The 135,701-nt window shown below is 41.9% G+C and overlaps 1 protein-coding gene and 1 pseudogene across 5 annotated transcripts; both read right to left on the bottom strand.

Annotated features, from left to right (window-relative positions):
- Positions 11,049-11,745, bottom strand: LOC102176718 (annotated as a pseudogene). Its single transcript, XR_001296686.2, has one exon. The product of XR_001296686.2 is annotated as a 40S ribosomal protein S8 pseudogene (transcript).
- Positions 53,107-135,265, bottom strand: SMAD1 (SMAD family member 1). Of its 4 annotated transcripts, none has more exons than XM_018061576.1 (7): positions 133,882-133,901; positions 99,217-99,786; positions 72,780-73,037; positions 69,916-70,032; positions 64,536-64,757; positions 58,513-58,769; positions 53,107-54,476 (listed from the first exon to the last, which is right to left on the bottom strand). In XM_018061576.1, exons 2-7 carry the CDS (start codon positions 99,614-99,616, stop codon positions 54,333-54,335), a joined length of 1,398 nt encoding a protein of 465 aa, XP_017917065.1. In that variant the 5' UTR covers positions 99,617-99,786; positions 133,882-133,901; the 3' UTR covers positions 53,107-54,332. The 4 variants fall into 4 exon arrangements, with proteins under 4 accessions (XP_017917065.1, XP_017917067.1, XP_017917064.1 ...); XM_018061578.1 differs by lacking the exon at positions 133,882-133,901 and adding an exon at positions 131,350-131,413; XM_018061575.1 differs by lacking the exon at positions 133,882-133,901 and adding an exon at positions 100,041-100,092.

Below are 135,701 nucleotides of genomic sequence, written 5' to 3'. Positions count from 1 at the left end.
CGATTCACTCTGACTTTTCACTTTCATGCATCGGAGAAGGAAATGGCAACCCACTCCAGTATTCTTGCCTAGAGAATTCCAGGGATGGGGAAGCCGAGTGGGCTGCCGTCTTTGGGGTCACACAGAGTTGGACACAACTGAAGCGACTTAGCAGCAGCAGCAGAATTTGGGAGAAGCTTCTTTCTTTAAGCCGGGAGCTGAGCATTAGAACAGTGTTTTGTGGTGGGTTTTGGAAAACTTTATGAAAGCTCAGTTTGCATATCCTAAGGAAATGAAGTTTGCAATTTAAAAATGATTTTTAATCCTTACCTGCTTTTTCACTTCAAACTCTAAAACATTTTAGTGCATTTCACTTTTTTTTTCCTTGTCTAAGTGTTCCCTGAAGCATATTCCATGGAACATTAGCACTTTGCAAAAAGTTAATAATTGCTTCATGGAAAAAAAAAAAACTCTAGCATCAATACTGAGTAAAACACAAATTATTGGAAGTACAGTGGTGTAGCATTCTTGTCAGAACATTAGAATCTGTTTTAATGTTCTAACAGAAACACAGCTTGAATCTGTGAAGAAACAGTTTAATTCAGAATGTGATTTATTTGGACTTTTCAATAATGTCAGTATCCTGAAAGACAAGCAAGGCAGAGTGCTTGTCTGCATTAGTGGGCAACTGTGATTTGGATAGGAGTATGGATTTTTTGAGTCACTAGCCCACCAAGCTCCTCTGTCCATGGAATTCTCCAGGCACAAATATTGAAGTGGGTAGCCGTTACTTCCCCCAGGGACCTTCCGGACCCAGGGGTCAAACTCCTGTCTCCCAAATTGCAGGCAGATTGTTTACCATCTGAGCCACCAGGGACACCCTGAGAGAAAATATGGCATTATGTTAATTATTGTAGTTCTTTTTTTCAAATTTTCTATAGGTTTGAAATTTTTTTAACACTTAAGAAGCTGGGGGAAAAAATGTAGCCAGCACTTACCTTTTAAAAAGGCATTGGTTATGTTTATTTATAAGAAAATGCAAAATTCATTTATATACTGTGCTGTGCTTAGTTGCTCAGTCATTTCCGAGTCTTTGCCACCCCATGGACTGTAGCCTGCAGGCTCCTCTGTCCATGGGGATTCTCCAGGCAAGAATACTGGAGTGGGTTGCCATGCCCTCCCACCTCCAGGGAATCTTCCCAACCCAGGGATTGAACCCACATCTCCTGCATTGCAGGCGGAGCTTCTGAGCCACCAGGGAAGCCCAAGAATACTGTAGTGGGTAGTCCATCCCTTCTCCAGGGGATCTTCTCAACCCAGGAATTGAACCAGGTCTCCTGTATTGCAGGTAGATTCTTTACCAGCTGAACTACCAGGGAAGCCCTCATTTGTATAGCAGTTTTCTTATAGACCTTGAGAAAGGTGTACCATATTTAAGAACTATATATAGGAAGTCATTTGAGAAATGATCTCATTCTTCAAGGCATGATATTGCATCTGTACACTGAGGTCCATTAATTGCCAACCAAAGCAATGTTAATGTGTATTATCTGCCCCGCTTTATGCTGTGTATTCTGCATGAGAATTTTAGCATAAATGAATTCTTATAATCTGTCAATAGTTTTAAAAATATTCATTTATGCTTACAAATATTTATTGAGTGACTACTGTGTGCCAGGCACTATATTACGTTCTGAAGATACAACTGTCATCAATATAGATAAAGCCCTTGCTCACATAGAGTTTATATTTAGGGAGCAAGAAAAAAAACAGAATCAACATTCCAGTACAAATAAAATGATTATAATTGCTATGTATTATAGAATAATTAGGAACTAGAGAGTGCCAGGTTAAGTGTGGGCATATATAGGGTGAAAAAGAAGACCTCGCTGAGAAGGTGATGTTTGAGAAGAGACCTGAGAAAGGGAGGAGTGAGTCGTGGATATCTAAGGAAAGCACATACTAAAAATAGGGAATGGTTGCTTGGCATAGTTAAAGAATAGTAAGGAGACTAGAGTGAATAGATAATAGAAGCAAGAGGGAGAGTAGTAGGAGATGACATCAGAGAGGTAACCAAGGCCAGATTTTGTAATATAATTTCAGATGAGCTTTAGCTTCCTTTCTTAAGAGAGTTAGGTGGATGTAGTGCTGTAATGCAAGAGCATAGCATGTTAGCTGTTATTACTGGATTCATTTTCTATTGCTGTTGTAAGATAATTGCCATAAACTTGGTGCTTTAAAAGAACACAAATATATTATCTTAACATTCTGCAGGTCTAAAGTCCAATACAGGTCTCTCTGCGGGTGAGATCAAGGCATCAGCTGACTGCTTCCTTTCTGGAGGCTCTAGGGAGAAGCTGCTGTTTTGATCTTCCCTGATTCTAGAGGCAATGGCAACCCACTCCAGTACTCTTGCCTGGAAAATGCCATGGACGGAGGAGCCTGGTAGGCTGCAGCCCATGGGGTTGCTAGGAGTCAGACACAACTGAGCGACTTCACTTTCACTTTTCGCTTTCATGCATTGGAGAAGGAAATGGCAACCCACTCCAGTGTTCTTGCCTAGAGAATCCCAGGGACGGGGGAGCCTGGTGGGCTGCCGTCTATGGGGTCGCACAGAGTAGGACACGACTGAAGCGACTTAGCAGCAGCAAGCAGCAGCAGCAGCAGCAGCAGCAACATCCCCTGGCTAGTAACATTGGTCAAAGATTGCACTGGTCAAAGAACTTTAAAGATTTGGGTGATCAAATTAGGCCCACCCAGATCGTTTCTCCATCTCAGGGTCCTTAACCTTGATCATATCTGCAAAGTCACTTTTTCTCATAAGGTAATTTATTCACAGATTCTGGTGATTGGACTGTGGACATCTCTGGGAGGGGCCGTTCTGCTTGTCCCAGTCCACCCTCTGGCTCCCAAAGATTCATGTCCATTCACATGCCAGATCAATTCACCCCCTGTTTAAGTCCCCCAGATTTTCAAGCCATTATAGCATCTCATCTAAATCTCAAAAATCCCAAATATCATCTACATCTAAGGTATAAGTGAGTATAATCCATGCTGGGGCCAAAGTCCCTTTCCGTTGTAGACCCGTGAAACTAGAGAACAAGTTCTCTGCTCTCAGAGTAACATAGAGGAGGTCCAGGAGAGCAATGATAACCATTACCTTTCAAAAAGGGAGAGAATGGAAGGAAGGAGTCACAAGCCCAGACAATTACAAAATCCAATCTGGCAGTCTCCATTACACCTCAAGGCCCAGGCATCATCCTCTGTGGCTCTTGGTTCTGCTCCCTGGGCTCAAGGCTTCACCCTCCAGGCGCTGAGAATTAGGGCGTGGATGGCTTCCAGGGGCTATTATTCTGCTGCCTATCACAATCGATGTTATCATTAGACTTAGTTTTATTTTTTATAATCTTCATTTAGCAGTGGTTCTTCAGATCTTAAGCTTCTCCATAAGCCCCAGTCAAGTGATTAATTACCTTTACACAAATCCACAATCAGTACCTGAGGAGCTCACTATTTTCAGGAACTATTATATAAATCATTTCATGGTAAATGTAAATATGCCATCTAATTTCTCTTAAATGGAAAATAATACTTTCATTTTTATACACACCGTATTTTCCTTACATGTAGTTAATTTATCCTAGAGTTATTGACTTCTTCCAAGCCTAAAGGTACATATATTATGTTTCATTTTATGGGATAAACAAACTTTTACAACGTTTAAGTTCATCATTCTCACCTTTTAAGGATGCTGGAAACCCATATCTGCCTCCCAGCAGGTGGCAGCAAATCAATACTCGAGAAGCTGCTGTAAAATCATTGTTTTCTCATCCTGGTAAACATGCTTGGATGTTGCAGACTGGCTTTTCTTAGCTAGAAGAGCAAAACCAGTATTGCCAAATTATAGGAATTTATATCAACTAGTTGTGAGAGTATATCTATGTGATTTAATTGTATTATATTGTTATATTAATATTGTTCCTTGCTTATTTCTCATAGAACCCAAAATCCATTTGTAAGCAGTTTTGTTGCAAGAATAATGCCCATATGTTATCTACATAGATAAACAGTACTCTCCATAGCCATTAATTGGCTAATATCCATCAATACCACATAGCATTTTGAAATTTATGAGACAAATAAAGTATTCTTAGAGGGAAAAATTACATTCCCTGGAGAAGGGAAATGGCAACCCGCTTCAGTATTCTTGCTTGGAAAATTCCCATGGACAGAGGAGGCTGGTGGGCTACAGTCCACGGGGTCACAAAGAGTCAGACGACTTAGCGACTAAACCAGCAATCACCACCATTACAAAAGAGTTAATGTTCTAAGTCAAGGTCAGCAAAATGATCCATGGGCCAAATCTCGGGCAGAACCTGGTTTGTTTAGTACACCATGCAAAGCTCCTAACAAAATTAAAAAATAAAAAGAAATTACCAGTACACGGGGTGAAAGATCACTAAAGATCCTATAGACATTAAAACACTGATTCTCAATCAGAGCTGTTGGTCCCCAAGGAACATTTGGCAGAATAAACTGTGGAAAATTCTGAAAGAGATGGGAATACCAGACCACCTGACCTGCCTCTTGAGAAACCTATATGCAGGTCAGGAAGCAACAGTTAGAACTGGACATGGAACAACAGACTGGTTCCAAATAGGAAAAGGAGTACGCCAAGGCTGTATATTGTCACCCTGCTTATTTAACTTCTATGCAGAGTACATTATGAGAAATGCTGGGCTGGAAGAAGCACAAGCTGGAATCAAGATTGCCGGGAGAAATATCAATCACCTCAGATATGCAGATGACACCACCCTTATGGCAGAAAGTGAAGAGGAACTCAAAAGCCTCTTGATGAAAGTGAAAGAGGGGAGTGAAAAAGTTGGCTTAAACCTCAACATTCAGAATACGAAGATCATGGCATCTGGTCCCATCATTTCATGGGAAATAGATGGGGAAACAGTGGAAACAGTGTCAGACTTTTTTGGGGGGGCTCCAAAATCACTGTAGATGGTGATTGCAGCCATAAAATTAAAAGACGCTTACTCCTTGGAAGGGAAGTTATGACCAACCTAGACAGCATATTGAAAAGCAGAGACATTACTTTGCCAACAAAGGTCCATCTAGTCAAGGCTATGGTTTTTCCAGTGGTCATGTATGGATGTGAGAGTTGGACTGTGAAGAAAGGTGAGCACCGAAGAATTGATGCTTTTGACCTGTGGTGTTGGAGAAGACTCTTGAGAGTCCCTTGGACTGCAAGGAGATCCAACCAGTCCATCCTAAAGGAGATCAGCCCTGGGATTTCTTTGGAAGGAATGATGCTAAAGCTGAAACTCCAGTACTTTGGCCACCTGATGTGAAGAGTTGACTCATTGGAAAAGACTCTGATGCTGGGAGGGATTGAGGGCAGGAGGAGAAGGGGACGACAGAGGATGAGATGGCTGGATGGCATCACTGACTCGATGGATATGAGTCTGAGTGAACTCCGGGAGTTGGTGATGGACAGGGAGGCCTGGCGTGCTGCAATTCATGGGGTCGCAAAGAGTCGGACACGACTGAGCAACTGAACTGAATTGAACTGAACTGAGAGACGTATTTGGTTTTCAAACTATCAGCTTCCCTCGGGGAAAAGTCGGGATACTGCTAAACATTCTGCAGCGTATAGAACAGTCTCCCACTAGAGTTTTCTTGCTCCAAATATCAATAGTTGTTGTTCAGTGGCTCAGTCGTGTCTGACCCCGTGGACTATAGCATGCCACCTTCCCCGTCTTTCACTATCTTTGCAAGTTTGCTCCAACTCATGTCCATTGAGCTGGTGATGGCATTGAACCGTCTCATTCTCTGTCGCTCCCTTCTCCTGCCCTCAATCTTTCCCAGCATCAGGGTCTTTTCCAATGAGTCGGCTGTTCGCATCAGATGGCCAAAGTATTGGAGCTTTAGCATCAGTCCTTCTAATGAATATTCCAGGTTGATTTCCTTTAGAATTGATCTCCTTGCAATCCAAGAGACTCTCAAGAGTCTTTTCCAACACCGCAGTTCCTATACATGTCTTCATAACATAAGCTCTGTTCTAATTTCTAATTTTCTGATTGTTTTTGTCATTAATTGGAAATATATCAAATTTTTTTTGATTCATTGAGATATCATAGAATTTTTTCTCTTATATTAATGTTGTTAAATTACATTGTTTAAATAAATGTGATTATTTTCTTCTAATTTTCACTTACATATTTCTATCAGCTGCTATCATGTTTAGCAGTCAATTAGTCAATTCTGTGAGGAAGATGGTGAGACTGTCTGCTCTTACCACTTCCATTTGGCTGTGTTTCAGAGGTCTAGATGGTACAATAGATGAAAAATAACTAAAATAATAGAAGGTACAAAGATTAGAAAAGAGTAATAAAACTGCCTCTTCACAGTGGTCTGCATAGAAAGTCTAATTCTTAAACTATTAATTGTCTTTTGATTAATAGATTAAATTAAGTAATTGTCTTTAAATTAACAAATTGCCCATGTAGATTATCTTTGGAATCTACTAGAATTAATCATTTAAATTAGTGAGCTCATAGGGTAAAAGATCAGTATATGAAAAATCAATATTTCTCTATGATAGCAAGCTGCAATTAGAAAATGAAAAATTTAAATGTACCATTTATAACAGTATTATAAATACCTAGGAATAAATTCAATGAAAGGTAAGAACTCTACTCTGAAACTACAAAGCATTGCTGAAATGAAAGGAGAGCTAGGTAAATGAAGATATATACCATATTCGTGCACGCAGAACATATACGAAGACAGACCATGCTCCAAGCAAAAATACACCTCAACTCATTTATATGGATTCAACTTATGCAAAATTTGCTCTCTGGCTACAATAAAATTAAAATAGCAGTCAATAATAGAGGGATTTCTGGAAAATCCCCAAATTTCAATAATCAAAGGCAATGATTTTCTAGACTGCTTGCCTCCGAAGTTCAGGTTGACACAGAGGACATTTTTCTGCGCTGCACAACCAGTGGAATGACGTAAGAATTGATTATGGACATGTTAATCCCCATTCCAACCAACTCAGCAGCGCCCTGAGACTGGGTATGCTGGGAGCAGTGGCAGACGGCTGTTATACCCTGGAATATTGCACTGAAACAGAGTTCCAGCATGTTTAAAATTCATCAAATCGTTCTCATTTCTTGTTTTCTTTCCCTCACAGTCTATAAATGCTGATGAAGAATGTGGGAACAAGACTGTGTGGCTGACAAAACAAAAAATCTGGTCCTGGATGGCTTTTGATGAATTTAATAAGTAGAAAGATAATGAACATAGAGTACATTTGCATAATGGTGTAACAAAAACTTATTGAATGATGCTAACTATCTGAGGAAACCACAGTTGGAAACTGCGTGTAAGACTGGTTCTGGCAAGATCCCCGATTCCACTCAGTCACCATGTATGGTTTTAAGGGGGGTAGGGAGTACCTCACATGCCTTACTTCTTAAGTAACTTTTTCATCCTGTTTTTCTAATCAAATAATTAAAATTCATTTTTAATAGAAAAATTTCCAATACCTAGATTTGTCCTAAGTGTATTTTTTCTCAAGGATTTATAAAAGTAAACATTTCTCTTTAATAGACCTTTGGAAAGACTTGAGGCTATAAATTGTTTTTAATATTTGAAAGTTTTTTTCCCACCCTTGAAAACAATGTTAAGTTGCTCCCTTGATAATTATTTCTTTTGACTGTAAATTATAGTTAATTTAGCCAGATGTTTTTCAAACTTCACTTTGTAAGTAGACTTAAGAAGACCTTTTTTCCAGTAGTTTCCTTCCTCTTTTCTAAAAAAAAAAAAAATTTTATTTTAAATATTTTTTCAGTATCTACCTTTTGCAGTTTTTAACTTCATGCTACTTTTAAAAAATATAATTATTCACGATCAGCTTCTCTTTATTTATTTGGCTGCACCAGGTCTCAGTCACTGCATACAGGATCTTCCGTCTTTGTTGCAACATGCAGGATCTTTAGTTGTGGTGTATGGGATCTAGCCTCCTGACCAGGGATCGAACCCAGGCTCCCTGCATTAGAAGAACTGAGTCTTAGCCATTGGACCACCAGGGAAGTCCCTTTCAAGCTATTTCTTATCATTCTAAAAATATACCATTGTGAAATAATTTTCTAAAAAGTGAGGGGATTATTCTTTCCTGATACTCTTCCTACTGAGTTGGAATATAAAGGAAAAACCAAATGTGAGGGTTTGTTAACAGCTAATGATAGCTAATGGGCTTCCCTGGTGGCTCAGATGGTAAAGAATCCACCTGCAATGTAGGAGACCTGGGTTCAATCCCTGGGTTGGGAAGATTCCCTGGAGGAGGGCATGGCAACCCACTCCAGTATTCTTGCCTGGAGAATCCGCATGGACAGAGGAGCCTGGCGGGCTACAGTTCATGGGTTGCAAAGAGTTGGACATGACTGAGCGACTAAGCACGCAACACAATGATAGCTAATATTATTAAACTATTTAATGATCATTGTGAACTGTTATCTTAATGTTAACTGTTCCTCTCACATCCCTGTGAGATAGATGCTACTGGTACCCCCATGCTCTGCAGAAAACGGAGGCTCAAGGAGATTAACCCGGTACCCATGGTCATAGTATTTATTACAAGTGGTTTGAGCCAGGGTTTGAGCTCATGTCCTTGACTCCAGTGTCCACATGCTTAACGGTTGATGTTTATTGGCTCCTATTTTGCTATTTACTAAAGTAACGGGATTACTGTAGATCCCCCAGTTTATGATGACCTCTCTAAGTTCATCATAAGGATGTGATAATATGACACCCTGACTCACTATATACAGCAGATTTTCCAATGTGATACACAAACTCACCACATGATGGTGCCAATAAAGTGAGAAGCCATGTGTTTCTAGTATGTGACATATTAGGCTCAGACCTAAATATAAATGTCAACAGAATGCAATTAAAGGTGTTAAAAAATAACTTTAAAAAAAAAAAAAAAGCAACCATAAAGAATTACAGTCTAGAGTGTCTTTTTAAAACATATGGCATGAAAAAAGCACAACTATAAAAAGGTTGAGTAATTGACTCATTAAAGTTAAAAATAAAAAGATAAAAGATGAGCCTTTGTATTCATAGAGAAGTATGTGGGACAGATGTCAGAGACTTCCCACAGGAAGGAAAACACCAAAGGAAATGAATTAAATGAGAGCAGGTGACCTACCAAAAAAAATAATAAAGAAAGAGACCAGCTGTATAGTGATGGAGCTCCAGGGTCAAATGGATGAATGTTCCAGTAAGATTCCACAGTAAATGCAAATGGGTTAGCAAAAGCCAGTGACTAAAAGACTTTAAGAGAACCTTTAAATAGACATCACTATTTTCTTTTCTAATAAGAATAAACATTACAATTTTTTCCCTGCAATGTCAAAGATACAACCTACTGTGGAAGGAAGAAGCATTGCTTCTCAGAAATTTATTGAAGCAAATCCTTGCACATTCTATTCGTTACAGTGATTCCAGTGACACGTCTCAAACTGTGGTTCTGGCACCATCAGCATGACCTGAAGTTGTTAGAAATGTAAATTCTTTGCCTGCTCTGGACTTACTGACTCAGAAACTCTGGACAAGGGGCTCTGCAGATGCTTCTGATGCACCTGAAATTTCAGGGTCCACTGTATTACTGGAGGAAAAAAAAAGAAGAAATTCATCAAAATGTTATTTATAATACAAAGATATTAAAAATGATACTCTATCATTAAACAAATATTTAGTAAATAGTGGAATGTTATTGAAGCATTTAAACATAAGTTTGATGGAGAATTTTTAAATAATGGAAAATGCCTATGATATAAAAAATAATAAAGAAATACTAGAAAAGTCAGGACACAAAATTGATCTCAATTGTGTAAAAACAATTCTCGAAAAAAAAAAATAGAAGGAAACAAGGAAAACTAGTTAATAGTTGTTGCCTTGGAGTGATGGAGTTGCATATCATTTTTTCTAGTTTTTCATATTGCAGATACTATTTTCAAATTTTCTATGAGAAGTCATTTCATTCCTACTAAATTCTTATTTTATTCCTATACTTTATCAATTTAATGATTCAGGAAGAAGTAAAGAGAGAGGGAGGGACTTTCCAAAGTCAAAATACTGGTTAGAGATACCGTTCTTGCTCATTTTCTCCCCTAAACATATGGTTACTAGGAAAAAATGGACACAGTGACTGTCCAAGGCATGAAGAGAAAGACACAGTCGTCAGGTTATGCATTGGAGAGACAAGATCTATAAAGACATGGTTGATATGTGCTTGACTGTGGTACAGTCGGTAGACATTTAGTTTGAAAGAGGTACAGGGAATAAAAACTTAACAGACAATAATCATGTACTTTACGCTTTCCAGTATCACTAGTTAGTGAAAATATTAAGTTTTCTAAAGTAATGTACAGGAAAGTGAACGTGAAAGTCGCTCAGCTGTGCCCAACAGAATTCTCCAGGCCAGAATACTGGAGTGGGTAGCCTTTCCCTTCTCCAGGGGATCTTCCCAACCTAGGGATCAAACCCAGGTCTCCCACATTGCAGGCAGATTCTTTATCAGCTGAGCCACCAGTGAAGCCCAAGAATACTGGAGTGGGTAGTCTATCCCTTCTCCAGTGGGTCTCCCCAACCCAGGAATCCAACCAGGGTCTCATGCATTGCAGGCGGATTCTTTACCAGCTGAGCTACCAGGGACACCCCTAATGTAAAGGATAATGTCTTCAAATTTAGAAGGGTATAGCCTTGAACATATTATCCCTAAGAAGGTAAGGATACCTGTCATTTGAATTAATGACCTGACAAATCAAGTAGGGAAAAAATTGCCTTAGATGAATATAATTTTAAAAATTAGTATCTGTGTATCTATCTAATCTATGTTATGTATATCCTGAATGTTAGACCCAATGTATCATTCCTTCTTTTCGACCAGGATCTGTAAAATATATGTTAAATATAAACATATATATGTTATATATGTTATATATATAAATATATATGGTAATATATTTAAAAACTCAGTAAACTTTTTTTTTTTTTTTTGGCATAGAACAGTAAACACCTTTATTAGGTGAGCTAAGACAGGAGGTAAGAGGGTTTATTTGCCTTTCCGGGCCTTGATCTTCCTCAGATAGAACTCGAGCCCTTTTCCCTCCAGCACATGGCCGTCTGCTCGGCCACACTGGCCTGGTCTTGAAGCGATGCATGCAAGAAGCTTGCCCTGCTGGAACTGCTCCTCTGAAAGGCTGCTGATTCTCGCGTTCTCTTTCCTCTCATCGTATTTCTTCTGAATTTTCTTCGATCGTTTCTTGTTTAAAATCTCTTCCTCCTCAGGAGCCAGCTTTGGCCCCCTTCTTGCAGCCCAGGGGCTGTGCACAGTGGGACTCGTACCACTGTCGGTACGGTGTGCTGTCGATAAGCACAATACAGCTCTTCACCAGGGTCTTGGTACGGACCAGTTCGTTGCTGGATGCCTTATAGACAACATCGATTATTTTTGTCTTGCGTGTACAACACTCCGAGCCCCAGGAGAAGTTCCCCACGTCCAGCCTCAAGGCCCGGTACTTCTTGTTGCCTCCCCGCACATGGACTGTGTGTATGCGGAGGGGGCCAATCTTTGTGTTGGCAGCGGGGCATCCCAGCTCATGCCTCTGCTTCTTGCCCCCGGTCTTACGGCGCTTGTGCCAGTTGTCCCGAGAGATGCCCATTGCTTGGCGCTGGCTGGAAAGACTCAGTAAACTTTTTAAAACTCTGAAACTGAAAAGGTCACATTCTCTAAAAATAGTAAAATACATCCAAATTTAATAATAAGTGGTCAAACAAGGATGAAAAACGCAATCCTTTGGAAATTGAGGAAGGAAATCATTCCAAATAAGCTTAAGATCATAAAGGAAATCAAAACTACAATTACAGGCCCTTTACAAAAGAAGGATATGAAATAATAAAACTAATGGGATGCAAACAAAGATAGACTCAAAAAGAAATTCATTATTTAAAATTTTTCAATATTAAAAAAAAAAAGCCTAACGGTAAATGAACTAAGTGTTCCACACAATAAGTTAGAGAATTAAAAAAAAAAATGAGAAGGGAAATAAGGATAAAAGCAGAAATTAAAGAATTAGGAAATAAAAAATATTAGAGCTGTAAGTGAATCAAGTTATATCTCTGGAGGAAAAAATAATACAAAAATGCACTAGGAAATTCTGATTAAGAAATGCACACATATAAACACACATTAATGCATGTGGAATGAAAATAGGGATAGAAATACAGGTTGAACATAATTTTTTATTATAAAAGACCTCCATTGCCCATAATATGAAAGGCTATATTGCTTAGACCAACTCTCCCAGCTGGAGGGAAGAGCAATTTAAAATGGTGAATTTCCAGGCCAAAATCTAAATAGTGAAGGGACCCTGGAAATATCAGCAGAGCACTTGAACTGGTTTTGCCTTAAGAACATTTCCTAAACCAGGCAAATGTTGGCTTTAGTAGCCTTGAAGAGTGTAAAAAACAGAAATGGAAGCCCAGGGTCTACCCAAGGTAAAGGTCTAAGAGGAGACCCTCCTTCTTAAAGCCAAGATGCCAAAAGCAGGATGAACTGGCCATGAACATACCCAACGTATTCTTTTTTTAAAAAAAATTTTGTTTTTAACACCAAAAACATTTTGTACTGGGGTATATAAGCAATTAACAATGCTGTTATAGTTTCAGGGGAACAGTGAAGGGACTCAGCCATACGTACACAAGTAGGTTGCCTTGGTTTGGAGCAGAGCAGGGGTGGGAAATACAAGCCGTTTCTGTAGAGTTGTAACCATAAGAATGCTTCAGATCAACACTGATGGATCACAAAAACATAATATTTAGTGAAAGAATCTAGATATAAAATACTGTACGTTATATGATTCCATTTCTATGAAGTTAAAAAAAAACCTATAGTATTTATGGATATTATCAATACTTGAGTGGGAAGACTAAGGGAAAAAAGTAGAAAAGTGATTTTTTAAGTCAGTACTGTCTGTTCTCCATACCCTCCATATGGGTTCCCAATCCTTGGATTCAACCACTATCAGGTCAAAAATACTTGGGAAAAAAACATTCCAGAAAGTTTCAAAAAGTAAAACTTGAACTTGCCATGCAACTATTTATATAGCATTTATATTGTAATAGGTATTATATATAATCTAGAGATAATTTGAAATATACAGGAGAATGTGTGTAGGTATACAAGTTAGCCTTAATGAGGTTAAAGTTACGTTTTTGGAAATCATCGCAGAATATGTATCATTGGTAAACGTCTTGAGACTGAAGGATACCTTGAGCACACAGGTTCTGACCCAGAGGTGGTAGTAACAGGGGTCTGCACACCCCCCTTTTGTGAGGAGTAAGGCAGTGGTCCCAAGGAGCCGTTCCTTCACAAGAGGGCTAGAAGCAAGATGAGGACTGTTTGAACATACTTGATGGTATCTGATGAGCAATAAAAAGCTTCCCAGGTAGCTCAGCGGTAAAGAATCTGCCTGCAAATGCAAGAGATGAAAGAGAAGTGGGTTTGATTCCTGGGTGGGGAAGATCCCCTGGAGGAGGAAATAGCAACCCATTCCAGTGTTCTTGCCTGAAAAATTCCGTGGACAGAGGAGCCTGGTGGGTTACAATCCATGGGGTTACAAAGAGTCGGACACAACTGAGCGCGCACACACACACACAAAAGGGACCCAAATCCCTTGATTGGTCTCCTATGTCCTGGCGTCAAAACACTTCCACTCACTAGGATGAGATTCTAGAGATGGAATAAAGTCTCACCAAAGAAGGGGTCCAGTTCAGTTCAGTCGCTCAGTCGTGTCTGACTCTTTGCGACCCCATGAATCTCAGCACGCCAGGCTTCCCTGTCCATCACCAACTCCCGGAGTTTGACAAGCTTCTTTCCTAAAAACTTGACTAAGGAAGTCAAAATAAAACAAATTGATAAACATTAAGAACTTTTCTTTATAACAGAAAATTACTTACAAGGCACAATTTAAAAATACCTGGTTCACAATATGAACAAAAATTTGTAAATAGGAAAGACAGCATCACAAATAAATGAGAAAAGTTACATAATCAATAGTCTAGGGAGAACTGGATAATTAGGCAGGGAAGAAACAGTGAGGAAGTATGTGAAGCTGAGATGGTCACTGCTCCTCCTCTTTGAGATACACAGTAGAAAACAGGGAAGACAGCAGATCTGAGAGTTTTCTGGCTCAGTTATCAAATCTCCCAGTACCGATTCCTAGGTCTACATCTATCTAATGTATTTATTTAGAGCTTGGAAAGAAATAGAGGCTTCCCAGCTGGCATTAGTGGAAACGAACCTTCCTGCCAGTGCGGGAGACGTAAGAGATGCAGGTTCCATCCCTAGGCGGGAAAGGTCCCCTGGAGGAGGGCATGGCAACCCACTCCAGTATTCTCGCCTGGAGAATCCCATGGACAGAGGAGCCTGGCGGGCTAAGCTCCATAGGGTCACAAAGAGTCAGACACGACTGAAGCGATGTAGCGCACAGGCGCGCAGGCTTTAAAGGAATACATAATGTTAGCGGCAGCGATCTCCCAATTTCTTGATGTTTTCACTTAATATACAAAGGGCACTTCTTTCACTTTTCTGGATGAAACGTAAGTTCTAATCATGACAGCAGAGATGTACTTTGCTTTGGGGTCTCAACAAGATGGTTTAGCTTTGTCTCTCCCTGCCCCTCCCTGCTGGAGAAGGCGATGGCACCCCACTCCAGTACTCTTGCCTGGAAAATCCCATGGATGGAGGAGCCTGGTGGGCTGCAGTCCATGGGGTCGCTAAGAGTCGGACACGACTGAGCGACTTCACTTTCACTTTTCACTTTCATGCATTGGAGAAGGAAATGGCAGCCCACTCCAGTGTTCTTGCCTGGAGAATCCCAGGGATGGGGGAGCCTAGTGGGCTTCCGTCTATGGGGTCACACAGAGTTGGACATGACTGAAGTGACTTAGCAGCAGCAGCAGCAGCCCCTCCCTGCTAGGGACAACTGTAAACCATGAAAACAAGACAAGACACAACCAAGGGAGAACTTGGAAGTGTTAGGAGATGAACAGGTTTAGGATCTAGGAAAGGAATACATCTTTCAAAATTAATTTTTATTGGAGTATCATTGATTTGCAATGTGTTCAGCTGCACAGCAAAGTGAATCTGTTAGACATGGACACATACCCACTCTTTTTTAGATTCTGTTCCCATATAGGTCATTACAGAGCACCCAGTAGAGTTCTCATTAGTTACCTATTTTATATATAGTAGTGTGCATATGTCAATCCCAACCTCCCAGTTTATCCCCACCCCTGCCTTTCCACTTCTGAACCATAAGTTTGTTTTCTACATCTGTGACTCTCTGCTTTGTAAATAGGTTCATTTGTACCAATTTTTAGATTCCACGTATAAGTGATATCACATGATATTTGTTTTGTTTTAAATCAAAGAAGTCTGTTTCTAAGCAGCTCCAAGAGTAGGTAAACAACTTTATTCCAAAGAATTTTTAAGCGAAAAAAGAAAAAAGAATCTAATTTAGGGCTGTCAGTACATAAAAACATAGGGTGCCTTTGCAGTGTTTGTTTTTGTTGTTTATCTGAAATTCAAATTTAAATAAGCATTCTCTATTTCATCTGGCAACCTAACCTAAACTTAAATGCCTTTTGAATTTCGAGAATTTTGGTGGTTATGTTACCACAATTCTTTTTTAGAATAGTCTTAATTTTGATGGCAGATTATGATCAGCTAGGGGGCTAAATTCTCATGGGTGGAAATAAGGTATTAGCAATTTTAAAATTGGCCCTTCCCCACTCCCTCCACCATCCACCTGTGTCCCAGCCAAGTGATCCTAATGTACAAAGTTTAGAAAAACTGACCAATGTTTTCAGGTGCTTAAATATGCTCCAGTTTATAGAAAGCTCCATAAAATGAAAAATCAAATTTCTAAAATAATTACCATAGTCTAATTTGATGTCTTTAAATACATTAACTGAAGAGTAATATATGTGATATGTCTGACATGACCACATCATTCTCCAGGCAGCTTATTTTTCACTACATTTCTCTGGAAATTTTAAGCCTTTTTCCCCTCTTATTCAGAGGAAAAATTGCTAAAGATGATGGTGTGAAAGCAAGTAAAACTCTTCCCTAAGCTGAGATGAAAAGCAATTCAATGTAGTATTTTTTTAAATTGTATTTGGTGATGGGCTTTGATTTTAAAGTAGAAGGAAAGAAATTCATAAAAAGCAGATTATATTAAAAGTATGAGCAGTTGCCATATAGCATAATTCAATATTTATCAAATTCTTTGTGTTTTTCTGCCAAACTTGGAAGGAACAGCTTTGATCTCATGACTAATATTCAACTGTCTACGATAAATATTCTTAGTCCCATTTATGCCAAATTCAGATGTGCTTACTTTGGTTCTTTTCAGTTTCACAAAGAAAGGAGACAAGACTGAACTGCTGAAAGCTTCCTTTTTGATCTTCTGTACTATTTCAGCTTGTTGGGATAAATGAGAAACGTCTGCACCCTGTTGGTTGTGTTAGCCTGTCTTCCTACTGATAAGCGCAGGCAACTACACTCACAAAAGGATCAAAAGTTGTGGGTTCAATTGCTCCTTCATTTTCTAGTCTATTCGACAGTTCTTAGGAATATCAGCCGATTTTGTTGAAAATGGTTTATTGTAAACCTTGAAATAACCATTTCCTACCCCACATCCCAAATCATTATTTTCCTCACTAGGGACAGTTGATGAGGTAGCTTCCAACTATCTCATGATTATTGATTAATGCAAATTGCTGATCAGAAAGAGAACTTACCCTAAAGCCAGTGGTCTCAGGGAGAAAGCCTAGGGCCACCCTGACGGGCAGGTACTAGGCCTTGCAGACTTGATGTATGATCTCTCTTGTAAACATTCAGGTTAAACATACTTCTACAGATTGACCAGAATGCCAATTTATTGATCAGTTATAAAAATGTAACACAGACTTGTCAACAATTCTCTTTATAGACCAATTTCCATTTGAGTCCAAATTTCAATCACAAGAGTAAGATGATATTAATGTCTGGTGTCATTGATCTATACAACCTGATATAGCAGCTCCATTACGGGGGTTTTATCTTCAACATTGCTATTCTCTAGTTTTGACTGATATATGCCTGTTTTTAAACGTATGATTTAGCATGCAGTCAGGTTACAGCCAGGTGTTGTCAGGCAAGGGCATATTTCTTATTCCTATGGTGATCTTGCATTATTGATGAAATGATGCTTTATAAGCTTTTTTATTTAAGATTTTTATATGGACCATTTTTAAAACTCTTTATAGACTTTGTTACAATATTTCTGTTTTACGTTTTGGTTTTTTGCCTGCGAGGCATATGGGATCTTAGCTCTCTGACCAGGCATCGAACTCACACCCCCTGCATGGGAAAGCAAAGTCGCAACCACTGGGCTACCAGAGAAGTTACATTTTTTTTTTTTTTTAATTAACAGATTACTCCAGAGTTTAGTTATCTTTTTCTCTTTTCATATTCTGAGGAGCATCTCAACTTTCAGCTGCATGAGAACAGAAATCTTGTCTGTTTCATCTGCAACTCTACACCAGAGCCCAGAACAGTGCCTAGAACATAGCAAACACTAAAAGCATCAATGATAATAATAATAATAATTGAAAGAACAAAAAGAATGTTGTTTCTTAGGTGTTCCTGCACTACACAAATGTTATTAGAAAAAAGAATGTACATATATATATAGTGCCCACCGATTATTCTGCTTTTTGAGGATCTCAAAGAGAATAATTCACACAGCGCTTGCCCTCGACCCGTCAATTTAAATTAGATCTCCCCTCCCCGCGCCTGCCACTTTATGATTCTCTCTTTCGTCCTTCTTTTCCTTCAGCACTTACCATAATCAGTAGTTTGCAATTTATGTGTTTATTTAAGGTCTGAATCATAAGCTCCAGAAGGCAGGAACTGTGTCTGTTTCATATATTGCCTGTATTTATAAACCACCTTTCTGCTGTGGGCTTCATGATATTTAATAAAAGTTACCTTGAATTTTGTGACCCAGGTCTATCTTGCTCCTAGGAGGAATCACTAATGACTTGAGGACTTTGGCTATCAGGCTAGTTAGAGGATGAGCTATTCTGGAGGGCAGACAGCTGTCCTAACACCCTGAAATCCCACCCCAGGGGGAATTCTTGATCACAGGCAGACTGCGGATCATCTGCGTTCCCAGGCTAGCTAAAGAAGGAAAGAGCAAGAGAACACTTGAGTTCTTGTTCATTTTGCAGGTTTGAACGTTAAGATCAATTTATCATTTGGATAGGAATCTAGTTGCATGCATAATAATCACTATGTTCCAAAAATGTTTATCTCAACTAGTTCACCAGTTAATGGTTCACTCCTGCCCTGTTAGATTTTATATATTTAAATGCTCTTTACATCTAATTCTATATTTTTAATTGTGTGTTATGATAGGCAAGTCACAGAAAAAAATCGCATGCTTAGAGGTAGTTAAGTAAAACATAAAGGTAGTGATGAAAATGGTAATATAAATAGAAGCACAGTAGCATAAATGTAAACAGTGAACAGGAGTCCAATGCAAACAGCAAATGTGAGGCCATATATGTTAGAACAAGTGAATCTTGATGAATACGTGAAAATTTGATTTTATCAGACCAGCAATCAATTTGCCTCTAGTTCCTATTGCATTGTCTGTTTCAAAACTTTGTTAAAGAATGGCAAGAAGCCACAGGGGCTTTTGCATTGCTTTCAAAGTATCATGACCTTTCTGATAAACCAATTGAGTTTTTCCTGAACAAGCACAAAATAATGCTTTCTAATATGAAATTGATAAATTTTTGTCATTTAAAGGTGGAGAAGAGACCAAAGCTAAAGAAACATTCATCAAAGTTGTACACCAAACAAAACAAAACATAGGAACAAACAAAAAATATAGAAGTTACATACTGCTGAAAAGTTTACAAATCCAACTCTAAGGCTAATGATAATAACCATGCCCAGGAAGAAACTTTAATTAGCCACTGGGAATTTCATAATCCAAGTGGACTGTTGTACATCATATAACATTAATGCCGTTCAGCATAGAAGGGTCATGTCTATCGTGAGCTTTCTGGCAGACACTTGGCTTACATTTGGAAAGAATCAAAGATGTGCAGAGTATCAATCAATGCTTGGCAGAAATGTGCAGAAATAAATGAAAGGGAAGTGCTCAGTGACCTACTGGTTAGTTCCTTGCTCCACCCCCATGCTAGGGATTTTTCATGTAGTTGGCAATTATTTTGTGAGCCATGATGTAAGCTGAAAAGATATTGCCAGCATTGGTTATGAATTCAAGGAGGAAGTGCTTACTTATTTGGATAAAATGGTTGTGTTCTTATCCCTTGCTTCATCTCCAGAACATAGTTGGTGAAAGTAGTTAATACATTTAAACTGTGGTCACCGAGTGTTTATCTTTTAAGCATGCTTTGTGAAGAAATTGGTAGTAAGTACAAGCCTTCTTTTCCACACAGTAGTAAACTGTTCATCGAGATAAAAGTGTTTAAACAAGCTTTTAAAATCAGGGATGAGATAAAAGCATTTCTCCATGACACTAGTAATGCCATTTTTTAAAGTGTTTTTTTCAAGTAGCATATTTCAATGATATATTCTATTTTTTAACAGCCTCAGTCTATCATATCAGAGTATACATTTTTATCATATAAAATATTGTAGCCTTCAGGATTTCTTAAAAGGATCAAATTATGGTATAAATATCTTGTTTGATTTTAACATGTGATTTTTTTCATTCATTGGAGAAATTCAAGACATTATGGGATGTGCTTGTATTCATATCCCTGAAAACAGGATAAATAAAAGAAACTAATACAAATTAGTTTGAAACTAATCTGAAACCTGGAGAAACACTTTCCAGAGCCAAATGAAATCAAAGTGGAGACCTGCTCCATTTACCGTCATCTTGCCATTCCCTTCTCCAGAACACTGAATTTGTTACAGAGAACATTCTGGATATTACGTGTGGGAAATTTTTTAATCCTAAATTTTTTCTTATCCTAAAAATAAAAAAAAATTTTTTTTATCCTAACAACTGACTTACTGCTGAGAGAGAAACCAGAATACGTACTTTCTGGGTATATGTTTAAGACAAAGATTTAGGAGTATCAGAGGTCATGAAAATTTTACTAATTCTGATGCCCAGTAATTATGGTTAGGATTTTCTATTTCAGTCGAAATTGAGTAAGAAACAAATCTGAGGAGTTCCCTGGTGGGCTAGTGGTTTGGATTCTGAGCTTTCATTGCCATGGCCCAGGTTTAGTCCCTGGTGGGGGAACTAAGACCGTACAAGCCTCCTGGTGTGACCAAAAAAAAAAAAAAAAAGAATCTGACCAGATGGGTGCCTCTAGAGCTCCCTCTTTTAGTGGGTTAAAGAAATCTTGGTGAAAGATTATGAACAGTATTGTCCCTTTCACTGATATAATATAATAATTATTATCATCCATAGAAAACTATTTTATTTCAGATGAACCTTGCAGATATTATGCAAAATGAAATAAGCCAGACACAGAAGGACAAATATTAATGATTCTGTTTATACAAAGTATAAGAATAATTTGTAGAGACCGAAAGTAAACTAAAAGTTACCAGGGGTGCGGGGGTGGGAGGAGGGAAGTGCAGAATTAGTGTCTTATAGGTACAGATACGGGCACAAGAATCTGTTTGGAGTGATCGAACATTTCTAGAAATGGATGGTGAAGATAACTGCATAACAACGTGAATATACTTAATGCCCCTGAACTGTTACACTCAAAACTGGTTAAAATGGTAAATATTATGTTGTATATATTTTACCACAGTGAAAAATGTTATGTTCTTACTATTTTAGAACTGTAACATAAATTAATTTTAACACATACCCCACGTGGTTAGTCTTATGTGAGCCAAACACCCAACAAGCGCCTGGGCACACTGGGAGCCAGCTCTGGAAATTCTCATCACATCCTTTTGAAACATCAATTTCTACAGAATAAAGGAAACGAGAACACATTGGCAGACGCCAAAAGGAGGTCTTGGAGAATGATGGCCGGAGGTGAAAGTTGGAGCCCCCCATAGTTTGCTGTGGAGAATCCACTCTCCTCTAGAGTCTGAAGAGAAATTAAATGTTTGGTGTCTTTCTCACCAAGGAGAATTCTGTTCAGTGTCAGGCAACAGAAGGACACTGATTGCTCTTTGTTTGACAGTTGTATTTATTTTGCACTTCATAATTTTTTAAATTTCTATTTTACTTTTGGCTGCACCTCGTAGCATATGGGCTGGACTGCCAGGGAAGTCCCTTATTTTGCACTTTAATTTATTTAGACATGTTCAACTGAAAACCTTTGGCTACGGAATTTCTTCTTTAGGCAACTGCAGTAATTGAAACAAGAGGCCTTTGGGACTTAAAACAAAGAGGAGCATCTCCTTGGCTTTAACCGGAAGACAGGCTCCTAAAGTGAGCCATGGAATGCTAATAAGGGTTTTATGAGAAAAGGTATGTTTGGTCCAGTCAGTAACAGCTGCTGCAGGTTTCTCCACTGCAGAACTTTCCAGAGTGTTTTTTAAATCAATAAAAGAGTGTGTGTGCAAGCTAAATCGCTTTAGTTGTGTCTGACTCTGTGCAACCCCATGGACTGTAGCCTGCCAGGCTCCTCTGTTCATGGGATTCTCCAGGCAAGAATAATACTGGAGTGGGTTGCCATGCCCTCCTCCAGGGGATCTTCCAGGCACAGGGATCGAACCCACATCTCCTGCATCGCAGGAGGATTCTTTACAGCTGAGCCCCTGGGGAAGCCCCAGTAAAAGTTGGTGCTTTCTTTTTATTTAAAACAATTTTAATACAAGTTGTAAAGGTTACTTTCCATTTACACTTAGTGCAAAGTATTAGCTTTCTCCATATCGTGTAATACGTCACTGAACCTGTCTTACACCCAGTAGTGTAAGTTAACCCTTTCTTAAATGTTGCTGATACTGTAGTAGGTCTTAACGTTGACCTTTGTACTTTTTACAGAGTGTTTCGTGGCACGTGTGTTCTGGGGAGCACACCCCGGGGAAGATTGGCCTTAAGAAATTGTGATGCTGTGATAAGAAGTATTTATTCGGCTTTCCCCTCCATTTCTGACACAGAACTCTTAAAACTCTTCATATTTTCTAACTGGTAAGAATGATAAAGGTATCTTTTTAAAAATTGAAATATAGTTGATTGACAATATTATGTTAGTTTCAGGTGGATAGCATAATGATTCAATATTTTTGCAAATTATATTCCATTATAGGTTATAAGATAATGGGTATAATTCCCTGTGCTATACAGTATATACTTATCTCTTTTGTATACAGTAGTTTGTACCTTTTCAGTTCAGTTCACTAAGCATAATATTCTCTGGGTCCATCCATGTTGCTTCAAATGGCAGTATATCATTCTTTCAGGCCCATCCCTTGACTTCTGGGGAGGGGAGAGGGACTGGAAATTGAATCAATTGTCAATAATCAATGATTTAATCAACCATGCCTATGTGATGGGGCTTCCCTGGCGGTTCAGATGGTAAAAAATCTGCTTGCAATGTGGGACACCCAGGTTAGATCCCTGGGTTAGGAAGATCCCTTGGAAAAGGAAATGGCTACCCATTCCAGTATTCTTGCCTGGAGAATCCCATGGACAGAGAAGCCTGGCAGGATACGGTCCATGGGGTTGCAAAGAGTCAGACATGACTGAGCAATTAAGCACACACACATGCCTATGTAAAGAGGCCTCAAAATGATGATATTCAGAGAGCTTCCTTGGTGAATATGCAGAGATTTGGGGATAGTGGTGCTCTCAGGGCATAAAGGCTGTGTCCTTTCCCTGTATCTTGCCCTGTGCATCTCTTCCTTCTGGCAGTTCCTGAGTTACACCTGTTTATAATAAACTGGTAATGTGTTAAGTAATATGTTTCTCTGAGTGCTGTGACTTACTTTAGCAAATTAATTGAATCCAAAGAGGGGGTCACTGGAATCTCCACATAGCTGGTCAATAAGAAGCACAGGGCATAAATAGACTTGCAGTTGTGTGTGGTATGTATGTGTCTATGATGTGTTTGTGTATGTGTGTGTGTGTCTGTTGGAGTGAGAGCCAGTCTTGAGGAACTGAGCCCTTCATCTATAGGGTTCTTGGTAGGTAAATGAGTTAAATTGCAGTACACCCAGCTGATGTCAGAGAAATTCTTGGTGGTGAGGGCAAACCCCACACATTGGAATTAGTCTCAGAATTAAGAAAACCATTTATACTGTTATTTATTTGCTTCTCACTCGTGTCTTATATGATCACTGCATGTTATCTATCAGTGGCTCAGTTACTCTCAAACGATCTTAACAGTTTTTGTGATATATGTTTAAAGTAATACTCATTGTTTTTTCTAACAATGCAGTCTTCTTGAAGAAAAATTGCAAAACACAGATCAGCAAAAAGAGTAAATAAAACACCTATCTAGGGGTAATCAGACTTTATTTTCTTAGGCTCCAGAATCACTGCAGATGGTGACTGTAGTTATGAAATTAAAAGATGATTGCTTCTTGGAAGAAAAGCTATGACCAACCTAGATAGCATATTAAAAACCAGAGACATTACTTTGGCAACCATGGTGTGTCTAGTCAAAGTTATGGTTTTTCCAGTGGTCATGTATGGATGTGAGAGCTGGACCGTAAAGAAGGCTGAGCGTCGAAGAATTGATGCTTTTGAACTATGGTACTGGAGAAGACTCTTGAGAGTCCCTTGGACTGCAGGGAGATCTAACTAGTCAGTTCTAAAGGAAATCAGTCCTGAATATTCATTAGAAGGACTGATGCTGCAGCTGAAATTCCAATACTTTGGTTACCTGATGCAAAGACCTGACTCATTGGAAAAGCCCCTGAGAAAGATTGAAGGCAGGAGGAGAAGGGGAAGCCAGAGGATAAGATGGTTGGATGGCATCATCGACCTGATGGACATGAGTCTGAGCAAGCTCCGAGAGTTGGTGATGGACAGGGAAGCCTGGTGTGCTGCAGTCCATGGGGTCACAAAGAGTTGGACATGACTGAGCAACTGAACTGAGGGGCAATCATTGTTAACAACAACTGGTTATCAATTCAGATCTCTTTTTATTATAAAAATGTATTATATTATACATGTATTTACTACAAGGAGACCATTCAGTACACATTTTTAAAAATCTGATTTTTAAATTAACAGTCTACCACAAACTTCTTCCCATTGCAACAAATATTCATCCACAAACTTCTTCCCATTGCAACCAATATTCATCCACAGTATAATTTTTGTTGTTCAGTCACTAAGTCACGTCTGACTCTTCGATACCCCATGAACTGCAGTATGCCAGGCTTCCCTGTCCTTCACTATCTCCTGGAGTTTGCTCAAATTCATATCCATTGAGTCAGTGATGCCATCCAACCATCTCATCCTCTGACACCCCTTCTCTTGCCCTCAATCTTTCCCAGCATCAAGGTCTTTTCCAATGAGTCAGCTCTTCTCATCAGATGGCCGAAGTATTAGAGCTTCAGCATTATTATCAGTCCTTCCAATGAATAATCAGGGTATATTTCCTGTAGGAATGACTGGTATAATTTTTAATGGTTAAAAAATTCCATATTTACAAATACATATGCAAAGTAATAAAATGTATTTCTGAACTATTGGCACAGACTTTGTTGTTTTAGGAAATATGTAAATAGCTTCATCTATTTTATCTCTTCTGTCTTGCATTTTAATGCAATTATAAAGAAAGGATTTAGCCCATGTGGCCTAATCCCCCCACAGCTGCATTTTGGCTATTTGGATATACCCACAGCTGATCAAGGTTCTGTGTGTTACTATTTTTGCCTATACTATAGTTCTCAGATGAATTGTGGAAAGGGACCTTAGTTTCTAGAGACACCTGTTAGTAGTTCCCATGTATTTATGTATGCGTTAATAGTCATCTCATTGTGTAGGCCAGACTATAAATGGTAGTTAGCAACTGAAACACAAAGTTCATTACAGAAAATGGGAAAAATACAAAACTTTTTCCAGGAAAGGAATTCGGCTTTTGAACTGAGATCTGTGGAAGGAGGACACCAGCACTTTTCCAAAGGTGATGCTACCTAAGCATTTCCACATGCCACCCAAAGCCTATTTGTAATTATGTGCGCGTTTCAAAGGCCCTCCGAGATCAAAAGGGATTGAGGACTGCGTTCCGCTGGCGAACCCCGGTTTCTCAGGAAGGAAAGACTGTGTCGGTGAAATGAGCCATTTCTCTCTTGGCTGTTTTCAGTGACCCCGGTGAGGCTCCTCCCCTTTTCAGTTATGTTTCCTTTTTCCTCACTGACTCAACAGTACGCAGAGAAATCATGGCAGACTCACGCTTCCTGTGAGTTCAGCTGAGTCCCCACGCTGTCCTTGGTGAGAAGGGCTGCTTCAGTGGCGAAAGAACAGTTTGAAGGGGCTTCAAATTTCCCTGCAATTTGAAGCCCAAAGTAGAAATTAAAATTATGAACAGGATATTTTGACATTAAGTTAAATGAAAAATGGAAGTGTATGTCTTTATTTTTTAAAAATATGGGCAATCGATTCACTTGGATTATAGTACTGTTTCTAAACCATAAGCATCTCTAATCACATACCAGAATAAGTACAAACTGATAAACAAAATATTCAAGATCACTCACTTCAAGAAACAGAGTTAGTCTAATTCTAAAATCGATTTTAGTGTTTTTTTATTACATATAACTTTCCCTTTGAATTTTCCAAATCATGCAGCCATTTCTAAGTATATTTCTATGAAATTAGAAAATAGATCTTGTGTTTCCCCCCAAGAGGGCTTTTGTTACCAATAAATGAACTACACACACACACATACACATGCATGCATGCACTGTTCATCCAGTTTCCAATAATATTTTCAGAGCAGGTGTTAACATTGTTGCATGCTAACAGTTAAGACATTTTACAATTGAAAACAAAGTCAGGATTCATATAAAAAGTCCCAAGGGAATACTTAATCAATGCTCCAAAAAGTAATTGTTGATTGAAACCCTGTTCTTCAGTCAATGCATCTCCCAGAAACAGACAAAAATATGTATTTGTCAACATAGAAATGTATTTCTATTTTCAATTAAATTGACCCATCTTACTCATGTTTTCCCCTCTCTCAACACACACACATACACATCACACACATATTCATGCACACACAATTAGACAAGTACCCCCAAAATATTTCTTGAACAAGTGATCTGTCCTTAGGAAATTCTACATGACCTGAGCAGAATTATTTCTTAAATCAAAACACTTAAGAGAGACAAGACTTTCAGTGAAAATATACAAATTTTGACAAACTTATAGATCTGGAAATGACCTAATAGATCATTTTATCCAACTCCATCACTGTATAGCTAAAAAACTGCTGCTCAGGGAAGCCCAGTTAAGCTGCTCTAGGCTATACAGCCATCTGCTGGCAAAGCTGATACTGAGAGACTTCCGGCCTCTCAGGTCTCCCCATACGCTATGCTAAACACGTCACACTTCTGCTCTATCATCTTTCATGTGCTGTATGTTTGGTGAAATCTACATATGCAGTAATAATATATATATAAATGTTTATAAAATATAAAATGGCATTTACTGAAAATTATGGTACTCACAAGTCATTTCCTTACAGAAACCTTCACTTACCTCTCAGACTTGGTCAGCAAGCCCTCATTCAGTCATAGACTATTGTACCACTTCTTTGAAGCACTCACCACAGATGTAATTTTACATTTGCTTCTGTGATCTCAAGACCATAAACTCTATGAGAGCAGAAAATATATCTACTTTTGCTCACCTTTATATCCCAAGCATCCAGCCCCAAATAGATCTTATTATATTATATTGTGCAAAATTGATGCTTAATTATTTATTGAATGAGTGGTGAACATTTCTGCTAATGATTGAAAAAAATTAATGCCGAGTTAACATATACACGTGTAATTATATTTATGTATTTCTCTATCTCTTTCTTTCTCTCTATATATATATTATGCATATATATATTCTTATTATATATAATAGGAGTGGGCTTAAGCATTATGAGGCTCAAGATAATAGGAGTGTGCTCATGTGCCGAGAGCCAGCACGGGAGATCCCACCCATGACAAGGTCATGTGAAGGAGACCTGATAAGCAAGGCTTCAGGACTTGAGGGACTCCCTGGGCCATCCCACCCATGACAAGGTCACGAGGAAGAGACCTGATGAGCAAGGCAGATCTCGAGGGACCCCTGGACCTGCTCGAGCATCTACACCAAAATGAGAATCTGTCTGTCTTACTATTTTGTGCCTTTCACCAACTCTTCTGACATTAACAGGGGGCTATCCCCGACCACCTTTCTCTGGAGAAAATCAACTTAGGGCTCTAGCTAATAAGTCTCTTGGGCATGAAAGGAGTATTTCAATTCAACCCCCCACCCCCACCCCGTTAGCATTCTAGCTTGCTGGGCAGGTTTATCCAGACTCTTGCAGCTACGCATGTGATTATTCACAGCCTCCCAATGGTGAGAGGCATGGGAAGCCTAAAAAATTCTAAAAATATAGAGCCTTTCAAAGAGTTAAAAGCTATTAGAGTAGTGCTGGCATAAGATTTCATTGTTGAGCCAATGCTTGTTGCTAAGTTCCCATATCTCTTATCCACTGTGCACCTGGGAGTGCATTAGTTAACATAGTTGGAATGTAAGAAAAACAAGTGTAGCCTTGGAATTAACCACATCAGACCTTTGAGCTAATTGGTTCTTTCTTTGTTGTAACTCACTGCACCTTTGCTCTGTGAGAAATGTAACTCTGTTTAATACTTTCTGAGGCTTACATAGATTAGAAATATAAAGAAAAAATATTTCAAGGGAAAATAAGTTTTCTGGCTGAGCAGCCTTTATCAAAAGAGGGTCATAAAATGTTCAGAGGCCTCCAAGGCCAGAAGATAATGTACACAACATTGTTTATGGGAAAGGTATGCAGAAAAAATCCTGGTTTCAATAAAGACAAAACAGATGTAATGTTTGGGCTGACTCTGTATGACTTTGCATCTTTCATTTCCCTCTATGTACAAGTCAAGGTGTAAAATCTTCCCTGAAAAATAAAGTGACAGACCAGGATCAGTTCCACAAAAGCCTGGTTCCCCCATGTCTTTCTTTCTTTCTCTCTCTTACTCTCTTTTTCAGGCTGATCCCTTGGAGCACAGAGGCTCTCTGCGTTCACTTTCCTTCCTGGCCTTCTAAGACCTGAACGGGAAGGCACTCTGCATCTTCACTCCCTCAGGAGACCAGGAGGGTGCCTGCGGCCTCCGTGAACATAGCAAGTCCCTTGTCTGGGACTTTATTGGCTTTCTGTGTAAACCAAGGAATATCAGCCTCTTTCTCTCCTCTATTTTCTTATCTGCAACATTCTTTATTTATCTCTCTCTAAATTTCTTCACCGACGCCATCACACTTTGGATACCCTGGATCCGACTGGGGCAGGACCCCGGCACTCATGCATTATGAGGTTCAAGAAATCCCTTGATCTGTTATCTGCAAGATGGAGAACCAGGAAATTTGGTGGTATAATTGGTCCCAATCTGAAGATCTGAGAACCAGGAGCACCAGTGTCCAAAAGCAGGAGATGGAGGATTTCTCAGCTCAAACAAAAAAGAATATATACCCTTGCTCTGCCTTTTTAATGTATTCAGACCCTGAACAGTTTGGATGTGCCCACCTCTGCTTCCACTGCCACATCGCCTTCTCTAATTCTGACTCTCTAGCCTTCCTCTTTCCCTCGTAAGAACTTCTGTGATTACATTGGGACCATCAAATAATCTCTCCCTTTTGGGGACTTCCCTGGTGGCTCAGAGGTAAAGTGTCGGCCTACAATGTGGGAGACCCGGGTTCAATCCCTGGGTAGGGAAGATCTCCTGGAGAAGGAAATGGCAACTCACTCCAGTATTCTTGCCTGGAAAATCCCATGGACAGAGGAGCCTGGTAGGCTACACTCTCCATGGGGTTGCAAAGAGTCAGACCGACTGAGCGACTTCACTTTCACTTTCAAAATATTTAACTTAGTCACATCTGCCAAATCCCTTTTGCCTTGTAAGATAACATATTCACAGGTTCTAGTGAACAGGGTATGCCTAGCAAAATTGGTGGAATAATTTTAATAACAATGAGAACTATCATTTGAATTTAGCATGACAAAGCTAAAAGCTTCCAGTGGTGAAAGATAATAGGTCATCTAAAAACATATTGATAATCTGCTGGTACAGGTTTCTCACCAGCAGTCCTAGAGAGCAAAGAAACTCTTATCAGTGCTTTCAAAGGTTTTAGCGAAGAGTCATTTTCAACCTGGAATTCTGTACCCAAACTGTCCAGCAACAGGGAGTGCAAAATGTGAAACATTTTCTCAAAATTTACCTTCATTTTTTTTTTAAAGGAAATAACTTTTGGTTGAACCCCAACAAAATGAGGAAGTAAACCAATAGACAGGATGATATGAATCCAGGACACATAAGTTCAACTTGGGAGAGCAGTGAAGGTAAGTCCTGAGAAAGTGGCTGTCTGTTGGGGCCAGAGAATGATGTATGTGGATTGAAGGTGGGGGGAACAGCTCCGGAAAACAGGGGATTTGGTGGACTAAACAGTAGATAAAACACTGGTAAATCTTGAAATTGTGATGAAAGAACAGCAGGGTTCAAAGAGAAAAGCAGAAGCAGTTAGCGATGGTAGAAAACTGATGGATGAAAGGATTGATAGATTACAAAGGGATGGACTTACTTGATTGTGGGCTTGGAGACACAAGTCTCAAGCCCATAGGCCAGGCTATCAGGAAGAAAACATCGTGGCAGGCTTGAAACCATGGGCACAGGCTGAAGCTGTTGTGCACAGGTCCAGAGAAATGTCTTCTTTTTCTCCAAGAGAAACTTCACCCCATCCACTTTAATCCTCCTTACTTAGAATCAACTGATTGGGGCCTTTAATTACCAAAAGCTCTTCACAGAAACACCTTGATTAGGGTTTGAATATCAGAACTCTAGACTAGACAACGGAGAAGGCGATGGCACCCCACTCCAGTACTCTTGCCTGGAAAATCCCATGGATGGAGGAGCCTGGTGGGCTGCTGTCTATGGGGTCGCACAGAGTCGGACACGACTGAAGCGACTTAGCAGCAGCAGCAGCAGACTAGACAAGCTGACCTATCAAAAACCTCATCCCACATAGGCAAAAGAAAAGAGAAGAAAAGGAATCAGAAACCACAAGAAAAAAATTTCCATCATCAGAAAGTCATAGTCCACTACTGTGTAGCACAGGGAACTATATTCAATTTTCTGTATTAACTTCTATGGGAAAACAATCTGAAAAAGAAGAGATATATGTGTATGTATAACTGATTCACTTTGCTGTACACCTGAAATTAACATATCATTGTAAACCAACTATACTCCAATACAAATTTTTAACAACATAAAATTTTGATAATCAAAAAAAAAGTATGTCTAAATAAAAAGCAAACTAAAATTAAATGTTATTTTGGTTACATGATAGAGCACAGAGGAGGAGAATCCATTTGAACGTAACCATAGAAACACTTTCCATTGAGGGGCATGGTTGTGATGCTGCAGCCATTGAGGAGGCTGGGCAATCTTACGACTACACTCAGGACTTGGCTCTACATGGATACTATTAACCTGGTAATGATAGTAAACTCTGTTTACCAGCTTGGAACATGTGGAATCAACCTGTGGGCAAATCACGGGAGGCTTGACTTTGTTTAAGGAACACAGCATAAATGCTTCAACCTTGATAGTGTACAAACAGAGGTTCGGGTTACAAGGCTGGGAGGAGAAGTTGAGGGCAAAGTGAAAGAGATAAGAACTGTAAAACTGCTACACTGGGAGTGTAATGGGGAAGAACAAATCTGACTCCATATTGGATCCCTTTCTTTTATTTTAACCTTTGTGTGCTACTGCTTTTTCTACAAGTTAATCAGTAAACAGGGCTTCCCAGGTGGCTCAGTGGTAAAGAACCTGCCTGCCAATGCAAGAGACCTGGGTTTGATCCTTGGGTTGGGAAGATGCCCTAGAGAAGGAAATGGCAACCCACTCCAGTATTCTTGCCTGAGAAATCTCCTGGACAGAAGGAGCCCCGAGGGCTACAGTCCATGAGGTCACAAAGGGTGGGACATGACTTAGCGACTAAGCATGCATGCAGTCCCTAAAGGGATGTTGCCTATAGCTTGGACAACATTAAGACACGACTTAGTGACTAAACAACTTCACCTCGTCTACTTTATCTCCTCACTTCCCTCTCTTTGCTCTAGAAAAGATACTAGCATCCAAACCTGGGCAAGATGATGCTTTGGGACACTGGTCCACCATCTTCTTGGTCTGCTGGCTTTCTGAATAATGTCACTGTTCTTGCCCCCAACTTGTCTCTAAATTTATTGGGTTGTGGTGCTTACTACTTGGAGGAAAGTTATGACCAACCTAGACAGCATATTAAAAAGCAGAGACGTTACTTTGTCCACAAGGTGCGTCTAGTCAAGGCTATGGTTTTTCCAGTAGTCATGTATGGATGTGAGAGTTGGAGTATAAAGAAAGCTGAATGCCGAAGAATTGATGCTTTTGAACTGTGGTGTTGGAGAAGACTCTTGAGAGTCCCTTGGACTGCCAGGAGACTCAACCAGTCCATCCTAAAGGAGGTCAGTCCTGGGGGTTCTTTGGAAGGACTGATGTTGAAGCTGAAACTCCAATACTTTGGCCACCTGATGCTGAGAGCTGATTCGTTTGAAAAGACCCTGATGCTGGGAAAGATTGAGGGCAGGAGGAGAAGGGGACAACAGAGGATGAGATGGTTGCATGGCATCACCGACTCAATGGACATGGGTTTGGGTAGACTCTGGGAGTTGGTGATGGACAGGGAGGCCTGGCGTGCTGTGGTTCATGGGGTTGCAGAGAGTCGGACATGACTGAGCGACTGAACTGAACGGAACTAAGTGCAGAGAGAAGCACAAACTTGCAATCTATGACAGCAGAAGGCAGGAAGGGGATGTGGGAGCCATACAGATTAGCTAAATCTTCTATCACAGGAGGGAATCAACACACAAAGTCCAGAATTGATAAATCAGGACCTAGACATAGAAGTTTATTATTCAGAGCTGTGGAGATGGCAACCAAAAGGAAACAACAGATGGCACAACGGTTGCCTGTGGGCAGCAAAATGAAGCAAGAGGAGAGCAGAGTCCAGGCAGTTGCTTTGCATGATGAGTCCTTCTCTACTCTTTGATTGTTAACCAACCACGTGTACATTGTCTTTATGAAGAATTTAAATAATTGTATTCGTAAACAAAATCTCAAACCAAAGCAAATGGTCACATGAGGTTTGTAAGAGGTGAAAGGTAGGCACAAGAGGGAACAGTGGTGGTCACAGTATTTACAACGGGAATCCAGGATTTCCACCTACTCTTCTGTCGCCTGTGTCCTCAATGAAGCCCCCTGAAGATTCACCTTTGGGGGCCAACGTTCAGTACGGTGGTGCACACAGCCGGGCTGGAGACTGGGGAAGAACACCAGAGAATAAGTCAAGTATAATGTCGTGATAACAAAACGTGTGTGCGTGCTCAGTTGTGTCTGCTCTGTGCGACCCCATGGACTGTAGCCTGCCAGGCTCCTCTGTCCATGGGATTCCTCAGGCAAGAATACTGGAGTGGGTTGCCATTTCCTTCTCCAGGGGGTCTTCCCGACACAGGGATCGAAGCCAGGTCTCCTGCATCTCCTGCATTGGCAGGTGGATTCCTTACCACTGAGACACCTGGGAAGCCCAATACCATAACGAGCAAAGTCGCTTCAGTTGTGTCTCTGTGCAACCCCGTGGACATCCTGCTAAGCTCCTCTGTCCATGGGATTCTCCAGGCAAGAATACTGGAGTGTGTTGCCATGTCCTCCTCCAGGGGATCTTCCCAACCCAGGGATCGAACCCACGTCTCTTACATTTTCTGCACTGGCAGGCAGGTTCTTTATCATTAACATCACCTGGCATCTGACCCCTAATCACTATCAGAGGGCATTTCTCTGATTGCCAGGCTTCATCAGGTCATCTGCCTGTTGGCTGCTCACACTTATGGTCAGCTCAAAACAAACGACTACTTGACTCCTGTGTGATGGAACCTGGGGAGGGGGGGCCATTTTTCCAGTGACCCCAATTCTATCAGAGTGTCACCCCACACTGCAGTTGATTAAGGCTCTCCTTGGAACCATCCCAGGTTTTACTTCCTCTTTGCAATTTCCTGGCAGCCCTGTTCCAAGGCTAGATGAAATCTTGACTTTTACCAGAAGCCATTCTCAGTAAACATTTGCTAGGTAGATGCTCGCATACATGAACGAATGAGGAAGAAGCTTGCATGTGGGGTTTGGAAAGAAGCAGGGCAGCAAGTGGGCACCTGACGGTGTCTCTGTGAGGGTGGGGGTGCCTGGTGAGCACGTGAGGCAGGTGTTGAGGGGAATGGGGAGTGGAGGGCAGATTACAGTCTTCTCCTTTTCCTCTTTTTCCTTCAGCTCTGGACTCTGCTCCTGTTTGTCTTCTGCCTTGGGTGGCTTTTCTCCTGGTCTAGGCTTCTGGGGGCCCCTCCTGCTCTCCTCCATTCTGTTCTGTGTTTGCAGTGTACCCCCAGCTGTTCCTCCTACAGACGTGATACTAATGCTTCATTTCTCCATATTTACATAAGGTTCTTATCATTTCCTTTCCAGCCTTTCTTCTTCCACGCCATCTAGTCATTTTTAGGGATCTCAGAGAGAGGACAGGTGTTTCAGAATGATAGTGACATATCTCACAGAGCTCTCCTGCAACCCAGAGCTTTCTCCACCCCTGATTGATTTGAGCCCTCTAAGTGAGACTTTTTCAGCAACAATTCCAAGATCTCAGGAGAATCACCGCAGGCACAGGCAGTTGTTCAACCTGGGAAGAAACTCCTGTTCTTTAGTGTTCTTTAAAAGCCAAGGGAAAGGGGGTTGGGGGAGGGTGGAGTGGGAGGTTGAGGTTAGCAGAAATTAGTTATTATATATAGCCTGGATAAACAGTAAGGTCCTACTGTATAAACACAGGGAACTATATTCAATATCCTGTGATAAACCATAACGGAAAAGAAATTTTAAAAAGAATATATAATACATATGTATGTATAACTTCCCAGGTGGCACAGTGGGTAAAGAATCTGCCTGCAATGGAGGAGACATGGGAGACGTGGGTTCGAGCCCTGGGTTGGGAAGAGGAAAGCATAGCAACCCACTTCAGTGTTCTTGCCTAGAGAATCCCATGGACAGAGGAGCCTGGTGGGCTACAGTCCCAAAGAATCAGACATGGCTGAAGCAACTGAGCAGCGCACACTTATGCACAACTGAATCACTTTGCTGTATAGCAGAAATCAAACAACACTGTAAGTGAACTCTACTCCAGTTTTTAAGAAAGCTAAGAAAATAGGCATGTGAAAATAGCCTGTTTTTGTCGCTTTTGACAGCAATTGCCCCAAGCTAGTAGTTCTAAAGAGGGTCCCATTCCACAAGGAACGGAAACACAGAACCTCTTTTTACCATCCCCAATCAAAGAGCAGCGATGTTCCTCTTTCTAAAGCATAAAAATGGAGTCAACATAAGAATTGTCCAGGGAACTTCTAATGGTCATTTCCAACAGAGAAAACAAAGTAATAAAATTCATAGTCCCTTTAAAAGAGCTAAATAACTTGGTTCATGTATAAATAAAGCAAGTCATTTCAATTTTAGAAACCAAGAGCCTGTGTAACTGCAGTTTTAAAGCTCAAACACAGCTCAGTAACTTTATTACAAAATTTGCATTCTGACCTGTAAGACAAATTTAAATGAAATTTTACAGTGTCTCCAAAATGCATGTAGGGAAAAAAAATGGAGTATTCAATAGCACTTAATTGTAGTACAGTTATATAGTCTTGGTGTAAAACAGAGACCAATGTAACAGACATTTACCCCTAGTTTTACAGTGGTACCTCTTTATATTATATTTAATTTAGGACAAGTGGGATCTTGATATTAGTTTAAGAATTTAAGAAACCTTGCTAGGAAAACTGTCAGAGCATCAGCCCTCTCTGATAGGATAGCAACATGGTTAAGGGGTGAAAAAATCCCTGGAGACTGGGTTCTAGATGCAGCTAAGATACCAAGGTGCTGCCAGGCCTTGGACAAATCACCCAGCTGCTCAGGCCTCAGTTTATTTCATAAAGGGACAGGGGTTGAGAGCAGGCTGTATCTTAACCCTTTATTGGCCACAAAAGGTTTGGAGAATTTAGTGAAATCAGCAAGCCCACCTGAGCTTCCCTGGTGGCTCAGTAGTAAGGAATTTACCTGTCAGTGAGGGAGATGTGAGTTTGATTCCTGGGTCGGGAAGAAGGAGAAGGAGATGGCAACCCACCGGAGAAGGAAATGGCTGGAGTGGGTATTCCACTCCAGTACTCTTGCCTGGGAAATCCTATGGACAGAGGAGCCTATTAGGCTACAGTCTATGGGGTCACAAAGAGTCGGACATGATTCTCTCTCTCCTCTCTCTCCCTCCCTCTCTCTCTCTCTCTCTCACACACACACACACACACACACACAGACACACAACCATTTTCCAGAATTATCTAACCTCATGTTCATCCATTGGAGAAGGCAATGGCACCCCACTCCATACTCTTGCCTGGAAAATCCCATGGACGGAGGAGCCTGGTAGGCTGCAGTCCATGGGGTCGCTAAGAGTCGGACTGAGTGACTTCCTTTTCACTTTTCACTTTCATGCATTGGAGAAGGAAACGGCAACCCACTCCAGTGTTCTTGCCTGGAGAATCCCAGGGACGGGGGAGCCTGGTGGGCTGCCGTCTATGGGGTTGCACAGAGTCAGACACGACTGAAGCGACTTAGCAGCAGTAGCAGCAGCAGCAGCATGTTCACCCATTACGATGTTGTTTTCCACACCAGTTTGAACAGGATCTCACATATATGAGCTTTTATGTCCTCCACACGTGCCCACAAATACAATTTAACTAAGAAACACTGGGCTCTCCAGGTGGTGCCAGTGGTAAAGAACCCACTTGCCAGCGCAGGAAGACACAAGAGACACTGGTTCAATCCCTGTGTCAGGGAGATCCCCTGGAGAAGGGCGTGGCAACCCGCTCCAGTAATCTTGCCTGGAGAATCCCATGGACAGAGGAGCCTGGGGAGGGGGGTGGGTCGGGGGGAATGGTGGTGGCTACAGTCCATGGGGTTGCAAAGAGTTGGACACAACTGAAGTAACTGAGCACATGAAGCACCACACCTAACTGGAAAATAAAAGCGTGCAAAATATTGTGAACATCACTTTCAGTTAGCACTAACGTGCAGTCTTGAAATGGTGAGTCTGGGTACCACCTCTGCCACAAAATGGGTTCAAGTGCCTTAACATTTTAGACATGATCAAATGATGAATGCTGTTTACATATCACCACCAAGTTGCTTTATCTTGCATTATCTTATTCATTCTTGCATTCCACAGGTATTTACTGGGCCCCTACCATATCCCAGACAATGTTCAAGGCACAGAGAATACAATAAGTCCCCTACCTATGTGTGTGTGTTACTCGCTCAGTCGTGTCTGACTCTGTGATCCTATGAACTTCGGCCCATCAGGCTCCTGTGTCCATGGAATTCTCCAGGCAAGAGTACTGGAGTGAGTTGTCAATCCCTTCTCTAGGGGATCTTCCTGACCCAGGGATTGAACCTGGATCTCCTGCACTGTAGGCAGATTCTTTACCATCGGAGCCCCCAGGGAAGCCCCTGCCTATGAATGAGTCCAATTTGTTTGTAAGTCCAACACAGAGCCTAGGTATCCAACTAACACAATCGGCTATATAGTACTGCACTGTAATAGCTTTATAATGCTTTTCACACAAGTAATACATAAAAAACAAATACAAAAAATTAAGAAAACATTTTTACTCTTACAGTGCAGTGAAAAGTACAGTAGTAGAGGACAGCAGCTGGCATAAGGGGCTGGCATGGAGTGAACAGGCAAGAAGAGTTAAGGACTGGAGGAGGGAGAGGAGGTGGGGGATGGTGGAGCTTAAGGATCGTCAGCAGTAGGAGATGGCGGGCAAGCTGCAATTTCACTCATGCCTCACGCTGATGGAATACATGTTTGCATCTTTGAAAGTCTGCAACTTGAAGAGGAGACTTACTGCACATTGTGGGAAAAGACAGAAAAGGTTCCTCATCAGGTGATGACAAGGGCTAAAGAGAATTCAAGTAGGTGATGTGACGGTGAGTGCCGAGTGGCTCAGGGCCACGCCTGCCGGAGGTCAGGAAGGACCCTGAAGGAAGAATTTAAGGAGGTTCCTACCCTTGTACAAACAGCAGGAGAAGGAACACCGGAGGAAGAGGCAGCGGCTGGTGCAGAGGTGCTCAGGGGCAACAAGCTGTGGTGTGTTTGGGGACTTGGGTTGGGGTGGGATGAAGCAAGGCTGGAGAGGTAAGCGGAAGCCAGGGCTCACAGGATGTGTGTGCTTAGTCACTCAGTCGTGTGTGAGTTGCACACAACTTTTTGTGACCCCATGGACTGTAGCCCATCAGGCTCCTCTGTCCATGGGATTCTCCAGGCAAGAATACTGGAGTGGGTTGCCACGCCGTCCTCCAGAGGATCTTCCCAACTTAGGGGTCGAACCCAGGTCTCCTGCATTGCAGGTGGATTCTTTACCATCTGAGCCACCAGGAAAGCCCAGGGAACCACGCAGGACAGCGGTTCTCAAACCTGAGACCTGATGCTTCCTTAAAAAATATGCTTTGTAGTGGTCCTCCAGTTCAGTTCGGTCGCTCAGTCGTGTCCGACTCTTTGCGACCCCATGGACCTGCCCTAAAGTGAAACTCCCAGACAATACGGATCCTTTTTCACCTTAGACCATTTTCCTGGTGGTTCAGACGGTAAAGCGTCTGCCTGAAGTGTGGGAGACCCGGGTTCAATCCCTGGGTCGGGAAGATCCCCTGGGGAAGGAAATGGCAACCCACTTCAGTATTCTTGCCTAGAAAATTACTTGGATGGAGGAGCCTGGTGGGTTACAGTCCATGGGGTTGCAAAGAGTCGGACACGACTGAGCGACTTCACTTTCAAGTTCACCTTAACTGTTTTTTAAATTTAAAAACATATTGAGAAGACAAAATCTATCCAATTCCAAGGAAACAAAAGAAATATTAAAGCTGAAATTCCAGCCCCAAGTTTGTGGGTGGTCCATAGATTAATGGACCTCATCTGCAATTTTTCTCCTGAGAAGAGTAAGGCCACTCCTACAGGTCCCATGTCAGTTACTGTTTATTTGGTTATAAGGTTGTTATGACCACCATACTCTACACACTGGGAAACAAATTGTGCCTCATATCTAAGGGCCCTCATCTCGTCCCTCAAGGGGTGAACATAGTTAATCCAAAAGTTTTACTCTTAAGCCTGGACTGGTATAATCAACCAATCTAATTTGTGCTAAAGGAATTTGTAATAAAGCATTTTGTATTTCAACATGTAAGTGCTTAGGCACAGCTCTATTGGAAGATACGAAGTAAATGAATGATTGCCCACCTAAGTAGGATCACTGTGCACGTGAAGGAAATTTGCCATAGTGACTCAGACACAGCCAGTGACTTCTCCGAGAAATGGATGACTTTCTGAAACGGTTAACATCTTTTGATAAACTTTAGAGCCAAGCAAAGCACATCCTTTCTACTTTGTGTTTAATGTATAATACTGAGTCAGGGACTTCCCTGATGGTGTGATGGATAAGAATCCGTCTGCCAGTGCAGGGGACATGGGGTTTGATTCCTGGTTCCAGAAGATTCCACATGCCTCAGAGGAAATAAACCCCTGCACCACAACTCCTGAGCCTGAGGGCTACAGCCACTGAAACCCACATGCCTAGAGCCTGTGCTCCACAACAAGAGAAACCACCACAATGAGAAGCTCATGCTCTGCAACAAAAATGAGCCTCTGCTAGCTGCAACTAGAGAAAGCCCACAGCAGTGACAAAGATCCACTGCAGCCAAAAATAATAAAATAAATAAATAAATAAAAATAACATTGAGTCTGCATCCAGGCCCAGATATACATCAGCAGGCAGAATAGAGTCCCACAATTATGGGACATCTGGTATACTTTAGGGATTCCCTGGTGGCTCAGAGGGTTAAGAGTCTGCCTGCAATGTGGGAGATCTGAGTTCAATTCCTGGGTTGGGAAGATCCCCTGGAGAAGAAAATGGCAAGCCACTCCAGTATTCTTGCTGGGAAAATCCTGTCCATGGGATTACTTTACCCTGCTCATTAAATGGCAGTAGCAGCCCCCCCCTAATCAGTATGACAATCAAAAATGCTCCTATGCAATTCCAATCACTCCCCAGAAACAAGAACCACTGAGGCAGGCCCTCAGTGGAAGGAGTTTGAATTTGATTCTATGTGCCCAGGGGGAGCTCACTGAAAGCGCTAGGAAGTGACAAAAACTATTAGCATTTTTAAAAGCTTGTTCTGGATGCCATGTGGGGAATCGATTGCAGCAGGGGAGAGAATGGATGCGGGGAGACCAGTCAGGAAGGGATGGCTGTATCCTAGGCAATAGATGATACTGCCTGAGCTTAGGATGGAAGGAACAAAGGTGGAAAGAAATGGATAGACTGAGGATGTGTTTTGAGAGGAGAGGTAACGGTATCTACTGATTGAACTGCTGTGGAGAAAAAGGTTTTGGCTTTCAGTTCAGTTCAGTTCAGTTGCTCAGTCATGTCCGACTCTTTGTGACCCCATGAATCACAGCACGCCAGGCCTCCCTGTCTATCACCATCTCCCGGAGTTCACTCAGACTCACGTCCATCGAGTCGGTGATGCCATCCAGCCATCTCATCCTCTGTTATCCCCTTCTCCTCCTGCCCCCAATCCCTCCCAGCATCAGAGTCTTTTCCAATGAGTCAACTCTTCGCATGAGGTGGCCAAAGTATTGGAGTTTCAGCTTTAGCATCAGTCCTTCCAAAGAACAACCAGGACTGATCTCCTTCAGAATGGACTGGTTGGATCTCCTTGCAGTCCAAGGGACTCTCAAGAGTCTTCTCCAACACCACAGTTCAAAAGCATCAATTCTTTGGCACTCAGCTTTCTTCACAGTCCAACTCTCACATCCATACATGACCAATGGAAAAACCATAGCCTTGACTAGATGGACCTTTGTTGGCAAAGCAATGTCTCTGCTTTTCAATATGCTATCTAGGTTGGTCATAACTTTTCTTCCAAGGAGTAAGCGTCTTTTAATTTCATGGCTGCAGTAACCATCTGCAGTGATTTTGGAGCCCCCCAAAATAAAGTCTGACACTGTTTCCACTGTTTCCCTATCTATTTCCCATGAAGTGATGGGACCAGATGCCATGATCTTCATTTTCTGAATGTTGAGCTTTAAGCCAACTTTTTCACTTTCCTCTTTCACTTTCATCAAGAGGCTTTTTAGTTCCTCTTCACTTTCTGCCATAAGGGTGGTATCATCTGCATATCTGAGGTTATTGATATTTCTCCCGGCAATCTTGATTCCAGACTGTGCTTCTTCCAGCCCAGCGTTTCTCATGATGTACTCTGCATAGAAGTTAAATAAGCAGGGTGACAATATACAGCCTTTCCCTATTTGGAACCAGTCTGTTGTTCCATGTACAGTTCTAACTGTTGCTTCCTGACCTGAATATATGTTTCTCAAGAGGCAGGTCAGGTGGTTTGGTATTCCCATTTCTTTCAGAATGAAAATTAGTGATGCTGTTTACAAAGAAGGAGAAGAAGACATAGGTGGTGGGGAAGTGGTCTGAGAATCGTGAGTTTGGTTTTGACCATGTTAAGTTTATGGTGACACCCATGTGGAGACATCAGGTGACCAGTTAGGTGTATGAGTTTCCGAGAGATGCCCTGGCCAGAGCTGAGTCTGTGGTACATAAAGGGCAACCAAAGCCATGAGGTTGGAGAGTGGAGGAGGTCTCCCTGGAGGAAGGGGTTGGTGAAGGAATGAAGTGGGGTCAGGACAGAGCCTTGGGGTCCTCCAACACTGCTAAATGAGGCACTGTATTAATTATTCCATTAGGAGAAACACAGATGTTTTCCATTAATTTCAATGGGAATATTTAATGATTGATGACACCACTTTGGGCTCATGAACAAAAAGTTTGGAAACCAACTATACTCATTTATCAAAGCATGAGGATGTATTTTATCATGAATTTCAAATTATTTTCCAATGAGTAAAGTCTGATTATCAAAACAATCTTATGATAGAAAAATAATGTTTGGATTAAGGGCAGGCTATATAAGGGAGAACTTGGGCTTGTACCCTCATGAAAAACTACAGATGAAGTACATTAATCAATATTTACAGGTCTCCTGCAGAATAGGTCCTGAGATTTTTCATTTTAAAAATCACCTGTATATATTTCCTAATGGAACTTGATAGACTCCATTTTCTAAATTTTAAAAATCTTTCTTTTTTGTAGCTTTATTGAGATGTGTATACGGCTTCCATTGCTTAGCAGTAAAACATTTGCCTGCCAACGCAGCAGACACGAGTTCAATCCCTAGGTCGGGAAGATCTCCTGGAGGAGGAAATGGCCACCCACTCCAGTGTTCTTGCCTGGAGAATCCCATGGACAGAGGAGCCTGGTGGGCTGCCATCCAGGGGGTTGCAAAGAGTCAGACACGAGTGCGCATGCACACATATACAACTTCTTTACCCCATACCATACAACTTTAATAGTTTTGAATTTGAAGACAGTTATGGTGAATTATCAAATAAACATATAAGTTAAGAGGTGCTGTCTAGCATAGGGAGCTGAGCTTGGTGCTCCGTGATGATCTAAATGGCTGGGCTGGGAGGTGGGTGGTGGGAAGGAAGCCCAGGAGGAAGGGGATATATGTGTACATATAGTACATGCAGCTGACTCACTTTGTTGTACAGCAAAAACTAACAGAATTTTGTAAAGCAATTATACCTCCATTGAAAAAGATTACCCCACTGGTTTAAGCAAACATAAGAATGGCAACTACTGTTTACTGGGCATCAACTCGGGTGACAGGTATGACAAGCAGCATTTTACAGAATTGTTCCCGATCTTTACAACATCTCTGAGGAATGCTTTCCACTTTACAGAGAAAATATGGCCTGTGAAAATTTGGAGAACTTTATAGAGGCCACCATGAGGGGAGATCAGGAGCAGGATAGGGATGCAATCTCTGACTGAAAGCCTTTCCCTCTCCCTTACTTCATCCTGCTCCCAGTCTCCCTAAAGCCAGAATCTAGATCCTGGAATATACCTAGAAACCATCTACACGTTTTAAAGATAGATCAGTGTCACAACCCACTGGGATTGGCTTCCCAATGGCTCAAATTTTAGAGTGTTTTACTGTCTTATGGCTTTTAACTTCAGAAACATTTCTTAATGGTGTTGCCTTTAATGCCTTATACTTAAGTAGAATTACATATCCTATAAAGGTTAAATTGGTTTATCTTGTCACCTTCCTCTCCAAAGGACCTATGCTCATTGAAGTTTCTAAATATATTTAGGCAAGTGCCTGGGTGGAGTAGGAAAATTGGTCGGGCCCTGAGTTAATGGGTTTTACGAGATACAAATGAGCTATTAATATCTGATGACTGGTAAGGGGAGAATCTGCTGTGTACTTAGGCAGACACCCGGGGCAGAGTGGCCGCCAACTTACCCAGTTAGGAATCATATCTTCCAGAAGTAGGGAACAGCAGGCGTCCATGTCCTGACCGGTGGAGACAGAATTACACCACCAAAATAAAGCCTTGCCTACAAAGGGATAAACAAGAGTGTGGAATGTGGCGCTGTGCAGAACAACGGCTGAGGTTGTGGCTAAGGGGTACCCTGGGTGAGAATTCCCAGCAGAGGGAGTGGAATCTGGGGGAAAGGGAGCGCAGAAGAGTGGCTTGAACTCTTTGGGGTTAGCAGCCCCCTGAGACTGGTGGTGCAAGTTACAGGTCTGAGATCCAGTGTGGTAAACATCCATGTCAAACAGCCCAGGAGGGAGCCAGGAATAGAGGAGGACTGTAGAACTGGAAATCGCCAGGGTAAGAGACGTCCTAACAAGCATCTAGTCTCTAAATAAGGGGTAATGTAGGAAGCAATATAAATGAAAATCAATACTTTCACTTTATTTCACTATTTTCATGTCACCAGCAACTTCCCTGGTGGGTCCGTGGTTAAGACTCCAGGCTTCCATTGCAAGGGGCTCAGGTTTGATCCCTGGTCAGGGAAATAAGACCCCACATGCCATGAAGCATAGCCAAAGGGAAAAAACAGAAAGGAAAATCAGTAGTTATAAGCACCTTGGAGGCAAAATTCTTTAGTAAATAAGACAAAACGTGCAGTATAGTCATCTCGAGATTCTTTATTCAAGAATCGATAGATGGATGTCACTTATATGTGGAATCTAAAAAATATAACAAACGAGTGAGTAAAACAAAAAAGAAGCAGATTCACAGATACAAAGAACAAACTAGCCATTACCACCGGGGAGAGAGAAGCAGAGGGTAGCACAGGGGTGGAGGAAAAGGGGGTTGTTATGGGATTATATGAAATCATAGGGCTTTCTCCATGGCTCAGTGGTAAAGAATCTGCCCGCAATGCAGGAGAGGCTGGTTCGATCCCTGGTTTGGGAAGATCCTCTGGAGGAGGAAATGGCAACCCACTCCGGTATCTTGCCTGGGAAATACCATGGACAGAGGAACCTGGCGGGCTATAGTCCATGGTGTCGCAAAGAGTTGGCCACGGCTGAGCACATATGAAATCATGGGCGTGAAACTTTGGAAAGCTGTAAAGCATTATAGAATTCAAAGAACCTTTTTCATGCAATTAAAAGAGGAAAAAAATGCAGAAAAACAAAACAAAAAAGAATCCACAGATGGGACTCTTGTTGGAAGCATCAGAAAAAAAGACCAAGATTTGTTTTATTAACATTAGTTATGGTTAACTGGGCATTGCGTTTTTTTTCCTTCATTTTTTCTTTGCCAGAACTCACTACACGTTTATTTGTGTGCACTTAGTCTCTCAGTCGTGTCCAACTCTGTGACTCCATGGACTGTAGCCCGCCAGGCTCCTTTCTCTATGGGGATTCTCCAGGCAAGAATACTGGAGTGGGTTGCCATTTCCTGTCTAGAGTGTTATTTACTAGAACATTGTTTACTAGAAAGTTGCCATTTCTTTACTAGAATGTTTATTATTTTGTGGGGATTTGAAAAATTCTGAGTTTTAAGTTATCTCCCATCTTGCAGAGATACTTAGAACCCTACCACCCCTCTTTATTGACAGGCCTGAATTTATGATGCTGGCTAGGTGAGCATCCCCAGTGCCACCAAGCCACTGAGTGTTCATAGAGTGCCTGTGATTCAGAGTAAATCACACAACCTACAAGAACATGGCAACTATTTTCCTGTTTTACAGATGATGAGACTAAAGCTTGGACGTTAATTCACTTGCCTGAAACACACAGCTCAAGAGTGACGGAGCTGGCGTTGAAAACTGGTCCCTAAAACTCAGGTGCCCTGATCCACATCCGCATGGGATGGAAATAAGGTGGAAGTGACTCCACCTGACCCAAGATCAAGGGAAAGGAGAACATTTTCTTTCTCAGGTTTTCAAAGGGCATCTGGTCCTAGAGGGGAACGGCAGCTCAATTTCAATTTTTTTTTTCTTTTTAAAACTTACTCTATGTTAAGGGATAAAGAGCCCTGTGTTACTCTGATTAACTGGTTTGCTGACCGAGGTGGGGCATTTATACATTGTCAGCTTTTCACAAAGTCAGTCCCAAGCTTTCAAATATAATACGGCCCTGCCTTTTAAATACCATGCTAGATTTCAGCTGACATGGATTACAGCCTTTCAGTTGCCAGGACTGGGCTTCAGATCTGCTGACAGGCTTCCAGTTTCAGCGCTTGGAAACTGCAGCCCTGAGGAGTCCTAGGGGCACCCTCTTTGGGGACCACTGCCTTGAAACCTCTTAAGAATGATAAAAGTACACCACCTATATAATCACTGGACTGAATAAAAATAGGCTTTTCGGTAAACTGCCTACAGTTTCAGCAATCCCAATCCTCCCAGAAAAAAAAAAAAGTATATGTATTGAAGAATCAACTAATCTTGAGGCTAACAGCTCATCTTTTAAGTTGGGGGAAACAGTAATGAAACCTAAATCTAGTACAATCATTTGCAAGGCCCTGGGCAAATTGTTCCCCGTTAATATATTCTGCTAGTGTCAGAAAACACTGTCGATCCAATGCAGGCAACACATGAAACACACTCTTTTAAGAAATACCTATGGTTGTAAATGATTCAGCTAGTATTGTACCAGTCCAGAATCTGCTTGAAGGTTCCACACCCGTGCTCCCTAGAAGTGGCAGTGGGCAAGCAGCTTTTCTACCTTCAATTCAGTTCAGTTCACTCCACTCGCTCAGTCGTGTCCGACTCTTTGCGACCCCATAGACTGCAGCATGCCAGGCCTCCCTGGCCATCGCCAACTCCTGGAGTTTACTCAAACTCATGTCCATTGAGTCGGTGATGCCATCCAACCATCTCATCCTCTGTCGTCCTTTCTTCCTTACTCCCTCAGCTGCTGGAAATGTGGGAAGGTGACCACGCTCATTTCCCCTACTCCTGCCCCCAGTTCCAGAGCCTTATGGAACCATGAAGGTGGGATCTACTCCCCGTTCACATCCCCACCTCAGCCGTGCCACTGACGCGCTCCCTGGAGCTCAACTTATTGCTGATTGAATCCTCTCTTCAGAGCAGGTTCCGACCTTTCCGAGCCTCCTCAGTCCAGCCTTAGGGGACGCTCTCAGTGGGGGCGACATCATCTCGCAGGCACCTAACAGCTCTGCATTCTAACACAGCCTTCCTCACTCCCTCCTGTCTCCACTCACCATATTCACTTCTCCCTGGCTCCTGCTCACCACTCAGCTTTTCTAGAATCAGTACTCTGCCTCTACTTCTTCAGTCCAGACTCTCTAACTCTTTATCTATTGGCTTTATGAACCCTCCCTGCCAAAACTTCTAAGGTCACCAGGGACTTTCTGAGAAACTACTGTAAACCTTAAGTTCTCACCCTGCTCTGTCTGTTCTCTTCGTGTTGTTCATTAAACCCTCCTTGTTGACAGGCTCTGCTTGGCTTCAGTGATTCTTTTGTACTTTGTTAGTTCCTTTCTCATCCTCGTGTGTAGGTGTGTGCTCAGTCCAAGGGCCTCTCAAGAGTCTTCTCCAACACCACCGTTCAAAAGCATCAATTCTTCAGCACTGAGCCTTCTTTATGGTCCAACTCTCACATCCATACACGACTACTGGAAAAACCACAGTTTTGAGTAAACAGACCCTTGTCTGCAAAGCAATATCTCCGCTTTATAATATGCTGTCTAAGTTGGTCATAACTTTTCTTCCAAAGAGCAAGCCTCTTTTAATTTCATGGCTGCAGTCACCATCTGCAGTGATTTTGGACCCCAAGAAAATAAAGTCTCTCACTGTTTCCATTGTTTCCCCATCTATTTGCCATGAAGTGATGGGACTGAATGCCATGATCTCAGTTTTTTGAATGTTGAGTTTTAAGCCAGCTTTTTCACTCTCCTCTTTCACTTTCATCAAGAGGCTCTTTAGTTCCTCTTCATGTTCTGCCGTAAGGGTGGTGTCATCTGCATATCTGAGGTTATTGATATTTCTCCCAGCAATCTTGATTCCAGCTTGTGCTTTATCCAGCCTGGTATTTCATATGATGTACTCTGCACAAAAGTTAAATAAGCAGAGTGACAATATACAGCCTTGACACACTCCTTTCCCAATATAAGGATATATTCACTTGTAATACCCAGTGCAATGGCTGGTGTCAGTAACTGCTTAATAAATGCCAATCATCATCTCTGTAAGAAGATCAACCATCAGTTCAGTTCAGTTCAGTTCAGTCGCTCAGTCGTGTCCGAATCTTCGTGACCCCATGAATCTCAGTATGCCAGGCCTCCCTGTCCATCACCAACTCCCGGAGTTCACTCAGACTCACATCCATCGAGTCCATGATGCCATCCAGCCATCTCATCCTCTGTCGTCCCCTTCTCCTCCTGCCCCCAATCCCTCCCAGCATCAGAGTCTTTTCCAGTGAGTCAACTCTTCGCATGAGGTGGCCAAAGTACTGGAGTTTCAGCTTTAGCATCATTCCTTCCAAAGAAATCCCAGGGCTGATCTCCTTCAGAATGGACTGGTTGGATCTCCTTGCAGTCCAAGGGACTCTCAAGAGTCTTCTCCAACACCACAGTTCAAAAGCATCAATTCTTTGGTGCTCAGCTTTCTTCACAGTCCAGCTCTCACATCCATACATGACTACTGGAAAAACCATAGCCTTGACTAGACGGACCTTGGTTGGCAAAGTAATGTCTCTGCTTTTGAATATGCTATCTAGGTTGGTCATAACTTTTCTTCCAAGGAGTAAGCGTCTTTTAATTTCATGGCTGCAGTCACCATCTGCAGTGATTTTGGAGCCCCCCAAAATAAAGTCTGACACTGTTTCTACTGTTTCCCCATCTATTTCCCATGAAGTGATGGGAGCGGATGCCATGATCTTTGTTTTCTGAATGTTGAGGTTTAAGCCAACTTTTTCGCTCTCCTCTTTTACTTTCATCAAGAGGCTTTTTAGCTCCTCTTCACTTTCTGCCATAAGGGTGGTGTCATCTGCATATCTGAGGTTATTGATATTTCTCCCAAGTTACCCACTCCAGTATTTTGCCTGGACTGTAGTCCATGGGGTTGCAAAGAGTTGGACATGACTGAGTAACTTTCACTTTTAAAATTACTTATAAAAATGAAGATCAACCTTCAGACCTGAATTTCTCATCACCTGCTGCATATCTCTTTGCTAAGTTATTGTAATCACCTAGTTCAAGGATATACTTAATTTACTTATCAAGGGTTAGTACAGGTGACTTTCACTTTCTTCTTTTTGTTGGACTTTTAAAGTCTTGAGTAAATAAGAATTTAAAGTCACCTGTACTAACCCTCGCTTCCCTGACAACTCAGTTGGTAAAGAATCCACTTGCAATGTAGGAGGCCCTGGTTCGATTCCTGGGTCGGGAAGATCCCCTGGAGAAGGGATAGGCTACCCACTCCAGTGTTCCTGGGCTTCCCTGGTGGTGCAGCTGGTAAAGAATCCACCTGCAATGTGGAAGACCTGGGTTTGATCCCTGGATTGGTAAGATCTCCTGGAGAAGGGAAAGGCTACCCACTCCAGTATTTTGGCCTGGACTATAGTCCACGGGGTTGCAAAGAGTCGGACATGACTGAGTAACTTTCACTTTCAAAATTACTTATAAAAATGATCTAACTTTAAAAAGTCAAATAATTGCTTAAATCACATTCATCGGCAGGTAACAAAAATCTAAATCAAAGTACATGAAGCAGAAGAGGGGATTCTCCACAGATTCTGGTGTGTCCCCGGAGAGCCAAGAAGAGGACTGTGGCAGCACTTGAGAAATCCTAGACCTGGAAACCCAGATTCCCTGAGAACCCTGTTTCTCTCATTTCTCATCTCCAGCTCAGATAGCACAAGAGATGGCAGCAGGCCACTCCGCTAAGATTTACCATAGCTTCAGCCAGGCACTTTCCTACTTCCAGTCCCTGAACAGGACCCCACCTGGACCATGTGATAGTAACCAGAAGGAATATCACGTTATACTGTATGGAAAACCCCACAATAACCCTGTGGGTCGGAGGCTGGTCTTAGAAATTGGTAGACAGATGCTGGTGTGTTTCAAACACCAGGTAGCTATCATACAGACTTTTACTCTGACTGTTCTCTTGCCTCAAAATGCTTCCAGCCTTCTGGGTTCAACCTTAGACACAACTTTTTCTATAAAACCTTCGTTGATCCACTTAGCCAAGTCTGAACTCTTTTTTTAAAATTTTCTTTGTGCTTCCCTGTGCTTTTCATTTTGCCTTATTTTATAGTAAGTTTACGTCGCAAAATGACAAGAGTCAGAATATAATAAAACAAACTCTAGATTTTAAAATCAGACCGGAATGAAACTAGATTTTTAAAATCTGTGCCACCTAGCTAGGACTGATGCTGAAGCTGAAGCTCCAATACTTTGACCGCTTGATGCAAAGAATCAATTCATTGGAAAAGATCCTGATGTTGGAAAAGATTGAGGGCAGGAGGAGAAGGGGGTGACAGAGGATAAGATGACTGTGCGGCATCATCGACATAGGACATGAGTTTGAGCAAACTCCAGGAGACAGTGAAGGATAGAGAAGGCTGGCGTGCTGCAGTCCATGGGGTCACAGAGTCAGACACAACTTAGCAACTGAACAACAACAACGATACCTAGCTAGGTGACTTTGGACAAGTTATTTCACATCTGAACTAGTTTCTTCATTTATTTATTTATTTTTTAAAGTTAAGGAGTCAAGGACACAGTAAATCACATGTTCTTGTGAGGATGGAAGACATTGTGTGGGAACTCTAGACACAGAACCTGGCTCAGCAGATACTCATGAACTGCTAGTTTTTTCTCTTCCCATTTCCCTTGCTGGGCTCTTAAGTCCTTAAATTCAGAATTTTCCACTGTCCTTATTAAATGGCTTAATGGTAAGTAGGTCTTCATCAAATGTTTGTTGAACTGAATTCCTTTCAGATTGTCTTCTGAGCCAGATTTAACCAGTAGTACTAATACTCATGAGAGGTTGACTAAATCACCCCAATAACCCTGTGAGATAAGACTTTATTGCCTCTATTTTTACAGATGAGAAAACAAGGGCAGAGAAGTTCAGAATTTGCTGGAAGTCCAATCTGTGAAGTAGTGGGGTGAGGCAGTGGCTCCAGGATCCTCCACTTCTAATCATCCCAGCTAGTGGTTTCTTAGGGGCAGAAAACACGGCTACCATGAAACGCTTCACATTAGTTATTTTTTGTTTGAACTAGTTTACATTTTTTTCTAGTAATCCACACAAATGGTTCCTTGACTTTTTTATTCCTTTAATGAAACACTTCCAGGAGACTTAAAAGCCTCCATGGCTGATGACATAGGCTTTCTCAGGTGGCAGGAGTGGCAAAGACACATGGGTTCGGTCCCTGGGTCAGGAGGACCCCTTGGAGGAAGAAATGGCAACCCAGTCCAGGAGTCTTGCCTGGAGAATCCCAGGGACAAAGAGTAGCCTGGTGGGCGACAGTCCATAGGATCACAAAGAATTGGACACTACTGAAATGACTCAGCACACACATGGCTGATGAAAATAGTCCCAGGATTTTTCCAAAACTACGAATATTCGCAGTTGAGCATGAAGGGCTGATAGAGGCTCCATACTGCCAACTCCTAGGGCCCTGGAACACCTGGGAGTTTCACCTGGTAGATTTCCAAGCTGGCTGCTTGTGTAGTGACGCACTTGCAAAACTGTCCCAATACACAGCCCCAGGAACATAGGAAAGTGAAAAATAGCTGTCCACTAAGAACAAGGTGAGAAACCCTGACCTGAGCGCTTTATTCTTAGACGATGTCCACTTACACTTCATTGCTGAAGCCTGATAGCTTTGTTCATTTTTCATTTCTTAATTATGTACTTGGCTGTCAGGTCTTAGTTGCATCATGCAGGATCTCTCCTTGCAGCGTATACAGTCTCTAGTGGTGGCTTGCAGGCTTCGTTGCTCCATGGCATATAGGATCTTAGCTCCCCAACCAAGGAAGATCTTAGCTCCCCAAACAAGGATCGAACCCACGTCCCCTGCATTGCAAGGTGGATTCTTAGCCAGTGGACCACCAGAGAAGTTTCTCTTTATTATAGCTCACTCGTCACCATGGGCTTCCCAAGTGGCGCTAGTGGTAAAGAGCCCGCCTGCCAGTGCAGAAGATGTAAGAGACGCGGGTTCAATCCCTGGGTCGGGAAGATCCCCTGGAGGAGGGAACCCACTCCCATATTCTTGTCTGGAGAATCCATGGACAGAGGAGCCTGGCGGGCTATGGTCCATAGGGTCGCAAAGAGTCAGACATTGCTGAAGGGACTTAGCACAAATGCCTACCAATCACCATCGGGTATCCAGATCACCTGGGCCAGTAATGACTTAGTAGGTAAGGGGGGAAACAGAGTACGGAGAGGATCCAAGCAAACACTGACCACATACTTGCATGGCAACTGTTTGCAAGGTACATTCACACGTATTTTTCTTCCAAAAGATCCTCTCCTCACCTTTGCGGCAAGGACACAACATTATCTCCATTTTACAGATAAGGGCACGGAGGTTCACAGCAACGAAACAACCCAGCAAAGCACGTATCAATGTGTGTTATGACGGAGGTCTGCCATCTGACTCTCTACATTTACACCATGATGTGTTTGGAGACAGCAAGATGCAGAGGAAATTTCTGCTTGGTCATAGTTTGGAGAGTAAATGAGGCTGATAAATACCCCGGGGGAAGAGGTATAAAATTGTACAGGAGAAGCAGTGGGATCTGTTTGGCCAGGGAAGAACCTGAGTCTCCCCAAATTTGTGTCCTTCACAGCTCAATGTTGGGAGTGGGGTGGGGCTGAGAAAGAGAACGGGATCAGCCCAGTCCCCAGGAGATGGCAGAGGCGATCATTCTGTCCAGTTGCAATTTCAGTTTTCCTTCCTCCTCCAGTGTCCCACACATCCTTTCATAGTCACCTTTGCATCCTCATCTGAAATTTAGTAATAGGGACTTCTGGTTGACTGAGAAGTACCCACAAATAACAGCTGCTGCTGAAATTCCTCACATAAAAGAATGTCGTACATTTAGATCCGGAATTCCAAGTTGAGCAAGTCTGTTTTTCTCTTCACATTTAAAGTTCCTTTATATCCTTTCTTTTCTGATTTACAGTGACTCTGCTCTTTTTGGGCTTCCCAAGTGAGTGAAAAAGTTGGCTTAAAGCTCAACATTCAGAAAACGAAGATCTTGGTATCTGGTCCCATCACTCCATGGGAAATAGATGGAGAAACAGTGGAAACAGTGTCAGACTTTCTTTTTTGGGGCTCCAAAATCACTGCAAATGGTGATTGCAGCCATGAAATTAAAAGACGCTTACTCCTTGGAAGAAAAGTGATGACCAACCTAGATAGCATATTCAAAAGCAGAGACATTACTTTGCCGACTAAGGTCCGTCTAGTCAAGGCTATGGTTTTTCCAGTAGTCCTGTATGGATGTGAGAGTTGGACTGTGAAAAAGGCTGAGCGCCGAAGAATTGATGCGTTTGAACTGTGGTGTTGGCAAAGCAAGGAGATACAACCAGTCCATTCTAAAGGAGATCAACCCAGGGATTTCTTTGGAAGGAATGATGCTAAAGCTGAAACTCCAGTACTCTGGCCACCTCATGCGAAGAGTTGACTCATTGGAGAAGACTTTGATGCTGGGAGGGATTGGGGACAGGAGGAGAAGGGGACAACCGAGGATGAGATGGCTGGATGGCATCACTGACTCAATGGACGCGACTCTGAGTGAACTCTGGGAGTTTTTGATGGACAGGGAGGCCTGGTGTGCTGCGATTCATGGGGTCGCAAAGAGTCGGACACGACTGAGTGACTGAACTGAACTGAACTGAAGTGGCGCAATGGTTAAGATTCTGCCTGACAACGCAGGAGACCCGGGAGCCTGGGGTTCCATTCCTGGGTTGGGAAGATCCCCTGAAGGAGGAGATGCCAACCCACTCCAGTGTTCTCGCCTGGAGGATCCCATGGATGGAGGAGCCTGGCGGGATCCTCTGTAGTCCCTGGGGTCGCAGAGAGTCAGACCTGATTTAGTGACTGAGCAGACACGCACTGCTCTTTTCATGATTAAGTCTCCCTGCCTCTGCAATTTCGTTTTTCAGTCATTTAGTTATGTTTGGCAAAGAATATTTGAGAAAAATCTCTCAAGAGAGCAGTGAATTTTATGAATCCTAACATCTTACGTGTGAAGAAAGGAAACAACAAACTTTTAATCAAAGTAAGCAATAATGACATGTTTATTTAAAATTTCCAGTAGAGAAAACCCACTAGTTTTGGAATAAAAGTACTCAATGTATGAGAGCATAAGTGAATATAAAAGATTAGCAGAAGAAAAATAAAACCAAACATAGTACAAAAAAATTTTTTTTAAAGTTTGAAATTGGTTTAAACAGAGATGTTCTTTAAATCCTCCAAATATTTAACAGAGTTACTAGGTTTGGCAAATAATTCACTTGAAAATTAAAGCCTATTTCTGTACTGTAAACTCCATAAAAACTCCTTATTAAATTCAAGCAACTCCATTCAACTGTGGTACTGAAATACACAGGCAGTCAATTTCAGAACAGAAGGAATTATTCGTTTGCTCTCACAGTTACATGAATTAACCAGCTGCATAACTTTTTATTTTTGGAGAGGATGAGATAGAAGATGCAAAAAAAAAAAAAGGATAAAATCTCTAAAAAATTGAAACACAGCAAAATTCAGACATTAGTTTGTTTCTTTAAAGCAACAAACTGAATGTTTACAGTATATTCTACATTTGTCCTTTCCCTCTCCCCCCGCCCCCTTCAATACTCCTAAACCCACTAGTCTAATCAATTCTTAACTTTCAAATATTCTGTACATATATATTTAGCGAAGAGCGTATGTCTAACATTATTCTGACAGCATTATGGTCAGCATACAATTTTAGAAAGATTACTATGTATATCACCAAGATTAACCTTTACTTAAAAAAACAAACAAAAACCTTTACTAAACGAATAGTTTTAAAATATTATGAAAACCCACGAAGAGAAGACTCCACGCAGGCTCTAAACCTGATAAAAACACACGTCAGAAAGACTATTAATGCTTAACTTCTGCCAAACGATGACCTTAAAGTGCCAAACACAAAAGACTCTCTTAGGATCGTTTTTCCAATAGGTGATTTGTCCCTGGCTTGGCCTTCTCTCCTTTAACTATACACAAAGTCCTGCTAAAAAGTATGCATTTTAGTTGATTTTACAATCCAATGTTACAATGTAAACGAAACAGGTTCTGGATATCAACAGTATGTTACCCCGGTTTTTCAATTTCTGAATCCGACAGTTGGTCACAGAGGTCAAGTATTGTCAAGGCTCCTTTGTCAGTTCAGATGGTTGTCTGACTCATCCATCCTTCAAGTACATGCAAGGCTCAATAGTGTTCCAGAGGCAGAAGCCTGAGGCGTTTAAGACACAGATGAAATAGGGTTATGAGGTGAGCCCATCTGGGTAAGGACTTTATCCAGCCACTGGAGGGGGCCGTGCAGATGGATCTCGATCCAGCAGGGGGTGCTGGTAACATCCTGGCGGTGGTATTCTGCTCCCCAGCCCTGGAAACAAGAGTGGGAGTCATTTAACCTGCTTGACTCAGGGGTTCAACTTACGGAGTAAAAACAGCTCACACAACCAGACACTCCCATTAAAGATACGGTTCTCTTCACAACACAAATGTGTATGCATGATTTGGCAGACAATTTCATAGCTCCCCAAAGACCATATGTGGATTCCAGATTAAGAAGTACTGGTCTTAGGGGACCTCCCTGGTGGTCCAGTGGGTAACACTCCGTATTTCCACTGCAGGGGGCTTGGGCTGGATCTCTGGCTGGGGAACTTATGATCCCGCATGTTATGCAGTATGGCCCCCAAAAATAAATAAATAAGTAAAGAGAATAAGTCTCAGGGAATGAAAATTTTAAACTACATTATTAAGTGTCCGACTCTTTGTGATCCCAAGGATTGCAGTCCGCCAGGCACTTCTGTCCATGGAATTCTCCAGGTAAGAATACTGGAGCGGATTGCCATTCCCTTCTCCAGGGAATCTTTCCAAGCAGGGGACTGACCCCATGGCTCTTGTACTGCAGACAGATTCTCTATGGTCTGAGCCACCACAGAAGCCCAAACTACATTATAAGGCTGTTGTAATAGCCACTTTGTAACTTTCATTTTCACTGTCCATTATGTTACCCATACTATGATGACAGGTATTGTTAAAATCTTATCTTATCATCAAGAAAATAAGAAAAAAAGGTATGTAAGACAAACTGACATTCTGTTTCTCCCTATTCAGCCACTGACAGTTCCCTTGCTAACGCAGAGCTCCTGACCTTTTGATCTCTAAGCAAATCTGGAAGGAGCACGTAAGTATCCAAAAATCTATTAGGAACACCTAACCAGTGACTTGGATCATTTGTAAAAGAGGGTAGCTTGCCAGAGACCTTCAGGATTACTGAATTAGGACATGACAGTTGACAGAAGAAGTCCCTATGAAAAAGAGAAAAATAATTTTGCTATTGCAAACATCAAATCCTTACAGGTGTGGTGGATGAAGGCATATGAGATACTGATAAACCCTTGTTTCCTGAGAGATGTCAGAGAAGGCTGGGTTCTCTTGATCTATCTCAGGAATTTCAAGTAATGTATCTGAATATCAGAACTTTCAGAAGAAACTTGAAATATATGAACCGCACAGGTATAAACATCAACGCATCTGTAAATGTATCAACATGCTGCTAACTTTAATGGAAAGGTTTGTTTAAGTGCATGTTTCTGCACTAGACAGTAAGTTCTTTGAAGGTAGAGACCAGATCTCAGTTAATTTTTTTTTTGCCTCAAACATCTAGCAGAGTGATTGGCACAAAGCAGAAGATGCTTGTTGAGATGCTTGTTGAGCCAAAATGACTTAGAATTTTCACATATGGGGAGTCTACTGTGCAAATAATTTATAAAATACATGTTTAAAGTCCAAAATTGATCATTTTCACTAAGTAGTACAAAATCAGCTATTAATATTATTAAAATGTTTTCCATCCTTTCTCTAAGATGCTGAGGGAAGAGTATGTAGTGCTTATGCTAATAAAGAACAAGGCTGTACAGTGATGACATTTTTTGTGGCTCATGTAGTAAGTAGCTGCCCTTTATCATGTCAGCAAGAGGTTAAAATGTTTAACTCTCCAAATCTAGCTTCTCAGCCTTGTCCTTTATAGCTTGTATAACCCTTCATTCCAGTACTTATCAATTTATATTATAATTAAACATAGGCTGAGCCATCAGAATCTTGAAGCTAGAGACTTTAGGTGTTTTATCATCTTTGTATTGCTATTTTGGAATGGTGCTAAAAAATGTTTGCTGAATGAATGAAATGCTAATCTATTTTTAATGCCTATCTTTGATTATAAACACTTTTTATTAGTGTAAAGGTGGTTTTCACTTATGTAAAAGTAAATAATTAAAAACCTGTAAAAGTAAAATCATTAAAATTGATTGGGTAATCAATAAGAGATAAGTTTGAGAAGAAAGCCAATTGGAGCATTACAGTCATAAATTCTCCTAGAGTGGTCCTTTGATAATAATAAGGGACCCCAGTTCCCTAACTACAGCCACCCATTTTAAAGATAATGACCAAGGGGATCAGGAAGGAATCTCTGGGCCTTAATCACATGACAGAATAAGAACATGGATCTTCATGTTTTATTTATTATATTTCCTCCCTATCAATAAAAACAATAACCACAAACAATGCTGGCAAGTCACCGTCCTAATTTTAAAATTCACTTTAGTCAAAATGCTAAGTCAAAAATTAGGGACTTCCCTGGTGGTCCTTGATGATGGGAAAGACTGAAGGCAGGAGGAGAAGGGGATGACAGAGGATGAGATGGCTAGATGGCATCACCGACTCAATGGACGTGAGTTTAAGCAAACTCTGGGACACAAGAGGACAGGGAAGCCTGGCAAGGTGCAGCCCAAGGGGTTGAAAAGTGTTGGACACAACTTAGTGACTGAAGAACTACAACTGGTGGTCCAGTGGCTAAGACTTCGCCCTCCAACGCAGGGGCTATGGGTTTGATCCCCAGTCAGGGAGCCAAGATCCCACATGCCTCGTGACCCAAAAAACCAAATGATAAAACAGAAGCAATACAGTAACAAATTCAATAAAGATGTTAAAAATGGTTCAATAAAAAAAAAATCTTTATAAAAATAAAGTTAAAAAAACTAAATCGTGCACATTAATAATGGCTGAGAAAGCTCTTTGTGGTCTCACAGGTATACAGCATATAGGAAAACCTCTCTAAAAGGTAGAAAACCTCCTTTAATACTTAAAAGGTACCAGACTCGGCTGTAAGAAACTGCTGAATTGTGTTTCAAGAAAACAAACACTAAGACAACACAGTGAAAACTCTCCTAACATGACTCAGAGAAGTAGGGAAAAAATGATTTTCAGCGAAAGTTATCTTTGATGTAAAGGATGATTAACAGAGTAAGGTTCCACAATTATCCTCTGTAATAAATTCATCACAGAACAGGTCTACCAACAAGTTCAGTGAGTTTCTGAGGAGAGGACATGAAAGGTGATTGCCTCGCCCAAATATATAATTAGTTTTGCTACTCAGGGTAACAGAGGGGGAAAATCTACGTTTGAGAATTCAGAGACAAGTCAGCCACAATAAGCTGTTGCTGGTGGTGGTTTAGTCGCCAAGTCGTGTCTGACTCTCTCCGTGGACTGAAGCCTGCCAGGCTCCTCTGTCCGTGGGATTTTCCAGGCAAGAACACTGGGGTGGGTTGCCATTTCCCTCTCCGGGGTTTCTTCCTGACCCAGGGACCGAACCTACGTCTCCTATGTTGCAGGTGGATTCTTTACCACTGAGCCACTTACGGACTTATAAATTTAATCGGATATTTGAACTTTTTTTAATACTCTGATGGCATCTTAAAATTTTTACTTCTCACTGGCAGAAGAAGAGGCAGCAAAGAGGTCACTCCTAGTGAACAATGTCTGTAACCTTGACCCTCCTCAAACCTAACAGCACAATCTTAGTGCTGAGGCAAGGGCCTTATTAAACTCTTGAATTATAACAAAATCACAAGCTTTGCTGGAACCACTAAAAAAAAAATCCTGGACCAATCAAAAATAAATCCTAGTGTGGCAAACCTTTACTTTCAAAAAATGCTTTGACTCTACACACAAAAAAAATCCCTTGCTTACTGTTGAAACAAAAGTACCAAGTGTTTATCATCATAAAAATATTAACAAATCTAGAATTTAAAAAAAGAGGGGTGTGTTTACAGGATTGGTCTCATAAGACAACCGTGCACTTAGAGTATATATGTTATATATATAACGTATTCTAATAATATTACAATAGATAAAATAGCACTATTCAAATAAGGAAAAGTTTTTAAAAACCTGCTATTATTAACATTGAACACAAACACTCTTACATTCCAATGATATTTTCCCAATAGCTGACCTCTTATTAAAGGTTAAAATGGCTAGATAATAAGCTGGTGTCACATATATCAAGAGGATACAGATTTACATATAATGCCGAAGTGCATTAAGCCCTGACCAGAGGAACCAGAACCACTTACCTTCACAAAGCTCATGCGGATAGTGCACATTTTTGTGAGCTCATAGACCGTCTCGAAGCCGTGGTTCACAGACTGTGCCAGTAACTGAGCAAACTCTTGGTTATTGAAAATTTTCAAACTACACCCACTCGGGATCTTGCAAACAGTAGTGGGATGAAATCCGTGATGGTAGTTGCAGTTCCGACTTTGCACAAAAATACTACTGTCACTGAGGCATTCGGCATACACCTCACCTCCGACATAATACAGATGGACTCCTGCAGGAAGGCAAGCGTACAGTGTGGTTATTACTGCTTTTCACAGCTGACGAGCATCGCGGTAGCTTCAGAATGTAAATTTACACGGTTATTAAACATTCCCTAAGTCTTGCACAACTGATAAAATCTTAGTTAACAATATCAGTTAATACAAAGCCCATATGTCAACATGCATGTCTAGACAATTTCTAGAAAATATTTAATAACACGGCAAAGTGTGTTAACTTAAAAATCAGTTAACAGAGGATAGCAATTTCATTTTGAAAAGCATTTAATGCCCTATTTGGCCATGGATTGAGAGCACAGTCTCACTTTAAAAATATAGCATAAGAAAGCTGGATTTGATTATGGGATCCTACTGATATTCATCACATATGCTCTCTCGTATTTATTTTGCAGCTAAGCTGTTCAAAAAATTTTAGGGTAAGGAAAGGGAGGATCAAGAGGACTAAAAGAACCAGAAAACCACAGGTGGAGGAAGTATTGCTGAGAGCGGAAAGAAGGAAAGGTCCAGGGGAAAAAGCCCAGAAAAAATTCAGTGTAGAATATGATCTCGCTGAATTATTATCTGCTCCAAACTTCTTCCGGTGAGATCTTGAATGCCAGGACTGTAGGAAATTGACCTTATCCAATCCTTAAAAAAAAAAAAAGAAAGAAAGGGGAAAAAAAACCCCACTCTGACAAAGCCCGGTATCATTACAGGCCACCCAGCAAACAGAGTCACATCCCATGCGGCTTTCAACAATGGACCCTGCAGGTAACTCTGGCAAGGCTTAGTCAGTGCTAGAACTATTGTCTCATCCAAAATACTGTGTGCTGTGTTTATAAGTATACACAATGGCTAAGATTCCTGTAACAATTAAACCGCCGCTGGAGCAGAAGCCCATTTTTCTGTCTGATATAGAGAAAACAATTTGAGGGTGTGTGTGTTTGTTTTTTTTACTTTTTCCTGATTATAAAAACGAGGAATTTTCATTTTAGAAAATTTAGAAAGTAAAGCAAAAAATAATGAAGCAGAACATATGATCACTCCTTTAGTGGCCCAGAGGTAATAACTATGAATACACATAATTTTGGGTCTTGGGTATCACCAAACTTTCTTTGCAAACATTTAACACATTTCCATGACTGAATGAATACAATAATTTATTTAAAGGATTCTCCCATTACTGGACCATTTTGTCAATGCTAATTTTCTGTTATGATAACAATGCCATGATCAATGTTGGCACATAATTCTTGATAATATCCTTAAGAGAGACTCCTGAAAGTTAAGTCATTGGATCGAAGGCTTTTGATTCACTTTGCCAGAGTGCTCGTAATCAATTTACATGTCTCCAGCAGTAGATGTCTCATTTCACCCATGCCAGTACTGAGTCTGAGTTTAAAACACAACAAAATTCCCCTAATTTATAGCTGGAAAATAATATTGTTTTAATTTGCACGTGAGTCTCAATATGTGCTCCTCTGCTTCCTCACCATCTGTGTTTCTCTTGTGGATTTACCATTCATATTTCTTACCTATTTATCGCACTGGAGTTCCCGTATTTTAATATTTTTTATGAGCTACACATATAGGAAAGATATAAATAATTTATTTCCTATTTGTTCACCTGCTAGTCCTTTGTCTTTTGATTTTGTTCATGCTACTGTTTTTCTTTAACCCACAGAAGTTTGAAATCTCTAAGTAGACAAATCTCTTGCAAACTTTTTTGTTGCTTTTTACGCTTAGAAAATCTCTGCTTCTCTGATCAGTTTATTTTCTTCAAACTTTTCAATAGCTTGCCATAAAATAATTCAACTCATTAATCTACCTGCATTTGTGGAATGAGGTCAGGATTTGAACTGTTAGCCTCCCTTAAAGCTAACTTTGTTATTACAGGACCATTGAAACAGTCTACCAATTTGTTTTATTTAACACACATTAAACTTTTATATATAGTACAGTCTGAATTTATTTTATTCTACTGCTTTGTCTATACATTGATTTAACTGTAGCTTCATAATCTTTTATTAACCCCCACTTCAAGATTCTTTTCTTTACTCCTTCATTGAAAAATTTAGCTATTTTCACTAATTTATACCCAGGGATCCAACCCAAGTCTCTCAAATTGCAGGCAGATTTTTTACCATCTGAGTCACCAGGGAAGCCCCTTTAATGCATACTTCCAGGTAATATGCAGGATATACATCTTCCAACTTTCAAAAAACATCACACTGTGATTCTGACATGGATTGTTTTAAACTATGAATTAAATTAGGAAAAATTAGAATATCCTTATAATGCTCTCACCATATTAAGTCTTCTCTTTAAGGAACATCGACTGCCATTTATCTGTTCAAATTTTCTTTCTCTCTCGGTTAAATCTGGTTTTCTTTATATAATTCTCATATATCACTGGTTCAGGTTACTTATGCATTCTGTTGCTACTGAGAATGTGATCTTTTTTCTCTCCATTGTATTTTTCTAACTGGTTATTGCCAGATTAAAGAAAACTGACATACAATTTCTAAAAATAGATTCTTTAGTAGTTTCTAGGTAAACAATCCTATCATTTTACTAGACACAATCATTGTAAGTAATTTTGAATGAGTAAAAACGGAAAGACACTCATAAGTTTCCGGTATGAGTGAAAATTAATAAAAATTTCCTGGAAAGTAATTTGGCAAAATACATCAAGAATTTTTTGCCTTCTAATTTCACTTCAAGAGCTGATCCCCAAAATGTTATCAATCAATTAATCATATCATCTACAAATAATGATAATTTTGGCTTATTTCCATTATTTATAAATCTTCATTTGAGCACTTCTAGTCAAGGCATCTGGAACAATTTTAGCAGCATTCCCAGATCCATGTTTTCTTCCTAATTGTCATTAGCAATGTTCCAGAGTACAATGGCTTTTTACTATTGTGCAGTAACGGTCAACTTTAGAACATAATGAAAAATATGTTCCTCTGTCCCAAATGTATGCAAAACTGTGTTTATAGATAGTTTCAGGGGTTTACAGACCACAGGAAGATATCTATATGCTATGAACCTAAGTTCTGGCATTCTATCATTAAATGTGTAGTTTAGATTTATTTTTTTGCCTTAACCATACTAAGGAACGATCTATCAATTCCTGCTTTATGAGGAGTTATTTTTGTTTCCAGGATTAAATGTTCAACTGCATCTCCAAAGTCTTTTAAAGATCTATTAAATAACCTTTTAATTTGGTTTAAATTTCACAAGAGGCCATTTTAAAAGTTTTTACCCTGGAAATAATTTCAAACTTATAGACACAGAACAAACAACAAAGAAAAACAGAACAAAGAACACCCATATAACCATTATCCAGATTCATCTGTTGTGACAATTTACTCCATATGTTCCCCATGGGTATCGCCCTCCATCTATTCTTCCACACACAACCTCATACACACACACACGTGCATATATTCTGACACAGGACTCTCAGATGGATAGATGGCTCTCTCTCTGTTGATCTATAAATATAAAAGATATATATAATTTCTTCTTGAACCATTTCACAATGGCCCTTTACCCCTAAACACTTAAGTGTGTATTTCCTAAAATCAGGAGTTTTCTCTTACAGGCCACAGTACAGTTAGCAACGCCAGTGCACTTAACATTGATACACTATGTCTATCCTTTCTACCACTCATATTCTAACTTTGTCTGCTACCCCCAATAATAATCTTTGTAGTATTTTTTTCCCTGTCTGGTACAGGATCATGTCCACGGTCAGATTACTACAGAGCTGTGGTATCTCATTAGCCTCTTTTAATTTGGAATATTTTCACATTTTTGTCTTTTGACATTGATATTTTGGAAGAATACAGTCCCTCCTCACCCTTTTTAATAGAACGTTCCTCATCTGTGGTTTGTCTGAAGGTACCCTGTGATTAGATTCAGATTTGCATTCTCAACTGGGATTCTCTGTAGGTGATGTTACCTCCTCATCAAGGTACCACAGCTGCAGACATATGATAGCCGCCTGTCTCTCACTGGTGGTGGTAATTCTGATAGCCTAGTCAAGTTGTTCTCCAGCTTCTCCAGGATACAATAACTGATTTTTACTCTCCCTTGTAATAGGCAGTCTGTGAGGAGACACTTAAAAATCATACAAATACCCTGATTCTCATTAAAAAAATTTCTCTATATTAGCATCCATTGACGATTCTTGCCTGATGCGTTGCAAAATGGAAACTTTCCACCAACTCACACTATATATAGCCATCAGCCTTCGCCATTCATTTACTTATCTATTATTCGTATGGACTTACGAATTACTATTGTTCTCCAGTGGTTTAAAACTCATCACTGTATTTTATTATTTCAGCGTTTCAATTATCCAAGCTGACAGTGGAAATCACTCCAAGTTGGCTCCTGTGACATGCCTCCATCGTGCGTACATATTTCTTTACTTTCAGCCATAACAAAACATTCTACGCTCATCTTGTGCCCACCTATTCCAGCCTTGAAGTCAGCCCTTTCTCCAAAGTCTGGGTTCCTCTCTAGCAGCATGGTGTCAGGAAATGATGATCTGATCACTGTATGTGCTTAGTGCTGCTGGGTATCGTTGCCTCTTGACCCTTTCAGCATATGAATCAAAAACTATATGCATACAGATCAAACCCAATAGATGAATCAGAAACTATATGCACACAGAAACACATCTATTGGATTGGTCCAAAAGTTCATTCGGCTTTTTCTATAACATGGAAAAAAATCCAAACTTTTTGGCCAACCCAATACATAAGCCTTCATTCACACACATATACAGGAGACCACAAACATGTTATGCACACACACATATACACACTACTAAAATCATAACTTCACACTAAAACTTTCACAGGGTTTATTTTTTACCCTCCCCCACACCTATATGCTTCTTATATCACAGTGAAAACCCAGGTTCCCCACAACATCCACACATTCAGTCATTTGCTTAATTTTATAATATGAATACATCTTAAAGTTTCGTAACTGTTTCCTTCATTCTGCCACTAAATAATCAAGACTACTCTAAAGAGTTCAGGATATGTTTGTTGGCACTCTACCTTACCTGGTCCAGGCCAAGGATATGCAAATACTATGTTAGTCGCTCAGTTGTGTCTGACTCTCTGCGACCCCATGGACTGCAACTCACCAGACTCTTTTGTCCATGGGATTTCCCAGGCAAGAATACTGGAGAAGGCTGTCATTTCCTACTCCAGGGGATCTTCCCAACCCTGGGATTGAACCCAGGTCTCTTGCATTACTACTATATTCATAAGTTATTTTGAAGTTTTTTTTCCCAGTAAGTTAATGTATTCCACTTAAAATACATTAGCGTTTACCTGTTTGCGTTTGCTTTTAGTTTTAGGTTGCAAAGAATTTTTAACAGCTATTTCGTTCTGCAGCAAAACGTATGATAGATTAGTATCCCCAAATAGCACATCACAATTTCAACTAATTAAATAACAATTATGAGTCAGTAGACCACAAAAATCACTGACTGGGAAATGAAGAACTTCCTGACGACACAAATTGAAACAGTATTTACAAACTGGAGCTGCTGCTGCTGCTTAGTCTCGTCAGTTGTGTCCGACTCTGTGCGACCCCATAGACGGCAGCCCAACAGGCTCCTCTGTCCCTGGGATTCTGCAGCAGGTGTTTATTATCTGGCGTTGGCTCCAGGAAAGACTGCCGGTCAGTTCTGGGGGAAGGAGAACACGACAGACAGACGTTCAAGAGAAGCTCCAGCGAAGGCTCACCTTTTCCGATATGCCGCCTCGTGTTTTCGATGGTGGAATTCCGGTTAACGTTGGAGAGCAGCCCGAGGCAGAAGCGGTTCTTGTTGTTGGAAGGATCGGTGAAACCATCCACCAACACGCTCGTGGAGGAGGCATGGAACGCTTCGCCCACGCGATTGTTGAGCTCATAGTAGACAATAGAGCACCAGTGTTTCGGCTCCTCATAAGCAACCGCCTGAACATCTGCAAGAAAGGAAAGCTTAGAGTCAACCACGGGGAGTGCCCCGGGCGTTCGAAAACTGAAACTGTGGCGTAAAGTTGGCTCAGGGTCGTGGAATGAAGATGTGACATGCCACCGCTATTATCAGGTACAGAGTTTACCTCTGATCTCAGAAGCAGCGGCTCCTTGCTAAGCGGGGCATTCACCTTCCGTTGGAAGACAGTTTTCTCTGATGGCTATCGGATCAACAAGACAACTGCTAAGCACACCAGCAGTATGTGCTGGACACTCCCAGGACACTGCTGGCTCTATAATTTGCCAAAATGGAAATGACCCCACCACTGACCCTGGCTCACCATCTAAAGAAAGGCAACAAGTGGCAAGTGAAAAAAACAAGTGGGGAGAGAACAATAGAGGACAGGAAATATGCCAAAGGTGCTGGCACAAAAAAGGAATGACTCTGGACAATGTCTCAGTACACCAATGCTTTTCCAAAGCAATGAAAAATCAGTTTCTAATTATTGATAAGAAGTTACTTGACTTCATGTTGCCAGTAACTCTCACAGTTACAGCCTTGCTCCAGTCCTCAAACTCAGGAAGAAATCCTGCCAGCTGGCCATTCTTCCTGGATGAATCATATCTCTCTCACCCAGATTTCATGCTAACTTCCTTATATTTGCTTTAAGTCATGCAGAGCAGGTGTGTTTTGTCTCTCCATTCCCAGAATGGGCCAACAATGGAAATTACCCAACTTTACTGACAGGATGCAGCTTGTTAAGCCAAATCTCTTAAGACTAACAAATCTCCAAACAGAACATGCTTCTAAACATTTGCAACTAAAAGGTTCTAAAGATAAGTTCCTTCTGCAGTAAAACCTCTTATATCACTGCTTTAGAGATTCCAGGAATATAAACCATATATTTCCACTGTGCCAATATGTAATGATCTGAGGTTTTATGAAGCCTGGAGTATACAATCGTTAAAAAAAAAAAAGAAAATCCATGTTGGAAGCATGAACTCTGTTAAAGGAGAATGACCTCTGTGTTCTGAACATCAACCTTCATGAATATTAAAATGCCCCTTACTTTAGAATACGGTAAAGAAATTAAGAAAAACAATCATTAAAAGAATCCATCCATACATTAGCTGCTTTATACATTTAAGCAGGTGAGTTGAAAACAAATACCATCTTCCATGATTGCTAAGTGTCATCCCATGTCAATCAGCTATTATGTCAATCAGCAAGGTTCTTTCAGATTTATAGGTACCAAATCTTAAAGAAGGCTGCAACGTCATTAAGAGAAGGCTTTAATCAGCTACCGGGATAATTCAAAGTACTATTCATCTAGCTTGGAGACTGACAAATTTTTTCTGTAAAAGGCCAGTAAGGTCTTAGAGGCCACACAGTCTCTATGGCCACTATTCAACTGTGCCCTAGCTGTGCAAAAACATCCACAGATAATATGTAATGAATAAACATGGCCACGTCCCAATAAAGCTTTATTTATAAAAATAGGCAGCAGGCTGACGTGGCCTGTGGGCTGCAGTGTGCTGACCCCTTGCTCCAGGAAAACCACCAAGGTTCAACAAAGCCAACAGTCCTTAGAAAAACATTAACTGTAAACTTACTAATGGGGAAGCAATTTCTAGCCATTTAAAGGAAAAATCTGAAAGCCAATTAAAAGTCTGTTTTCTGAAATCAGACATTCTGGGCTTAACAACCATGGCCGCAAGTCCACATGCTCGTAACCGTTTCAGGCTGTGCCCGTTCTCTTCTGTTCCCCAAATACACATTCCTAAGGTGTGTGAGACAGGAGTTATTTTCTCCAACCAGAATCTTTGTCAGCTCATAATTATATGTTTGAGAAGATGCTTCACAGATTATCAAAATCCAGAGTCAGTAAAAAAATAAAACACATAGCCAATAAAAAAGATATAAGAAATGTTTCCACCTTAAAAAGGTATGACTTCCAATTTATTGCACTGCACATTGAAGGAAAGATCTCTGAGTTCTTCATCAACTTTGAAAAACTTAAAAAAATATCTGCGACTTCTGACAAAGTCTGAGGTTATTTCCAGCCCTTTACTTTAAAAAGTGCTAATTCTCACTGGTCATAGCAAACACCCTCTTCCAACAACACAAGAGAAGACTCTACACATGGACATCACCAGATGGTCAACACCAAAATCAGATTGATTATATTCTTTGCAGCCAAAGATGGAGAAGCTCCATACAGCCAGCAAAAACAAGACTGGGAGCTGACTGTGGCTCAGATCATGAACTCCTTATTACCAAATTCAGATGTAAATTGAAGAAAGTAGGGAAAACTGCTAGACCATTCAGGTATGACCTAAATCAAATTCCTTACGATTAGTGAGAAATAGATTTAAGGGCCTAGATCTGATAGACAGAGTGCCTGATGAATTATGGACGGAGGTTTGTGACATTGTACAGGAGACAGGGATCAAGACCATCCTCATGGAAAAGAAATGCAAAAAAAGCAAAATGGCTGTCTGGGGAGGCCTTACAAATAGCTGTGAAGAGAAGAGAGGCGAAAAGTAAAGGAGAAAAGGAAAGATATAAGCATCTGAATGCAGAGTTCCAAAGAATAGCAAAAAGAGATAAGAAAGCCTTTTTCAGCAATCAATGCAAAGAAATAGAGGAAAACAACAGAATGGGAAAGACTAGAGATCTCTTCAAGAAAATTAGAGATATCAAGGGAACATTTCAAGCAAAGATGGGCTCGATAAAGGACAGAAATGGTATGGACCTAACAGAAGCAGAAGATATTAAGAAGAGGTGGCAAGAATACACAGAAGAACTGTACAAAAAAGATCTTCACGACCCAGATAATCATGATGGTGTGATCACTCACCTAGAGCCAGACATCCTGCAATGGGAAATCAAGTGGCCCTTAGAAAGTATCACTACGAACAAAGCTAGTGGAAGTGATGGAATTCCAGTTGAGCTCTTTCAAATCCTGAAAGATGATGCTGTGAAAGTGCTGCACTCAATATGCCAGCAAATTTGGAAAACTCAGCAGTGGCCACAAGACTGGAAAAGGTCAGTTTTCATTCCAATCCCAAAGGAAGGCAATGCCAAAGAATGCTCAAACTACTGCACAATTGCACTCATCTCACATGCTAGTAAAGTAATGCTCAAAATTCTCCAAGCCAGGCTTCAACAATATGTGAACCGTGAACTTCCTGATGTTCAAGTCGGTTTTAGAAAAGGCAGAGGAACCAGAGATCAAATTGCCAACATCCGCTGGATCATGGAAAAAGCAAGAGAGTTCCAGAAAAACATCTATTTCTGCTTTACTGACTATGTCAAAGCCTTTGATTGGATCACAATAAACTGTGGAAAATTCTGAAAGAGATGGGAATACCAGACCACCTGACCTGCCTCTTGAGAAACCTGTATGGAGGTCAAGAAGCAACAGTTAGAACTGGATATGGATCAACAGACTGGTTCCAAATAGGAAAAGGAGTACTTCAAGGCTGTATATTGCCACCCTGCTTATTTAACTTATGTGCAGAGTACATCATGAGAAATGCTGGGCTGGAAGAAGCACAAGCTGGAATCAAGATTGCCGGGAGAAATATCAATCACCTCAGATATGCAGATGACACCACCCTTACAGCAGAAAGTGAAGAGGAACTAAAAAGCCTCTTGATGAAAGTGAAAGTGGAGTGAAAAAGTTGGCTTAAAGCTCAACATTCAGAAAACGAAGATCATGGCATTTGGGCCCATCACTTCATAGCAAATAGATGGGAAACAGTGGAAGACTTTATTTTTGGGGCTCCAAAATCACTGCAGATGGTGACTGCAGCCATGAAATTAAACGACGCTTACTCCTTGGAAGGAAAGTTTTGACCAACCTAGATAGCATATTCAAAAGCAGAGACATTACTTTGCCAACAAAGGTCCGTCTAGTCAAGGCTATGGTTTTCCCAGTGGTCATGTATGGATGTGAGAGTTGGACTGTGAAGAAAAGTGAGCGCCGAAGAATTGATGCTTTTGAACTGCGGTGTTGGAGAAGACTCTTGAGAGTCCCTTGGACTACAAGGAGATCCAACCAGTCCATTCTAAAGGAGATCAGTCCTGGGTGTTCTTTGGAAGGAGTGATGCTGAGGCTGAAACTCCAATACTTTGGCCACCTCATGTGAAGAGCTGACTCACTGGAAAAAAGCCTGATGCTGGGAGGGATTAGGGGCAGGAGAAGAAGGGGACGACAGAGGATGAGATGGCTGGATGGCATCGCTGACTCGATGCACATGAATTTGGGTGAACTCTGGGAGTTGGTGATGGTCAGGGAAACCTGGCATGCTGCGATTCATGGGGTTGCAAAGAGTCGGGCATGACTGACCGACTGAACTGAACTGAAAGAATGAAATAAGACATACCTAATAATGAACTTGTATTTTAACTTCAATTTGAGTTGCTGTCTTTTAGTCACAAAGTCATGTCAGACTCTTTGTGATCCCACGGACTGTAGCCAGCCAGGCTCCTGTCCATGGAATCCTCCAGGCAAGAATACTGGAGTGGGTTGACATTTCCTACTGAAGGGGATCTTCCCAACCCAGGTACTGAACCTGTGTGTCCTTCATTGTAGGCCAATCCTTTACCATTGCGCCACCTGAGACGTCCTTCCATTTGCCTTAATTGAAGCATGCACACAGGGAACAAATGCTCTTAGTTTGGTTCAGCTGCCACTATTCTAGATGAGGGCCAGAAGGAAGATGAGGCTTACGAATATTTATCCTGACAACAAAAGAAGCGTTTGGAACGCCTTGTTGTATGAACTTTTCATTTTGGAAATCACAGTGAAAACTCTATTTCAATTTTATATTCACTTCCCACCCCCGCTCAACATCCCTTTGTCTTTCACTTAAAAATATTCTTTTATCACCAATTTGGAAGTATTAAGTACTAAGGCTCTAAACAGATGGCTGCACAATTATATTTAGACTTTCATTAGCTAAATCGGTATATCTGTTCTTCATATAAAAGGCTTATTTCTAAACCAATGAATTCTTTCTAGTGAAATTCTCTTATTATAAATGCTCCTTTTCAAATAGCTATCTTTTTCAAGACTAATAAAAAATTTGTGAGAGTGAGCAACATTTGGACAGAGAACTTCAGACTCTAAAAAGAGAATAAGCAGCAGTTCATTTTACCTCCTCTGTTGATTTCTGAGGGCAGAGAAGGCGCCATCATATTTGTGTCCATGGGTTGAGAGCCATCCTGGGTCATAGGATCTTCAGGGGGCAGGTAAGCAGGTGGGGGTGTATCTGCTACAAAATTTGGAAAAAAAAAAAAAAAAGATTTGTTTATCCTTAGTAAACATGCAAGCACACAAGCTTAAAACATATATTCTCTTCCATGCCGAAATTCTTATGAGATTAAGTGGCCACTTCACCCTCCCCATCTGAAGACTAGATGATACTTGGGGTATGCTTTTTGAAGATGGCTACCATCTCATATTCTTATATGACTGCAGTGAAAATTCAGTGGGAAAAAAGCATCGTGTACCAGTTCTAGAAGCTGTCTGCCTTCTCGGGATCACTCCTTTTTAAAACAATCAGAAGAGCATTTAAACGTTCTTGCAGACAACCCACTTTCAAAGGACCTCTGCATTTTGTCATTTCCCCCGTAGATGGAAAACTTTTGAAAGCTACACAGGACTTCTTCAGAAAAGGAGCTTCAGGGTCTCATGCATTAAATCTATGGGCTCTTAGGAACTTACCAACTGAGTTTCACGACAGCCAACTTACTGACTCAAACTCTGAATTTCCCATGACTTCAAGAAGTCCGCTAGGACCACCTAACTTCCTATCCACTCAAATAATCACTAGCCTCTAGCAACAGAATTAGAGGAAATAAATCAGTTGGTCACAACTATCTTCTATTTCAGAATTTCTGTATACATTTCTTCTGGAAAAGCTCACAATCAACTGGCAAATAAGATGCACACACCGTGATTTTTGAAACGACACTAACACAAATCTTGTGCTTCCACATTTTCCCTTTTGGTTTTGATGTGGACCAGTTTTTAAGTCTTGACTGAATTTGTTATGGCATTGCTTCTGTTTCATGTTTTGGTTTTTTTGGCCACGATGCATGTGGGACCTCAGGGCCCCGACCAGGTATGAAACCTACAGCCTCTGCACTGGAGGGAAGCCTTCAGCACTGGGCCACCAGTGAAGTCCCAGTCTCGTATTTTCTTAAGTAAAATAAGGGGCGTGGCTTTCCCACAAATAATTCTTTGTGATGGAAAAATGAGTTCCTCGAGGGCCATGGCGAGCTCATGGTACCATTGGGCACATATGACCGAACAGGAAACACAGCTTCACCTTAACCAGTGGCCTGGATGAGTGCTCGACACCACCCGGGGCAACCGTCAGGCAGAAAAAGCTAACGCGGCTCTCACAGAGTTTCTCAGTGATTTCCCAGACCGACTCTCCAGCTGAATCGCTCCCTGGCCTCCCCCACCGTGTCCCCCACCCCCCACCCCCTCGCCCCTCAGCCGCTAGGAGCACAGAGACAGGACCGCGGGGACCTGACCCGGATGCCTTTTCTACCCTTTCTACTGCTTTTTAAAAATTCAGCTTCTTCCTTGCAGCTGTAACACTGCCTCTGTTTTATTTCCAGCCAAAAATGAAGACAAAGAGCCTCCTCTGAGACCAAATTCAATAAATTTCTGCAAGCAGACTGGTGAAAACTTCATCAAGCCCCTGTGGCCTCGGCTCCGGTGGGAAGGACCGCATACTATGGGTGATGCTCTGCTCTCTCCCTGAGGCCCTCTTCCCACCCCTTCAGCTTTCTCTGCTCCACGTTTTCTCTACTCGGCCTGTGCCTCAGTCCCTGACAGCCAGGGACAAGGTGTAAATTCAAGCAATAATCTTCACTATTTTCCACTCTTGGGGCTACCTGGAGTCTGCCACTGCTTCAAAGCCAACCCAAAACATCTAACCTTGCCTCTAACCTGTTCCTCAAACTCAACGGGTCCAGGAGGGGGACAGGAAATCACCAGATGATATGAGTTGGATTTTGAAATAAATCTATCTCCCATCCTCATCTTAAACAGTTTCTGACTGAAAAACAAGCCAGTTCAATATAAACAGGCTTAAAATGTAAAAAAGCACTAAATACATAAATAAAAGATAAGAATATCAAGTATGGGCCACTTTGTAATTTTTTGAGAAGACACTAGCTCTGCTATCGAATTCAAATTTGCCCCCAAAGATTTCAATATGTTAAACATGCTTGCCCACTCATTTTCCCTTCTTGAAATGTTAATAGATGTCAAGTGTATCTTTGCTTAATGTACCCTCTGTGAGGCTGACTGGCTAGAAATCTGGCACTAATCATTTTTATTGTTCTGAGATGCTGGCTTATTAACCTATAACTTGAAAAATATAATGTCCTAATTAATCATTTAATTGACAGACATTACACCCTCAGAGAAGCCTACAGAAGGATAATGGTCTTTTGTCTTTGCTAAGTTAAACAAGCAGATGGTTTCCAATGCTTCAGTTGCAAATCCTTTGTTGTTCAAGTGTATGTTTCTCAGGATTACATCACCACTTAAACGAATTTAATTAAGTGTGTGTGGGGGGGTGTGTGTGTGTGAGATCCCCCAGGAAATATCTTTTCTGAGGTTGCACTTATGACAGGGTTTTTTTTTTTTTCCTTGCATGAAAACAGCAAATGTGTGCGGAGTGCTATTTTTTTTCGCTCGCTTTTATCAAGAGCAAAGGCTGGGACAACCATGCCACTCCCAGAAGGATGCAGCTGTTTCGAAACCTTTCAAAAATCAAACACGAAAACGTATTCAAGCATCTGTGCCGGACAAATAAAACACCGCCTTGCTTGGCTACGAGGTGTGTCCTTTCATTCAAAGTTGTATCCTGAGTTTTAGAGCACAGCGCCACGTCCCAAGGCTTGCGAGCTCTTCCCATTCCAGGAAACCCGGCTTCTTCATGACACTGTGATGACGCGTCTCACTAACCACAGAACATTACCGAACGCGGCAACCTACCTGGCATCTGAAAGGGGCTTCCTGGGTCTGAGCTGGTCGGAGAGTGAGGGTACGTGCTGCTGCTGCTTCCAGGAGAGTTGGGGTAACTGCTGTTGGGAGAATGAGGAAATGGATGGCTGTTGGGCTGCTGGAAAGAATCCGGGAAAGTGGCGTTGAGTGGCATGTGAGGCTCATTTTGCCCTAAGTTGCGGAACTGAGCTAAGAGGCTGTGCTGAGGATTGTATTCGCTGTGTCTTGGAACCAGTACTGGAGGAAGAACTGGAAAGGAGGAAAGGGGAAAAAACAAAAAGAGGGGCCAAAATGAGAATGATGAAAAATCTTTTAATAAGGTCACACTAAAATACAACAAAGTTGAAACATAATCTGTAAGTCACAACAAGTTATTTGAACCTTGTCCTGCTGCCAACTCAAAAGCACCATTCAGATGAAAAGCCCCATTCAAATGAAAAGCCATTTCCCACTCAGGAACAAATGCACAAATGTGGTAAAAACGACGGTCTGCTCAGAATCACTGACAGCTCAGCCCGAGACCGGCAGCATCAACAAAGTGCCCAGGCAAAGACTGCAAAATACATTCTTTTATGTGAAAAATGTTAAAGTTCCCCGATTCTTAATTTTCTCACCCACTAAAAACCAAGGTAGCGCCATTGACAATTCCAGTTTACCTCCCTGGCGGAAAAGATTTCACACTTAAGAGCTAATACTATTTATTGAATGCTGTGAATTATCCACCATAAATGTTTTAATATTAAATCTTTATTGAATTTGTTACAATACTGCTTCTGTTTAATGTTTTGATTTCTTTGGCTGTGAGGCACGTGGGATCTCAGCTCCCTCACCAGGGACCGAACCCGCGCCCCCTGCATTTGAAGGCAAAATCCCAGCCCCTGGACCACCGGGGTGGCTCCTACTCACTCACCACAGAGGTTTTAAATGGACACGTTAGCTCACTTTAAACCAAAGCAATAGTAACTAAGGTTGAGAGGATAAATACAATGAGCAGTATAAAATCCAAACGCCAATGAAGATAATTAATTAGATAAAAATACAATGTTTTGTGGGACAGACTTTACAGTGTGTCCTAGTAGCCACACTTCAAGAACACTTTCCTCTAAGGATCTGAATGTATTTACCACTTCTCAGCAATCCTTATCACTACCAGATAGGAAAAGGAAGCAATACAATCAGCATTTTACCAACTGAATACTCAAGGTACAAAGGTCAAAAAAATGTACCCACTAGTAGAGAAGGAAATAAAACAAGCCAAATCACTCCCCAAAGCTCTGTGTGTTAGGAACCTAAGGAGTCAATAATTAGCAGGGTTGTTCTCAATCTCCAGAAAACTCCAGAGGCAAAGCCACTTACAAGGGCGATGAGAAGGGAAGGGATGGGCCAGCTACCAGAACCCTAACTGGGTTGTCCCTAAGCTTCTTGCCAGCGTCACCAGATGGCTCCTCCTGAAAAATAAAGGTCCCTGGAATCCCTACTGCTCTTGTGGCCTTGGTTAGAAGGAGAGAAACAGTCCATTTGGTAAACTGCACGAGAGGAGAAAGGAGATTTAAAATCTGTTATTGTTACTAGGAGTTAAGACTCAGAATACATTTTTCCCAAGAAACCGTATTTAGTGGCATTAGGAATTAAGTAGATTTTTGAGGTGAATCTATCCAGTGAATCTATCCATGGCTTATATCATTTCTACAGGAGAAAGTGCTCTTAACACTTGGATTATAACTGATTCACAAGCTGAAAATTGTTTAAGTAAAAATCGGGTTTCTGAAGGTGTTAAAATGTCTCATATGCTGCATCTTAAATGTCTCCATAATCCTCCATAAAATTCACTGATTTCCCTACAACTTAATCCCTTAGAAACAAATCTTTTTAGTGTAATAAATGTATTTCCTTTTTCACAAAGTGATGGAGTTTGTCCAAATCAAAAGCATGATTGTTACTTATAATGGAAAAGAATCTGAAAAAGAATGTGCGTGTGTGTGTATATGTATGTGTACAGCAGAATCACTTTGCTGTATATCTGAAACAAGCACAACACCGAAATCAACAATACTCCAATTAAAAAAAAAAAAGACCTATGAAGAGAAATACAGGAAAACAAAAAAACATAATTCTTCCTTTTACCTTTCAGTAATCACTTGAAATGTAAACTACTCTGGTTGAAGAAAAAGTTTCCAATAGCCACGAGCACTTTCCCAACACCAACAGAAATCTATTGGGTTGGTTGGAAGGTTTATTTGAGTTTTTCCATAAGATGAACTTTTTGGTCAACCCAATATATTCCAAAATAGGCACATGCTCTAAACTAGTGCAAATATCTTTAAATTACCTACACAATCAAACACTTTCCCTTTTTCTTTCAGCTGTTACAACTTGAATTACCGCTTCCCTATTTGTGTTTATAGTCACCTAACTATAACGTCTCCATTCTGATGCTTACCCTTAAAACCTAGAAAATAATGGCCTCTAAACCCTCCTACCAACAGGAGCACAGACAGCAACAGAAAAATCAATTCTCCGTCTCTCTTCTCTCGCCCTCCCCTCCCCACCTTACTGGGCTCCTGTTTCAGCGACTCCTATTGCCTAACAGCTTTACAACTGGGCATTTCTGTCTTCCCTGTTGCCTGCAGGGGAAGGCAATGTATTTCTGCACCTCCGGTGGATGCTCTGTGCACGTGTCTCCGTGTACCTGTTGTCTGGCAGTGGTCTGGCTCTAAAGCACAGGTCTGCCCTTGGTGTACACCACAAGCGAGATCAATCAGCTTTTGTATGTGACCTCTGCAGTGAACCACCAGTTACAACAAAGCAGCACTCTACAGATGAACTTGACAAGATCAATACCTTTTTTCTCACCTCTGATAATTAAAAGGTGAGATGATTTTGCCACCCCTGATGTAGGTACAGGTATATTTTAATAAACTTCAAAAAGGTATTGAGGTATCACACATCTACGGTAGAATGTACAAATCTTCATATAAACGCAATCATATACACCCTTGTGTCTGGCTTTAGTTCAACATGATGTTTGTATGACTCATCCAATGTTGTGTGTAACACATCATTACATGTATATATTACAATTTATTTACTCAGTTGCCCATCTAATCTCCTCAGAGGATAATCAATTTCATTTTTTTTTTTCTGGTTCCTGTGCATCTTCTTGAGGAAATTAAGCAGATAAATGTTTGCTTTCTTATTTCATCTTTATTACTAAAAATAAAGGCAGCCCCTGCATGTTGCTTTTTTCAACTGTTTGTTGTTGTTTAGTCGCCAAGTCGTGTCCTGGTCTTTGAGACCCCACGGACTGCGCTTGGCCTCCCTGTCCTTCACCATCTCCCGGAGTTTGCTCAGATTCACATCCATCGAGCCTGTGATGCTCTCTAACCATCTCATCCTCTTCTCCTTTGGCCTTCAATCCTTCCCAGCATCTTTCCCAATGACATGGCTCTTGGCACATTCTAGAATTAACTTCATACTACCTATATAGATCTTCCTAATTTGTTTTTATAGCTAACAGCACCATAGTTTATTCAACCTATCTCCAATATCTGGGCATTTAGGTAGTTTGCAACATTTTAACCATTATATACAATACTGCAATGAATAACTCCATGCATATACTGTAGTACTGTTAAAGGTGTATCCTCCAAGTGGAAATACTGTGTGAAAGGGTAAATAAAGGTATAATTTTGTAATCATCAAGTATCCATGCATAGGGGTTGTACCATTTTGCATAGCTACAAGCAACAAATGAAAGTGATTTCCCCCCAAATGTCTCCTGAACAGACTATTCTGTCAAGTTTTTTACTTTTTTGACAATTGGATGGGTGAAAAAATGGCAGGCACTTTGGTGCGCTTTCATATCCCTTTTATGTATCTTTTCATGCTGACCATCTTTTCACGTACTTCAGGAGACCTGTTTCAGTCTCTCTTGTGAGCTGTCTGCTTGTTCCTTTTGCTCATTTTTGGTCTTTCCATTTTTCATTAAAATAAATCAATCATATAAATATATAGGCAGATATATAATATCTTATCCATATTATAGATAGTATATATTATCTATATAAGATATAATAATATCATATATATTATCTATATATAAAATGTTACATCTTATCTATATATCTTATATATATTAGAGATACCAGCCCATGATTATATTATGTTCCAAATAGCTCATCACAGTCTGTCAGTTTGCTTAACTTTGCTTATGTGCAAGTTTATTTTTTGGTAGTCAATTTTTCTTTCTTTTAATTGCATGTGGATTCTGAGTCATAGAAAGTCGTCTTCTACACCCAGGTTGTAAGCAGGAATTCATCCAAGCATTCTTCCAATGCATGTAAGGTATCATATTTTATCTAAATGTCTGATTCATCTGGAGCTCAGTTCATTTATACCATAAGGAATAGATCTAATTTTATCTTTCCAAATGGCTAGCCAGCTGCCCCAATACCATTTACTAAAGAGCCCACCTCTGTCCTAGTGGTCAGAGATGCCACCTTTCTCATACGCTTCCGCGTATGTTAGGGTCTGGTTTTCAGACGTTCCATCCCATTCCGTTCTGGTCCGCTGCCCCGTGTCACTCTGTCTAATTATAGAGACTCTGTGTGTGCAAGCGTGCTCAGTCATGCTCAACGCTACGCGACCCCCCCAGACTGTAGCCTGCGAGGCTCCTCTATCCACGGAATTTTACAGGCAGGAATACTGGAGTGGGTTGCCATCTCCTCTTCCAAGGGACCTTCCCGACCCAGGGACTGAACCTGCGTCTCTTGCATCACCTGCACTACAGGCGGACTCTTAACCACTGAGCCCCCTGGGAAGCCCTGTAGAGACTTTATAGTGTATGCTAGTATCTGTAGGGCTAGTCCCCTCTCACAGTCCACTTCACGGTTTTACTCACACGCTTACTTTTTCATATGAACTTTGATGGTCACCTTGTCGACCTCCAGAAAAAGAAGATTATTGATCCTTTTACTGGGATCACATTGTATTTAATCATTAACTTAGTAAGAATTAATATCTTATAACGTTAAACTACTTTATTCAAGAACCGGGAAGGTCAAGTCTACTTTTGCGTCTTTCAGGATCGTTCCATAGCTACTATCTGTACCAGTTTGCTAGGCCTGCCCATAACAAAATACCACAGACCGTGGGGCTTAAACCGCAGAGATTTATTTACTCAAAGTTCTGGTGGCTGGAAGTCCAAGAGTAAGGTGTTTGGCAAGCTGGTTTCTTCTGAAGCCTGTCTTCTTGGCTTGCAGCTGGCCACTTGCTGTGATTCTTCTGTATTACTTCCCTGGTGTCTCTCTCTATGTATGTCGCCATCTCCTCTTCTTATTAGGATACCAATCGGTTTTGAGTCCAGCCCAACAGCCTCATTGTAACTTTTTAAAGGCCCTATTTCCACATACAGTCACATTCTTAGGTACTTCTGACTGGGGCTTCAACAGATACATTTTGCAGGGGACAGAATTTAACCTATAACACTATATTAGGTTTTAAACATTTCTTATTAAGTTTATTAAGTATTTATCTTTTCTGTTGCTATTTTAAATGGAGTTTTCACTTTTACCTTATACCATTCACTTTCACTTATACCTTCTATCTGGTAATTATTTATATATTGGTTATTGACGTTTCTATTTTCTGGATGAATTCTTTTGTTGTCTCAGTTATTTTTATCATTGACTCACTGTAGAGTTAGTTCTCCAGCAAATGATCATGTCTCCCACAGCTAATTTTACCGCTTCCTTTCAAATTATTTTCTTGTGCCTAACTGAACTGATGAGTAGTGCCAATACTACGTTCAAAAGTAATGGGAATGGGGCTTCTTTGGTGGCCCAGCGGTAAAGAATCCGCCTGCCAATGCAGAAGGCACAGGTTCAATCCCTGCTCTAGATGGACTCCACATGCTGCAGAACCATGCCCGTGTGCCACAACTACTGAAGCCCGTGAGCCCCAGAGCCTCTGCCCCGCCACAAGAGCGGTCGCTGCAATGAGAAGCCTGGGCACCGCAACTGCAGAGCGGCTGGGCGTGGCTGTGTTAAAAAGCTCTACTTACAAAAACAGCTCACAGACCTGACTTGGCCTGTGGGCGGTTTTCCAATCTCTGGCTGCTGTGATTACTTAGGTTTTCCCACATGACCGGTCATGTGTTTAGACTGGTGTATTAACGTTCCTATTATTGGGTGTGTTTCTATTTCTTTTTCCTGCTGTACTGTACTTTATACAGGAGGCTGCTGTGATATTTGGTGCATATATGTTCACTTTAACACATCACTGACCATATGTATCATGAAGTTTTAGAGCTTAAGATAGATCCAGCGTTCATTACACAACTTATGATTGTCATAATCATTCACATGTCACTCTCAGGTCTTTGTTCCAACCGCGTATATATTATAAATGCAAGTTTATGACCATAAAATCTTAAAAAATGACACATCATGAAATTTCTCATTTCTAAAAGAGCCCCTGAAGACATCCGCCTTTTTGACTATCGAGTAAAATAAAAGAAACATGTTCTAGAGGAAATAATGCCCAGAGGACGAAAAGAAAAATGCTGCCCAAAAGTGCAGCGTCTGCTCTTCTAAGGGAAAGTGCAGTGATACACGGTATATTTGTAACAGACATTCTGCTCTTCTGCACAGAGATGTCAGCTAAATTGCTTTCACACTCCAATGCTTTAGCGAGACATACAAAGTTTCAAATAAACACAGTAAGTGCAAAAGAAGTTGTTATTTACTCAAACAAGGGTGTTTCAATATTCACTTACAAAACAATCACCCACACATGTTAAGTTTCTGCAAAAAATGCCCCAGTCAATAATGGGTTAAAGTGTCTCTCTGGGTCCGTGCCTTTTGGTCTTCTGAATTCTGTTTTGTGTGATATCAGAATCATAATCCTCCACTTGTTGTTTACAGGTGCCTGATATATCTTTACTAATTCCTTGATTTTTAGCTTTTTAATCACTTTTTCTTGGGGGGGAGGGATGTGTCCCTTGAAAACAGCATAGTTTTGCTTTATGAACCCATTTGAAAATCTCTTAATTTTAATAGGTAACTAAGCCTATTTATATTTATTGATACGACTCACGCTTGGTATCAACTCTGTCATGTTATTTTTTGTTAGTTATTTGTTATATTTACTATATTTTTCTATGTGATGTAATTATTTGTCTTCTGTGTTTTTTAAAGAGGAAACTCTAAACATAGTTTTCTATTGGTGTTATATGATGATTTTTCTATTTGTATCTTTTAATGTCTTCCATTTCTTCCTTACTTAACCTTACTTAATACTTAATTATTTACTTTAAGCCTAGAACCATGGTGAGCACATTATCACACCCTGCAAAAAAGAAAGCTGGAGGGATAACTCACCTAAGGGTCCCAGAGAAAGGGTGGAGAGTTGGGATTCAAACAAAGGCAATGGGCACTCTCAACCCCTGAGGTTCTGCTGACTTGATGACGAACTTTCCAAGAATGTTAAATTCTGTCTGATATAGTCTGTTTAAGGGATGTTTAAGGGATAAGTGAGTAGAATAAATTCTAGAAGTGTTTCTGGACAAATTAAAGTTAAGGTCAGGCAACTGACAGGAGAAAACTCCAGTCTAGGCGAATAAGTTCAATTATGAAACACTTCTAACTCCTTGATGATGCTAATAGGTGAGTCACTATCAAATCTGATTCATATAGCTTGAGGATTATAAAGTATCTGTATATTCTGGCTTGCCTGGGACAGTCCCAGCCTGTAGCTGTTTTCTGATGGAATTATTAATAGGTGACCCAATGTCACTCCCAAAAAGGCTTCCCAGGTGGTGCTGGTGGTAGAGAACCCACCTGCCAATGCAGGAAACATGAGCGACACGGGTTCAGTCCCTGGGTGGGGAAGATCCCCTGGCGAAGGGAATGGCAACCCACCCCAGTATTCTTGCCTGGAGAATCCCCATGGACAGAAGAGCCTGGTGGGCTACAGCCCACAGGGGCGCAAAGAGTTGGACACGACTGTAGCAACTTAGCACATCACTCTCAAAAGTGTTCTGGTTTGGACAGCAAATCTTATGGTCATCCAAACTATTAATAACCGATTACATTTAGGAATGGTATGGGGGTCTGAAACAGCTGCTGGACCTGGAATGAAGTATTAATGCGAAAGAGAAGAGATAGGGGGAAGCGAGCTAGGCAGGGTTACGTCTACACACACAAGCTGCTCTAAAACGAGGCCCAGAGGTGTCTCGCCTGTGCTGACTCCTGAGGACAGGGAGATACGTGCTCTGTCCCAGAGTCTCCCCGACCCACAGTTCCTCTTCCTTTCATTTCAGCAATATTTCAATATGAAGCTATGTTTGCTATTGGGGGAAGAGAAAAGAAAAAATATTCAGACCAATTATCTATGTGTAAACAAACCTCTACGAAATTCTTATTTCCTGGGTGAGAGGCTGCTGAGCCAGGCGAGAGGAGTGAGATGTGCGACCTCTACAGCTGACTCAGGCCAGAAACTGGAAGGGACAGAGGGTGAGGCGCGTCCTCCTCTTAGTATTTCTTTCCATGTTTCAGTGTATTTCTAGTTTAGGGAAAAGAGAAACAGGGGAGCACTGACTCTTCCGGGAACCCTGTTCCTCGGCACACTGATAAAACTACTCCTACCTGGCAACTTGAGCGAATGACTCAAGTTTGCAGCTTCCCTTTAAGGACTGTTCCTACTGGTTCAGTTGAATTGTGAGAATCTCCTCTGAAAGAGGGGCCCAATGTTTAAACACTTTCTTTACGCCCATAAATTTCTTTTTGAATGGAATCATTTAAAAATCCGAATGTGTAGTATCATCCTTGTATTTTAAGAGTCCTAACCCTGGAGAATCCCATGGACGGAGGAGCCTGGTGGGCTATAGTCCACGGGGTCGCAAAGAGTCGGACACGACTGAGCGACTTAACTTTCAACTTTTCAACCCTGGTTAAAATAATCAAAAAACGAGCTGTTTTCACACTCTCTCTTCACGTGGATTCTAGTTTGCGGGGTGAGGGGGAAGGCTCCTAGATAATTTCACGACACCTCCTTCCACCTACTCAAAAATTCCTAGTAACTGTGTATCTTTTCCTAATCGCTCAAGAGGAAAAAAGTCAAATTTCTGCCTTTTGAAGTATTTATGCATCTATTTCAGTTGGGGCTTCCCTAGCGGCAGGAGATGTGGGTTCAATCCCTGAGTCGGGAAGGTCCCCTGGAGAAGGAAATGGAAACCCACTCGAGTATTCTTGCCTGGGAAATTCCCATGGACAGAGGAGCCTGGCAGGCTACAGTCCATGGGGTTCCAAGAGCCAAATACAACGTAGCAACTAAAACCACCGCCACCATTCAGTTAAAAAATGAAATAAAATCCCATTTTATAGTCAATAGGGAAACCAAACTAGGAAAGTTTTAGGATGTATTTTTGTTTCCAGAACCAAGTTTCAGGGAGACATTTGTGATTCTGCCACTGGACTCAGCTTTTCTGCGTTACCAGGGCACAGAGAAAAGGAATGAAGAAAAAAAAAAAAAAAACGAGAAACAGCTAACCCTGGAGACAGAGGCTGTGCTGTGCAAAGTATTCTTGCACACCCTCCAGATCGGTGAACGTTTTTAAGATTTTGAAGTATTTGAAATTCTATCACTAAGTCATCTGCATAAAGTAGTCTTGTAACCAGATGAAGGCAGATGAGGCTACGATATGCCAAATGTTCACGGACAAAAATTTCTTTTTCACACACAAGAGAGTTCTGATAACAAAGCTGCCAGGCTGTTGCCTCTGTTCACACAGACGTGATGGCAAATAAGCTGGCTGCGACCCAGCAGTACATAAACACTCTTTAGTTCTGAAGACATGGAAAAAGAGTTTAGGGTACAGTGGAGATGCCCAAGTTCTAGCCTGATGATGCTAATTATTAGTTTTGTGACTTTGAGAAAGTCACTTAATTTCCCAGGGTCTCAATTTTCCTCCCTCCGCAGAGCAAGGGGTCTGAAGGCCCTTCTAGCCCTGAACTGGGCAAGTCTGCTGCTGCTGTGCTCATCTGGAGCGTCATGGTACCCAAATGCAGGACCACACCTCGCTCAGGACTGCCAGTGAGGTCACCCAAGAACAGATGGTCCAGGGCTAACGGGAGCTTAGGTCCCTGAGGTCAGGTCCTGTGGCCTCAATTCTTATCTGAAAACAGGTGTGGGGGGCATGAGGACGGGGAGGGTAGTCAACACCAGGGCAGCTGTGCCCAGTATCATAACTGTACCAAGCAGATGTCCCTCGATTCGGTGTGTGTTCGTGACCTCCTAAATAGAAACATTTCCAGGAGAGAGTGGTGGAGAGGGTAAAACTACTTAAAAGTTAATAGTATATGCAATTATGAAATAAAGTTCCTGACCTCAGGATATGTCAGGGAAACTACACTGAAGAAAAGATTCTCAGGACACTTAATTGAGGTTAAATTTTAACGCAAATAGAGCCCCAAGTCCCTGAACTGGGGCACTTTATCTTGTGTGCTTATTGGCAGTGACGTGGCACAAGGGAGGGTGTGAAGCAACATTAGCTAATGTTCACTGGGCACTACATATATGCTCACTGAATCCCAGGGCCAGGCTCTGGGGGGACGGGGCAGATGCAGACATCAGTGGGACAGCCACTGTCCCTGCCCAGCCAGAGTTTATAACAGATCCTGAATCCTCATGGCAGACACAGAAGCAGGCTCAGCCCAGCTCTGTGACAACGTCTGAGGTCACACAGCTGCTACGTGGAGGGCCAGGGTTTGAATCAAGGTCTGCTCATAATCACCACCAGACGACTGTACTCAGTACTGCAAGACTGGAAAGAGATTGTGTATTTAACATTCTCTTTTCATTCTTCTGCTTAGTTTTTAGAGGGAACATCTTTTTAAAAGTTAAGATGATTTTTGTCTAAAGATAGCAACTTTACAGTACTTGCTTCCTTGGTGGCTCAGATGGTAAAGCGTCTGCCTGCAATGTGGGAGACCCAGGTTCAATCCCTGGGTTGGGAAGATCCCCTGGAGAAAAAAGTGGCAACCCACTCCAGTACCCTTGCCTGGAAAATCCCATGGACAGAGGAGCCTGGTAGGCTACAGTCCATGCGGTCACAAAGAGTCAGACACAACTGAGCGACTTCACTTCCTTTCACTTTGTAGTATTTACTTTCGAGGAATGTATCAATTATTCTTTTTTTTATTCATTTATTTTAATTGGAGGCTAACTGCTTTACAATATTATGGTGGCTTTTGCCATACATTGACATGAATCAGCCACGGGTGTACATGTGTCCCCTCGTCCCAAACCTCCCTCCCACCTCCCTCCCCATCCCATCCCTCAGGGTCGTCCCAGTGCATTGGCTGAGCGCCCCGTTTCATACACCGAACTTGGACTGGTGATCTGTTTCACACACGGTAATAGACATGTTTCAATGCTATTCTCTCAAGTCTTGCCTTCTCCCACAGAGTCCAAAAGTCTGTTCTTTATATCTGTCTCTTTTGCTTTCTTTCACATAGGGTAGTCATTATCATCTTTCTAAATTCCATATATATGCATTAATATACTGTATTGCTGCTTTTCTTTCTGACTTACTTCACTCTGTATACTAGGCTCCCGTTTCATCCACCTCATTAGGACTCACCCTTGAGTACATACATGAACAGAAGGTGAACATGTGAACAAAACTTAAATATAAGCAAAGTGAACTGTATTCAATAACAGTATCTGCGAAAAAAGGTTAAATTTATTTAACACATTATTGACCAGACACAAATTTGTGCCACGGTGTTAAGTTTCTGCAAAAATCCCCAAAAGTCAATAATGTGTTTAAAAAGGCCTAAATCGAAATCAACTTCTGAGAACTCAAATTCCTAAGTAATAGGGGATTCCCTCTTTCCAAACACCAAAGGGGATCGATCCCCTTGAAACGCATCTTATCTACAAGATTATGTGCCCACAGGATGTCCTCTAAGACTCCATGACTTACTGCAGACACAGGCTGCAACCTACCCTTTGGGGTAACTCTCCCACCCTACTCCTTACCCAGCCGCTCCAAGCTTCCAGCAGTTTCCACCTGCTGGAAGCCTGGAGTGTACTTTTCCTGTACTTTTGCTCACTTGACACACTTCCAAATCTCAGGTTCAGTGTCGTTTCCTTTATGGTATCTTTCCTGTTCTTTCTATCCACCCCCAGAGGAAATGAATTTCTCTTTTCTTTGTGCCCCACTGCGGCTTAGACTATCATGGCATCAGCAACATTTTACTAATTTGACTTTACCTCACTCAGACCACCAGCCCCTTCGGGGGAAGAACTGAGCTTTTTTTCTTCTGTATCGTCCAGCGCCTGGTATATAATAGGTCCCTAATAAATTTTTTTCAATTAATTTATGTTTGTGAATTATATTACTATTTTTGGATTAGTTATTATAAGCTGACTAATATAGACCTTGCTCGAGGCACAGTCCTCAGTGAATTAGGAAGACACTTGTTTCGAGGAAGATTCATCTATCTCACCCCACACAACAGATAGGACCTTCTGGGGTTTGAGTGAACACAGCCTGGGTGAGGAAGGTGAGGGGTTCCCGTATTTCCTGGCAATGCAGCCCCAGGCTTCCTGTCCTGTCTCCATCTCTAACTAGCTGTGGAACTTGAACTTCAATTTTCTCACTTTGTTAGATGTCTAAGCAGCATCCCTTCCACCTCTAAAACTCCATATAGCATCAGTCTCAATCCTCGGGTAGGTAGATTAAGTTAGAATGATACAGAGAAGACCAGCATGGCTTTATACTAAGCTGACAAGAAAATTCAGTGTCCAGGTGTTTTGGTCAGAAGGCTTAGAGCCACAGAAAAAGCAATGGCTTCAGATTAAGAAGCCCAGGGTCCTGGTGGGGTGAGTTCAGGCGCAGGAGCCTCCGTTTCCCTGCAGGGCTAGAGATCCCGTTCTGCGAGGCTGAACGTGGCCGGCTCCTCTCTCCAGCTCCTCTTCCATCCTTACTCCAGGTTCCTTTCCTCTGCCCAATATGTATTTGCTTAACTCCCACAGAAGGAAGGTGCTATGTTATCAGAGACTTCAGAGCTTGTTAGAGATTAAAAAAAAAAAAAAGTCAGGTGTCAGCTTAAAATATCAGGAGAGGAAAAGGTCCTTCCTAAGGTTCACAGGAAGTTTAAAAAGAGTTAGAAGCAGGCTTTAGCTTTGGACTTCTGGATGGAAGTCTTGTTCAGTTACTTAGGAGCCAACTGATGGGGAATTTACTCTTTATACTTCATTTCTTACTAGTGAAATGGGAACATTAGTACTTCTCACAGGTTTCTTTGTATTTAATCATTTACATTGTGCCGACTTATGTCAAGTACTGTACCAAATGTTAACTAATCTACTCTGGGAAAGATTGAGGGCAAGAACAGAAGGGGGAGGCAGAGGATGAGATGGTTGGATGGCATCACTGACTCAATGGACAGGAGTTTGAGCAAACTCTGGGAGATGGTGAAGGACAGGAAAGCCTGGCGTGCTGCAGTCCATGGGGTCGCAAAGAGTTGGACACAATTTAGCAACTGAAGAACAGTAACAATCCTCATAACAACTCTGAATACGGAGGTAGAGACTACCTAACTTGCCCATGAATATACAACCAGGCAGCAGTGGAGACAGGTGTCTCTTGATGTTGCTCAGGTCAGTTTTAACAAGTTCCTGGGCTCTGGTCAGCCCTGGCCTAGCAGGCCTAAGTATCTATTGGCCGCTATTGATATGGAAGTCCTTGGTCATTCCCCAGGTGTCACAGCAGGCAGTCATTTGCAGCATGCAATTAGTTCTCATTCTGAGATCAAATTTGATTCTGTAAAATATATTCCAGGAAACAGACACTTGTCATATAATGATGAAGACTGACTGATGGGAAATAAATACCAGTAAAACCTCCAGAAACATCTAAAGCACAGGTGTAGACTCTCAATTTACCATTTTTTGTTTAGTCACGCAGCGGTGTCTGACTCTTTTCGATCCCATCGACTGCAGCACACCAGGCTTCCCTGTCCTTCACCATCTCCTGGAGCTTACTCAAACTCACAGTCGGTGATGCCATCCAACCATTTCGTTCTCTGTCGTCCCCTTTCCTCCTGCCTTCAATCTTTCCCAGTATCAATCAGGGTCTTCTCCAAATGAATCAGCTCTTCCCATCAGGTGGCCGGAGTATTCGAGCTTCAGCATCAGTTCTTCTAATGAATATTCAGGGTTGATTTCCTTTAGAATTGACTGATTTGATCTATCAGTCCCAAACTTAAGCAGTTGGTGCACATTATGTATTTTGGATTAAATCCTCTGCTACTGAAAATTTTGGATACCTTTCTCCTTTGTCAAAGAAAGAAAACTGGCTAAGTGTGGGGAATGACTCCTTTAGGGAAGCAGCAGTGTGGTGGGTGGCAGCATGGGCTTTGTAAAGTTGAAGTTTGAATGCCGCCTCGCCCCTTAAAGCCACGTGACACGAATAGCAGCTCAGAGGCCCAGCTGCTTGGCATCTCTCTGCACCTCTTACAGCTGAGGTCAGGAGGAAATGAGCATGCACATGAGTCCATGAGCACGGTGCCTGGCACATAAAAAGCAGCTGTTTTAATTTTTATTGTTACTGTTATTAATACCATAAATATTGCCCCTGGAATAACACAGATCTGAACTGCACAGATCCACAATCATGGATTTTTTTTTTTTTTTCACTAAATATGTTCTACATGATCTTCAGGTGGCTGAATCCCAGGATGCAAAACCGTGGATATGGAGGGCTGACTTTAAATTCATACATGGATTTTCCACAGTGTGGAGGGCTCTAAACTCCAAGCTGTTCGTTCATTAATCAACTGTACTATAGTCTTCTGAAGATGTGTTTGGTGAAAACATAACATGAATTTTGTTTTTATTCCGAAGAAGATGTGCACAAAAGTTATGCTCTTTGTATCACTGTTTCAGCCACAATTTAATGTTCCCAGAGTGCAGAAAGCCTGTTCAAGTGCATGATTTAATCCTCAGCATGACCTTGGAAGGTAGATATTATCACTCCCCATTTCACAGGTTAACAAACACAAGCTCAAAGAGAAGGAACCAGCCCAAGGTCAAAATTACCAAGTGCCAAATTTTAGTCCAAGCCTTCTGACCCAAGCTTCTACCCCACCACATTTTAATGTTAGAGCTACGGAGAAGTATCTCATTAACAGTTCCCATTTGTCCTGAATTTCCTAGAGAACTCCACATCTGCCAGTCAGCATTCTACTGTAAACAACGGCCCTCCTCTCTCATTTACTGTTGTTGGTTAGTCACTGAGTCGTGTCCGACTCTTTTCAACCCCACGGACTGTAGCCTGCCAGGTTCCTCTGTCCATGAGATTTCCCAGGCAGGAATACTGGAGTGGGTTGCGATTTCCTCCTCTAGGAAATCTTCCTGACTCAGGGATCGAAAGTGCATCTCCTGCATCGGCAGGCGGATTCTTTACCACTGAGCCACCTTGGGAAGCCCTCTCCCTCATTCATTATCAGCCTGGATCCCTGTTTTTATCCTCCAGTGGCTGATAATTCATTTCTGACCTTAATCACCTTGTTGGTCATACTATCTGCTTTAGCCAGGAACAGCCCCTTCAAGCTGACCTGAGTCCTTAGGACATGCTCCTATCAGTTTTCTCTTTGAAAAATAACTCATTTTAACATCAGCTGTTCTTTTTCCTATTGAAAAGCTATCGTTAGATGTTTCAAAAGCACTTGCCCACAATTCTTTCCTAACTTGATCACTGTACCTAAATACCTGTCCGGAAACCAACACAACGTTGTAAAGTAATGTTCCTACAATTAAAAAAAATTTTTTTTAATGTTTTCTTTTAAAAAACAAACAAACAACAACAACACCTTTCCAATACAGCACCATACCCTGGAGACACTTTTTACATGCTTGAAGAAACACCACCATCACAGAAAAAATACTGCTGAGTCTGCTACAGAGCTAGCTAGATGGAATTACAGGGAAACATACAGGAAAAAACATACAAGGCAATTAATTTCACTCTGTTGCCATATGTAGGTTTACCTTCAGTTTATAAAAAGCCGCCCAAATAATTCTCAAGAGTCACAGTCTCTCCTTTTGCCTTTTCCTAACTGAAGAGCCCACCCAGGCAAGTGGGCAGGGGGTCAGGTGATGTGTGACCAGGTGAGCCATACTCTTAACTCAGGTAAGAAACGGCTGCTTTGCGAGAGAGAGCAGGGAGCGGAGGACAGCAGTATCTCAGAGAGCTGCTTTGGAGCTGACATCATGATGCAGTAGGATGTGAACCTCATCTTTCACTGTAAGATCTGCTAAAGGGACTCCAGAGCATAAGAACAAGCATTTAAAGAATGGGGTGGGGGCAGAGGACAGAACTTAACGTGGTGGAAAGACTGCGCTTCCAGCGCAAGGACTGGGTTTGAGGAGGGCTTCTCAGGTGGTACTAGTGGTAAAAAACCCACCTGCCAATGCAGGAGACACAAGAGATGGGGATTTGGTCCCTGGGATGAGCAGATTCCCTGGAGCAGGGCATGGCAGCCCACTCCAGTATTCTTGCCTGGAGAATCCCATGGACAGAGGGGCCTGGCGGGCTACAGTCCACGGGGTTGCAAAGGGCTGGACACGACTAAAGCAACTTAGCATGCACATAGGGAGCTAAGATCCTACATGCCCACTGGTGAGGTCAAAAATAAATAATTTAAAAAAATTTTTTTAATTAAAAAAAAGTCTACTCATATAGCTAATAAATCAAAGCTTACTAATTTTGGAAACTAGATTCTCTCAAAAAAAGAAAAATAAAGACATAACCAGGGGAGAAAAATGCCAAACAGTCCTTTGTGGATCTAAATTTCTTTATTTAAACAAAGTCTGTTTCCAGATTTCTTTCTTTCTCAGAGAGGTTAACATTACTTCTAGTCATACAACCCACGTGGCCCGTACCAGTGTCATGAAGAGCAGCCTGAATGGAATGCTAAAGGGCAGGCTTCGGTGCTGAAGGTCACGACAATGGAGAAATTCAGTTGAGGGCACTGGTAATTAGGAAGGTGAAACGGATTAAGGGACAGTTTCAGTCCCTTAACACATCTGCACCCACAGGGAAGAACTGCTGCTGATGTCATGAGTGCCTAGACCAGACTAAACGCAGCGAAACAAGTCTGCAGCCTTTCAGATCAGTCCTGAGACCAGCATCTAACAGTGCCACGCTAGCAAATCAACAAAATTTGTTTTTTAGTTCTCCTTTCTCCAGGCCCTCTTGAGATTTTTAACACAGTAGTCAGGGTGGCCTCCAGCTGCCAGAAGTCCCTCAGCCCTGCTCTGTAAAGCTCCACTCTTTCCTTCCTTATCTCCTCCCCAAACAAATCTCGTTTTTCCAAATATCAGGGCTGAGGTCTGGTGATTTGGCTAGCTCAGGGTTATCAGGCATGATGCTGGGTCATTTGAGAGACTACTGCATTTCAAAGTAGAAAAAGACAAGGAGATGGGACAGTTTCGGGAGAAAGAAATGTCCAGTCTTTTCTTTGAAGCTTTGAACTTCTAATACCAAGGAGGCTGAAAGTAAAACCAAGAGAATCAGCCCGAGATCATTACAAAAGCTAACCTTCCCCCTCATTTCTCTCACTTTTCAAGGGTCCATCAAGAGCCTAAGGCACTACACCAACCGAGGGCAGGTCACCTGCAGCGTTCCCACCACAACCACACAAAACACTCCCAGACCCACAAGAAATTGCTGTTGGAGGAGGAGCCACATGTGGGGATCAAAAGCCCCAACACACTACTCACAGGTCTTAATGTTAGTTCACCCCAAGCTAGTCTTGGAAGTTATTAGCTAGGCTTTTCCTTTTGATTGAAAACATTACTATCTCACAATTGCCATCAGTGAACTACTTTATTACAAGTGTTTCTCTGTGGTTTTCAAAATTGCTTTTCCATCAGCCATGGTTCTTTGAGTGTGTGCTTGGTTTTTAATAGCTGCTGGCTGGCTAGTTTTCCTACAGCCTTATGAACTGGAGGAACAACAATGCAACAGTGATGAACCTTAAGTGAATCCAAAAAGTTTGAATGTATCTTCTCTAGGCAATGGCACCCCACTCCAGTACTCTTGCCTGGAGAGTCCCATGGACAGAGGAGCCTGGTGGGCTGCAGTCCATGGGGTCACTAAGAGTCAAACATGACTGAGCAACTTCATTTTCACTTTCATGCATTGGAGAGGGAAATGGCAACCCACTCCAGTATTCTTGCCTGGAGAATCCCAGGGATGGGGGAGCCTGGTGGGCTGCCGTCTATGGGGTCGCACAGAGTCGGACACGTCTGAAGCGACTTAGCAGCAGCAGCAGCCCACCTAATTGTTGGAGAGACAGAAACGGAATGAAGTAGAGGATAATGGTCAGGAAAACAAAAGTATGAGTAAGATACTTTGTATAATCTGCGGATCACAGTCTTAAAACTTCAAGTTGGGAAAGATCTGGCAATTAAAAAACTCTACCCAGAAACAAGTCACATAATAATTATCTAGATATCTGCTTCAACTTATGTAATTTATGTACTTTTATATTTTATGTACAAATAATACACAGTAACTGCTAAAGCTTACCATGAGTTCATCCATTCATAAATAACACAAAACCAGTGCCCCCAAATAGCTGCTCAAGGAAAGAAGAAAAGAGCAAAACAATAAACTTCATATTTTGTCTTGGGTTTAAGATAAAGGAATCCACTAAGAGATCTGGGTATAAAATCCTAGACACGATTACATTACTTCATCCATTTCTAATAAAACTGCAGATGACAGTGATGAAATTATCAGACACAAGCCACATGCCAATGATAATACAGGGGAAAAAAGTTTGCCATCTTAAGTCCACGTCCACGTGGCTGTGCCTTGAGCTTGGATGGAAGCAGAAGTAGTAGCGAAATGCTTTTGCGAAACCAACCTTCCACATGGATGGGAGAATAGAGCCCTGAGTGGATGATGGAAAAGGAACTCAAAGTCTGAGGACATCGCTCTTCCCCTCCAGCAGGAAGTCTCTGCATACTGCCTCAGTGGCTCTCACCCACCATCCAGCCTCAGGCACAAATGCTCTACAACCTTTAAAGCATTCTTCCTTCATCTCAGGGTCACACACCTCTCTCTCCCACACCAAAAGTAGGAGCAAACCATCCAGCCTAGGACCGCGCACACACAGTAACTCGACTCTGATACATCTGTATCAGTCATTCCTGGAGCACATATGTGATTTTCCTTAGTCTTGACCTTCCTTATGAAGTTTTTTTCCCCCTGGCCTACTTTATTAGTAATACTCTCTACTGTAAGTCTCCTCGTAAACTGATTTAAATACTTTGTACAATGAAATATATACAGACACACATGTTAATACATATATATCTAGACCACCACACAGACTGGAACACACTGTCCGACTCATTAGAGTCAGGTGAGCTGAGTTCTAGGGGCACCCCCAGGCTTCTAAGAGTGGGTTGTGTCCCCCATACACACTTGTATCATTCAATTTAGCACACTGTGCTGTACTCTCATGCCTGTCTTTCCTGTGTGTGTGTGTGTGTGTGTGTGTGTGTGTGTGTGTTGCTCAGTCGTGTCTGACTCTTGGCGACCCACGGACTGTAGCCGTCCAGGCTTCTCTGCCCATGGAATTCTCCAGGCAAGAATACTGGAGTGGGTTGCCATTCTCTTCTCTGGGGACCCAGGGATTGAACCTGGCTCTCCTGCACTGCCGGCAGATTCTTTACAGTCTTTCTGGGGCAGACTCAGTTCCTGGGGAGCTGTACATGAATTGTAGGTGTTTGAGTGAAAAGAAATTTTCTTTTTTTTACAAGGACCATTTTAAAAGTCTTTATTGAATTAGTTACAACAGTGCTCCTATTTGTTTTTTTTTTTCATGGCGTGAGATGGTTAATTTTGTGTGTTACCTTGACTGAGCTAAAGGATCATCAGAGAACTGGTGAAACAGTACTTCTTGCTGTGTCTTTTGAGGGAGTCTCCAGAGGACAGAAGCATTTGAAATGACAGACTGAGTAAGGAAGACCATCCTTGCCAATGTGAGTGGACTGCACCCAAATGCTGATTGGGAACAAAGAGCCTGGAGCACGTCTTCTCCTGCCCTTGCATACCAGTGCTCCTGGCTCCCAGGCCGCTGGGCTAAAACTGGGATTACATTAAGAGCCTGCCTGGCTCCTCAGCTTGCAGACAGTGGATTGTGGGACTTCTTGGCCTCCACACTCATGTGAGCCAGCGTCCATAATAAATCTGTAACAGGTATTAGACTTCTTTTTAAGCCTTTCAAAAATCTATTTGGAGGAGGGCATGCCATGCAGCTTGTGGGATGTGAGGTTCCCCAACCAGGGACTGAACCCAGGCCCTCATCACACAGTACTGAACCCTAACCACTGGACCGCCAGGGAAGTACCAATAGTAGACTTATTAGTAGGGTAATTAGCAAATTTTTAAATTTAACAGGATCTCATAAATACATAGGATCCATATCTATCCTATTGGTTCTGATTCTCTAGAGAACACTGACTATAACGCACAGGTCATAAAGCTTTAATCTTTATAGTTGATATTGTTGATAGTTAATCCCAAATCTTCACAACTGCTTCCAACTGCTTCTGCTTCTAACTGCTATATCGTGATATCTGGCTTACAGCTTCAGTTACCAGACTCCTAGATATCCACATCACTCAGATAAACTTGGAGGCAGAGTTAATACTCCCCCCGCCCCACCATTCCCCATCCTCCAAATGGATATACTAATACAAGACTGTAAAAAAAGGCACTTTAATTACATAGAGGTTTTTGTCATCACTGGCTCAAGAAAAAAAATCACATTAACAACATGAAGAAACACATTATAGATTTTTATTCTATTTTTGAATATTAATTTTATTAAATCTTGAGCCTTCAGTATACGTCTTTTTAATATTCTGTGTGACAAAATGAAACTACTCGTAGAGCACCTCTGCTGCCTGCCAGACACAACGGTGTGTCTTGAGGAGGGGCACTCAGGTGACTGATTCAAGACTAGCTGCTTCTTTCGCGGATCACCATTTTTAGATTCAGATAATGGCAGGTTCACATGCAGCTGTGAGAAACAACAGAGAAATCCTGTCTACCCTGTACCGCGTATCCTCCAGTGGTAACATCCTGAAAAACTAGCACGGGATCAGCCAGGACACGGACACAGATACAGCAAAGACACGGAACACTTCCATGCACCCCACGGTCCCTCCCCCAGGCTGCCCTTACAGCCACGCCCACTCCCCTTCAGATCCCAGGAACCACCCCTGCACTGTCCATTTCTAAGATTTTAAGGCAAAATTTACAGAGCTAGGAACTACTCGGTGACTGAGGCAGCCGAAGGGGCAAACGCTGCACTCAGTCAACAAGTGAAGAAGATTTTAGGTGAATTCTGAAGAGGATTTTAGGTGAATTTTAAACAGCTGGGAGCTATGATGCTGAACATGAAAGAAGCACCAGGAAGCGAACACCAGGGTGTTACTTGAGAGATCCGAATCAAAATCGAAATGTCAGAATTTCAAGCTCAGATTCGATATGGCCTTTGAAGTTCAAAGCAGAGAAGATAATTCTCAGGAACCATGTGAAAAACATTAAAAAAAGAAAAAAAAAAAAGACAGGAAATCTCCACAAAGGCATTTTAATGGCGGCAGATAGCAACGGAATGGCTTTCACTCCACAGCGAGACAACTGACTTCATCATGTCAGCATTTTCTTTGGTCAAGAAAGAGAAGACCGCCATTTAACCCAACCACTAATAAGTAGCCTGGACTCTAAAGATTACCAAAAGCCCAAGTAAACAGCCGCCTGTTACATCATCAACAGGGTCAGAGTCTTCAGAAGCCGCAAGGACTTCCTCTTTCCTACAACTGTCCACACACTTGCACACAAGTCTTATTGCTTTCTATCAATACTTTTCCCAAAGATGCATGTTTCATTAATGGCCAAGCTACTCTGGACCTTGGTGCTAGCTCTGGTAAGTACTTACCAAAAAAGAACAAAAGAAATTAGTTGTTCAGTTGTGTCCGACTCTTTGTGACACCATGGACTACCAGCCCGCCAGGCTCCTCTGCCCAAGGGATTCTCCAGGCAAGAATACTGGAGTGGGTTGCCATACTCTCCTCTAGGGGATCTTCCCAAACCTAGGGATTGAACCAGGGTCTCCTGCATTGCAGACAGATTCTTTACCTGAGCCACCAGGGAAGCCTAAAAGGTTCTTGCCTCTCACACCCTATCCCATTGTTTTTTGGGTTTTTAAAAAAATTTATTTATTTATTATTGAAGGATAATTGCTTTACAGAATTTTGCTCTTTTCTGTCAAACCACAACATAAATCAGCCATAGGTAAATCCCATTGTTAACTGTGATGAATACAAGTGTTCCTATAACTTTTGGTTTCTTCCCAGACCACTACAATTTTTAGACTCTTTTGTGTCTAAAAAAAATCAAAACAAATGGCATAGGTTAAAGAAAAACAGCAGTTACTTAAATCCATTAAAATTATTTTTGGTCAAAGAAACAGAGATAGTAAAAGATATCGAAAAGAACAATTAGAAAATGTCTATGGGTCAAATAACAAAGCATTCCTTTCTCCCCGTCTACTCTCCCACCCCCCTAAAGACTCACTGTATCAGAATGCTAATCTTTATAAATATCAGCAGGAAGGGACATTCTAGAGCAAGCAAGTCAATTTTATACCCCTAACAAAATGCAACTTTCTAAATAAAGAGGGATTTCAAACTCTTAACTCATTAGCATCTCTTTTCAGTAAGAGACCTCATCTTGTCAACTGGACTTGATGACTTGCCTGGAAACTAGTGGTTCTCACACTTTAAGCCTGAATCAGGATCACCTGGAGAGCCTGTCCAAACACAGACTGCTGGCCCCATCCCCAGAGTTTGATTCAATAGGTCTGTGCAAGGATCTAAAAATATGCATTTCAACCAAGTTCCCAGGTGATGCCAATGCTGCTAGTCTGGGGACCACACACTTTGAAAAACCACTGCTCTAAACCTTCCAGACACTTGCAGTTTCTCCTGGATTTTCTTCCTGAGGTCTCAACAGGGGCCTTGGCAGAAAACAACAAATTTGGGAGACCTGATTAACTTACGCTTCAACTGCTAAACTGCTCTTTGAAATACTGTATTTGAAGTAAAACAGTTCAGAGGTAAAAACAAGGTTCAAAGGAGTGCAGTGCTGAGCTGTGCCTCTGCAGCTCAAAACTCCGCCTTGCTTCCCAGGTCACAGAAACAGCCAGGAGTGTGCCCTGCCGCATGCCTGAGGAACTGCGAGTGTGCGGGGCTAAGGCCCCCCAGCACTTTGACTTAGTGGGGCTTTTCCCCCACAAAGTGCAGGGATTGCTTCATGGTGGTCTCTGAAAAAGTCCATTTGTTCTCAATCCTCTTCACAGTATGAAAAATATAAGGAAAATCCTGACATGTTCAAATTCACCAGATCTTGGCCTCGTAGGTTTTGAGAACTGGTCTACACATGGCTCCCCATTCTTGGCTAAAGGGGAGGATGAAGTGATATCCATGGAGTCTCAAAATGCCTTATTTTAGCTGGTTTTCCAACTCCTACCTGTCAAGTCTTTTACATGTAAATTACTCAGTTCAGTTGCTCAGTCATGTCCGACTCTTTGCGACCCCATGAACCGCAGCACGCCAGGCCTCCCTGTCCATCACCAACTCCCAGAGTCCACCCAAACCCATGTGCATTGAGTCGGTGATGCCATCCAACCATCTCATCCTCTGTCATCCCCTTCTCCTGCCCTCAATCTTTCCCAACATCAGGATCTCTAAATTACTAACAGTAACAAAATCATTTCCGTATTAACTTTTAATGTTTTAATATTCATCTAATGTCAGATAGTAATGGCAATGAAGGGAAACAAAAGGGAAGATAATGGTCAGAGGGTACAAACAAACCAAAAACTCATCTGTCAAAAAAGAAAAAAATGGCCAGAGAAATTTAAAGTAGTGTTTGCCTTTAGTATCAGAAACGTACTGAATTGTGCTCATTATTAAAAGTACAGATGTTAATTATGCACATGGTTCCTGCCACCTTGGAGCTTGACTTACTATCCTGCAAGGAAGACTCAGGAGAAGGAGAAGAAATGAGGCACATGGGAGGAGTGCATCCAAGCGTTCCCATGGGACTCAACCACACGAAGCGTGTGCGTGCTCAGTCACGCTCAGCTCTCTGTGGCCCCATGGACTGCAGCCCACTAGGATCCTCTGTCCATGGGATTCTCTAGGCAAGAAGAATACTAGAGCCAGTTGCCTTTTCCTTCTCCACAGGGTCTTCCCAACACAGGGATCAAACCTGTGTCTCTTGCCTCTCCTGCATTGACAGGCGGGTTCTTTACCACTTGCGTCACCAGGGAAGTACATGAAAGAATGCAGGTGGGAAAAGAAGCTGGCCAGGTAGGCGAGGACCAGAACACACAGCTGTGTGTACAGGAATGGGAAGCAGGAAGGTTACACGGCTAGAGCGTGCAGCCCGGAAGAACACTCTCTGTAGTGCACTAGTCCCCCTGCAGGGGGCACCAGTCAGGAGGCAACTGCTGCTGCACAGGGTGAAAGGTCATACACAGGATGGAGGGAGAGGTCTGGAGAAAACGGATCCACGATGTTTCCTCAGTCCAGTTCTTAGTTATCTGACACACAGGTCACTTAGTTTATAGGGACCTCAGTTTCGCCGTTTGTAAGGTGGGATTAGAATCTTCCCTCTGTACCTCTTAAAGTTACTATGGGAATCAAAAAGCCATGTACCTGAATGACCCTGTTGTATATATTATATGTTAAAATTTACATCATGGTGGATCTAACAAGCAGTGAAAGAATGTGTATATTAGAACAAGGAGAATTCATCAAGATTGTTGGAAAAAAGTCAAGCACAGTTCTAGCCATGAACAACTGTAACAAAATGTAACTTTTAAAAGGATACAATAAAACCTGGTTATTTAGAAATACTGATAAACCTAACAAAAGATGTGCAGGAACTTTCAAGGAGAAAACCTAAAAACCTAAATAAATTTAGAAAAGTATTGTGCTCAAGAGCACAACTATGTCAATCCTTCCCCAAATGAAATCAATGAAATTCAAATAAAACCTCCTGAGGATTTTTCACAGGCCTTGACAAAGTAACCCTGAAGTGTGTAATACAGAGATCACAAAACCATGATGTTGAATGAATACAGCAAGCTGTAGAAGGATACTCTAATATCACTATACAATACCTTTAAATATTCAGAATAACAGTGCATACTGTCAAGGATTCATACATACAAAACAACAGTAAAAAGCATGCCTGGGAATGATGTTCATCAAATCTAAGCATCAAATTCAGAACAGTAGTTACTGAAGGCAACTGGGTGGTGGATACAAAGATGCTTATTATTCCCTTTTTAAATGTCATAAATATTCCATAAGAAACCAGAATGCTTTTTATTTGACAATCAGGTTATTATGGGATATAGCATAGTTCCCAAACACCAATCCAATAGCCCCTATCAACACTATCTGGAGTACATGTTAAACATGGATCAAAAACCAAAAAACAAAAACATGGATCACTGGGCTCTGCCAGAATAAGAATTTCTGGGAGAGAGCCACATGAATCTAACACACAGCCTCATTTGGGAACACCTGGTAACCATCAGCTATTAATAACTAATCCATCAACAAATTTGATTCCAATCTGACACTGAGATATTTAAGTGCCTGAGATTGCCTAATCACTTTCCAACTGATGCCACTGTCTAGAATGTGGACTCTAATTAAAGTCAAAACCAAGTAAATGTTAAACCTTTATTATGCTTCCTCCACCCCCTCCAAGGTCACACATGTAAAAACTAGGAGTATCTCATATAAAGTAATAGTATCAAATGATTCCACGGCAGAACATAATTCCTTCATATCCTCCACACGGAGTATGCCATCGCAAAATTCTACTGGAGATGATTAAAAGCGCTATTTTTAAGGATAAAGTGATATGTCACTGGCAACCACCCTCAAGTATGTAGACAGCAACATCATGCTTCTTTCCTGATTTTCTTCCCTTGCAATAAAATCATAGCTACCTCTGTCTTGAGAAATGCACAGAACCAAAGGGAAACATAAAGAATAAATTTAGCAAAAAAAACAATTTATGAAAAGGTAGATGTATTAATGCCTCCATGACAGTTTTCACAGCCCTGCTCCCAAGACATAAAGTTAACTAGAGACTATGCTGTTAGAACATATGACCCTTTCAAGGACTGACAGACATGACTTTTCCCCTGATACTTAGAAATTACAACAACAACAAAAACACATGGAAAGGGATGATTTCGAGAAGCAACATAGATCTGCTAAATGCCTCTACAGGAACGGACTCACTCACCGGGGCTTTCTACTCGCTTATAGTGGTAGGGGTTGATGCACACCTCCTTCTGCTTGGAGCCGAAGGGAAACTCACAGCATTCCAACGGCTTCAGTTCGTGGTGGCTCTGAAGGTCGGGCCAGCGCCACACGCGGCAGTAGATGACGTGAGGCAGCCCCTTCCGGTGGGAGACCTGCAGTCTGCCGTCCAGGGAGCGGGGAATGGTGACGCAGTTACTGGGCTGGCCCGGGCAGCTCAAGGCCTTTTCCAGTTCCTCCATGGCACCCTTCTTTTTCTTCAGTTTTTTCACCAAAGCATCAACGGCCTTCTCTGCCCATTTTTCTTCCTCGTCACCCTGTTTCCAGCCAAGAAGTCTCTTCACAGCTGGACTTGTGAAGGAAAACAAACTTGTCACGTTCATGATGGTGCTGTGCACACCCCTTGTGGAGGGAGAAATACAGACGTCCCCAAATGTGAAAGGACAGTGAGAGAGGCTTCACTTTATCTACATAAGATTCTCCTTAGCTTCTTCGTGCGGAGGTCCTGAAATGACCATTCCTGGTGTTTCCAAAAGGAACCCAAAGCGAGCACCTAGAAAAGAAAAAAAGGGGAAAGGATGTTTAAAACCATCTCCACCACAAAATCACAATTTATTAAACAATTACCATGGGCCAGGTACTATTTTAAGCACTTTTATGTTTTACAGTGTGCTATGGAATGAATTATGCACCTGCCCACCCCAAAACTCATATTGAAGCCTCAGTGTGACTATATTTGGAGGTGGAACCTGGAGCCTTTAAGGAAGTAATTAAGGTCAAATGTGGTCATGAGGGTGGGGTCCTAACCTGAGAGGATTAGTGGCCTCATAAGAAGGGAGAGATTTCTCTCTTGCCCTATGTGTGCACCCACTGAGGAAAGGCCACCTGCAGAAACAGAAAGAAGGCCGCTGCCTACAAGCCTGGAAGATAGCTCTCAGCAGAAACCACACTGGTTGGACCCTTCATCTTGGACTTCACAGACTCCAGAACTGTAAGAAATACATTTCTATTTAAGCCACTTCATCAGTGGTATTTTGTTATGGCAGCAGACCAGCACAGTATTTAACCCTTTAAATAATTATTTCAACTAGGTAATACAATCATTGCAATTTTATAGATGAATAAACTGAGATGCAATTTAAAAAGAAGTATGCTACTCTTTATACGAGTTATGAGGTAGAAGCAATAGTCCCCTTAGTGCAAAAAAAGTTCAAGTTCTCAACAGATACTGTGATATTTTATATTTATAGTCACTCATGGGCTCTAAAATATTTATTTCAAAATATACCTCAATCAACAAAAACTAAAAGCAACAGAACTACAACAGTCTTAACATCTGTTTTTGGTTTGCTCAAGTATCTCATGCTAAAAGAAGAGGTAGTTAGTTATATTTATACTAGATAAATGTAGCAACATTTTAGGGTCTTTATTCAGTAAATAAGTCTATGCCTTTGGACTATCAGGCAATTAAGGTAGGAAATTCATTCCCTGCTTCTTCAAATACGCTTTTTATTGATGTGAAATGAATCAAATGCATGAACCCATACTGTACCAAATACTTTAGTCAAACTGTTTCATTTAAACCTTCCAGTTACTCTTCACTAGATAAAAATGCAAATGGTGAAAAAGATGAAAGATGATAACTTTGCACCAACTCCAGCTAAGATTGCGTAGCAGGTATCCCATCAACCTCCTTCCCAAACAACTATAAAAGTTGAATAAAATACAAATGAATAAATCAAGGTGGGGGGGAGCCCAACTCTCTAAAGGCATCAATGAGCAATCAAAGTACTCAGGACATGAGCGGCCACATCTGGAAAGATGTGAAAAGCGATGAAGTGATAAGCTAAACATTCTTCATTGCTTTTCTTCTCAAGGCATTTGCCAAAGCTACATTGTAAGAAGCCAAGTAGAAAGAAGCTAAAGGACCAAGCAGAGATTTCAGGAGTCTCACAGTGTTGAGGAGAGACCCCCATCCAAAAAAAAAAAAAACAGAGTTGAGGGCCTGCCAAGGCGAAATTCTGGTGAACATACCAGGTTTTCCGCTGAGACCCTTGAAGAGGTATGCCCTAGTGCAAGGGCTAAACTGAAATGGACAGTGTTTAGAAACAGCCTAGAATTATCTTAACACTAGACTAGATCAAGATGAAAGGAAAGAAGGAGAGAAAAACTGTGAGAGAGGATATAGTATATTGAAAGTTACTGGCCAAAGACTTTCCAAAACTGGCAACAGACATCTAGCCACAGATTCATGAAGCCCTACAAATCCCAAGAAGGAGACATAGAAATCCACAGGTTTTCATGTGTCATATCATGGTATAATTGCTGAAAACCTACCACAAAAATCTTTAAAAAGACACAATACTTTCAAATGAGTACAATAAGAATGACAGCTGACATTTCAACAGGAACAATGAGAACAAAACCACAGTAAAACGGTGTCTTGGGCCTGCCAAATGTAGCAGATAGCTGGTAACTCAGAACGCGATACTCAGAGGGAAAGAAGTCATTCAAAAATGACTGCGAAATAAAAGTGCTTTACAACAAACAAAATCTGAAATAACTGGCTTCCAGGAGGAATTCTCAAGCACAAGGGAAAAGCAAGAAACTATAGGAAAAAAATGAAGAGTTCCATAAGGGTACTGACTTTACCAAACAATTACAGGAATATCTTGTGGTGCTTAAAAGACAGAATTAAAATGCATAACAAAAAAGCAGAAGGGATAAATGAATTCAGAGTTCTAAGGTCCTTATACTACCCAGGCAATGCCAAAGCATTAAATTATTAGATACAAATTATGAATTCATGTCATAATAAAGCAACCACTGAAAAAATAATTTAAAAGCAATAAAAAGGTAATAGAGGAATTAAAAACATGGCATTCTATTTAAAGATATGATTAACCAAAAAAACTTCAGAACAAAAAGGAGTACATAATAGGTGGGTCAAAGAGAAAACAGTAAGATTCAGATATAATCCTCAAAGTCTCGAGAATTACTTACAAATCAAGAGACTAAATAAGCCAAATGAAAATATACAGTGTACTTACAAGAGACACATATCAAATATAAGGACAGAGAAAAGCTGAAAGAAAAAGAATGGAAAAGAACTGTACTGTGCATATTCTAAACAAAAAAGTTCACAGAGCTATCAAATCAGACAAAAGAGACTTCAAAGAAAGAAGTATCACCAAAGATAAAAGAGGGACATTTTATAATGTTAAAAGAGGTGCTCTACTATGAATATATCACAATCCTAATTTTTTATCCAAGCAGTAATGGTTTCAAAATACATAAAGTAGAAACTGACATAGTTAAAATGACAAACAGTCTTAGTGGGAGATCAACAGAGTAAATGACAAAACAAGCAAATAAAAATTGACAGATATAGGAGATTGCATGTTTAAAAACTTGACTCAGTTCATGTATGCACCCAGCAACTGCAGCATACATAGTACTTTAAAAAACACAGGACCATATAATGGGCCGTTACGCAAATCTCAACAAATATCAAAGGAATAAAACGATACAGAATATGCTCTTTGATCATACTACAACTAAGAATACATGCCCAAATACTGTTATTGAAAATAATTACACTTTTACATAACCTGTGAGCCAAAGAAGAAAATATAGGGGAAATTAGAAAGTGTTTTAAATGGGATGATTATAAAACTCTGACACATCAGACTTGTAGGATGCGGCTCAATCCATGCTTAGGGGGAAGCTTATACTCTTCAGTGCATAATTAGAAAATAAAAGCAGCTGGAAACTAATTTTCTATGTATCTACCAAAAGAAAAAAAAAAGGAATAAAAATTAAACCCAAAGACAGTTAAAGGAAATGAGAGCAAAAATTAAATATATATATAAAATAGGAAAATAAAATCAAAGTCGGCTCTTTGAAAAATACTAATAAAACCAGATATTCCTCTAGCAAAACTAATCAATAAAAGAAAAGGCAGAGATTACCAGTGAGAGGAATAAAAGGGGGAAATCACTACTGATTCTGAGAACTGAAAGGGATAATAATGATGGACTGCTATCACAGCAAATTGTACATGCCAGCAGTTACTTCCTCACTAGAGGAAAATGGAATTCTATCTGACTGTCTTCCTGTCTTTGGAGCAGAGCCCTGTACCTGGCACATATCAGTCTCAATAAATGTTTGATGAATGATTTAGCTCCCTGAAGGAATTAGAAGGCCAAGAGTGGAGCTTTACTTACTCAATAGGTTATAGGGGCTCAGTTGTTCCCTTCTGTAAAGTTTTACTCAGATTTACCAGTTCTTTGAAAGTGGCATTATTTTTGTCTAACAATAAAAGAGAAAACAAAACACTATGCTATCATCAAGAGTCACACTTGGTCACAGTGTACCTCCTGAAATGATTATTTACTTTTACTAAAGGTTAATTGTGCAAAAGAACAAGAAAGACAGCTTTTTCCCTTGTCCTCCAGTAACAATTTATCAACGGAATACATTTCTCCTTATCCTATATGTCCTTTTCTTCAACTCCAAAAGCTGCGTTTTTATATTTCAGTCAACAGTTTTCAAATTGAGGGGGTGAGTTTCTATCAAAATCACTTGGGGCTATTTTAAACTCTAGAACTGATAAGATTTATCATAAAAGGCGTGTGGGGGTGGGGTGGGGTGGGGAGTTGGGGAGACTGAGGACCACAATTTCAGACCTTTGCTTTAGCTATTCTAATCGACATTCATTCAACGAAGTTGCACGGAGTGCCTGCTAAGTACTTAGGCTACCCAACTAAGTACCTAAGTACTTAGGCCAGAGACAAAGATGGCTCCATCCTGAAGAGCCAGTGTGTTAACAGTGAGCTCTCGGGAAGGAAACTGGCTCCCCGTATGCCAAGTTCAAGGACTGTGCTGAGCAGTCTCGAGGCAAGTGCAGGTCTCAGCAGGAGAGGAGTTCCGAGTGGAACCAGGTGAACTCAGCGCAGGAACATAAGAGGCGGCCCCTGTACTGCGCATGTGCCGACCATGAACCAACCACCAACCATGTCACAAAAGCTCTACCGCACGGAAAAATGCTGCCCGACAATACAGAAAAGCAGAAAAGGAGGAAGTTTTCCATAAGAGGAAATATCATTACAGGATGAGCAGAATTTTGCAAAACAATAGAACTAATATTTGGAGTCATTACATGAGAAACACTGTTCCCTTTATTACCTGGTTTAAACTTTGTGACAAACCCTCTTTAAGAGAGCATTCTGTTTTCCTTACTATACAGGTAAGGAAAGTGAAATACAGAAAAAGTTAATTAATTTGTTCAAGGTTTATGTGCACGGTTGTAAGTGGTGGGGCCAGAGAGGGAACCCATGTTTCTGGCTCTAGAGCCTCAAATTTTAAACCACTTTTCTAAATAGGTAGTTCTAACCGACATCAGGGAAATGCTAGGGTTCAAGGTTGATGTAGATGATACAAGGCTGATAAGGGCAGGGCAAGACTGTGAAGGGCCTGTGATGCCTATTATCCTGTGGGCAAATGGAAGGTTTTAAATCAGACCATCAGTGTGATTAGCTTCATGTTTCAGAAAGACAGCTAAGGTGACATCCTCAATATAGAAGGCCTCTCCACCCAGGGAACAAAAACAACATCAAAAAACTGAATCACAACATTGTCAATCAGTTCAGTTCAGTCGCTCAGTCGTGTTCGACTCTTTGCGACCCCATGAACCCCAGCACGCCAGGCCTCCCTGTAAAGTAACAACAACAACCAAAACCCACACTGTTAGGGCCAATTGTGGGGGGGGGGGGGGCCGGGGGCGGGCACAGGGGAACAGGGGGCGGTGGGAGTTGATGCCACTAAAAATATTAAAAGGACAAGATCATAAACTCTTGCATATAAATGTGCCTATGAAACAAAACGCAGGTTGATGACTGATTTTTGCCTCCTTGGGTTAAGCATTTTTTTTTTATATTCAAGTCAAACAAGTAACCCACCTCCCATCAGGAACTCAAGAGTCCATGACACGATGGCCTTGGCAAGACAACTCATTTTTTTCTGCCCCTTTTGGTACTTCCTGCTTTAGTTTATGTCAAGAGCTAAGTGGCCTTATCAGTTTAAAGCGCAAAATAAAAACATGAGTCAGCAAACAGAGATTTCCTTCCCTCTTCTCCAAATACAAACATTTCACACTGACAAAGATGAAAAAGCACTCAACTGGTAAAGAACCCCCAAGAAGTCTTAAAAAAAGGGCGAGATTTATTCCACTAGCTTCACTTCTAGAAAGGTACACTAAGGAAATATTCTGCACTGAAAACGTAAAACTGTTTTTGCACAATGATTTTCATCAGAGTATTCTTTACTGTAAGGAAAAAAATAAATATCTAAAAATTTGAAAATAGTTAAGGAAGCTGTAGTATAGCCCACTCAAAAGAATATTATGTAGTCCTTAAAAATTATGTTCATAAAAATGATAACTTGGAAAAAACCTTAAGCAGAATATAAAACTGTGTACATAGCTTGAACAACTGTGTAAATATATCAAAGTATTAACAGTGGCTGGGTTTGGAAGGTTAAGTCTCTCTCGTTCCTACTTGTTAAAACTTTTCAAACATTCTTTAATGAAAATCTGTAACTTTAAAAAATTTTAAAAGCCTCTATACACAAATATTTGCAAATGACACACACAAAAAACCACCTCAATTCATTAATTCAAGCCACATACAAAGTCTACTTATAAATCAGATTAGACTTACAGTGGGACCCGATTTAGACGTCATAAAAATGCAGTTTAAGACAGGGTTCTAAAGTCAGTACCTTTCCCTATAGAGTCTCACTCATGGAAAGGATTTCTATTAGCACTACCAGAACCAAATGTGAAAAATACGCTTATAATGCTCCTTTTGACATGGCTATTGAATTCTGCAACTTATGTGGTATTCCTTAATGTTAAAAGAAAAAAAAGCAAAAAGCTGTAAACTAACTTTAACTGCTGTGTGAACTCGCTCTACATTGAAAGGAACCCTCATTAGCCAACCGCACAAGGGGCGTTTTCTTCACCTCTGCCTCATCTAGTAAAGAAACATGTAATTATCCAACTGTGTGAGTATCAACAAAACACACTCTCTGCCATGCAATCCCTCAGATCCCAGATTCCCACTGAAAGTTTCAAAGGAAAATTATCCTAATTTGCATCTGAAGATACGAAAAAAAGACATGGGGGTGGGGTGGGGTGAGGGTTGGGGGCTGCCAAGCACTACAAATCGAGAAAAGCACAAGAAGAGGGGACAGATGATGGCCAGTCGCCCTCTGCAGCTTCAGACTAGCGCTGTTACAATCCGTGCACTGGCATGAATTCAGTAAACTAGACAAAATAAATGATCCCTGTAAATACTGAGGAATAACTAAATTGTTCAACAAAATCAGCATAAAATATAGGCTCCAAAATCGACTGGGGGAAAAGTATCAAAGACTCCTTCCAGGTACCTTAAAAAAAGTAGATAAATGGTCTATTGTCAGTGAAGCAAGTGACTCACCCCAGGCCCCAACCTCTTGCTCTTTGGTTCATTGCTGTCTTAACTCTAATGGCAAAACATCAAGGCATAAAGATCAAAAGAATCAAGGAACTAAAAGTATGGGATATTGATTAACTTCACTTTAGAACTGTTTAACTGTTGGATAAGTTACTTGAGAAAGCAGACAACTTTGTAAAGATTATCTTTCTACGAAAAAGTCTGATCCATTTTGCTGGAGAAAGTATTTCCAAGTAACTAAATAAACTCCATGTGTATTTCCTGATATACCACCAGCTCTTCTTAAACTGATGATCTTGTGAAGAAACAGAAAAAGACTCCAGTTCCCAAAGAGCGACTGTGGGGCTTTTCAGAAATCCTAAGCAAACTATATGATTCCTGTAGTTTAGTGGTTTCATGGCTAAATCATTTCACCATACACCTCACTAGAATGCCATGGAAACAGGAAGTACCTCAGAGGTGTACTGCATAAAGTGACTGGTGGCAATATTAATTAGTACTGTGGAAAGGTGTTTTCTATCCTAACATCCAATTTTAGATAGGATTCAAGGCCTGATGAGAACTCTTACCTCCCCCGAGATGCTTAAATTAAAATATAAAAAAGGGTCAAAAAGTGAACATACCAGGAAATCTGTAATGTAACTTTTCATTACTTCAAAATGGACTTTTTTTTTTTAACCTGCTTTATTTCATGTAGGTACTAATGTCAACCACATACTCCTGCTCAGTCGTGTCAGGCTCTTTGCGACCCAACAGGACCATATACCACCAGGCTCCTCTGTCCATGGGATTTTCCAGGCAGGAATACTGGAGTGGATTGCCATTTCCTTCTCCATATATACTCCTAACCAAGAGCAGACTCCTCAGAACAAATCATGATTGCCAAGAAGGATAAAACAGACACCCAAACATTCCTGACACTCACAGAAACCACAGAATCACAGACTAGACACTACAGATTTGGGTTGAAAATGCTTAAAAAGATGAAGACCTGCAAATAAAAATATTCCAAAGACTCGATGCTAGTATATATTTTAAAACATAAAGAGCAACCCTTTTAAACCAAGAATCCAAGAACTGCCATGAGCTTTGCTGGGAAGAGTACGATGGAGAATTCACAGAAAGAAGGGGAGAACCATACCAAACAGAGCTAAATAAAATTAGGCTACAGAATTAATGAAAAGTTATGAAGAATTGGGAAACTACCAAGCTTTGGATAAAGCTAAAATACCTATTACTTAAAAGCAGAACCAAAGACACCCCACAGACTGCCTGAACAGGAAAGCTGAAGCCACACACACGCTCACATTTCCAGCTGGAAAACCAACCCTAGGAAGGGGACCAAGGAAAAGCAGTAATGAAGACAGGCAGAGAAAGTACTCTGGGAACACACAGGACACAACTGGAACAGCACCAACTCCAGACAGCTCTGAATAAAAGCATCATAGAGCGTTGATCACACAGCTCCCTAAGGAAAATGCGACACCATCATCTACTCTTAAGGCAAACGAGGGAGGAAAATAAAGTTAAAATTGCTACACAAGTACAATGACATCCCAAAGAGGAAAAAAGAGAGAGAGAGAAGGGTTTTCTCTAGCTGTCTCAGTCTCAGAAAAGGCCCCAAAGTAACAATGGCCTGTGATTCCAACAAATCATCTGTTCAAATGTTTCCTTTTCCCAGTTACTCCAACTAGGAACTCAGGAGGTTTTGAGATCCTTGTCCTGTAAGTCACTCTGCGTTTCTTTTTCATATATCAAACAAGCAGTTAGCCCTCAACTTTCATTCAGCATTTCCCAATTTCAAACAGGTCAAACGCAGCTAAATAAAGCTCGCCACTAATCAAAAGGAAGGGAAAGAAAATCCTAGAACAAGAAAAAAGTACAGATGACTAAAACCTCTATCTCTTTGACAGACTTAAAGCACTTTTTAAACCACCTATTTCTTTGCTCAGAAGTTGGGCTAAAAGGAACTCTACTTTGACTGAGTCCTTAGAGGGTAAATATATAGACGTGTGTGTATATATATATATGGGTGTACATATAAATGTACATATTTATAGTTCCTATACAAGAAAGTAACGTGAACATCCACTGCAGATCACAGAGGAATTCTGCTGGTCTTGGAACAGCAAGAATGTCCTATTGCCACAAACACCCAGAAAAGTGGAAGTTGCTCAGTTGTATCTGATTCTTTGTGACCCCATGGACTATATAGTCCATGGAATTCTCCAGGCCAGAATACTGGAGAACTTCCCAGTAGCCTTTCCCTTCTCCAGGGGATCTTCCCAACCCAGGGATCGAACCCAGGTCTCCTGCATTGCAGGCGGATTCTTTACCAGCTGAGCTACCAGGGAAGCCCAAACACCCAGAAGACAGACTTCAACTTTCCTGAGTTTCTTATTATTCAGCCTGTTTCAGTTACTTCCAAACCTTTCCCCACTTTCTAAATGTGAGACTGATGACATAGAATAGCTAGTCTGCCTCCTTTTCATTAAAATTTTTTTCAGAGATTAATTTTCCAAATCTGGAGAAACTAGGGGGTGAAGGTGGAAGAGAGGACCAGCTCTTGAAAGCTAATTTTCATCATGCAATCATGCAGGTACTGGAGCCTTTAAAACACAGGCACCAACAGCTTCTCTTCCAGTCTCTTAGGTGTGATCAGAGGGACAAGCCAGCAAGAGCTGCCGAGATGTGGTCTCTCTCAACCAAGTGTTAAGTGAGCAGGAATCGTAGGAATCAAAAAGGAAAGGATGCGCTTACCACCTGCCACTTGAAGTTCACTGCAGGCTGTAACATTTCAGCCAAATGATTTCAAAAGCAGCGTCCTCTCAATGAAAAGGAATCAAGGATTTATGGATGTCACACTTAGATGTGTCTCTAACCGACAGTGCTGTAGTTTACATATTCAAGTGGACTAAGTCTGCTATTCAATGTATGTTCATTGTGTTGGAAAATTCTTCAAGACAAGAACTCTTTCTGGTTCTGCGGTGCTACACAAGTGCTTCCATCCTGACAAATTCAGGCTGCCGACAGGGGACCTGGTCAGTTTTTCTCAGTCATAGATAATCCCTGCAGAATAGCGTCAGTTTGGTTTCGTTTCACTAGATGATACTTGTTTAGTTAGGTAAATGCTTAAAGCAGAGTTTCCTTACTGTCCTCAACTTCAACCAAGAAACCTGGCTTCTTTCTACATCTCCTTGCCACTTCCTCTAAAAGTTGAATACTGGAGTGTATTCATTCCCTTCTTCAGAAGATCTTCCTGACCTAGGGATCGAACCTGGGTCTCCAGCATCGCAAGCAGATTCCTTACCATATGGGTTAAAGGGAAGTTTCTACAAGTTGTACAGTATTCTTTAATCCCCCTGAATTCCCCTCTCAAATTTATGCTTATAATGGAAAACTGTCCTTCTGTACGTGGTAAGCCTTTCAAGATATCCAGGTCCTAAGGTCTGTCTAGTCAAGGCTATGGTTTTTCCTTTGGTCATGTATGGATGTGAGAGTTGGACTGTGAAGAAGGCTGAGCACTGAAGAATTGATGCTTTTGAACTGTGTTGTTGGAGAAGACTCTTGAGAGTCCCTTGGACTGCAAGGAGATCCAACCAGTCCATTCTGAAGGAGATCAGCCCTGGGATTTCTTTGGAAGGAATGATGCTAAAGCTGAAACTCCAGTACTTTGGCCACCTCATGTGAAGAGTTGACTCATTGGAAAAGACTCTGATGCTGGGAGGGATTGGGGGCAGGAGAAGGGGACGACCGAGGATGAGATGGCTGGATGGCATCATGGACTCGATGGACGTGAGTCTGAGTGAACTCTGGGAGTTGGTGATGGACAGGGAGGCCTGGCATGCTGCGATTCATGGGGTCGCAAAGAGTCGGACACGACTGAGTGACTGAACTGAAAGACCGCGCTCTGATAAATCTCATCTGTAGTCACCTTAACTCAAGAACTGTAGAGTTACTGGCTTGCAACTGCTTACTCCTCAAACACTGGAGACGGCAGAGCAGAGGCATTTCCAAACTTCACTGTCTGTCTATAGGAGGAAAAGGTCTGCAGTAGCTGTCTCTTGGAAAAAAATTCTTTTGAGTCTTAAGTTATTATAAAAGAGCAATTTTACAGCTTGCAAAGAATGCTAAATGTGGTAAATTTCCATTAAGTGACCTGTTATGAATGATTCAATCATTAACAAATGGAAGAAACTATTTTAGTTGGGCTATTACCTTATGGAAGGATTGTACTGGTAGTTTTTACACTCATATTGACTTTTTATACCAACTTTTCAAGGCGCATATCATTATCTCCATTTTACTAATAAACCTGAGGGTCAGAGGTTAAGTAACTTTTCCCAGATCATTTTCTAGTAAGCGGTAGATCTATAATTTAAACCAGGAACAGATACTGAAGTCTATTCATCAGGTTAAAACAGTAAGTAATTCCAATACTAAATTCACAGATGAAAACGGAATAGGCCAGAAGAGGAAAAAAACTATCCTTTTTACTTGGGAAACAAAAACAAAAACAAAACAAAACAACGCGCCAATCCTGCTGTATTTCAGTTTTTGGAACATTGCTCCTGCTCCACCGATCTCACAGGTGCTGTTTATGACCACAAACACGCACATCTGTAGGGGTGAGTGACATACACAAGGCAGGGCCGCCTGAGCCCTCTCCCTATATTTAGATCCTCCAGCTCTGCTCTTAATTGAGTCATTTAATCAGAACCCTCTAAAAGGGAAACACATCCATATTCATCACAGGCATCAAAGGAAACATCTTTACAAGTTATATCCTTTTACAAACCAACATGTGGTCTCACGCCACTCTCCCAATTGTTAACTCCTCCTCTGGGAAGAACGTGGAATTTTATTTCTTTTTATCACTTGAAAAAATCACTTCCCTCCTAATTCAGTAAAACTGGGTGGAGGCCACTTCCTCCACAGGTGAGAGAAATAAAACTTGTTGCTCTGTCATTGTCAGGAATTTTAAAGCGAACCGTTTATTTCATGTGCTTGCGAAGCAGAAACAAAAGGCAGGCCAAAATCCAGAGGGAGAAATCAGGACCCAGTCTCCAGACTTTCAGATCAGATCCCCACCATGTTTCTGTCATTTTAAGACATTTCTAAGTGAGAAAACAGGAGCTTCCCTTGGAACGAGAAAAGGCAGGTCTAAAGGGAAGCTTTCCACTTAGCAGCTGCTCTTTGAATAAAACACCTCTGAGCCTCAATTTGCTTTTCCATGAAATTTTGATTTCACCACCTACCCCACTGGGTTGTTACCAGCCTTAAATGCTGCTGCTAAGTCGCTTCAGTTGTGTCCGACTCTGTGCGACCCCATAGATGGCAGCCCACCCGGCTTCCCCGTCCCTGGGATTCTCTAGGCAAAAGTACTGGAGTGGGGTGCCATTGCCTTCTCCAAGCCTTAAATGGGAATACATAAAATTGATTTGAAAATTCTAACATGCTGAGAAAAGTAACATATTTACAGAGTGGGTTCACAGTAAGCTAATTTTAATATTCTGTTTACACAAACAAAAGTTTGTGTCTTAGCTTTTGTCTGTCCAGTGAAGTTTGAACTTGGTACAAAGAAAATGATAAGAAAAGCTGATAACCACTGCAGTGATTCAGCTCATTTGACAAACCCCCAGAATATATTAGATACTATTCTTTTTTTTTTTTAATATTTATTTGGTTGCTCCGGGTCTTAGTTGCAGCATATGGGATCTATCTCCCTGGCCCCTTTTGATTTCCCCTGGAATCAAACCTGGGCCCCCTTTATTAGACACTATTCTAAGCACAGGGACACAGCACTGAACAAGAGGGAAAAAACAGTTTTAAAAAAAAAGTTCATGCCTTCATGAGACCTACATTCTAGTGGTCAGGTCACCTCACTGAGAAGGTGATCTTCCAACAGAAGCCTAAAAAGGTGCGAGATGGAGCCAGTCTGAGGATGTACATGGCAAGCAGAGGGGGAGCAAGGAAGAGCAGAGGCCAAGAGGCAGGAATGTGCCTGACATGGTCCAGGGGCAGCACGGAGTCGGCACGGCCTGGATGGCGAGAGGGAAGGCAGAGGAGCAGACAGCAAAGCCACAAGCACTTTGGAGCTTCCTCCCCTCTGAACTGAGCCGGGAGCAGAGATGCCAGTGTGGGCCCACCGCCAGCTTCATGGGGTGACTATGGTGTGGCTGGGCTGAGAACAGGCTGGAAGGTGGGGGAGCAGGAGGAGGAGGAGGGACAGGGCAAGAAGGAGTAAGGAGACCAGTTAGGAAGCTGCAGCAGTTGCTGTGGTTCAAGATGATAAAGGTTTGGATCAGTCCAGCAGAAATGGTCGGACCTTAGCTGCTGCGGTGGCTCAAATGGTGAAGAGTCTGCCTGAGATGCAGAAGGTCAGGGTTCAATCCCTGGGTCATGAAGATCCCCTGGAAGAAGAAATGGCAACTGACTCCAGTATTCCTGCCTGGAAAATCCCATGGACTGGGGAGCCTGGAGAGCTATACAGTCCGTGGAGTCATATGACTGAATGGCTAACACATTCTGAAGTTATGGCTATGAACAAATACATTTTATGAAGAAAATACTTAACCATAAAGTTGGTGATGTCTGTTTAATTTTTCTGGAATCTGTTAAAATCCCGTATCACAGCCCTATGAGATGGCGTACCTGAGGTGGAGTCAAAGGTTACCAAAGAAGTAGCTCAAGAATGATCATGGGAGGTAGAAGGGGAGTGGGTCTGTGTGAGTCAGTCATGTCTGATTCTGCGACCCCAGGAACTGTAGCCCACCAGGCTTCTCTCAAGAATGATCACGGGAGGTAGAAAGGAAGGGGAGAGGGGGAGAGATGGAGAGAGAGAGAGTGTGAGTGTGTGTGTTAGTCACTCAGTCGTGTCTGACTCTGTATGACCCCATGAACTGTAGCCCACCAGATCCTCTGTCCATGGGATTCTCCAGGCAAGAATACTGGAGTGGGTTGCCACTTCCTTCTCCAGGGGATCTTCCCGACCCAGGGATCGAGCCCATGTCTCCTGTGTCTCCCACACTGCAGGCAGATTCTTTACTGTCTGAGGCACCAAGGTAGCCCCAACAGAGGGAAGAAGGACGGTAAATCCTGCAGTGATGAGGGTGGAGGATGGGGAGTGAATAATAAGGAGAGGAAGTGTGGCACAGTCTGACGTGACAGTCAGAGCTGGGTGTTTTTATGGAGGATGCTGGAAGAATGCTCTGAAGGGGGCAGTGCGGAGACCCCCACTCCTGTAGACCCTGTGGTATGAGGGTTATGAGGGAAACAGCCGGAGAAACAGCTCTCAGGGAAGCAGCATCCTCATGTGAGCATGACCTATGTTCAAGACCATTCACGTACCAAATAACCCAGAGGTCCAACAATAAGGGAATGATTAACTTATAGTACATCCAACAATGATGTTGACCGGTAAAAAAGTAGGGGGAGGACAGCCTTTCACGTCTAACATGGAAAAAAAAACCATATGATAACTGTTCAGTTTAAAAAAAAAAAAAGCTGCAGAACACTACACACAGTACAATCTCATTTTAAAAACTCGAATGGAAACAAAACCTGTACATGTAAAATATACGTGTACCTTGAAAAGCCAGGAAAGAAATCTGAACAAGCAGTTACTTTATGCAGTGAGCTGGTGGAGAGGAGAGAGGAGAGCAGACCATTTTTACTTACAACCAATAACTGTTTCCAATTTAAAACCCCAATAATAAAAACTGAAAGTAGGTTAAGAGATCTGTTCTACATGGCCCCAGAAGACAATATTATGACTAACAGGTGGCAAGATTTATCTTTTTATAAAGAAAAAAAAAACACATCGAAAGTATTTCTGTAGAGAATAGAATTATCACTGAACTAGGATTACTAGAAATGTATTCCTATATATGGATTTGGGATATATAACCTAATTCTGGATGAATAGGACATTTGATGGGAATATACTTTTTTATTAAGCAATTCAACCACATGATCAAAAAACTCAATTTTACAAAATGGCATGTTATAACAAAAAATAAGTTCCCTCCCCGTTCCAGTCCCCTTCCATTAATAATTCAAATATCCTTCACATTTTTCAATGCATTAATTTTTTTACCAAAGAAATGTTCTGTATTAATCAGATACCTCAAAAGCAATTCGGTCCTGTCCTTTCCCAGTATGTCAATCTGTTATTTGGAAGAATAAAATAACTCCTCAAAATCTAAGTTTACATAACCGCTGAAACAAACATTGAGATCAGCCAGATTTCACTCCCCTTCACAATCAATGACATCTTGTTTTCAATCTGCCAAAAACCCAAGCTAGACTAACAGGCCTTCAGGAGGAGAAACTGAGCAAAGAGCGGCTGCCCGCTTTACCTACAGCAAGAGCTCCCTCCAGCTAAGAGCAAAAAAGCAGCAGAAGCGCTTGTCTTTCATCGGGTTAGGGAAACGATGCTATGGGTACGAGCAGGCGTCACCTACAGAATGAGGTGAGACCTGCACCACAAACCTAGACCTCTTTCGCCTCAGGTCAGTTGTTTAGTCCAGTTCTACCTATTAGCCTCCCCAGAGTCAGTTATTTACCAATGGGGATGGAAAAACCCAATAAACAAGAGTGCACTTGGAAGGCTTCCGAATGCAAGTTCTCCTCCTCTGTATGTTCAACTTTCTAAGCAACTTTACTCTCCACTAATTCACTATTTAACTGCATAATTCGGTAAGGGCTTACATAAAGGTACAGTAGAAAAAAACTGGGCAGGCTACAGTTTCCAGCATCACCAAGCTCACAGCTGCTAAGTGGAGGGGAGGCGTGAAGGGTGGAAGAACCACATTACCAGGTTGACTGTGATAAGAGTCACAGGACGTCTTCAGGTTCTGTAATTATCTAAAGGAGGGTGGACAAAAACCTGTGCCATTTCCTCACCACAACTCCATCTCCTGTGTACCTCGGGCTTTCTGTTACCTATCCTGATGCAGAAATCCAAACGAGTTTAAGCTATCAACCATGTGCATCAGTGGGGATGAACTACAGAATGCATCATCCAAAGCAGCCTTAATAAAAATTAACCATTACTTCTCAAATATGCATTATACTTTTATCAAAGAAGTTTGTCATTCCTTAGCACATTCTGCTTATTACACTAATCATAAAACTATTCCATACTCTTGAGAACATACCAAATTCTAAAGAAATGCCTGTTCAAGATTCTAATATAGCTGTGGAAAATACATAGATGACAGAGTTAACTATGGTTTTATTATAAAAACTTAAAAACCTATTCCGTCACAGAAATCACTCTATGCTCCTCTTGAAATTCATCGTATTGGCAGCAGTCTTTACAGAATATCTGAAACATGCCAGTTCGAGGACTCCATAAACTCTCACCACCCACTTCAAAGGGCTGTCATGCCAGTGGTTCTATGGGAAACATCACGCAAGAGCGTACCCATGGCGCCGTCAATTTCCAACACAGCTCAAGTATTCAGAGAGAGCAAGAAAAGCCTTCTGCTCTCACCACCACCCCCATCACAACGAAGCACCAAGCACTGTCCCAAGCTCTTACACCTATTAACTCTCTTAATCCTTACAGGAATCCCATGACGTAAACGCTGTTTTAGAGATGATGAAACCAAAGTGCAGAAAGGTTAAGGGCTTACCAAGGCAACCCCTCTACCATCCTGCTTCTCCTGAATAACCTCCTCCTTTGTCTCATGCATAAAGGAGAGGGACTGACAAGCAAGGATTTGCTTACAGTTTTATTTTAATCCCTCTAGCTCCTTCCCGCCCCAACTTTTGGTTCTGGTGTTGTTTTCCTTCTTGGTATCTTGCCACTTTCCTAGAACATGGAAAAACCAAGAGTTTTACCAGGTCAGCAAGTAAGAAATTAAGTCCATTTTCATCCAAAGAGCCTAAAATAGGGATAAGAAGCTATAACTACACAAGGCCATTAGTACCATTACCTCACACTAACAGCCCATGTTATGTGTTTGACTATTAATATTCTTTTCTTGTGATGAGTCTGTGGAACATTACAATTAAACTCCTCTTAAGAAATTCATTTTCTTTACATTCTCACTGATTATTCTCTTTTTAAAATCTAGTTTATTTTTTACCAATTACTGTGTAGTGGGTTTTTTTTCCTCTTTCATATGGCACTTTTTTATTGTGTGAAAATATACAAAACATAAATTTTCATTCTAACCATTTTAAGTGTGCACTTTAGTAGCATTAAGTATGTTCACACCATTATGCAACCATCACAACCGTCATCTTCAGAACTTTTCAAGGTTTTTTCTTTTTTAAAAAAGTATAAGTACAGGCTGTATTTTCTTATCCACTCCTAAAAGGGAAACACTTGGGCTATCTCAAACCTTTCCTTTATAAATGATGCTCTAAGAAATAACTTGGGCTTCCCTGGTAGCTCAGCTGGTAAAGAAGCTACCTACAAGGCAGAAGACCCTGGTTTGATTCCTGGGTTGGGAAGATCTGCTGAAGAACGGACAGGCTACCCACTCCAGTAATCTTGGGCTTCTCTGGTAGCTCAGCTGGTAAAGGATTCGCCTGCAATGCAGGAGACCTGGGTTTAATCCCTGGGTTGGGAAGATCGCCTGGAGAAGGGAAAGGCTACCCATTCCACTATTCTGGCCAGGTGAATTCCAGGATTGTATAGTCCATGGGGTCACGAAGAGTCGGATATAACTGAGCAACTTTAGCTCACCGGGAAATAACATGTTAAAAAATAAGTTTTTAGTAGCCAGCCTCTGTTAAGATTGTAAAGTCGCCTTTCATTCTGATTTTCTCAGAGACTGACTGACTAGATTTTTTTTTTTTTAATGTTTTCTTCCAGTTTTACTTCAGGTCCTTTATTGAAAATATACACAAAACAGAACAAAAATTACTGGCTCTTTTTTTTTTTTTCATGAGGTTAACACTGTTCCATTCAGAGTACATCATGAGAAACGCTAGACTGGAAGAAACACAAGCTGGAATCAAGACTGCCGGGAGAAATATCAATAATCTCAGATATGCGGATGACACCACCCTTATGGCAGAAAGTGAAGAGGAACTAAAAAGCCTCTTGATAAAAGTCAAAGAGGAGAGTGAAAAAGTTGGCTTAAAGCTCAACATTCAGAAAACAAAGATCATGGCATCTGGTCCCATCACTTCAGGGGACATGGATGGGGAAACAGTGGAAACAGTGTCAGACTTTATTTTGGGGGGGGGCTCCAAAATCACTGCAGATGGTGATTGCAGCCATGAAATTAAAAGACGCTTACTCCTTGGAAGAAAAGTTATGAGCAACCTAGATAGCATATTCAAAAGCAGAGACATTACTTTGCCGACTAAGGTCCATCTAGTCAAGGCTATGGTTTTTCCAGTGGTCATGTATGGATGTGAGAGTTGGACTGTGAAGAAGGCTGAGCACTGAAGAATTGATGTGTCTGAACTGTGGTGTTGGAGAAGACTCTTGAGAGTCCCTTGGACTGCAAGGAGATCCAACCAGTCCATTCTGAAGGAGATCAGCCCTGGGATTTCTTTGGAAGGAATGATGCTAAAGCTGAAACTCCAGTACTTTGGCCACCTCATGTGAAGAGTTGACTCATTGGAAAAGACTCTGATGCTGGGAGGGATTGGGGGCAGGAGAAGGGGACGACAGAGGATGAGATGGCTGGATGGCATCACTGACTCGATGGACGCGAGTCTGAGTGAACTCCAGGAGTTGGTGATGGACAGGGAGGCCTGGCATGCTGCGATTCATGGGGTCGCAAAGAGTCGGACACGACTGAGCGACTGAACTGAACTGAACACTGTTCCATTCAAGTAACTGTAGAGATGGAAAATAACTAAAGGACTCTGCCAACTATCACATTTTATTCTAGAAAATATTAAGATATTCATTTTAATGGCTCATACACAGCTGGCAGTCATAATGCTGTCTAGAGATAGAGGCAAAACAGGTACTCTCAACTCCAGAGGATCTGGGGGAGAGGGTAAGGACACAGCCAACAGCAGACAGGTGTGGCAGCAACAGTGGTCAGGGACACAACCACTTCTGGGTCCCATCGGCCTCCTGGTCCCCTTGGTTCTCCCCTGGTCCAGGGTTTCTCACCCTCGGGATCACAGGATCTTCTGGCCACATCCCTGGCCTCTCCCCATGAGATGCTGGTGGTAACAGCGCTGCCCTCCCCACAGCTCTGACGCCCAAGCGCTCCTCCAGACTCCGCGGACAGCCTCCGCGCTCCTCCAGGCTCCGCAGACGGCCTCCGCTCTCTAATACTCCTCTCCTCTTTGTGAGCTCCTGGGGCCTCTGGTCCCAACCGCTGTCTTTATGAGCCCCCACCTTTTCCCAGTGGTCATGTATGGATGTGAGAGTTGGACTGTGAAAAAGGCTGAGCGCTGAAGAATTGATGCTTTTGAACTGTGGTGTTGGAGAAGACTCTTGAGAGTCCCTTGGACTGCAAGGAGATCCAACCAGTCCATTCTGAAGGAGATCAGCCCTGGGATTTCTTTGGAAGGAATGATGCTATGTGAAGAGTTGACTCATTGGAAAAGACCCTGATGCTGGGAGGGATTGGGGGCAGGAGGAGAAGGGGATGACCGAGGATGAGATGGCTGGATGGCATCACTGACTCGATGGACGTGAGTCTGAGTGAACTCCGGGAGATGGTGATGGACAGGGAGGCCTGGCGTGCTGCAATTCATGGGGTCGCAAAGAGTCAGACAGGACTGAGCGACTGACCTGAACTGAACCTCTAGACTCCAGGAATTGCTGATTTCTTCAAGAAAGGAGAGAGGAAGCTTTCAAAGACACATAATTCTTTCTCTTTTCTCCTCAGAGAAAAAAAGGGGGTGGAAAGCAGTAACCCTCAGAACTACCTGGGGAGCATGGAGCACCGAGGGTAGGTATCACCCGGCACCTAGCACTGCTGGGTACCGAGACATCATTCGCACTCATAAGGGACCTACATATTTCCTGACACGTATTTAGACAACAAAATGAAAAAATTCACTCAAAACTAGCATGTGTCAGGCCGACAATTCTTAATGCTGCTGTATGTGAAACTCATTTGTGATACTTTTTCTAAACGCTCCCAAGCATCACCCCCATGTCAGACCCCCAGGGATGGGCCCTGGTGTTTGTACAGTGGCTGTCCTTCACAGGATTCTGATGTGCAAAGTGAGAATCACAGGGCTAACACAGAAATCATAAAGACACTGTCCACATACCCTCAAGGAACACAGTCTATAAACTGAATGAAAGTGAAGCACAAGTGTTAGTCGCTCCATCATGTCCAACTCTTTGCAACCCACATGTAGCCCTCCAGGCTCCTCTGTCCATGGAATTCTCCAGGCAAGAATACTGGAGTGGGTGGTCATTCTCTTCTAAGATAACTCTAATAAAAGCTATTAAAACAGAAGCCAACTAGACGAGGTTCACGTTTTCCCCAAAGTTACAAGCTCTTGGTGCAGATCCTACATTTATCACCCCGCATGTCACCAACAGAAGTATAAATAAAGACTCTCAAAAACTTGCTGAAAGAATCCATCCGCTAAGCTGGAAGTGGGCAGGACACAGCTCTATCAACTGCATCCAGTTTCTTTCCAATCCCTTGATTCTAAAAGGCCATCCCAATTACTGGAGTTAAACCCTCAAAGATGCTATAACATGAATAATGATGCCTTGTTATTCACCTTTTCGTATGATCATGAAAGTGAAAGTGAAGTCGCTCAGTCGTGTCCGACTCTGCAACCCTATGGACTGTAGTCCGCCAGGTTCCTCCATCCATGGGATTTCCCAGGCAAGAATACGGGAGTGGGCTGCCATTTTCTTGTCCACGGGATCTTCCCATCCCAGGGATCAAACCTGGGTCTCCTGCACTTCAGGCAGACTCTTTACCCTCTGAGCCACCAAAGAATCATAGTCTCCTCTTATCGGTACTTAAGACTGCTTCTGCGGGGAAAACACTGACTGAGACGCTGCTCTCTCCCTCCCCGAGAGCGAACTCAGTGCTGCACGGGTGAAATACCTGCAGAATCAATTAACACCGGCTCAACAAAAAGCAGAACCAGTAAGTGAGGGTGCACCTAGTTTTAAAGGAGGCTTTCCTGGACTACAGATCAATATCTCAGCCTGCACAGCGTGACAAGACAGAAGTCTTCAGCGTTTCCATGCAAACAAAAGCTATCAACACGGTTTGAATGCCGATCATTTCAACGATAATCAAGTTAATTTTGTTCACAGTTTAACAGACGGCCATTTGAAACGAAACAAACGTTCTCTCGAGCTTGAACAAACTGAATAGAAGTCCTGAGCACACAACACTGGGTAAAGAAAGAGGTTGTTATTAATTATACGAGACTGCAAAGCCAGCAACGGACACAGCACAACAGGAAGCTATGACAGGTGGGACGGCAGAGGGCTGAGGGTGTAATTCCTACAGAGACACTCACTGCAGCGTTACCACGCCCTTTGCAAGGCTACCCATAAAATTAAAGACACACTTTGATAAAATCAAAAGACTCTTGGTGCTGGCATGGCTCCTCCCTCCCCAACTTCGTTGAAAGAGTCTGAGGGATGTGTCTGCCTAATGCTTACCGGTTCAGGCCCCCTGCTCCCAGTCACTGTCCCCCAAAAGGACTTAGGAATGAAGAGGAGAGGCAACAGGCCCGGGGGTAAGCCTGTGGGTGAGATTCAAAAGCCTACCCGCCCCCCGCCAAATGCTGAAATATTTGCAGATCATTTTAAAAGAAAGGAGATGGTGGGGCAGAAGATGCTGACAAATTCTCTTCTGTCTAGCAGCCAGGTAAAAACTCAATGCTGAGATAAGACTGAGTGTACTTCAGTAGGTAAAGACCCAACCACCAACTGGTGTCACATGAAAAGCCTTTCTTACACCCACAATCTTAACTATAATAAGTCCCCTACACATGAACCTTCAAGCTGTGGACATTCGAGATGTAAGCGTACCCCTGCATTCCAGATGTTGTACCTTACTACTGGACTTTTCAAAGTACTGTAAGATTAAAAACGGTCCCTTTATTATGTTTTTAATGTATTATTTATGTGAAAGGTATTATAAATCTGTTATAGTACAGTACTACTATATAGCCGATTGTGTCAGTTGGGTCTACCTAGGCTAACTCTGTCGGACTTATCAACAAGCTGGACTTACGAACGGGCTCTCAGAACCTGTTTGTATGTAGGAGACTTACAGTATCACCCTTAAGAGACAATTAAATGCTGATGCCTAACTTGAAATATTTTTCACTTTATACGAGGCTTTACTATGTGACGGAACTTGTTATTTTTAATACCTTATGAGCCAGTCTAGCTCAATAATCAAAACCATGTTTCAAGACCATCGCTGTGTCTCATATGAAAAAGGAGACACTGCAACGAATCAAATCTAAGACCACGACTCAGGGAGGAGAGAAAGAGGCCCATCTTGCTATGAAGCACTGGCGTCCTTAAGGTGCACTGATCATGCCAGCTGACTGGGAATCTGCCTGGAACTGGCAGCCCCGAAGTGCCGGGAACACCTCATGTGCTAAGGAGACTCCGAGCCCAAAGTCATGAGGGGCGAAGGGCAACATTAAGGAAATGGGGTGGAGCTGACTTGTCTCTTAAAATGCCAACTTAGATTTATTGGGTACCTCTTTGTACTCCTGCTTCTCTCAGGAGGCAGGGAAATTTTGGCTTCCTTTCCTTCAGGGAGAAAAGCGCAGTTTCCCTAGACTGATCCTTCCTGGTCCACAAGAATGATACAGTTAAGTAAAAGAGAAGACACTGTCCCCATTCCAATGAAGAGTCTCATCCAGGACAGAGCAGAACATCTCACTGCTATTAGTTTGCATTGTTTGTGAATTGCTTACTCATGCCCTTTACCAACTTTATCAGAATTTATTTTTTATTGAGGCATAGTTGGTTAATAGTGTTTCAGGTGCACAGCAAAATTATTTCAATTATATTCTTTTTAGATTCTTTTCCATTATAAACTGGGCTTCCCCGGTGGCTCAGACGGTAATGAATCCACCTGCAGTGCAGGAGACCTGGGTTCAATCCCTGGATCGGGAAGATCCCCTGGAGAAAGGAATGGCTACCCACTCTAGGACTTTTGCCTGGAGAATTCCACGGACAGAGCAGCCAGGCAGGCTACAGTCTGCAAAGAGCCAACTCACTGGAAAGATTGAAGGCAAAAGGCAATGAGAACAGCAGAGGTTGAGATGGTTGGATAGTATCACCAACTCAATGGACATGAATCTAAGCAAACTCTGGGAGAAGGACTGGGAAGCCTGGTGTGCTGCCATCCACAGGGTCACAAGGGTCAGACATGATTTAGAGACTGAACAGCGACGAACCAGTACAAGCTATACCAAGGCATGAAATACAGCTTCCTATACTACACAGTGATTATCTATTTTATATACAGTAGTGTGTATCTGTTAACCCCAAATCGCTAGTTCATCCCTCCCTCACTTTCACCTTTGGAAATCGTAAGCTTATCTTCTGTCTGTGAGTTTGTTTCTGTTCTGCAGTTAAGGTCACTGTATTATGTTCTTAGATTCCACGTATAAATAACATCCTGTGATATTTGTCTTTGTCTGTCTGACTTTACTTGGTACGATACTCTCTAGGTCCATGTACCAATTTTCTGCAGGGGTGTATTTCCTGTTGATTTAAAACGTTTCTTACAAAGAAAAGTAACTTGCTGCAGATTTGAAAGGTTGTGTTTTTGTGTGTGGTCATTCATCAATGTGTGCTTGGTCACACAGATGTTCAATGTATAAACTTTTCCTTTATGGTTTCTGCCTTTGAAGCCATGATGAGAAAGAAGAGCTCTATAGGTAGCTATTAATACTACCCTTCCACTATCTTTTGAAAATGACAATCAATTCACTCAATCAATGACCATCAAAAATCAATCTCCCCCTTCCACTCTGACATTACGACAAGAATCCATGCCAGAAGTTTTCTGCACTGAGCATGCATTCTCTGAGTCAAAAAAAATTTTTTTTAACACTGATGAACACTGTAAGATAAGCACAAAGATAAATTCAGAATACTTTTAAAAGCTCTGGGCAACTTAAACAGCTTTTAAAAAAATCATCAAAGGAGATTCTTTTCTTAATTCAATTATACTTTTCTTAAAAAGATTTATCTGGAATTGTCAGGGAAACACTTGCTCTACAAATTCCCAAACCTGATATTTTACAATTTCATTTATCGGGATTCTCATTGCTTAACCCTTTTCAATTCATTTAATGCATTAGACGCCTTAGAACCTGTGACCCCTTATCTAGATTGGATTCAATATTGCTCTTGTTAACATTCTAGACTCCAAAATCACATTGCCTCTTACAAATGAACACTATCATTTTCTGAATGCTCACTATGTGCCAGGTCCCAGGCTAAGTCTTTCACGTATTCTTTACGTCGCTGACGGCAAGATGCACCCGCTCCAAACCAGGAAATTTACAATCAGTGGTACGTGGTCCCTCAGCAGCATATGAAATAGCATCTTTGACTAGCAGCATATTGGATGAAATATGGAAGGATAACTCATTTTACTATATCAATCCTGAGGCTGAGACTACTATCTCTATTTTTCAGATGAGGAAACTTGACGTTCAAAAGTTAATGGTAGCTTTCTCAAAGTTTAAAAAAGAAAAAAAGGTAAGTAAATGTTAGGAGCATGGACTTAAACCCAGGCAACCTGACTCTAATGCCTCATTTCCTAACCTGTTTGCTCTCCCCAGGCCAGAATCATCTCTGCCAGTACTCTTCAACCTTACTTTCAGGCCACAAAGTTGTATCAACATTAAAAAGCAACAATTACTAGTCCGCTCTACAGTCACATCAAGCTCTACCCCAGGCTTCCCTAGGCTGTTCAAACTTTAAGTTCTCCATACATTTCCTAGCATGCCACCGATGATGGTTATTCCCAAACGTCTCCAGTATTCTCACACTTTCAGTACCGGTTTCTGATCCTCCACTCCCGCTCACTATCCCAATGGAGGGACTGACCTGTCTCCTCCACTACCGGGGAAACCAGCGCAAGCTGGCATGAGCGCCGCCGTCTGCCTCCCTCTCTTCTATGGACCCCAATCTGCCTCTTCCACAGTCTCCCTCCTTGCCATGACTGTGGTTTCGTCACCGTCTCCAGATCACTAACTCCATCATCTGTGCTGGTTCTTTGTCCATTAACTTCTTTCCCTCAACCTTCAAATATGAAGAAGTCTCATCAATTTTGAAACGTAAGTCATTTGAGGGCATATAAGACTATTTCTCTTAATATACGCAGCCTCCTCACCTCAGCTGCATTCACTTGATGAACGCTGACCTCCTCTCCTTCACCCTGAACCATACAATACACTCCCCAGAGATTCCTCTAGGATTCCCTCTCCTTGTGGCTTCCTAGTTTAATGCCTCTGACCCCACACCTTTCTTCCAGTTCCTTCTTTGGTCTACTTCAAACATGCCTCTCCTGTCTACCAGTTCCTAATTGTGGGCATCAGTGGAAGGGTCCACCCAGCAGCTCTCATTTCCTGCGTTCATGACCCTCTCCGAATGCCCATCCATTCCTAGATGTTCCACTGTCCTTCCCAGCAGCTTACTATGTGGAGTCCTCAGAAAGCTCTGAGCCCTCCACAGACTTTAGCTTAGCTCTGTGTCTCTAACTTGCCTGTAGAATACTTGGGTACACCACGTTACATTCAACCTGTCAGTTCTAATTTATCATTCACACAACCTTCCTTCCACAACCAGTTCTCCTCTATTCTTCAGTAAAAGCTTTATTAATCTTCTACCCACTCATGTTGGAAGGGCTTCCCAGTTGACCCAATGGCCAAGAATCTGCCTGCTAACGCAGGAGACGCAGGAGACCCAGGTTTGATCCCTGGGTCAGGAAGATCCCCTGGAGAAGGAAACGGCAACCCACTCCAGCATTCTCGCCTGGAGAATCCCATGGACAGAGGAGCCCAGAGGGCCACAGTCCATGGAGTCGAAGAGCTGGACACGACTACGTGACTATGCACGCACAGATTGGAGGCTTAAGCATAATCTCTGACATCTCTCTTTCCCATTACTCTATAGTCAAATAACTTTTTCACTCACAAAACCCTCTCCATCAGAGAGAGAACTCAAAGTGCTTTCTCATCAGTCTGCTGGTACATAGGCTTTACCCTCTCCAGCATAAACTGCACGTTCAAACACCTTCAGTGACTTCCCAATGCTTCCTTATTCAGGCATGCTGAGGTCCTCAAATCCTCACCCAATTTCCCCTTGGGGAACACCTCTCCTACCTCACTCTACATCAGGGGTCCCCAACTCCAGGCACAACAACCCACAGTGAAGAACTGGGCCACACAGCAGGACGTGAGCGGCGAGCAGTGGGTGAACGAGGGAAGCTTTATTTGTATTTACAGCTGTTCCCCAGCACTCCAGTTGTGGCCTGAGCTCCGCCTCCCATCAGATTAGCAGGTGGCGCTAGATTCTCAAAGGAGCGTGAACCCTACTGAGAACTGGGCATGTGAGGAATCTCGGCTGCACGCTCCTTGCGAGAAGCTAATGCCTGACGACCTGATTCTGTACTATGGTGAGTTGTATGTACTTCATTATATATCACAATGTAATAATAACAGAAAGTGCACATTACGTTGGTAGTGCATAATAAATGTAATGAGCTTGAACCATCCCCAAACCATCCCCCACCCCCACCTCTGTCTGTGGAAAAACCGTCTTGGATGAAACTGGTCCCTGGTGCCAAAATGGTTGGGGACCGCTGCCCTGTAGGACCCCGTCAGGAATACGCCCTGTGGGAATACCCTCTGGAGCTGCATGCTAGCCTCCAGATCTGTGCTGTCCAAAAAGAGAGCTCATTGTTAATTAGGTAGCTATTTAAACAGAAGTTAACGAAAATTAAAAATGTAGTCCCCAGTTGCACTAGCCATATTTTAAATGCTCAACAGCCACTTGTCATGAGCGGCTATAGTACTGAACAGCATTAGTTACAGAACATTTCTATCACGGCAGAAAGTTCTCTTAACGCTTATGTTCCCTCCAGTCTTCCAAGCCGCTCCTCTGCCCCCATGTCTCATCCTTTGACCCATGCAAACCTACAGGTCCTTCCACACCACAGAAGACCTCATGTGTGCTCTCTGTACAACTTACCCCTATATTATTAACACTATCTCTTGCAATATTACATCTAATTTTTCACTTTTTCCTGTCTTCTCACTAATTACTGAGCCACTCTGAACTAATAAAGATTTGCTGACTAAGTGAAGCATATGCTCATTACTATACTACATCAAAATTATCAAGTAAGGAGACATTTCATACCCTTCTCCTTCATTAAAAAGACATGTTCTCTTTCAGTTGAAAAAAAAACAAAAAGATCTTGCATTTAGCTAACTAAATAATGACTTAATTTAATGCCTAATTATAATACTTGAAAGATAATTAGTTCCCTTTTTTCTCTTGTGGTATTCGAAACCAAAAAAACAAAATAAAACAAAACTATAGAGGTCTGAAATAACTTCCACTTTGCAAAAGCACACCGCAAAGAAACCACAAAAGATAGACAAGGAGAGGTAAAATGAATGAATACTTTGAGTAACTTACCCTAACTATTTGAGATTGTAGGAAAAAATATAACATAGCTGCCCTAAAATTAAAAGGAAACTACAAATAAAGCATTAAATAAGTATGCATATATTTTTGAATCAAAAGCTAGACTCCTCCATCCTTTTTGCAAACATGACATTAGTGAATTTTTATTTTCATTATGAAGTTAAAAGCATATAAATGCATAATTAACTGTTGTGTATGTTATAGATGTTCCTTGAAACGCACGCTTGTCTGTCTCAAGAAAACTAGTTAAGAAATCAATCCACACACCATAGACCTGGGTTCTAAATAAGGCTCCTATCAGCACACGAACCAAGCAGAGATTTGGGAGAATCGCCAGGCATGGACTCCCTCAAACCGGAGGCTGAAGCTTTATCTTCAAGAGGGACTCTTCCCTAAAGTTCTCATTTTAGCTTATTAAAAAATCACAAAGATGTTCCCTAAAGTTCTCATTTTAGATTATTAAAAAATCACAAAGATGTTAAGTTAAACTGCTTAAATACTGCACTTTCTAGTATCTGCCTAAAAACCTGATGCAGTTACTGGAGTTGAACTGTTTATTAAAGATTGGTTTTTCCCGGCTGAAAGGCAGTTTTCATTATGCAAATGAATGCTCTACAGGGCCTGCTACTTTTGCAAGTCAGCCAGCAATAGCTATAAATGTTACTTTTTCGCCTAGGATCAGCAGAATGTCTTTAAAACCGACACTATCTTAATAAGGAACACAGTTTGCTTAAAAAAAGAAGGTAAGTATTTTCTGTATGTTGGACCCAACAAGGTAGAACATTAACTTATCTGTTTAAACACTGTATCTTTTTTTGATCTTTTAAGAAAAGTTTGTGAAATAATTTATTTTCTTCCTACCTTCTTCCTTCCAAACCTTACACACTTCACAGAATCAAACTGTTTGCCTAATCTGAAACCTGAATCCTAAACTTTGTTGGCACATTATACTTTAAAAGGATTTGTATTATTTTGTAATTTAATTTCTAAACATACCACATCAATTTATAATTTAAGGTCTTCATTGTAACGTTCGAATTAACAACTAGCAAAATTAGTGTGAATTATAACACGAAGGGATTTTCCTCTCGTTCTTTTGCTGTTATGAAGGATGACTGCTATATCACATTTTAGGGGTAATAACAGCTTTTTTTGTACTATGTAAATACTAGTGGAGATTCTTCTGTTACTAATAAAATGACTATTAACATGTAAAAAAAAAATAATGAACACCGAAGTGAAGATTTAGACTTAGATTTTAAGTAAATACATTCATGCAACTTAGCTTAGCTTTTTTTTGTTTTCTTTTTAAAGAAAGTAACTCCAGAAGAAGTATTAAAAACACCTCAGGTATTTTTGCAGCAAATCAGATGACAGATCACCAGATTAGGCAGAATAGCTGCACTACGAGGTAATAACAGAAAATGGATATAAAGAGTCAAGAGACTTCAGTTCAAGGCAAAGCGGAGATGCCTCTATTTGCTATCAAAGCATGTCCTGCTCGTCTTGGTACCAAAATGTTTAAGACTAGAGCCTCCAGGCTGGTGAATACACATTAAGATGCTCTTAGAGGGAATATCCCGGGAGGTCCAGTGGTTAAGAGTCCATCTTACAATGCAGGGGACGAAAGTTCAATGCCTGGTTGGGGAACTAAGATCCCACATGGCACGGAGCAACTAAGCCCACAAGCCACAGCTAGAGAGTCCATGTGCCACCACAAAGATCCCACATGTGGCAACTAAGATCTGATGCTGCCAAACAAATAGCAAGCCTTGGTTTAAAAAAAAAAAAACAGATGCTATGAGAGCGGGGTGCCTGCAGAGGGCATGGAGCACTTTTTCTGGTACCCTGTCCTGCGCATCTCTTCCATCTGGCTGTTCCTGACTTACATACCCTTTTACAATAAACCGGTAACAGCTGTCCAAAAAGAAAAGAAAAACACAAACAGAAGTACAACAACAGAAAAAACTTCATCAACCTCAATGTCATTTTATAACTAATGTCAAATTTCTCTACCTTGTTATATTTAAATTATCCTTTTTCTCCTTAGACCTTCCAGTTCTCTCCCTAGTACCCCCTAGCTCCTTCCCTAAATACCTTAATCTTGAGCTGATTTCATTTGAGCTTTGTATCTTGGATCTCCCATTTTCTAGAAAGGTTTCATTGATTAAATGAGGCATTTTCTTTTCCTTCTCTTAAAAAAAAAATCAATTTTAATGTGTAAAAAAGTCTCTGTGAGGATATCAGACTTTATCCCTTATCATCTCAAACAATATTGGGCACACAAAGTCAGTGTCATGCCAAAAAATTCTTCTTTCCTCCCTTCTCCAGTTAACACTGGATATGATCAGACCAAAAGCCCCAGGAGCACTGTGAAAGTGTTAGCTGCTCAGTCATGTCCAACCCTTTGCGACCCTGTGGACTGTAGCCCACCAGGTTCCTCTGTCTATGGGATCCTCCAGGCAAGAATACTGGAGTGGGTTGCCATTCCCTTCTCCAGGGGATCTTCCCAACCCAGGAATAAAGCGTCTCCTGCACTACAGGCGGATTCTTTACCATCTTAGCCACCAGGGAAGCCCAGAAACACTGCAGGCATGGTGGATAAAAAAACAAACACCTGGGAACTTGACAGTGAGAGTCGTCCAAGTATGGGCTTCCCTCCTCCAATCACTGGCTGGTGACTTCAGGCAAGTCCGCCGTCCCTCCCTGATCCCGATCGCTCAACTCGATAGGAACCAACTGAAGCAGAAAGTCATCCGAGCAGTTTTTAACACTCAGTATCTCTACTCTTTGTAAAGGAAATTACAAATCCTGTGTTTATAAGCACACTTGGCAAGGCAGGCCCATGGATGTCCTTCACCTGAAATATCACGCAATTAGGGTACTTTTGTGTACACACAAGCTTACCAGAGCAAATAAGCATGTTTGGATTAGAGGATGCAAGTGAGACAGAGGATCCAGGGTTTCATCAGATTTCTTAAACAGCCCTGATGGCCCTGCCCTCCACCCAAATTTAACAATGGCTGAACTACAAAACTACACTAAAGTAGACATTAAATGTAAAGAAAAAAGTTTTCCAAGGAATTTGCAGTGAATGATTTGCATCTCAAGATGCAGTGTTTACCAATAAAGGAAGATTAATTTTAACGAGATGAACAGAACTCCTGGAACATTTTTTTAGCACCATCAGTTTGTGATTTATATAAGAAAAGAGCAAGGGAAAAGAAAGTGACAGGTTTCCAGAAGAGCAGAGATAAAACTAATTTGGCTTTGAAATGCATTACTTTTATGCCAGAATTATTCCTCCAATTATGTCCTGCTTAGATACATAGGATCATTATTATTTCCGTTCTTAAGCACTTAAAGGACAACAGAAAATGACCCAGTAGAGCACAGTAAGAGAAAGCAAATTTGCCTAAAAGTGTAAAAATAAAAGTAAAGTTACGATTATACCAGAATAATAAAGCCCAGCAGAACAATGATGAGTTAGGTACCCTAGATATATTAATATATTTAAAAGCGAGGCTCTATGGGTGGGTGGGGGGAGACTCAAGAAAGAAGCATATATTATGGTGGTGGTTTAGTTGCTAAGTCGTGTCTGATTCTTGCAACCCCATGGATTGTAGCCTGCCAGGGTCCTCTGTCCATGGGATTCTCCAGGAAGGAATACTGGACTGTCATTTCCTTCTCCAGGGGATCTTCCCGACTCAGGAATCAAACCCCGGTCTCCTGCCTTTCAGGCAGATTCTTTTTACCCACTGAGCTATGAGAAAAGATCCCGTATATACTTAAAGCTGATTCACACTGTTGTACAGCAAACTAACACAGCACTGTAAAGCAACTACCCTCCAATTTAAAAAAGTAAGTTAAAAGGGGGAGAACAGTTAAAAAAAAGACAGAATCTAGAGTGAGGCTGCCTGGTTCTTATCACTGCTAAGAATATAACCACTAGTTATGTAGCCTGAGGCAAGACAATGAATTGCTCTGAACTCAGTTTCCTTACCTGTAAAATGTGACAACAGTATTTAGGGAAGCTTTGAGGCTTAAATGAGATACGAGCATTAAAGACAAGGATACGGCAAAAACCTGGGGGAAAAAAAAAAAAATCAGCTACCATTATTTCTCCTACCCAAAGCTCCAAATCAAATTAGAGTCCATGACACCAATGATAAATAGGATCCACAGAAAAGTCAACCTCACTTTACACAGCAGCTTCAATGGTTACTTCCAAGCGGTTTTTTTTTTTTTTTTTTAACAAAAGCAACTAGTAAAACAGCAAAATTAAGTGATAGAGCTCTTTCTGTCTCTGACCCCACAAACTCATCCACAGACGTAACAAGCAGAGTAGCAGCTGAAAGATGGGTAGAAAGCAAGGGCGAGGAGAGGCGAAGGTTCTAGAGGGGCAGTGTCCAACACTGTCCATCTGTGACGATGTGAACATTCTATGTATACCTTGTGCCATGTGGTAGCCACTAGCCACATTAGCTGAGCATTTGAAATGTGGCTAGTGCTGCTGGGAAGATGAATTTTTATTTCACTTTAATTAATTCCAATTTAAATACCCACATGTGGTTATGGCTACCAGATTGGACAGCATAATATGGCTACCAGATTGTCATCCCCAGATGACAGATACACTGAACAAGGAGTGCCAGAAATTTAAGCAAAAAATAAGGATCTTCTTTTCCTGAACTGTTCATATGTTCAATTCAAATATTAGTGTCTCTGTTTCCAGTAGAGAACTGGTAACTGATTAGTTCAAGAAATAACATACCAGCGGATACATCAATATAGTGCGACTCCATGTTAAGGATCAGAGATGCGAAGTATGTGGTTCTCTGATATTTTAGAAGGTCCCTTAGGCCAAGTTAAATTCAAGCTCACATGAAGCATGATTCAGTGCAGGGATCAGAGCTGCAAAGGTCCTTATCAGCACCCCCAAAGCATCTGCTTGTCCACTACCAAATGGAAAGCTGCTTAACGCAGACTTAACATCCCTTAATTTATCTTCAATTCTTTTCAGAAACTCAGAGTTCTGTAAGCCTTTCTTCTCTTCCAGAAATGCGAGCGTTCCTCACCAGTTCCGCATTTCCGCTATAAACAGAATCCATGTACCACCCATATCTGAAGGATAACGCCAGACTCCTACTCAGCTGCCCCTGTAATATGGTTTAATTATGATGACTGAACTAATAGGCTGACATCATAGACTTTTACAGGCTGACCCCATGTCATCCTGATGTATCATTTTGCACCAGTTCAGTGCTGTAAATCAATTTAAGATCTCAAGCAGGTTGAAAAGGCTGGTAATGATGCTTTCTGTGCCGTCTCTGGAGACTCTACATTATACACAACTTACATTATTTATAAAGCCTCAATGATGCCTCCATTAGCCTTTGTAAGACTACACAAATGAGATCTTTTATACACACACAACTTGGCCTTGATTATGGCGGTGACTGCAGCTTAAATACACTCACCTAATTACACTCAAGTTTATTCTTTTTCCAATCTAACCAAGTTATTAAACCCAGAATTACTAGAAATCAAAATTACAAACTGCAATTTAGTTTTCAACTAATAAATGTATTTGGAAAAATGAGATACTTCCTTTTAATGCTTCATTGAGCTTAGTAGAAAACTGAATTCCAAGAGGTATAATAAGTTAACATTTTAAATGGCCTAAGAATTGTCAATTCTCTAAAATGCAAAGGTCATCAGCTCCTCAGGGGTATAACACCAAAGACACTGAAAAAAGGAAAAATGTATTCTGTTACATACCTATGGCTGGAGCGGTCAAAACTAAATCAAGGACAAATCCCTACCCTCAGAAGAAACCTGATCCTGCCCGGATCCTCCAGAGGCTTTGGCATCACCCACCTCTAGAAAACCACCTCCCAAGACCCTGGTTATAGCTTCCTAAAGAATTGCAATAGTGCACAAATGTACACCACCTGCACAGAAATATCAAATAACTGCAAACGGGAAGGATGGAGGGAGAGGAGAGCACAAACACTTAAATCAGTTACAGCATATTCAGGCCTGGCCCCTCCAACAGAGTAACACTGATGCAAAATATTTAAACCACTGAAAAATCCCGGGGCTGTGAACACTGATTCGGTCCCGATTCTTTTTCAATCGTGGCTCCAGTACAGCTCATCTACCTCCAAGAAAGCATCAGGCGGTTATTAGAAACAAGATGAAAAATCAACAGAGCGCAGAGAACAGTTTTCTCATTGTGTTCCTGAATGTAAGCACGCTATCCACGGCAGGCCACGAGAGCGAGAAATGTTCTGAAATCAAGGCATTCTGCTATTGAGCGGCGTGCTCAAAGTTTCAGCAGCAGAAACAGCACACCGAGAAATCAGGCAACTTCTGTGTCATTCCACCTACTCAAGAAACTTCAGCTACAATGGCAAGAGAACCTCAGGGGAAACAAACAGGCGGCCGGTCGTCACAGCCCTTTCGACAACGATGCTTTCTCGGGAGATGGTTGGGAGACGCGCCCGGATTTTCAGAAAGGGAAGTGCCTTACCGGCGATCTTGCAAGTGCATGGAAACAACGTCCGCGCCGCAAAATAAACAAAAGCCGCAGCTACTGTAGTTGTAAGATCCTGCAGGCATCGGTTCCCCCGCCCTTCCCAAAGTACATCAAGAAAACGCTCTCCCTGGAAGCCTTCATATATAAATATATATATATTAATCAACTAGAAAAACAAGCCCACATCTCTTTCACACCCACCACCCCCACCTTCCCGCAGCAACAACCCCGAGAAACACTTAACAAAGACCGAGCGCAGAGTAAATGAACAGTTGTTGCACCGCGAACTCACAAACACACACGCAGTGAGGCAATCGAATCCGGGAAAGGGAAAGGAATGAGACGACACTCTGAGACTCGGCGCGGGGGAGGGGGGGTAAGCGGAAGAGAAAAAAAAAATTTACACGCCGCCGCCGCCAGACCTTTGAATAAATTAGAGGGAATTTCGGTGCGAACTTTCCTTGACCTCGACCCCCAAGAGGCTAGTGGGGGCAGAGGAGGGAGCCCGCCCCGCACGCGGAGGGACCCAGGGCACCGGGTGTCCCCCTGGCGCAAGCCCGGCTCCGCGGAAAGGGCAGCGCCGGCGGCCGCCCTCCGACTCCTGCAGGGGTCGCCCGGGCCGGCGCGGGACACAATGGGCCCGCGGGCCGCGCCGACTGCCCAGGCCCGGCTGCAGGAAGGGAAAGGGAAACGGGCGGAGGGGGAGGGTGGCCGCGGAGGGCCGGGCGCAGCCAGGGCCGGGAGCCCGGGAGCCTCGGAGCGCGGTTCCCCACCGCAGACCCAACAAAGACGCGGGGGGCACCGCGGCCCGAGCCCAGCCCGGCTGGTCCGGCGCCGAGGGCAAAAGGTGGCAGGTTTGCTCCTTTAGAGCGGCCGGGAGGCGCCATCATGGGCGGGGGTGGGGGTCCCCCGATCCGCCCCACGCGGGGAAGAGACCCCCTCCCCGCCGCAGTCCGCGCCACCGGCCCCGCGCTCCGTCGCGGCCACCCGGCCCGCCCGCGCCCGCCCCAGCCCGAGGCGGCGGCGCTGGAAAGCCCGGAGCGCCGAGGGGAGGGCGGGGACGCGGCGGAGGGGAAAGTTGGGTTCGGGTCTGTTTCGTTTTACCGGGTTGGCTGCGCGCCCATCCGCGCGGGCGCACGAGTTGGCCGGGCGAGCCGGGTCCCCCGCGGCCCCGGTCCGGGCGACCGGGCGCTGCGCCGCGCTGCGCTCGTAGGGTCCCTCCCCGAGCCTCGGCCCGGGCTCAGCGGCTCGGCCTCTCCTTCCTCCGCCCGCCCGCCCGCTCGCTCGCCCGCCCGCTCGCTCGCTCCCGGAGCCTGGATTGATCTGGTCGCGCTGGCGTCAGGGAGTCGGAGCCGCCCAGCCTCCACTCCTCGGCTGCCAATACTCGGCGCACTCGCCCGCCCGCCTGCTCGCTCGCTCACACGCGCACCCGCGCGCCACCGCCGCCCGACCAGGGATCCTCTCCAAATTCCCGGCCCTGCCGGCGTGAGCGCTGAGCCCGCGCCGCCTCCCCCGCCTCCAGCCCCACGCCCCGCTTGTTCCAAGGAGAAAACACTACTGCCCCTGCCTCCTTGAGTCCAGGGGGAACGGACTTGTGCCTGACCTGCAGGTGAAGTTTCGCCTTCAGTGTTTATTTCCGAAATGTTCATCTACACTCCCACCGTGCCCACCGAACCGCATTGGAAACGCAGAGTGCATTTTGACAATTACCTTTCGAGCCTCGCCTTTTTACTATCTAGTTTTCCTTGCCCTTCACTTACTCAGTGATTTGCAAGCCCCAAAAGTTGCTCGTACCCAGAACTGGATAACCTAAT

Source organism: Capra hircus, chromosome 17 (genome assembly GCF_001704415.2).
Source record: "Capra hircus breed San Clemente chromosome 17, ASM170441v1, whole genome shotgun sequence".
Taxonomy (NCBI): domain Eukaryota; kingdom Metazoa; phylum Chordata; class Mammalia; order Artiodactyla; family Bovidae; genus Capra; species Capra hircus.
This window is presented reverse-complemented; position numbering and strand designations above follow the sequence as displayed.

Bases quoted from the DNA above. Each gene is read 5' to 3' on its own strand.
- SMAD1 (XM_018061574.1), bottom strand. From the start codon at position 99,616: ATGAACGTGACAAGTTTGTTTTCCTTCACAAGTCCAGCTGTGAAGAGA. The intron at 73,038-99,216 runs GTGAGTGAGTCC...CCTCCTTTCCAG, and splicing joins TAAGCGAGTAGAAAGCCCCG to TTCTTCCTCCAGTACTGGTT. The intron at 54,477-58,512 runs GTAAGTGGTTCT...TCTTGTTTCCAG, and splicing joins TCCGCATGAGCTTTGTGAAG to GGCTGGGGAGCAGAATACCA.